The sequence below is a fragment of the Triplophysa dalaica genome, chromosome 17, assembly GCF_015846415.1.
Source record: "Triplophysa dalaica isolate WHDGS20190420 chromosome 17, ASM1584641v1, whole genome shotgun sequence".
NCBI lineage: Eukaryota > Metazoa > Chordata > Actinopteri > Cypriniformes > Nemacheilidae > Triplophysa > Triplophysa dalaica.
Genome location: NC_079558.1, coordinates 21,682,674 through 21,822,243, shown reverse-complemented (window position 1 = coordinate 21,822,243; position 139,570 = coordinate 21,682,674). Strand labels below are relative to the sequence as shown.

The following is a 139,570-nucleotide window of genomic DNA, read 5'->3' as shown; positions in this document are numbered from 1 at the left end:
TGAGAAAGTAAAGCCGTGTTTTGTGTGTCAGTCTGACACCAGATTTAATATAGTTTGTATTTGAGTTTGATCAATATTTTAAATGAGCTCTAATTTTTGTTTTACTTTAAGTTAAAGTTATAGCAGCGTCTGCTAGCCTATATGCCTTATAAATTCTTGTTTTTTATATTTTTGTTGCAATATAAGATTAATATTTTTTTTAGTTCTATTGTAGTTTTTAGTCATTATTATAAGTTCAGTGCTTGAAACTTATTTCACTGTATTTTTGAGGCAACATTTCAAATTTTCCTTTTGTTAAGTTTCTCCAAGAATTTGTTGGTCACGATTTGATTTGATTTCAATGAATGGAAACGTTTTCAAAGTTTTAATTTGAGTAAAGTGATTTTGTGTGACACACATGTAGTGATGTTTTCACACACACTGGTTGTGTTATCTGCTGTTGAACAGAGGAAGCGGTCAGACTTTATTTGATAACATGTTCATAAAACTGCAGCTCTTCTCAGAAAAAGCATCAATTCAACATCACATCTCTCTGCTACTGGACTCTCTTGTGGAAACCTGGTGTTTTATTCACACATTGACAGTATTTAGTTCATTATATCACACAAGTGAGATGATATAAATGGTACATATCTCTTTAATATCATCTGATCTGCACTTTTCGGCTTTTTTACCTGATTTCATTATTTTGCAGAATGTCTTTCTAACACACACAATCAAATATTTGCAATTGTATTCATTCTTGGTTTGGTCTCGATTTTTATTAAGACGACTCAAGACCACAACTGTGGTGATGTATGATTTGTGTGCAGTGTACTTCATTGATGTGACCGAATGTAAAACTTCATCTGCGTTAAATGCAGTTCATAATTTATTCCCAATTTGATTTATTTTGCTACTTTTGTGCCTGATCAGATATAGATACACAGGTGACTAGATTTAAAAATGTTCACTAAATTAATACAAATCACCACAAAGGTCAGTAAATACTTGCCAAACTGTACTTGTATGAAATGTTGTTTACTATTTATTTCAATATCTGATATAATGAAGCAATATCACAAGAGCAAGAGAGCTGTTTTCACTGATATGAGCATGACCAATCTTTATAATGGAAATGTAAAATAATGAAAACGGTAGCACTGAAGAATAAAGTTCTTATCTGATAACATTAGTTAATGCACTATAATCTAACAGGAACCATTGTATTGATATGAACTAAGATAAACAAAGATTAATAAGTACTGAATAACTTGCATTTATAGCTCATGTTAGCTAATGCATTATCAAACACAACACAACCGTATCGTAAAATGTTATAATTAAAATTGATTGTTGATGATGAAATATAAATTTGATCAAAATGATCAACGGGACAAGTTTAGAGAAGTGACTCATATTTTGTATTAAAATCTAACATGAAATTCACTTCTTAAAGGACTTTTTATTATTAGTTTACCAAAATACCATTAAGTCAGAGTTATTATAGTTTTATTTGAGTTTCTTCAATATTTTAAATCAGCTTTTATTTTTTGATTTTTAGTTTCTGTGTAAATTTGAGTTGCAATTATTGGTAAATGCTTTTCTCATTTTATAATTTGTTAGTTTCTTTTTCTATTTTGCTATATAAGATGAATACAGATTAAATTATGTCTTATTTTAGTTTTTGTTTACTATTATAATTTTAGTTCATTTTTGAGGCAACCCTTCAATTTTCCTTTTAGTTAAGATTTTCCAATAAATTTTGATTTCAATGAACAGAAACGTTTTCAGAGTTTTAGTTTTATTAAAATAGCATTGCAGGTCAGTATAAAAACTATATAAGTCTATAGTAAATCTCCTCAATCAAAACGTGTGTGTGTGTGTGTGTGTTGTGCAGACACTGAGGGTTGATGGCCGGCTCGTCGACTCACTGAAGGTCCTGCAGGATGAATCCTCTCCCGTCCATGGACAGACACGTCCAGCAAACCAATGACCGGCTTCACTGCATCAAACAGGTGAAACTCACACTCGGTCATCTCTGCAGACGATCAGAGTGTTTTTCATTCTCTGTACTGTGACGCCCCCTACAGGACACCAGGAGTGTACACCGGAAGATCGTTTTTACTTCTGTATTCTGACGCATTTCCAAGGGAAAAAATTGTGGGGGGGCTTTCATCCTTCTCTGCGATTTGATTGGATGTATAAGAACAGTCATTGCGTTATGAAATGGAACTAGCTGCAGACTGACAGGTGAAGGGGAGGAGTTAACGGATGCCCTGCCCAAGCCGTCTAGCATTCGTCATTTAAGATGGATATTCACTACAGGACGGAAGTGCAGATTTAAACGAAAGATTATGAGAGCACACAACTTTTTTAGATTGTTCAATTATTTTCTATAAACCCAGCAATATTTCATGAAAAAAATAGCAATCGTCATTTTTATCTTCACTGGGACTTTAAATGCATTTATCGTTCGTGTGATTTCATTTCATCAGCATCTGCAAAATCCAGCAAGCTTCCAGACGGCGGTGTCTGAGCTGTTGGACTGGTGCGGAGACCCACGGGCCTTTCAGAGAACCTTTGAGCAAACCCTGATGGGATGCTTAACGGTGAGACAAACAAGCACTCCACACACATTACACATGTAAAGAACCGCTGTTAGAGGCGTGTGCGTCTCATCTGTGATGTCATCTGTCAGGTGGTGAGTCATGTGGCGGCGCAGCAGGGTTACGACATGGATCTGGGATATCGACTGCTGGCCGTTTGTGCAGCAAATAGAGACAAATTCACACCCAAATCAGCAGGTGAGTGAAGTGTTGTGTTGTGGTTTACTGTGAGCACATCCTCTCCTCTGATGCTTCATGCTCTGTGTCTGATGTTAATGTGAAGCTTTCACAGAGCCAGTTGATGTGTTAAAGGAAGTGTTTTAAAAAAATCTAGAGATCGATATAGAGAATCATTGAGTGTTGATAGAGATCTGTCTGTTGAAAAGTGAAGCTGTTGATGCTGATCATAAACATGACCGTTTTAATACAACATTCTCCTGCAGTAAAGCAGACTTTTATTGAGTGTATCAGCGCCCTCTTGTGGTGATTTACTGGAACTGTAGTGTTTATTTAAAACTAATGTTCATAATGTGTGTGTATGTGTGTGTAGCGCTGTTGTCCTCATGGTGTGAGGATTTGGGTCGACTTTTGTTGCTGCGTCATCAGAAAACACGACAACCTGATCCATCAATGAAGAACCCATCACAAACCAACATGAACAACATGAAACCACTGTCACACGGGTCAGTGTCAAACACATACTTTCACAAACTCACACACACCACACACACGCATGCATACAAGCAGACACAAATTCACACACACATTTTTACACATGTAGTCACACTAATACACAAACACAAAAAAACAAAAACTCACTTTTACGCACAACACTTATTCATACTGTAGACACATTCACTCTCTCACACACACATATACACAAACTCTCACGCATACGCACACTCACACACTAATACGTACACATACACGCAATCAAACTCCTACACACATTCAGTCTAACACACACACACAAACTCACTCATGCGAACAACACGTATACATACTGTAGACACACAAATTCACTCTCTCATACACACACACACACACACACACTCAACACTAATACATACACACGCGTATGTACAGCTGTCTTTATGAGGACACACATTGACGCAATACAATCTCTAGCCCCTTACCCTAACCATCAGAAGTGAGTACCTGACCCTCACCCTAAACCTGACCTAAACCTGATTATAACCTAAACCTGATTATAACCTAAACCTGATTATAACCTAAACCTGATTATAACCTAAACCTGATTATAACCTGAACCTGATTATAACCTAAACCTGATTATAACCTAAACCTGATTATAACCTAAACCTGATTATAACCTAAACCTGATTATAACCTAAACCTGGTTATAACCTAAACCTGATTATAACCTAAACCTGATTATAACCTTAACCTGATTATAACCTAAACCTGATTGTAACCTGAACCTGATTATAACCTAAACCTGATTATAACCTTAACCTGATTATAACCTAAACCTGATTATAACCTAAACCTGATTATAACCTTAACCTGATTATAACCTTCACCTGATTATAACCTTAACCTGATTATAACCTAAACCTGATTGTAACCTAAACCTGGTTATAACCTAAACCTGATTATAACCTAAACCTGATTATAACCTTAACCTGATTATAACCTAAACCTGATTATAACCTAAACCTGATTATAACCTTAACCTGATTATAACCTAAACCTGATTGTAACCTAAACCTGATTGTAACCTGAACCTGATTATAACCTAAACCTGATTATAACCTTAACCTGATTATAACCTAAACCTGATTATAACCTGAACCTGATTATAACCTGAACCTGATTATAACCTAAACCTGATTATAACCTAAACCTGATTATAACCTAAACCTGATTATAACCTGAACCTGATTATAACCTAAACCTGATTATAACCTAAACCTGATTATAACCTGAACCTGATTATAACCTAAACCTGATTATAACCTAAACCTGATTATAACCTAAACCCTAAAACCAGGTCTAGACCCTCAAACAGCCCTTTAAAGGGGTCTCAGGGACTCTGCTGGTCTAAAACTCAAACTGGTCCTCATAAAGATAGATGTACAAGTGCATACACACGATAACACTCCGACACACAGTCAGTCACACATACAAACACACACATATTCTCACAAACTCACTCATTTACACAACACTTATACATACTGTAGACACACACACATTCACTCCCTCACACACACATATACAATAACTCTCACGCATACACACACTCCAACACTAATACACACACATTCACTCTCACACACACACAATCACACTCCGACACACACACATACATGTACCCTCACACACTCATACTCTGCACACATTAACTTTGTTGATCTTTATCTCCACAGTGATTCATCATATCAATATGACTCTGTCTCCTGGCAACCAAACCCCAGTCAGCCGTCTCTGGTTCTGTTTCTGTGGTGACAACAGTGTGGGGACTGACCAACACCACACAGACTCAAGTAAAAGCACACGTGTGAACACACACGAACACTGTTTCCATGAGTCCATGTGTTAACTCTGTGTGTGTGTGTGTGTGTGTTCAGGTGTTGGGGAACTCCATGTGCGGTCCAAACAGTCATATGAACCCTGGTGGGGATGGGCTCATGAGTTCAGGGCAGCAGTTTTCCTCTAAGGGTCCCAGTCAGGTGTACATGCAGCAGGAGATGTACGGGCGACCCGACTACCCCTCTGGAGGAGGATTCGTGTCCGGGTGAGTGTCTCCCGCTGACAGACAGACAGACAGACAGACGATGTGTCTGAACTCTTTCTCTCTCACACAGTTATGGTGGCGGTCCCAATCCTTCGGGTGGGATGGGCATGCATCCACAGACACGCCAACCTTCCGACTTCAGCCAACCAGCTGCTGCGGCCGCGGCTGCTGCTGTCGCTGCTGCGGCCGCCACGGCAACCGCCACTGCCACGGCAACCGTCGCCGCCCTACAGGAGTCGCAGCACAAGGACATGAATCAGTACAGCCAGGTAAGACCTCCGTCCCGCAGAAGGTTTATGTTGGTGATAGACTCGTGTCATCAGACGTGTGTGTGTGTGTCAGATGTCTTCCTCCTATCAGATGGGTCCAAACCAGCAGTACAGCACTCAGTTCATGAATCAGCCCGGCCCCCGCGGGACCCCCGGCACCATGGATCGAGGAGGAATGAACGTGGGACAGCTTCGGGGGCAGATGATGTCGCACGGGGGTCAGATGCCCCAGCAGGGCTACGCACCTGCTCCACGACCCACACAGGGGTCAAAGAGGGCGTATCCTGGAGAGGTGAGGAAACAGATTTTGAACAAGGGGTTGTTAAAATAAAATTGAAAATGTTCCATTTTTTTATTTTGCAAATTCGTTTCAGAGTAACTACGGAGGGCAGCAGTACGGAGCAAGCGGTCAGTTTTCACCTCAGCAGGGTCAGTACATGAGCCCGCCCGCAGGCAGACCCCTGACCTCACCTCCGTACCCCCAGCAGAGAATGCCAGGACAGCCCGGGACCCCGGGACAGTACCCAACCACCGGCACGGGACAGTTCTACAAGGTCAGTTCACAAACGCTCAAATACATACAGTAGGTTAGTCACAATGCATTGCAACGAATGTTTAAGCTTCACTTCAGCCAAAATTCTGTCATCTTTATTTTTTCTCACGTGTTTGTAAATCTGTGAGTCGTTCTTTAGTGGAACAACACAGAAGATATTTTGAGAAATGTCTCTGTTGTTTTGTGTTCAGTGTAAGTCAATGAGGTTCAGTGTTGTTTGATTATCAACGTTCTTCAAAATATCTTCTGTTGTGTTCGGAAGAGAAAGAAATTCACACACGTTTAAAATGATGAAAGAATTGATATGATATATTTAGCAGACTGTGAATGTGTTCTCTCTCTCTCTCTCTCTCTCTCTCTCCAATTTAGGACTCCAGTAATAATTATAACGCAGGGAACTTTTCTTACAGCCAACCCATCATGAGCGGGGTATGTGTGTGTCTTTTATTGATACATGATTTGATTCAACGTTTCTCAGTAAAGATCCTCTCTCCTTTAAGTCTTTGGAAAAAAGCATCTGAATAAATAGAAATGTTTTCTGGATGTATCTGTAGCCTCAGCGGCCAATGAGCAACAGTTACCCGCACTCACCGTTGCCCGGCAACCCCTCATCCACCGTGAATCCAGGAAATAATATATCTCCATATCCGTCACCAAACCAGGACATGAAGCCTCACATTCCTCCTGATATCAAACCCAACATCAACACTCTTCTACCTCCTCCAGGTGACACATCTTCTGATCTTTACACATGTTCGTTGTGTAGATAAAGTCTCACGTGTGTTGTTGTGTAGGTGACTGTAGCGATGAGCGCCGGCTGATGTTTCCGGTCAGAGATGGTGTGGTTCTGGAACCCTTTAGACTTGAACACAATCTGGCCGTCAGCAATCACATCTTCCACCTGCGGCCCAACGCACACCAGACACTGATGTGGAGGTGACACGCCATCACACAAACACACACGTACACATATACAGAGCTACACACACACGCACACATACATACAGAGCTACACACAAACACACACACACGTACACATACATACAGAGCTACACAAACACACATACACACATATACAGAGCTACACACACACACACACACACACACACAGTGCTACACAAACACACGTACACTTATACAGAGCTACACACACACACACACACACACACACACACACATACATACAGAGCTACACACACACACACACACACATATACAGAGCTACACACACACACACACACACACACACATACAGTGCTACACAAACACACGTACACATATACAGAGCTACACACACACACACACACACACACACATACATACAGAGCTACACACACACACACACACATATACAGAGCTACACACACATACACACATAAAGAGCGACACTCAGACCTACATAAAGCTACAACCACACACTCCGACCTACACAAAGCTACAACCACACACTCAGACCTACACAAAGCTACACACACACACACAAATACACCTACACAAAGCTACACACAAACACAGCTACACACACACATACATATAAACTCATTTGGACGCACAGCTACACACATACACAGAGCTATGCACACACATAAAGAGCAACACATATGCACACACACAAACAAACAGAGCTAACACACAGCTACACACACACATACAGAGCTAAAGTCACACACAGCTACACACACACATACAAAACTAAACACACACTTAAAGGCTTCATCCTAAGGTCATCTATACGACAATATAACACTTGTGTGTGTCCTTGTGCGGTAGATCTGATCTGGAGCTGCAGTTTAAGTGTTATCATCATGAGGACAGACAGATGTTCACTAACTGGCCAGCGTCGGTGCAGGTCAGCGTCAACGCTACACCTCTCACCATCGAACGCAGTGAAAAAACTTCCCACAAACCCCTGCACCTGAAACACGTGTGTCAGCCGGGCCGCAACACAATCCAGATAACAGTGACCGCCTGCTGCTGTGTGAGTATATCAGACGGACGATCGGCTGGTGAACGTCTGCTGGACGTCTGTGATGTTCTGCTGTTGTTGTTTTGCAGTCGCATCTGTTCGTCCTGCAGTTGATCCACAGGCCGTCGGTGAAGTCCGTCCTGCAGGGCCTGCTGAAGAAGAGACTCCTCACAGCCGAACACTGCATCGCTAAAGGTGCCGCTTCACACGCCTGTTTTCTATTCTGTTCCTATTATCACGTCCATCTTCAGCACTAGTAAAGCCGTTTGAGATGACATCAATATCATGATCTCAAGCATTTCTTTCTCTCCGCAGTGAAGAGGAACTTCAGTAGTGTGGGCGTGTCAGTGGGCGGGGCCGGCGAGGACGGGGTGGAGCAAACAGCCATCAAAGTGTCTTTGAAATGTCCAATCACATTCCAGCGTATTCTCCTGCCGGCGAGAGGTCATGACTGCAAACACGTTCAGGTCAGAGAGCTTTCTGAACTTTGAACTGACTGTGATGTGCAGGGAACTAATGACACTAGTTATAGTATATTTAGTGTGAGACTGTGTATTAATGTGAAGATCATGTCTCACAGTGTTTTGACCTGGAATCTTATTTGGAGCTGAACTCTGAGAGAGGAACCTGGAGATGTCCCGTGTGCAAGTATGACGTCATACACACCACACACACGCTTACTGTGGGCAGAACACCACAACAAACATGACAGAACACAGGAGTTTATTTGGCTTTATATATCAGACACAAACCAAGATATAAGAGTATACATCACATCTCTGAATGAACAGTTTGACAACAGTGAGAAATGAATCAAGAACAGATTCATGTTAAAGGATTACTTCACCCAATGAAACTCTGTTAGTCACGCTCATGTCATTTCACACCTGTTTAAATTAACATTGTTGTGATGAACACAGAGAAAGATATTTGGAATAACTCAAGTCATTTTCAGCTCCGGGACGTCACTGACTATCATAGTAAGAAGAATTAAATGGTAGTCAAAGCCCCGAGAACTCTTTGCTTTTCTAAATCCTTCAAAAAATCTCATTATGTGTTCAACAGAACAAAAAAACACAACTTTTTTTACTACTATGGTAGCAGATGACGTCCCAGAACTGAAAATTACTCGCATTCTTCCAAATCTCTTTCTGTGTCCAATGGAACAAAAAAGTTGTAACAACCTGACGTTTTTGGATGAACTGTCAAGATTATGCATGATTTCAGTCGGATATTAAAATAATGTTTGAGGAGGTTGTTGTTTTTGTTGTTGTGTTATTGTTGATTGTGTTGTAACTTGTTTTCAGTAAAGCAGCTGTGTTGGAGGGACTGGAGGTGGATCAGTACGTGTGGGGAATCCTGAATACTCTTCAGAAGTGAGTCTGACTTTAATAAAAACAAATCTACACAGAAAAACATGACCGTGTCTTCACCGGACGTGACGGGGATAACATGACAACTTGCTTGTTCTTGATGGATGGGCGCTGCATCCGGTGTGGACAAAAAAAACATTGAATGCGTTTCTAATATATTTTGTCGCGCTGGTCACGTCCGGTGTAGACACGGTGTAAGACCCCAAGTATTATTTGTAGGTCACAAGTCAGTTTAACAACTTTTTCAATAAATTTTTTGCACCTCACAGTTTCAAATGAAATGATTAGAGACTTTAATTATTTCGTGCATGTATATGTGCACATATTAACATAAGACAAACTTAGTAATACATCATTTATATTCACAATATAAGATTGTCGCTGTCCTTCTGAAACCTTGTATTCAGGAAATAGAAAAAACACTGTACTTTTTAAATGATGACATACGGTGTTGTCGCAGTTGACAGATACTTTTTATTGGTTAGATATTTCCAAAACATCAACAACGCATCATAAAACACATGTGCAGTTTAGTCGTCAACTACCCACTTATGTATGCCTGTGATGTAAAAAATGATATATGTAAATATAAACAATTCAACTTTTCAAGCATTTTCCACTCAATGTTTTTGTTATATTCATCTGTGTTCTTACAGCTTGGATTTTGAGGAGGTGATGATCGACCCGTCCTGCAGCTGGAAACCGGTGCAGGTGAAATGTGAACCGCACATAAAAGAAGATCCGGACGGGCTGAACAAACGCTTTAAAAGCACCAGTCCCAGTCAGATGATTCTGCCCAACGTCATGGACATGATCGCTCAGCTGGCACCAGGAGCCTCGTCATACCACAACAACTCACAACAACTCAACAACAACAGCCCAGGTACGTAACACACCTTGTGGGTACAAACCACACAGCAGTCTGTCACTATGCGTTTTAGCTGATACAAATCTTGTAACGTATGTAATCCTCAATTAATTGTGGAAATGTTGTGTGACAAATGATATTTGTCAAACACATCTTATTCAACGCCTGTGATCCTTTTTCCAGGTAACGGTTACCAGGGTCACAGGACTTTCGGTGGCTATCCCCATGGCAACCCTGCTTCATCATCAGAGTTCATGCAGGCATCGCACAACCATGAGCACACTATACAGGAGCCGGTGAGACACGCAAACACACATCATGTGTATTTGAAGTGTCTTCGGTCATGTATGTCAATGTCTTCGTTCTCTCTTGACAGACACCTCATGCGGTGCGCACAGTTCAATCCCACAATCCCCTGCAGCACAGTATGCACGGACCTGCCAGCAGTCAACAGTTTCATCACAGTGCCCCGCGCCACCCCTGCAGACCGCCGCCCAACCAGCAGAACTCCGCCCCCAACAGCCACACGCGCCCGGAAATGACCTTTAACCCCAACCCGCAGGGTCAGGGCGGCTCGGACATTCCAGAGGCCTCTTTAAATGTGAGTTAGAATGTGTGTTTGTTATGAATCGAATGTTTTCAGATGAATGAAAATCATGTCTTTCTCATCGACAGCTGCTTCCAGATCTGATGAATCCAGGTGATCTTCTGTCCTATCTGGATCCTCCAGACGTGCGCAGCGGCAGTAATGATGACCTGCTGTCTCTCTTTGAGAGCAACTGAGAGAAACTCGGCCCACGGCTCTTCCATACGTGACGAATACTGATGTACTCGCAGCATTTTACTCTTCTGTGCTGACTGTAGATGTGCAAAGCAGCGTGGAGAGAGCTCTCTCTTACATCACAAGTGTGCAAACCCTTGGCTTTTTTCTACTCGCTTTGCTACGGAACGCAGACGAACATCCATCTGTTTATGTCTTGTCACTCATTTTTTTGTTTCTGTTCTCCATGGAATTAGAGGAAGATTGATTTCAGACTTTAAAAGATATTTTATCGAGTGCATAAAACCAAAGGGTTTGTGTTATAATAACGGTTTCATGTGTAAACGGCAAAAATTCATTCATAGCACTTAAGCGACAAAGCTCAAAATGAAAGGGCTCAGTTTACTTCCCATCTTGACGCCGTTAACTGGCGAGTTCACTAAATGAGCAGCCTACTGTTCAGAATGCAGTCGTGTTATATTTGAGAAGCTCGTGTAAATATTTGTGAATAATTTTGTAAGGTGTATTGCTATGATTGATCATGTACGTGTCTGCTACAGCTGTGTGAGATGTGAGCAGGCAAAGCGAGTCATGCAGATATTCTATGCAAACTTTAAATACTGCGCGTAGTATACATACTGCAAAAGTAACATGAGTTGTGTGATAGTGTGAACACATGCACTTGTCTGTTAACACAATCACATCAACGTGGAAATGTGTCGACGTGATATTCTATTGTTATAATCATGTTTATATGAGAATTATTGTCTATAAGTAAATATAGCAGCCTTATGTGAATAAAACATGTTTATTTGTAGAAAAGCATTTTTGGTTTTAAACGTTATTTTTTGGTCCTGTTTTGTTTTGGTTAATCACTTTTGATCAGTTTTCTTTTGCTTTGTGACTTTAATTGATTTTACACATGCAATTAATGTTGTTAATGAATATGTGTGACCGAAGTCTTCCTTTTTAATAAAGAGAAGTGTCATTTTTATATCCTACTATAAACCATTTTATCATTGAAATGCATCTAAAAATCTTACAGATTTTTACAGTCAGTACATCTTAAATGAACTTAAATCTTTAAAAACAGTGATGAGGGAGGATTTTTGTGAACAATTGCTGTTGATCTGATGTTTGTTCAGATAAATGTTATGAATCTCTAGATAATGGCTATGGTTTTCACAATGTGAACAGAAAATAAATGATATTTCTCAAATAAAGCTGACACTTCACATGCGTCTTCAATATATTCTGTTTGTGAGCGACCCAAAACTCTTCTGTATAAATTTATCTGTATTTATAATATCCATTAGATGAATTGTTGACCTTGTGAGTGAGGTCGTACAAGATAAAATATTTTACTAACATAAAAATAAGCTTGTTTTGTAAGCCTGCATGGAACCGTAATTTTTTAAATATTATATTTGTCCTTTTAATTATTCTTTTAATTTCATTTTAATTTCAAGTAAAACTCTTCCATGTGAAGCATATCAACGAAAATTATAAATAAATTAATGTAAAGATCAGCAATGCAGAAGCAAATAAAATGATCAAACAAGATGTTATTAAATCTTTACACTTAAATGAGATATGGAGAAGACAGGAAGACAATTCTATAAAATTCAAAAGAAAGTAGGATTACGAAATAATCAGACCGGAAGTGACTTTAAAAGAAGAGAAGAAGTAATAATAACAAGATTAAGATTAGGACATTCATCTTTAAATGGAAATGTATATAAATCAGGAAAAATCCTTCTGGATTATGTATATTTTGTGGGGAAACTGAAACAGTTGAGCATGTTTTATTACAGTGTAGAGCCTACTGTAAAGAGAGACAGATTCTGGAAACAAAAGTTACAGACGGAAGGCACAGATAATATGTCTTTAGAGTTAATATTAGGAACACAAAAATCATAAGAATGGTAATAAATTATCTAATAGACATGGTAAATTTCCTGAGAATATAAATTATTTTGTTTATTTTAATTTTTATCTTCCGCATTGTCACTTCATACTCCAGTTCATTTGGTGGCGGTAATGCGCCAAACGTCGGCTTGCCCACCGCCATTAAACGTTACAAGAAGAAGAAGACGCATATCAACGCTTCCGGTGTTTTGTAAAGTTCTCCGCGAGTCCTCGCGCGCTTCACCTGTTGTAGTCGGTCGGGTAACCGGAATCATGTTGATTATCAGTAACAGGTTAAAATTGTGCTCGCTCGCGTTCACCGCGGCGCGTATGTGTTCCACCGGAGCTCAGGCGAACAACAATCCGGTGGTGTTTTTTGATATCGCGGCGGAAAACGAACCGCTTGGCAGAGTCACCTTCGAAGTAAGTGAGCTTATGTACGATTTCTACTATGGCGAAGTTATCATGAATATTTATGACTTTCGTTCGGTTCCTGTATGTGATTGGTTGATCTAAAAGTGGCTTGACCGCTCGATGTGTTCTCGCCACTTAAGTAACGTTAGCGTGTCCTTGTTTGCCTTATTCATAGTAGAACGTGCGGTAAACTAAATAAGAAATAGAAGCCTTTTGCACGTATTTTCGTTGAATTAATACTTTAGTGGACAAAGCGTTATTCATGTAGTCACACTTATACTGTTGTTATTCTTCTCTTATTTTTTATCATTAATTGACCTTTGTTGTGTATGTAAATTTAGCTGAACGCTGATGTTGTGCCCAAAACAGCAGGTAAGGAACACGTGACAACTCTTGTTTACTGTAGGATTAGTTTTGTACAGGTGTAATAACTGATCTGTTTCCTCTGTAGAGAACTTCAGAGCTCTGTGTACTGGTGAACATGGATATGGGTACAAGGGCTCCATCTTTCACAGAGTTATTTCACAGTTCATGTGTCAGGTAACACACGCATGATCTCAACATCTCTGTATGAACAAAACAAACCTGTGCATGTGTCATAATGATGCAGAGATTAAAACACAGACAGTTATGGGTTTGGCTTTGGGTTAAAACATTATTCACAGAATTGCTTATATAAAGTGTATTCAGGTTGATGAGGACATGTTTTGTCACCTCATGAGTGGTTACAGAGATTATTTGTATTTTGGTTATTAATTCGTCACACTGAAAGAGTTTAAGTAAATCTGTGGGGTCACTTGAGTCGTTTCACAAATATGTATATACATATAAAGCTCATTATGACATACAGAAATTTGTGCTCGGCACATAGAAAAGTACACGTATGTGTTGGTCATTGGTGCATTTTATCTTTGCCTATATTTTGGAATAGTCACTTTGAAAGGACATGTGAAATTCATGTTTGTTCATAATCGTGTGGATGTAGTTTAATTTGATCATTTTTTTATGTGTAGGGTGGAGATTTTACAAACCACAATGGAACTGGAGGAAAATCCATATACGGCCCGAGATTTCAAGATGAGAACTTCAGACTAAAACACACCGGACCAGGTACAACATGCATGTCACATTCTTCACATGTTTTCACATGTTTCTCTGGAAACATGAGTTTGTTCATTGCTCTTGTTGTTCATTACTGTTTAGTTCATTCATGTTTCCACTATAACAAAAAATATGAATGTAGTTATTTCTTATTAAAATAAATTTATTAAACTCTTTTAAGGAAGTTTGTATCAGTTTACAGCAAGAAATCTACAAATCTAGTTAAAAGCACAGTTGGCTTGGATGTGATTTCTCAGAAAAATTACGGATTTCCATATTTATGACCGCAGGGATCACCCGCGTAAATTGCAAAAAATAAATTGTGCGTAGTCATCATGCAGCTGGCCAACAGAATCGTTTCAACGCTCTCTACATGCACATGCTTGTTATAAATGCAGCGAACGCTTCATACAGAATATAGTTTTGCATGTTATCTTTATGTATCCAGAGAGTCTGTGAAAAAGGAGCATAAGATATTTGCACAAAGCATCAACATATTTAATTAAATATTGTTTAGTTAAACTAAAACAAATTGAACTTCTATTTACAAAATAACCAGTCAGAATTGGGTCATTATAATGTTTTGTTTTTGTGTTGCTAAGTGAAAAACTTTTTTTGTTTTTAATCATGTTGTTAATCATTTAATTAGTAACATTTAATCATTTAAAGTGGGGTTGGGTGCGCACAGCAGTCTTCCTTCTATTTTGTCCTTGGCTGATCACATGTCTGAGTTGGGTAGTTGACAAATGTGTTCTATTGTTTGAGGGTAAAATTTTGGAAAAAAACTAACAATGTAGATACATCTCTCATTTGATATTTTATATGATAACGATTGATAATGATTTATGTCACACATAAAAAAAAATCCGCACAATTAGCATTCGTTTCCTAAATTCTGAGAAACAATATTTTTTTAATATAATTGATGACGTATTTTTAAATTCCAGAATACTTGGGATAAAAAGTGTGTTATGTCATTGACCCTCATATACACCCTGTCCTGATGATCACAGACAAACATGAGTTCTTAAGAATTGTTCTTGCGTGTTTATTTTCAGGTATTCTGTCGATGGCCAATGCTGGACCCAACACAAACGGATCTCAGTTCTTCATATGTACAGTTAAAACAGACTGGTACAGTAACACACATTCTGTAGTTTGTTTGTGAGCCCAGGGGGAAGTTGAGACATGAAGAGTTGTTGTTGTTGTCTATCAGGTTGGATGGTCGTCACGTCGTCTTCGGCAGTGTGAAAGATGGAATGGATGTCGTGAGGAAGGTCGAGGCGTTGGGTTCGCGCTCAGGAAGAACAGCCAAGAGAATCAGTATCACTGACTGCGGAGAACTCAAGTAGAGAGAACAAGTCAAGGCATTTCATACACGGCTCATCTAACAGATGTGTTTGTTTGTTTTCACCGTTCTCCTCCTTAAAAGGCCCAGAAACCTGATAATGTGAAATTTAGACACTGGATTAAAGAGGAAAGTTTAGCATAACCCTTCAATTCAGCCTCATGTCGGTACTCGTCTTTTTGATGTTTTAAAGACACAAACGTCGCCCAGGTTCAGAAGACTGAGTTAATAATAAAGATTGTTCTCATTTTAGGGTGCACTGTAACTTTAAATAACATCTACTGTGAACATGTGATTTAACATCATCATTCTCAGGCATTTGTGTGTAATCTGGACTGAGAAAACATCATATCAAAGTTAATGACTGATGATATAATATTTTGCTGGATCAGTATTTAATTCATCAGTTAAAAGTAAAAAAGCCATAAAGCAATACGGAATCATTTTCTTTTTCAGTTTGTTGGGAGACATTTATTTGACATGTGTCTGTTTTTCACTGCGCTATTAAAGGGGTCATATGGCGTGAATATGTGTTTTTCTGTGTCTTTGGTGTGTTATAAATTGCACATGCATGTAATAGATGCTTAGAATCGCAGAAATGAAAGTGTGAGAACAAAAGAGTCATTCTATTTAAATGCGAATGCTCACCCAGACCTGAAACGCCTCATGTAACAACACCCCCACAAATCGCCTCCAACCGATTTGTATACACACCGCCCAAATGTATACACAAGTAAGGTGGAGTACCTCTCAGTACAATTGAAGAGGAACCTGATGTTCCAAATATGGTCAGAGGCGTTACATTTCCCCTCACACGCTTGCAATATTCCACCAATCGCTACACACTGGTGAACTGACCAATCAGAGCACACCTCACTTCTCAGAGCCATGAGCTTTGTTAAAAATCTGTGTTTCAGAGAGGCGGAGCAAAGAGGAGATACAAACATGCACAGTGTATGTAAAATACAGCGTTTTGGAACCTTCAATCATCTTTACACATTGAGTAACATCTAAAACAAACCATAATATTCCTTTTAGCCGTGTCATGACCCCTTTAATATAAATCAATGCGGACTTCAGGTACTTTAATGAGCAAAAAACTTCAATCTGTTTCTGACAAAACATGAAAATCATAGTAGTATTTATTCTGCTGTCATTGTTCTATTCATTAAAATATGTATTGTGTAGAGACAGTGTGTTCTTTACTGTAGTACATTGAATAGAATTGTAAAAGTAAACATGTAAGAATGAAAAACTAAATCATAATGGTCTTAAAAATGGGCTTGTTTTCTTTAAGCAAATCACTGTTTATTAAAAAACGACTTAGGAATCCAAATACCACAGTAAAGTATATTAGATCAATAATATCATTTTCACATAATCACAGACTTTATACTTCACACAGTAAGAAAACTATATGTGTTTAATTTGCTGAAGTGATCTTAAGCATTAACATTGTTTTGATGTACCAAGGCTGTCTAGTTTTTTTTGTTACTTGAATACAAAAGCGTATTTCGATAAGCCGTGATGTAGTAGAAAATATTGCAATAATAAAGAGTAAACCAGAAAATACCTATCAAAGTTGCCTGGGTCATATGTTGTTTAAAATGACAGTATAAGTAGGCACTATTGGATGTTCTCAGAAGAGATGTTGTGTTTGGAGGAACAACATCCGTTCATTCATCTGTCAGTATTAGAGATGTGATGGATATGTCTGTGAGGTTTTGTAATACATTGTTTGGTTTGCTAAACCTTTCATTCAGTCTGCCCTCTGGTGATCTTACATGTACTGTGTTAAATTTACCAGGTTTACCACATTCACACAATCTTAAAGATTTAGCTTCCTAAATCCGTACTTCTTGAGCTGGAGAACCTTCCTTTGTATAAAAATTGAGGGCTCAACCCCAAAATTTCAAATTCATTGCTGCGGTCACAAATGTTGATAGAACTTAACTTGCATTGATCCTGAAACATCCTTTATTTTAGAGTTCAGTAAAAAAAAGATCCAGCTGAAGCCGAGCTGATTTTAAGGAGGTGTGAATGTGTGTCTTTCAGGTGCTGGGGGTCAGAGGTCACTGAACTCTACAGCAGTAATATCCCAACATTCTTTACTCTGATCGGACACATCCAGACCGTCCAGTTTCTCCAGAGGACACTGTCGGGGTAAGAGAAATAATGCGAGATAAAGCTGACCAATGTGTCCGTCATGAGCGTTTGAGAAGAGATCTCTATGTGTCAAACTGAGCTCAGATTTGTCTCGTCTGCATTCAAAAGTCTCAATGTGAACTCAAACATTTCTCATGATATTTGCTAAAATCCAGATGATTTCACCTCAACATTTACATCTCCAGGCTCTTCATGTGTTTACACAATTACTCTCAATTGATTCTCTTTTTATTTCTCCAAAGAGAAACATCTCAGACTTATGCTTAAATGAAACTCAAGTTTTAGAATAAACTCCAACCGAAATCTATATTCTCAGTCTCTACAGTTCTCTGTCTCACACAAAAGCTGACGTCACACCTCACGGCCTCCTTTTCCTGGCGTGAGGACTGGCCATCAGCGTTTCTTTCCCATCTGGAAGTCATCAGATGAAACAATGGTGATCAGCCACCGCTCTCGTGAGAGCTCGGTTACAGCTGGTGCTCAAATATTCCTCTCAAACACACACAAATATCTCTCCTGTGTCGTGTTGTGTTGTGTTGTGTGTGTTGTGTTGTGTTGAGTTGAGTTGAGTTTGAGAATGGAGATTCCGTCCTCTAGTGTTCATGCGCGAGTATTGCACGTTTATTTTTACTGTTTACTTCATAAACAAACAAGTCCTACAGTTAAATCTTTAAATATAACAAATCATCTTCTTCCACTGATAGAACATTACCTGCAATTATATAGAAGAACAAAAGTAATTTAAAGTAAAGCTGTTAAAAAAGTGTATTTATGTATAATGTTGTACATGTTTCATGTTCACTTTAATCATTTGTATTCATTACTTATATTATACTTAGGTATAAAATGTATGCATTAAATAACAGAATAAAGTTTTTAAAATCCTCCTAAACAGATTGAGGTGGATATAATATTCATTTATTTTAGTATTTTGATCATTTATTATAATGTATTGTTAACAGTCGTATAGTGTCAATGTGGAAACTTTGGTTCAGCATGTTGTAATGTTCAATAAAGCCTGATAAACATTCTCAGTAAAGGTCAATACATGGTGTTTCCCTGTGTGACGTAATGCTTATGATAACACACCTGCCAGGTACTTTTTTTTAAATCTCTGACAGACTTGTTTTTCCTCTTTTCTTTTATTTTTCTTCTGTTGTCCACACACGCTTCTTGTGCAACTGATGCCAAACCCCCCAAAATCCTCTCCTGTACTTCTGAACATGTTTATTATCTCTCTCTCTCTTTCTCTCTCTCTCGCTCTCTCTCTCTCTCTAAACAGGTGACACACCTGAAAGACAAGCATATTAACGTTTTCATGCAAATCTTGTGTTTTGTTTGTGTTGGACACATGCCATCGTCACAACCTTTCACATGATGTTCCCTTGGACTGTCCTGCTGTGACTATTCACATTTAGGATGGAAAAGTGTACCCTCAAATATCCGCCGGCCTTAAAATATCATAGTTGCTTTGGTGATTCAGTGATTTTAACAGATTCAAATTTCAATGGAAGCCATGGGATATTCCGTACTAGAATAACGTTGTTTGTTTTGGTGTTTATTTTTACTTTTCTACAAGATCAAACTTACAAATCTTACAGAGAATGAAGGAGGAACTCATAATGAGAAGAGGGAGTGGGCTCTTTGGACTTTGGTCACCACCTAGCAACCAAACAGAATACCTTAGCAACCATCAGTGTTCCATTAGATGATTTAATTATGTAGGTTGTTCATAAATGAACGCCTGTGATTGTTTAGTCCCTCGTGCAGTGAAGTAGTTTTGCTCTCGTACTGGATCTGACTGGGTGTGAGGGAAGACAGACAGGTCACACCCACTGCCACACACACAGACGAACACACTGTCCACATCACACACATCACATCTACACACTTCCGGAATCAGTCTACAGACACGCGACGCGAGAATCACTTCATCCATTCCTGTAAGTATCATTTACGATGTTAATGCGCGCGATATTGCAACAATGTATCGAGTTTTCGCTGTCATTTCCGCCCTCTTCATTTATGACACGCACTAAATATAACAAAATATAAAAACCACCTATCATTCTTTCTCTGTTAAACTTCTTCAGATGTTTGTTAAAGCGTCTCTGTCGATGTGTTTGTGTATTAAATGAATGTGGTTTAATGTGGTTTGTTCTCGGGGGGTTCCGGCCGGTTTGTTTGTGTGAGTTGTGTAATCTTCTCAAATATTCGGCTGCCATTTTTGTTTGGTTGGGGTCGATGGGACGGGGACAGAATAGTGTGTTAAGTACACATTGTAGTGTGTAGTATTTGAGTGTGTGACTTTCAGGTGTTCAATTAATATTTGAACACGAGAGGTACACGCGCAGGTTGCATTGGTGCCATGCATCAGTGTGATTGGTTCTGCTTCACTGTGGTTTAACACTGAACACCCACTCTGAGTGAAAGAGGGAAATCTTCTCTTAAAGCTGCAGTGTGTAGAACACACCTAACAAACCTGCTGACCCACCGACACAATACTACACATACTGTACATCATCTCATCACGTGGCTTGATATGTTGTCTTTTATATGTACAAAAGATCTCATGGTGTTATTGGAGAGTTGTCTTTCTGTAATAGTTAAAGATGACTGATGACTTTAAAATGTTTTAAGGTATACGGGGTATTCGGAAAGTAACATACACAACAAGATTACGATAAAACAAGTGTTGGGATTATTTAAACGTATAAAGGAAAGTGTAGTTAAAGTATGTGTTTCACTTTCATGTGTCTATAGCTTATCATCACATACAAATGTAATATTATAATAATAAATGTATATTATCTATTCTAAGTCTATTAATAAATTAAGTCAAGTTTTTTTATTGCGCATTCCAATTAATATCAATCAAACTGCAGTTGGTTTGTTTTGATTTAAGCCATAATAATTTAAATAAATACAGCTAACGAACAAAATAAAGCACAATAAAAATATGATAAAACAATAAAATACATGATTTTTTAATTTTGAAACCAAACTTTTCAAATACTTTTGTTGAAATGTTTTTAGTTCTATAGCTTTTTTGTAATAAGATTTTTATCGTCGCAGAGTGTCAACGTACAAAGAAAAATATGACAAAAAATAAACATCAGTTTAATTAGTATAGCCATGTTCACAGTTATGTTTAATTATTATATTTTTGGGGGTGCATTATACATAGAAACATTCAAAATGTTTATTACAATGGTGTGCAATAGCTGGATAATTTGAATACTTCAAAAAGTGATGTCCTCTATGCTCACTGCTTCAGATCAACGCCCTTAACAGAAAAGTCTCTGCTTGACATGATGAACAGTTTTAGGAATCTAGATTGACACCCAGTGACGTTGGAGGCTACATTTGCAACCTTGTTAGTTCAATTCTGGTTCATTTTTGAGAAATCTGCATACAGTTACTGATATATTTATTATTTATTTCCAGGTGTCAAAGATGAGTTACCCCGGATACCCCCCTGCAGGTGGAAGCTACCCAGGTGGATCTGGACCGTATCAGCAGGCCCCAGGTGCCTTCCCTCCCCAACCTGGCGCTTATCCGGCCCAGGGAGGATACTTTCCACCTCAGCCGGGAGCGTTTCCTCCTGGAGCCGGATACCCACAACAGGGTGGAGGATACCCTCCTCAGGCTGGGGGCTATCCAGCCGCTCAGGGTGGAGGATTCTTCCCACCACAGGCCGGTGGTTACCCCGCAGCCCAGCCCGGGGGCTACCCGGCCGGCCAACCCGGGGGCTTCCCGGCCGGCCAACCCGGGGGCTACCCGACCGCCCAGCCAGGGGGCTACCCGAACATGCCCCAAGCCGGTGAGGGGCCATAAATTAATAAATGGATATGAAGTGAAAACTACGTTTTTGATGTCGGCACAGGTGTCTTTAAAGTCCTCTTGTTCAATAAACATTGATCTTAAAATCAAAAGTGTATAGTTAAACATCGTTGTCTCTTGTTTTATCCTCCTGAATGAGTCTTGTAGATTAAAGACAACCTGTAGAATGATTCAAGCGTGATTTGTTTTGACATGGATTTTTTTATTTGTCATAATGTGAGTGTGACGTGGATCGTTGTCAACGTTTAATCTGAGTTGTGTTGTGTTGGCAGGTGGATGGGGCGGTCAGCCTGGCTTTGGAGCTGTAAGCATCTCTTTATTTGTACATCTCATGTTTTTAAAAGTCACTCAGAATGAAAATTCAGTTATTTATTACTCTGCATTAGTTATGTTTATCACTTAACTTAAACTATTCAAAAGTTTGTGTGAAATGAAATCAAAATATATTGAAACCTACTACCAATAAGAAAAATGAGAAATGTTGCATTAGCAATAACCAGAGATATGTTTAAGTTAAGCGACTAAAATTATTAATTAGAAATGAATACAAACTGAAACTGAAGTAAAAATAAATGAAATCTTTATAGCATTCCAAAAGTAATAGAATGACAAAATCACATAACAAAATGAACATGAAGACTAAGCATAAATAAAAGCTGATTCAAAACAGTATTACAATGCTATATTATTGTAATGTTTCAATAGCGATCAAAAATTAATAAAAAACAAATAAAGTAAATAAAACTTAAAAGTCATGATGATAATCATCTTCGAAAATGTCTTAAAGGTTTCCTGAACTGGGCTTGTTTATTTCATACTGTTGTCTGAGGTCGCAAAAGTGAAAGGGTTGCCAGATCTTCACAGAAAAAATAAGCAAATCAAGACAGGATGAAAATAAACCTTACAATGCAAATTGTTTATGTATATATATTTTTTCATTTCAAAATCCGCAACTGAACATTTATTAAGACCTAAGTGACGAGGCTTTTTAATCTTAGACTAAACAACAAGCATAAAAGCGCTTATTAATAACGAACATGGCAACACAGCAAAAGAGCCGTGTGCAGCCTTCCGACCATAAACAGAACACATTAGTTTAAAGTGACGGACAAAACTGATTTAGCTGAAAAATATATCGCTATGGTAACCAGTTTGTCAATCGTCACATATGTGTGCTATGTGTACATGGCTAGAGAAGTAGTAGTTAATATTCATCTGTGGAGGCGGTGTTCAACCTATCAATGACGTCATAGATAGGTGCCTTCCAGGATCTAGCGTTCGCTGGGCCTGATGTCAATAAAACATGTCATTTCAGTAACAAGGGCGTCTCAGTTCTGACACTTACAGGATGTTTGCTTGAATAGGATGAGGTTTTATATATAAAAGCTCGGGTTAGAATTGATGTCTTAATTCATGACACCTTTAACTCATTGTGTGTGTGTAGCCGGGAGCGGGTGTGCCTCAGGGTTACCCCGGGGTTCCTGCCCCAGGACAACAGCCCATGCCACAATACCCTGGGGCTCCAGTTCCCAACCCCTCCATGCCCGGATACGGAGGAGCTCCAGCTGGACCCGCTGTTCCTGCAGTCAATGTGAGCGGCGGTCAACTTCATGACTCTGCTGTTATTTCACTTGGTTCGGTGTAAACATGTTTGTCTTGAGCTGATTTATTTCTCATAACGTCTGTGTAGAGGGGTTACCGTGGTACAATAAAGGATTTTCCTGGTGCCGATCCACTCCGAGATGTCGAAGTCTTACGGAAAGCCACGAAGGGCTTTGGTGAGAATGAACAATATGTAGAACAGCATTCTCAGACAGAGCGATGGGAGACGTGCATGAGTGAATCTGTGTTTCGTTTACGTCACAGGAACTGATGAGAACGCTATAATCGAGCTTCTGGGCAGTCGATCCATTAAGCAGCGCGTGCCATTGTGCGCAGCTTACAAAACCACCTACGGCAAAGTGAGCATTCAATGAATCAAGCATCCCATTTTAATTACTAAAGTATTTCATGGTGAACGAACGATCGTTGCATTTTCTGATTCGCAGGATCTGATCAATGAGCTGAAGTCTGAGCTGACAGGAAACTTTGAGAGTCTTGTCCTGGCGATGTTAAAGTCTCCTGCTCAGTTTGATGCTTCAGAACTCAAGGAGGCCATAGCGGTGAGACTTAAGGAGGGATGAATAAATGCAAAATCCTGACAGACTTTGGAGAAGAAATGTATTTGACTTGTCCGTACCTCTAAAAACAAATAAATATGATGACGTTTGTGTGTGATCAGGGTGCAGGAACCGATGAACCCTGTCTGATCGAGATTCTGTCCTCTCGTTGTAATGCCGAAATCCAGGAGATCAACAGGATCTATAAGACGGGTGAGTCGATGTTGTTGTACTCTTTAAAGATCCTAGAAGTTTTGAGTTAATGGACATTTATTAAAGGCTCCTGAAAACTCTGTTGTTTAGATTACGGAAAAAAACTGGAAGACGCCATTAGCGGCGACACATCCGGACATTTCCGTCGCTTGCTCATCTCCCTCTCTCAGGTAAACTTTCTGTCTCTGTCTGTCACTGAAACATATACAGTATATATAACATATATGTACATATATACATGTACATAATAAATAAGATATAATTCATCTTTGCTTACAGGGTAATCGAGATGAGAAGGAGACTGTGGATATTTCTCTGGCCAAGCAGGATGCTCAGGTTGAGAAAACAGACTCATATTGTCTTAAATTTATTTTCCTTTTCGCATTCCGGAGAGGCTTTTATCCAAAGCTTCTTGAAATGCATTATACTCTACATTTGTGCATGTGTGATGTCTGTGCTATAGAAACTCTACGCGGCAGGAGAAAAAAAAGTCGGCACGGACGAGTCTCAGTTTAATGCCATTCTGTGTGCTCGCAGCAAACCTCATCTCAAACAAGGTAAAACCACCAGCCCACCGCGGTATAATAACACGCACAGAAGGCACAGGAAGAACACTGACTTCCTTATTCATTCGCGAGCATTCAATGTCAGTCATCTAGAAAATCTAACTTTCGTTTTACTTCCCGAAATATCCACATCAGCTGTTTAGATTGTTTTTATTTCATTGTTCTATTGAAACCATGTGACTTGAGTTTTAAAGATTTTGGCTTTAACGTCTAAAACCATATTTTAAGTTTACCAGCAAAGTATTGCTCTTATCTAAACAAGGACAGTTTCCATCTCCGAACTCAAAAAAGAAAAAGAGGAAATAGAAAGGAACCCTCAAGATTAAAAAAACATTGTTCTTTTTGTTTTTCACAATTGAAGCTGAAGCTGAAAATCATCTGCGTCTGTGACAAGTATTGAAATGTATATTCATTGACTGCGTGCTGATGTTTGTGTTCGCAGTTTTTCACGAGTATCAGCAGATGTGTGGAAAGGACATCGAGAAGAGCATCTGCGGCGAGATGTCTGGAAATGTGGAGTCTGGCATGGTGGCTGTGGGTGGGTACTCCTCTCTGATTGGTCCTGAGCCAAAACCTTCAGCTAATGGCAGATCTAGTTAAAGCAGACGGGACATTACAGCTCTGAAACAGATTAAAACATAAACGAATCTGAGATCACAGCGTGCCAGTGACACATTTGCTTTGAATAAGGTGCAGATTTGAGCATAAAATGCCTAAATGTTTTGCATATGGAAATATGGCTCTTATTTCAGCAGACTTGTAAAATGACTCTCTTAATAATCCCTCTAAACATTAGATGTTTAACTCTATGAATGAAGAAGACTGGGGCTAGTTGTCAAAATCCGGATAGGTTTATTTTATTAAGTACAGACAAAACCCTTAATAGTCCAAATGCTTTTGCACCTTTACACTTTAGCAGATTTACCTAATAGTTACGTAACATTTACACTATGGATGCAACGTTTAATAGATTATTCTATTTATTTTATTTTACGTGCAGTTTTCAGGAAAATGTGAGCGGTTCGTGCCATTTGATGTTGTCCTGTGATTTGCTCTGTCTTTCAGTGAAGTGCATTAAAAACACACCTGCGTACTTTGCCGAGCGTCTGCACAAGGCCATGCAGGTAAATAATGTGACGTTGTGTACATAACACGTGTTCTGTCATATTCATACACGTCTGGACTCACACAGCTGCTGGTTTGAGGGTTTCAATTAATTACATTTCGACCATTTTTTTGCATATCGGTTCTTTATACTGCAAATTGCATTTTTGCTCTTGTTTAATATTTATTTTTAGTATCTTGGTTTGTATTGTATTTTATATCCTTTATATTTCCTTGTCTAACCCATCTTTCTCTTGAAGATAAAAAAGATATATATTTAATTGTACCAAAGTAAAAAATAACTCTGAGAACAAAGTTGATTTAAAACTTTTACATAAAAATACATTTGGTAAAACAAGAGTACCGATACAGTACATTTACAGGTTTCTTAGATTTATCTTCTATCTTTGTGTCTTTGAAATGTTGGGAATGTGTCATGTTTTATTTTATTAAAACTGGTACATGTGTGTTTCAGGGTGCCGGTACCAAAGATCGGACTCTGATCAGGGTCATGGTGTCTCGCTCTGAGGTTGATATGTTGGATATCAGACAGGAGTTTTTGCGTCTGTATGGGAAATCTCTCTACACCACCATCTCTGTAAGTGACACATTATACATAATTGCTGCTGTGATGCAACGCAAAATTATATTTGTGTTTTTATAAAAATGAAAATAAATTGAATTGTATTGCATTAAAAACACATCACACACTTCTAATTCTTCATATATTTATTGTGTGTTTGTGCGCAGGCTGACACGTCTGGTGATTATAAAAAGCTTCTCCTGAAGCTCTGTGGTGGAAGTGACTGAAGAAACAGAAGACCGAAGATCACAAACATGCCATCGTCATATTAATCGAATACATATAAATAGTTACTTAACCTCTCTATAGAGTCTTTGAAATACTGTACTCGCACTTCACAGCCAAATTAACATTTCATTTGTGCCTCAAAAATATAATGTTTTATTACACAATTGTTTTATTCTGTTGTCAATATCTAATCAGACTGTGCATGATATCTATAGGTATATTTTTGCATTATTATCAGTTTACGCAATCTCTAGTACCGGATGCCAAATATGTGATCATGACTGCATTTGTGCCGTTGTTTAACATACTGGATCATCCCTCGGATAGAAATACAATCTGTTCTCCATTGAATATAACCAGACACATTTTGAATGCCTTAGAAAATGTTATATGCCTTGGAAAACTGAGTAACTTGAAGTGCTTTTTTGCCATAGTTTATATAGCGAGCTTTACGATATCTACACAAACACAGTTCTCTAAAGACAAAGAATTATGTCAATCATATTAAAATAAACGATGTCGGTCATCATGAAGGTTTTATTGCATACATCTCAAAGAAATGTCATATTTCACCAAAAAATCGAAAGAAATTACATCTTGCATAAAATGCCCTTTAGAGCCAGATTTATTTAAAAATAATGTATTCAGTACATGAATTCAATATACCCCTTAACTGTTATGTAATTTACATTCGCATATTTTAAACAATGTTTATTTTCGTCAGAAATAATGCTACAATACAATTTTTCTGATATGCAGTTTATTTCTTTTGATGTTGGTGTGAAATATGAGGACGGGACAGGATTGTGTGAATGTTTTATGACTGCTCCAGTAGAGGACAGTAAGTCACCCATCACTCCTCATGGTCATCTCTAGTGTAGAAAAAACTTTATCACCTGTTTATATGTTGTTCTGTTATTGACAACGATGTCTCTTCTAATTCAGGGATTAAAGTGACCTGTGTTAGTAATATGTTCACTTAACAACTAATCTTTTTTTAACCCACATCAGCATGTGTGGAGAAATAAAGTCATCATGAATGATTCTCAGTGAGGTCCCACCGCATCTCTGTTTCATTGCACGTGGCAGTGGCACAAAAATAGATGAGATTTGCATTTCAAAAGCATTTTGAACCTTACCAAGCAATAAACAAAGAACTTTCTTCATTGATGTGACAAAATACAAGACAACAGATAAAATCAATAATGTTTTTTTATCCACAGTGCCTTTTTCTATGTTTAGTTAACTCTTTATGTTACAATTAGATTATTTTACTTAAATTAGTGCATCACAAATGATATAATGTTGAAAATGAATTAACATATATTCAATTGGCAGACGCTTTAATTCAAAAGTGACTCAAAATCAAACAAGATGACTTTTACTATTTTTTGTATTTAATGTGTGTATACTGTATTAACATCATATCACCTTTGACTGCTCTCTCTGTGACATATAAGGTTATTTGAAGAGTTCTTGGAATATGTGTGATTATATAAACTCAAACCCTCACTGAGTATTTAATATGGAAACTCATCTCAGCGGGCTGTAGCACCCAGCTGGACTTTATTCAACAGCTTTGACAGGGAATTTATATTACCTTAAAAACTTTGTGAACCAACAAACCATGACACCTACAGTACAATGAAAGAGACTAGTTGTCACAATCAGGATAACTTTATCAGTATACAGACATATAGTCTGTATATATAGTCCAAATTCTATTGCAATCTACTGCAATTATACTTTTTCACATTATACATTCAATAAGTAGAATGCCTTCTGGTACACTAAAGCAAATATATAAATAAAGAACTTAATATATTAACGAAACATAAAAGTCAACACAAGCACATATTTTAGTTATTGCAGAACATTTATGACCCATCTCATGTGTAAGATCAATGCATATATCATTGCGCTGGAAAAAGTGTATCTTGACATATCTCAGAAAAAAACGGTCATTAAATAGGCGTGTTTAGTATTTATAGAAAGGAAACAAGTTCATGGCGCAAGACGTGACATGACGCTGCAGTTTTTCTACATTTATTAACATTTAGTTTAAAGTGTTTTGTGTGGGGAAAATTAACGTTTTATTAAAAGAGAAATAATTTATTGTATTGGTAAACAGTAGCAACAAGTTTGCAGTGGACGCCAAAGTGCACCGCGTCACATACCCCGCCTCTCTCTCTCTCTCTCTCTCTCTCGACTCCATCTCGTTAACCGGTTTGATTGGCAAGTTAAAGACCCGCCCTCGCCTCATTTCCTCCCGTTTATGCGGCGTGTCAAGTCCCGCCCTCATCTTTAGGCTCCTCCCGCTGCTCTGTTTTGATTGGCAGATGATAGCAGCGGCGGAGTGGTGGAGTCATGGCGGAGCTCCGCGTCCCTCAGAAGATTCACGGACTTTCTGACAGACTTTTAAACTTTATAACAAATAAATCATGATCGAAAGCGAGCTAAAGTGTCGGGCTCCGTCAGGCCACATTCAGACGACCGGAAACAGAAAACAAGCAAAGATGTGAGACTCTCCGAACCGAGGGAAAAGTCATTTGAGTCCGTTGAAACTCCGCAAATATGGCTTCTAGTTTCTTTCAGTTTCACGCGGAAAAACTCTTTAACGGGAGCTACGGTGCGTTCGTTTGTGTAGCGATGGATCCGAAGCACATCGAGTTGTTAGAGCAGGTCCAGCAGAAGTTGTCGGACTGCGTCACAGATGTGGATCGGGTTCTGGAGCTGCTGGTCCGGTCCGGTAGTCTGAGCCCGGCCGAGCGGCTCGAGCTGGAGCAGAACTGCAGCGGCAGCGCGGAGAAGATCCGCCTGCTAGTCAAGATGCTGGTGGAGAAGAAGGACGAGATCACTTCCAGGAGTTCTGCTGGGCTCTGGAGAAAACCCAACCGCTTCTGCTCAGCTCTGTGCTGCCAGTGGACGAGCGCGACACGGGTAAAAACATCCAGAACATTCATATGAACTCATGAAATCAATTTATATTTACAGCTATATACAAATAAACAGGGGACAGAAATGTCATATAAACCAGTGTGCGAATTACACACAAAACAACAAATATATTGTCTGTCTCTTTATCGCTCTTTCTAACTTTGTCTTAATCTATATAATCTATTTATCTTGTTTGTCTTGTTTATATATCTCTCTTCTTTTTTGCATCTCGATGTCTCATTTTATGTATGTGTTTATTCTTTAATAAATTATGGAGAATCTTATTTAATAAAGTTATAAATAGGGATGCAGCGATAAGACTTTCTTTTGGCCGATACCGATTTTAACAAACAACTATCGTCCGATACCGATATTGGTCGATTACATAGTATTTTACAACACTAGCTATTTCTTTCTGTATTGCATTATTTTACTGAACATGAATTGGATCGGTATACGATTTTAAGAGAGCACAATTTAAGATAAAAATACAATAAGACAACATGAAATTGACAATCTTCATTCATTCATAACATTAAAGGCGGGGTGTCTGATTTCTGAATTACGCTTGTTTAGACAAAGTCAGCCGAGTAACAACCTTGTAGCTAATCAGCAGTAAGGTGCACAGGACGGTCATTAGTCGAGCCCAGCACTGACGAAAGCGAAATATGGGTGTAGGGGTGTGTCGGTTTAGGTGATTTGAACATCAACAACGGCTATGAGAAATTGGACATCCCGCCTTTAACTCATTCATAACATTAACTCATATTTGATTTAACATTGAACATTTCTTGAATAAACTTAAATAAAGTCCATGCTGTTGCTATTTAATTGTTTTGCTCAGAGAAAAGCATTGGATTATTCAGACATGCATCTCATTGCCTCCATACAGTTGATTAATAAACCATCGATGGTGTTAAATTAATCTGATTAATATTGGTGGTCGATACATCGTGCGTCCCTAGTTGTAAACGATGAAGTATAACATGTCAAGCTGGAGTCCGGTCTCACTGCTTGATCATATTCTAATATGCATTTTTGAATATGAAAATATTTCATATTAAAACATTAGTAAGTCAGAGAAGTCATAGCAACTATGATTATTGAACGTGTATGTCTGTGCTTACGGCTCTGATGTGGCAAGTGTTTATTTGATATAAATTCCATGTGTGGGAAGTTGAAAGTGTTTTCATGTCGCTCGCATGCAGTATATCATTACACACATGTTCTCTTGATATGTGTCACTATAGTAAACATGAGCAGTCGGTTAGTGACCTCCTGTGCAAATCTGCTGAGAGATACATCACACAGTAAATGTGTTACAGATGTTTGCAAGATTGCTGTGGTCAGAACCGCTCATGAGATGTGCAGAGATTCAACCGTACACCAGGAATATCTGCGGTCGATGAAATAATGTGGCTTGATGCTGGATCAAATGAACTCACACAAGTTATGTTACTGCCTTTATGCGCTTAAAATACATGTTGGTTTGCATCCTCAAACTGTCGCAGCAGTCCAGCTCTTCAGACTGATGTGAAGCATTTAAAGTGTGTAAATGAAGCACTGCTTACCGAACACACAAACACATGAGAGATCTTTGATGATCAATACACATCTCTATAAGAGCATGTTGTGTTGTTTACTGTGAATGATCACTGATGTTTCACTTTGTCACTGGTGTGTCCCATGACTGGGGCGGTTTGTGCTCCTCCTGTCTCAACAAGGGTTGGGTACCGTTCGCTTTTTAGCCAGTAACCATACCGTACCTGGAATTTGGTGCAAACAGTATCTTTTTCTGGTACGTTACTTTCGTTGTAACAAATTTTACCCAAAAGAAATAAAGACTATAGAAATAACTACAGTATTATTATTACTACCAGCGTATTCTATTTCCTCCTCACACACATAATCACTTATTTATGCAGTGTGACAATTGACCTAAACTACGAGGCTTCCACCATAAGCACTCCATTAGATAATATACATACAACAAACCTTGAAAAGTCTACAACAATTTTTAACAGCATAATTACTGAAAATAACAGATTGATTTGTTATATACATTTTAATCAAGAGATATGGAAAGAAGAACAGTTGAAATCAATAATATAAATATGATAACCATATGCAGAGTCCAGTGTTTATTTATATTTTGTAAGGTTGATCAGGGGAGCCTGATTTATTATCGGTTTGATTTCCACTTTGCGTGAAGTAAAAGAGAGAGAGAGAGAGAGAGAGAGAGAGAGAGAGAGAGAGAGAGAGAGAGAGAGGAGAGAGAGAGAGAGAGAGAGAGAGAGAGAGAGAGAGAGAGAGAGAGAGAGAGAGAGAGAGAGAGAGAGAGAGAGAGAGAGAGAGAGAGAGAGAGAGAGAGAGAGGAGAGAGAGAGAGAGAGAGAGAGAGAGAAGAGAGAGAGAGAGAGAGAGAGAGAGAGAGAGAGAGAGAGAGAGAGAGAGGAGAGAGAGAGAGAGAGAGAGAGAGAGAGAGAGAGAGAGAGAGAGAGAGAGAGAGAGAGAGAGAGAGAGAGAGAGAGAGAGAGAGAGAGAGAGAGAGAGAGAGAGAGAGAGAGAGAGAGAGAGAGAGAGAGAGAGAGAGAGAGAGAGAGAGAGAGAGAGAGAGAGAGAGAGAGAGAGAGAGAGAGAGAGAGAGAGAGAGAGAGAGAGAGAGAGAGAGAGAGAGAGAGAATTTTACTTCACGCAAAGTGGAAATCAAACCGATAATAAATCAGGCTCCCCTGATCAACCTTACAAAATATAAATAAACACTGGACTCTGCATATGGTTATCATATTTATATTATTGATTTCAACTGTTCTTCTTTCCATATCTCTTGATTAAAATGTATATAACAAATCAATCTGTTATTTTCAGTAATTATGCTGTTAAAAATTGTTGTAGACTTTTCAAGGTTTGTTGTATGTATATTATCTAATGGAGTGCTTATGGTGGAAGCCTCGTAGTTTAGGTCAATTGTCACACTGCATAAATAAGTGATTATGTGTGTGAGGAGGAAATAGAATACGCTGGTAGTAATAATAATACTGTAGTTATTTCTATAGTCTTTATTTCTTTTGGGTAAAATTTGTTACAACGAAAGTAACGTACCAGAAAAAGATACTGTTTGCACCAAATTCCAGGTACGGTATGGTTACTGGCTAAAAAGCGAACGGTACCCAACCCTTGTTGAGACAGGAGGAGCACAAACCGCCCCAGTCATGGGACACACCAGTGACAAAGTGAAACATCAGTGATCATTCACAGTAAACAACACAACATGCTCTTATAGAGATGTGTATTGATCATCAAAGATCTCTCATGTGTTTGTGTGTTCGGTAAGCAGTGCTTCATTTACACACTTTAAATGCTTCACATCAGTCTGAAGAGCTGGACTGCTGCGACAGTTTGAGGATGCAAACCAACATGTATTTTAAGCGCATAGAGGCAGTAACATAACTTGTGTGAGTTCATTTGATCCAGCATCTCTCTCTCTCTCTCTCTCTCTCTCTCTCTCTCTCTCTCTCTCTCTCTCTCTCTCTCTCTCTCTCTCTAACGTACCTGATCACACGCAGCACCCAATGCGTTCTCGGGTAATGGAATTTGGCACTGATTGATTTAATGCAAATCGATACTGGGTTGTACCGACGTAATTCAGTCTGTGCCCTTAAAAGCACAGAGTCCAGTACCCATAACTAGTCTAAACAAAATTTGTGGTCCTGAACAAGGACTTACTGTCATTTACTTAATGATTTACTTTCCCTTGAAAAAGTAAAGTAAGGGATTACTCTTGTTTATTTTCTGTTGTTTAATTATAGTTACTTATGATGTCATCGAACTAAATACAATACTGTAATATACATTAAAATTCAAAGTCTAAATTTTAAATGCATTCATTAATTTATCTTTTTCACATTTGTAATACTTTGGTTATTTAATAATACGACTTTATTAAGTTTTATTTTATTTATTTGAATGAATTAGAAGAGCCGTTCTGTCCGCCTTGAATCCAGGTTGATATAAGATATAGAAAGTAATTAGTAAAAATTAATTAAATACTTTTTAGAATGAGTCATTTGTACAGTAATCTAATTACTCTGCTGAATATGTCATTAGTAACTAGTTACTCATTACTTTTTCAGAGTAAGTTATCCAACACTGTTTGACACACAGACTGAATTCTTCTCATGCAGATGAAAATGAGCCATAATAAAGGTCAGGTTTAGTTTTGGATGGTAAAGTTCTGTTGAAATGAACTTGATGGTGTGGAGAGGTCAGTTTTTCAGGGCTGCATTGAAGGACACTGATATTTTACCCAGCATGCATCCTGGCACACACAGAAAGGACTCAACAAATGAGTGCCGTTCTCTGTCGGATTCAAGTTTCCGTTGTCTGCCTTAAAGCTGTGTGTGTGTGTGTGTGTCTGTGCATGTGTGTGTGTGTGTGTGTGTCTCTTTGCGTGTGTGTGTGTGTGTGTGTGCGTGTGTGTGTGAATGAATTAAATACAGGTCCAGTTTTATGGTTCTTGCCGTGACAATTTTCATGCACACATACGTCCTGTAAAACTCACCCATAAAGCTCTTTTATTATAACAGGAAGAAGATTTAGCTGTAATCTCTCTTTATTGACTGTTTTTATTTTTTTGTAAAGTTGCTGTTAGATGTATGAATAAGTGGTATTCACTTGTTTGGTAAAATCACACAAAACGCTCAGATGCCAAAGGAAAACAACAAAAAATTGGAAGGTACACTCATGGTGTGCTGTCAAACTGCTGAAAACATACGACCCCAAACTTGAACTCCATAACCAAATCCCAGATGACTAGACAGAGATTTATTTTTATGAATTTAAATGATTCTGTGAGCCTGAAGATTGTAGTGTACTGTAGCGGTTTTCATTCAGTTCATTCAAACATAAGAATAAATCACTGTGAGTCATAATTTACTCGCAGTCATATCATGTGTCTTATGATTTGATTTGGGAGATTACTATAGCACTCTGTCCAAAAAACACTGGTGATGTCATTGAGCCCATCCTTGGACTTTTTTAAATGTTATTGTTCATTTTTTTGTGCATTCTCTTGTGAGAATGGAATGAATATTGTCTACGAGTTGTGTATGAATGACAGTGCAGATTCACATTTGAAGCGCAGGCATGCATGCACACACACTCACACACACACACACACACACACACACTCTCAAATACACTCTCATGCAACAAACACACACACAACTGACACAAACACTTTGTGTATCATGTCCGAGCAGAAGTAAATAGAGGAAAACGGCTGTTTGTGAGTGTTGTGTTGGTTTTGTTCAGCTGTGAGTAAATTGAAAGAAAGAAATGTGAGTAAACATACAAACCCGTCCTGAGAGGAAAACTGAGTCTCCGTTCAAGAGCAATTATCAGCTTGAGTTACTCACATACAGCTGGAGGCCCCGTGTGTGTGTGTTTGTGTGTCCCTCTTTATGCGTTTGTGTTTGTCCATGAGGTTATTCTCAGATACTTTATTAATAAACATCTTTGTCTTGTTTATGTCACACTGATGATGAAGAAAGTGTTGATGTTTATTTGTTTGCCTCAGGTTCCACGCACAGCGTTCTGTCTGCCATGCCGTCTGACTCTGAGAGCAGCAGTTCACTCAGCAGTGTTGGTGAGTATCTCTCTACCTCTCTCGCTCTCTTTTTTATGTTTCGGGTGTCATGTATATGCACATTGTGTACATGAACTTTAAAATGCTTGTTGTGAGGCTCAGACAGGCAAACAGTGAAACCGGTCAACAGTGTCTTTAAAAAGTGCAGGTGCTAAAACTTTGCTGGAAGTCTTGCATGAGGTTTACACCTTCGAATTTAGCTATGCACTGTAAAAAAAATATTCACCAATTATAGCTTTATTAAGTTTTTAAGCTCACTCAAATTAGCTTTATGAGTCAACTGAACTTAAATATATAGAACTAACTTAAAAAATCAAGTTAGATTATAAAGTCAGTTTAATATAATTCAAGTCAAACTGACTTATAAAGGTAATTTGATGTAATTTAAAAATGTAATGAAGCTTCTAAACTTAAGTTTTCAATTTGTTTTTCAAAGTGCCGAGTGTGCAAGACAGACCCAGACACGTTCACGAGGATGTCATGTGATTCAAGTGATTATTGTATATGAATCGATTTTCATGTTTAGATTAAGAAAGGGAAGAACTTTTTCAAAGGTCATCTCTGTTAGTAAGATGTAAACTTTGATCATGCACAGATATATGTGAGAAGTTCTTTTATAATCTGTCTTCTGACTAAAAGCAGACAGCAGCGGGAGCTGGAACTCTTCTATCCATTAGACTTGTGAAAGCAGACAGACTCTTATGTTGTTCTCTGGTTAATAAGACGGCTTTTCGGTGGCCCAGATAAAATTGTGGTTTATTTATAACATCTGTAAAAGAAAATACACCAGATATGACTGGGAAAAAACAAAGTATACACAACTGACAGCTCCTGTCTGCCATCTTTGAAAGTAAGATACAGGACACTCTGAGCATTTCAAAACGAATCCGAAGTTGTCACCTCTGTGTATCTGTGCAGCGTCCTCCCCGCCTCCTGCACACCTGGACAAACACGGGATGAGTGAAAAACTGGAGACTGTGGTGTTCCAGCTCAGACAGGTGACCCGTGAGAGAGATGACTTGCGGAAAAGACTCGCCCTCTCCTCACCCGGTACAACCTTTGATGACTGCAGGTTCGTTACCAAAGCTCAGGGTGTGAGAAGACACTGCAGCTTTACTCCAATGAGAGAGAGAGAGACTGCATAGAGTGCTTTATATATAAATAAAGTATTTTTACTTTCATTATTATTTCATAAATGATGCTTTTGCTCTCTTTTTGGGTGTTTTCAGCTGATTGCTGATAGAGCTCATAAAACTCATCACACATTTCACTGGAAACAACAGACTGAGCATGTGTGTGTGTGTGTATGTGCGCGTGTGTGTGTGTTCGCGTGTGTGTGTAGGCCGAGCGTGAAGTCGGGTCACGATTACGAGCGTCTGAAGCTCCAGTGTATGAAGGCCATGTCAGATCTACAGTCTCTTCAAAACCAGCACACCAAAACCCTGAAGAGATGCGAAGAGGCCGCGAGGGACGCAGAGTACTACCAGTGAGCTCGCCACCCATAATGCACCACAGCAGACTGTTTGAGTTAGTTGGGTTCGAGACATAGGTTGCAGTAACAGGGTTTGTTAAGCTCATTTCTGCCTGAACTGAAGTGTGTGTTTTGAGAGGATCAGCTGACAGAAGGATGTGTGCTCATTTGTTTGGCTGTGAAAGGCTCTGATTGGCTGCTGAAGTCAGGGTCACCTCTGGTTGGATTGCACAGGCACAGCAGAGATGAGAGATGCTGGGGATGTCAAATGAAGATCAACGTCATGTTTTAGCTTCGTTGATTTTTATAGTTTAAAGTGTGAAATGAATGTGATGAAAAAACATAGAACTGAAGAATAATAGAAATCCAGAAATCAAGTAAATTTGATTTATTTTGTTCCACGGTGCGCATTGCATCAAAACCGGTTTACAGCATAAATTAAGCAAGGCAAAGAACAAAAACCAAGCAAAAAAACAAACCTGGTGTCATTTAAGTTCTAGAAGTGAATGTGAAGTGTCTCCTCGACAACATGTCATCCTGTTTGCAGATTCAGATTCGTACATTTATTCATTAAGCAAACGCTCGTATCCAAAGGATCTTCAGTAACTCATGCATCTCTCGCTCTCTCTCGGTCAGTACTCTTCACGGTCGTGCGGTCTGTGAACACGCTCAGCTGCGGGACGAGTCAGAGGCCATGAAGCAGAACTACACGCTGCTCCTGCAACAGCACTCGCAACTGCAGCAGACATGCGACGAGCTGCAGCGTATCCATGATAACGACCAGAGAGAGGTCGCAGACATGCGCCTGCAGCAGCAACAGGTGACACTTTCAGAAACACAGATCCATTCTCAGGGTCCTTCTGTTTGGTCTCTCTAGAGTGTCTTTCTGATGGTGTTGAACCCCCGGTCATGTCTTCATAACCCAAATGTAACGCCAAAATAAAAACATTTTATCGTTTTGACAGTATAATGTGTTCACTATATGTTCAGAATGGCTGTAGATTGTTTGTTTCTACCTCAATCTCTTTAGACGTTCTGGTCCGTCTCTCTCTGTTGGTGTTTGATTCTTTTATGAGACTCGCTCGACTCTGTGTCTGTTAGGAGCTCAAAAAGCTTTTGATCTATTAATAATGCTGGATGATGAAGGGATGGGAAGATAGTGGACGAGGTCTAAGCAAAAACCAGACTGCCTCTCGCTTCACAGGAAGATTGTAGGTCCAGTTTTTTCTTTGAGGTCACAGGTCATTCTGTTTGTCGCAGGTCGTGCGTGAGAATGGTTCCTCTGACCTTATCAACAAACTCTACGACGCGGCCCTCAGCAAGCTGGAGGTCATGAAGCAGGAGAACGACGCCCTGAGGAAACGACACAATGAGAAGACGGCCAATCACAGCGCAGACCTGAGTCGTCTTGAGCAGATGGAGGAGGAGAACAGACGCCTGCAGAAACAACTGGACGTTCTTCTGAAGCAGAGAGATTCAACGCTTCATTTCCAACAACAGTGCAGCACTTCGGTCATGAGGTACCAAACCATCAGTCTCTTTTTTTTTTTTTTTTGATTTCTCCCAAATAATACCCTTTCTGTTTTCATAGGGCACTTTTCCTTTGAAACTTTTTCGCTTGTAATCCTTGTATACAAGTAGAAAATATCTTTGTTTTATCTCAGCATTTTGGAATGCATTATGAAATGGTCTTTTAACATAAATGAATGTGTGATTTTTTTTTTTTTTCTGAGGTTTGACAATGTCCAGCAGGAGCTGAAGAAGCGCTCGGCTCAGAACGAGGAGCTGCTGAGGGAAACGGAGCGTTTGCAGATGGAGAGCACACGTCACAAGACCCTACAGCTGAAGGCTGTGAAGGACGCTGAGAAACTGAAGGAGGAGAGAGACTCCGTGCTGAGCGAGTACCGGCTGATCATGAGCGAGAGAGATCAGGTCATCAAAGAGGTGGATAAACTTCAGAGCGGTTTAGAAGCGGCCGAGTCCAAACTCAAGAATACGTCCAGCGCGAGGAGAGTGGCCAGCGAGGAGATGGAGGCGCTCAGACAGGTCGCGCACGCACACCTTCGTCTGTGGATTCAAATTAAATGATGCTATTACTTTTATTTGGTGAATTTGGTCCTGTGTCGTCTGCAGGAACTAAACTCCGCTCTACTGGATCGAGACCGAGCCATCCGTGAGAAGACGGAACTGCTGGAGAAGTACTGTCACGAGGTGCAGGACAAGGCAGAGACGCAGAAAGAGCTGAGCCAGGCCTGCAGGGACATCGAGACTGTGCGAGAGGAGCGAGACGTGGCCCGTAAAGAGAGAACGGAAGCTATCATCCAGAGAGACCAGCTGCTGAGAGAATACTATCAGGCCAGACAGGTGACGTGAATCAAGAGTCAGAACGTCTTCTGGTGATCCGACGGAGAACGTATAGTGACTGAATTGATCTCGTGTGTTCTCTCTGGTGGTCTATAGAAGCAGGACAGCGCGACGCTGGACATGGAGCGGGTGAGTAAAGAGCTGGAGGTGTTGAGGAAACAGTGTGAAGCCGTGTCTGAGGAGCTGCATGAGGCCGTGCAGGACGCCGAGGTCGCAAAGTGCCGTCGAGACTGGGCCTTCCAGGAGAGAGACAAGATCGTCGCGGAGAGAGAGAGCATACGGTAAACCAGTGAACATCATCACGACCGTCAAAGTTAAACACCAACGGGGGTTTGTAGAGAGTCAATGGAAAGAACTAACAAGATTTTATTTTTTTGTTTGTGTGTCAGGACGTTGTGTGATAAACTGCGGAGAGAGCGCGACCGAGCCGTGAGTGATCTTGCTGATGCGCTGCGTAACCTCGACGACCTGCGGAAACAGAAGAATGATGCGGTGCGAGAGCTGAAGGAGCTCAAGTGAGTCTAAATGAACGGAGAACACTGACATCAACACACAGACACATAAACACTGAGACTGACATCTGGTTGCATCTGATTAAGGATTAAGGGGCTATTCACATTTTGCGCTATTTTCCCCTTTTGTCCAAAGAGTTTGATCTGCACTCACTGTTACACTCAAATGACATTTCTCCATCATTTGAGTTGTTCTTACTTTGTATTTGTTTAGTTTCCAGACTTCCCAGAGGGTCTTGCATAGGGATTCAACGATAAAAAGATTTTGTCGGTACGATTCTAGTCTGAGGACTAATCACGGTTGCACAATTATTATACATACAAAAAATTTGTACATTTTTTGTTAATGTCTACATATTCGTTTTTTTTTTTACCTATGCAATAATAATAAATAAACTCATAACACCATAAAACTATTAGCCTAACACTGATAATAGTAGTCAATAAGTTAGTTTTAAATTATAACACATGATCAAATTATGAGCAGTAGCACAAATAAATGTAATAAAGCAAACACACAAATAATTTTAACTTTTTAGGTGTTTCAGGTTGGTCTATCTGTGGTTATTAGTTACAGAAACTGAATAAAGGACTCAAATAACACTTCATAGCTACTCCTTAAACTTACATGCAGCTTTGTTTGTATGCGTTGCACTGAAAGCCCAACTGTCTCCGCATACCCCCCTTGATTGTGAATGTACATGAAAGATTGGCTGTTTGGTCTCTCTGCCATAGCTAATCTAGTGTGTGTCTTGTCCTCCGTGTCTCTGATAAGATCTTTAAGCTGGTGCATCGCTGGTGTGACTTTGTTTTCATTTTGTGCAATTTGGAACGTTTCTGTTCCGTGCAACAGAAACTTGCAGCCTAACGGAGCCTTGACGATTAATTAACCGTGACGTTTTTAAGTGCAGTTAATAGTGAACCTCGGTAATCACTGCATCCATCTACACAGCAAGAGTTTAGTGCTCAAGACTCTGAAGCCAATTGCACATTAAGTCCGAAATTTGTGTCCGAAATTTGCACACGTTAAAAAATAAATACAACCTCACATTGTGTCAATGACACTTACACACTGCCTCCGATATTTTCGTCCGTCATAAAAACATTCTAACCGGGTTCAATATTCTGTGTTTTGCGCATCCGTCCAGAATTTTGAGTGGCCTTTTTACCAATTCAGTAAAAACCGTAAAAACGAGAGCCAAATACGTAAAAATGCATACGAAAATTTGGGACTGTATGTGCAAATACCTTAAGTGCTCTTCTCTATTAAGGTCACTCTACCCTGAATAATAATAATAATTCATTTTATTTAAGCCGCCTTTTAAACCACTCAAGGTCACCATACATCAGAAGTAATAGAGAAGACAACAACAAATATCAATATCAATAAAACACAAAGAAGAAAAAGTAGGAATATATTATATATTATTGTCATTAATAGTTATATTGTCAAAGCCTTAAAATTAATCGCAATTATTTAATAGACAATAAATCGTCACCCAAGTTTCATAAAAGTGACAGCCTTGGCTGTAATCATCTGTGTTTCCATCTTCACTGGGCTTGTCCTTATTGGTCAACAAAAAGTAAAGCTGATTTGTTAGCTCTTGTCACACTACCTGCGGTGCGCTCGCAGCATCCTGAAAAGTAGAAATATTTTCATCTCCGTCCTCTCAAAAGACGCGAAATGTAAACGCGCCCTTAAGTTGCATAAACACTAAAGTTATTTTTCAAAGTAGTTTAAAAGGTTTTCTTCAGTACATCAGATTTTTTGAAGGTTATAGGAAGGGTGAAAACTCAGCGCAGATGTCACTTTTTCTTCAGGGAGTGTGTGGATGAGCAGATGCAGCAGGAGGCACGTTTTCGTCAGCTGATGGCTCATAGTTCACATGACTCGGCTATAGACACCGACTCTCTGGAGTGGGAGACAGAGACGGTTGAGTTTGAGAGATGTTCGGTGAGTACGGTAAGATTAAAGGTTAACCTCGAAATGTACGGCACATGTTTAATCTCCGGTACTGTTTCACCTACAGGATGACATGGATTTGGATGCTCTGGGGTTTGATATTGCGGAGGGCATGAGCGATCCGTACTTACCCGGGGATTATGGGATCTTTGTGAGCAAGGTGGACAAAGGAAGTATTGCAGAGGGCAGGTTAAGGTAGGAGAATTCTTTCAGTGTGATAAGATATTTATATCCAAGTTACATTAATATTTCAGCTGAACTTTTATAAAATAAATCTATTTGGGGTTTAATGAGACTAACATGCATACGAATACTTTTCATTGGTTAAATATTTGCAAAACCCACAGAAAGATGTGCAGTGATGGTTTATGGAAAATATGGAGATCTGACAGCAGTGATGCATGTTCCGGTCCTAGCGTGCGGTATTCTGTAACCTGTGTGTTCATAAGTGATGTCATTGATACCGCAGGGTGAATGATTGGCTGCTGAAGATGAATGATGTGGATCTGGCCAATAAGGACAGAAAGCAGGTGATTAAGGCGGTCTTCGGTGGGGGCGGAGTTATCAACATGGTGGTCTGCAGACGGAGGTCTCTAGGAGGAAGAATGGTCACCTCTGTGCATCTCACGCTCGCAGGTCACAAAGGTCAGGTCAACTGTGTTGATGTTTCACCATAATGACTTTTCTTTCGGATTATTTTTTGACAAATATTGTAAACACATATTCCCTCTCTCTCTCTCTCTCTCTCTCTCTCTCCCCCTCTCTCCCCCTCTCCCTCTCTCTCTCTCTCTCTCTCTCTCTCTCTTTCCCTCTCCCTCTCCCTCTCCCTCTCCCTCTCCCTCTCCCTCTCCCTCTCCCTCTCCCTCTCCCTCTCTCTCTCTCTCCCTCTCTCTCTTTCCCTCTCCCTCTCTCTCTCCCTCTCCCTCTCTCTCTCTCTCCCTCTCTCTCTCTCTCTCTCTCTCCCTCTCTCTCTCTCTCTCTCTCTCTCTCTCTCTCTCTCCCTCTCACTCTCCCTCTCTCTCCCTCTCTCTCTCTCTCTCTCTCTCCCTATCTATCTCTCTCTCTCCCTCTTTCTCTCTTTTTCATTATCTCTGTCGTACAGACTGTGGTTTTAGGTTGGAGAGTGGCGTGTTCGTCTCATCTGTTTCTCCCGGCAGTCGGCAGCCAGAGACGGTTCTGTGTGTCCCGGTGACCGTCTTCTCAATGTAAGAAAAAAAAAACTGTTTGATTTCGGTGTGTATTGTCTCTTTCAGAAGTTTATATGTGTTTGACTGTGATCGTTTCAGATCAATGGAATTTCACTGGATGACAAATCTCTGATCGAGTGTGAGGATCTCCTGCACAGCTGTCGAGATTCAGTGTCCATCTCTATTCTCAAGGTGAGATGAACTATTCTTATACATTATTGAGGATTTTTTCCTATTGCTGATGCAATGAATTGTTTTTTTTCTTTGTATGTATTGGACCTTGATATAGCATGAGATTAAATCATAAAAAATGACGTCTGATAAACTGACATCAGTGTGAAAAGATTTTTCTATTCATTTGGACTCTTCTCTGATTGGATGAGACGTTCAAGAGCAGATTTGATGTTTATTTGTCCACACATCTTTCGTGTCGTGTTCCAGGTCTTTCCTCATACTTTGTCTGGTCAGAGCATCTCCGAGCGTGACTGCGAGAGGACCTCAGCGGATCATTTGCGGCCCTGCAGGAAACAGCCAATCAGCAGCCACTCCACCCATAAGGACCTGTACAGCCCCACCCGCGATGTGGAAACCGACCGCGGCCCACGCGGGCCTCTGTATCGACCCGACCCCTATCACGAGATCTGCTGTCCTCATCCCAACCCTAAACGCCCCCTGACCTTTCACCCCATCTCCCTGGCGACTGCGTGATGGCTCCGGAAAGGAGATGCGTCCCCCAGAAGCAAAGCGGCGGCACCTGGCCTAAAGTGATGGCTGTTGCCATGTCGACCGCAGACCCACCGCTCTCCATTTTCAAGACTCCGCAAAAGAGGAAGTCGATATTTGACGCCGAGGTGTTTAAACGGCCGGAGACGCCGTCTAAACTGGACTACCTCAGTTTGTCTCAGATGTCCAAACATTCCCCTCAGAGCTCGTGGTCAGAGGGTCCGCCGCAGAGACCTCCCGACCCCCCCAAGCGCAGCGATTCATTCAAATTCAAGCACAAAGCGCAGGGGAGCTCAGCTTCCGATTCCACCATCACCACTGGTTCGCCCCCGGCCACGCCCGTTCAGACCTCGGCTTCTTTCGGAGACAAAACTCCTCCAGATGTGGAAGGGCGGGGACCGCAATGGGAATGTTGTCCAGGGCTCAGCGTTCAAAGAGGAGGTGTCTGAACACGAGGTGAGACGAGCGAGACCCAATTCGGCACCCGCGCAGCGCCGCAGTCTCACACCCCTTAAAATGCCCTTTCCGCAGGTACGGTGCCTCTGACACGCTAACATCATGTACACACGGTTCAGAATGTTCAGCTTTAACCCTTCAGTCTCTCGTTTAGAGCTTCTCTAATGATGAACAGTCTCCTGAGCCCGTGGACCTGGTACGCTTCTCACCTTTCCGTTCAAATCGTCACAGTGCCGCTTTCACATCTTCTCATGCACGTGAGTTTAACACCGCCTGTGTTTACCCAAAACTCCAGTGTGACGTTCCTTCAGAAACACATTCAGTATATACATGAAGAACCAATGTTGTTTAATCTGTACTGCCCACTAACAGAATGATTCTAAATGATTTATAAAACAAATAAACAAAAAATGCATTTGTGTTGAAATCGTGTTGTGTTTAGACACCTCTCCCAAGACTCTCTCGCCATACCCCGCTGTTACGGCAGTGATGAGGAATCCAGTATACACGGCCTGGAGTCACTGTGTCAAAACCACTAACTCTCCTTCTGTTCCAGCACACACACACTCTCCAATCAGGTACACACATGCGCGCGCACACACACACACACACACAGTCGTGTACACAGACACACTTTCCTCTGACATGTGTGAGATTGTGACTGTCTGTCTCTGTGTGTCTAACTTCAGTCCACAGCATCAGGGCTGCTGGAGCGTGGATCTCAACCACAAGCGTTCTGCTGAACTGTTCGATAACCCTCGAGGAACTGTACAACACAGCACCAACTCTCTGCCCTCCAGTGCCAGACAAGGTCACGCTCAGACCCTTGACTGGAAAACTATCATCAGTAATCTGTGATTGATCATGTAACGGCTGAAATCCGTGAGGGATTATTTTCAGTTTGACATCTGTGTGTTCTGTCTGCAGGTTTGTCTCAGGGGCAGCGTATTAAAATCCCGCCCACCCCCCGTTACACGCGCTCTCAGGGATCTGACAGAGGTGCTCAGAGTTTTTCTATTGTATATTTACTCATTAGACATTCTGTTTATTGTGTAACTCGTGTATTTAAGTGCATTATGGTACAAATCCAAAGGAAGTTCACGTGTAAAAGACCATTTGTATGAGTTTTGTTGTCTTTGTGTTTCAGGTTCTCTGTCTCACTCCAACTGCAGCAGCCCCACTCTTGCAACCCCGCCCCTTTCTCCTCTAGACGCCGCCTCCTTCAGCAGCAGCCAATCACAGGGATCCATCTTCACCCAGAGCAAAGCGTTATTCAGTCCTGTTCAGACGGGCCAGCGGAGGGGAGACAGGTAGAGACTCTTCCTCCCCGAGATCACCTTTTCTCCTTCCGGTCTCTTCCACCCTGTTTCTCTTTTCTCCTTCCGGCTCCAGATGTGCGTTCCGTAACAGGTGTCACCTGGAGCTTCCTCATGCTCAGAGGTCCAGGTTCGCTTCTTTACGGACCTTGAGGTTTGTCCACTGCAGGATGAGAAAAAAGAACACACCATATACACTATCGTAGTCAGTTTTAAGAGAACCGTTTTTCTGCCTTTCTTCCTTTTGAACTTTCCTGTTATCCTTAACATCCTGGTACTGATGAAGCCCAAAATAAACCCGGTTTTTGTTTTGGTTCTAGGCCATACATAGAGGAGCCGCGCTGTGTCACCATCCCTAAAGGGGCGGAGCCTCTGGGCATCTCCATCGTGGGCGGGGAGAATGGAGGTATTTTCGTTTCTAAGGTAACGGCAGGCAGCATCGCTCAGCAGCACCACCTGGAGTTTGGAGATCAGCTGTTGGAGGTTTGTAAGACACACACGGAGAGAAATGAAGCCGTTTTTTTCATGGAAATCACACTTGAGTGTGTTTGTTGGTTTAGTTCAATGGCATTAATCTGAGGAACGCCACCGAGCAGCAGGCGAGACTCATCATCGGTCAGCAGTGTGATACCATCACCATACTGGCGCAATACAACCCTCACATGTACCAGCTGGGCAATCCCTCTCGATCCGGGTACACATATCACACAAGAGCATATTACAATCCTCTGTTTACATTATGTTTGGTTTGTTTGAAAAATGAATTCGGATCATTGCAGTTTTGGATCTGATCTGTTTTTGGTGTCAGCTCCAGGATGGAATCCTCAGCGAGTTCTCACTCGACCCCGGGTACGCCTGACACACACTCCAACATTGACACACTCAGTGAACACGATGAGGAAACTCCGCCCTCCAAACAGACCACGCCCACATCCAGCCCACGCGGAGTCATCAGGTATTAAACGCAGTCCTTCTGTGCTCTGGCCACGCCCACTGCTTTGATTTGTCCTGACTGAGTTTGTGATTGGCCAGGGATCGGAGTGAAGGCAGGAAACAGGCGGAGCCGAGGACGCTGACGGTGATGAAGACTCGGGTGGATTTGGGCCTGAAGATCTGCGGAGGGAATCTTACGGGAGTGTTTGTGGAAAGCTTAGAAGACGACAGTCCTGCGAGAGGAGCCGACGGCCTGCAGCCTGGAGACATTCTACTGGAGGTACAAATATCTGACGGTCCATACGTTTGAGCGGGTTGGAAGTCAGTTCCTCTATGACGATGGTATGCTGTGATGTCATTTCCTGTGTGCAGTGCAACTCTGTTAGCTTGAAGAATAAGACTGCTGAGGAGGTGTACCTGGAGATCCTGAAACCGGCCGAGAGCGTCACCCTCACGGCCCAGAGTCGACCCGAACACTTCAGGAAGATCAAAGACGCACCTGGAGATGGTTTTTACATCAGGTGACGAGCACTCCTGTGTGGTTGTGACGCTTCATGTTTTTCATGATTTTGCTCTGCTTTGACTGGTTTTGCAGATTAAGGGCTTGTCCACACGGGGAAGATAATCATGCACATTTATCGTTGACATTTAACCCCTCGTGACTCAACAAAATATGACAATGTGAGTGTAAAAACGGCAGGCGTAAATCGTCATTTTTTTTAAACGCCTTTGGCTCGTTTCTTTTGGTCTAAGGCAACGCGTTAAAAACTGGCCGACCAATCAGATTGCCGCTTTTGTTCACGTGCCTGGAGCTGCTGAAGTTACAGTAAAACACCACTTGGTGGCCCTCGAGCACAAAACGGGTTGCCCCCCAAGATGAATTCTTCTTCTCTGTGATAATCGTGGGTTAGGGTTTTGAGTAAGTACCATCTTTGTCAGGGAGTGAATATACACGTTCTCTCGGCTCATCGCCTGTGAAAATCATTTGGGTATGAATGCCAAAAATGGCTCGAAAAACGATGCCGATAAGCGTGTGCGATTATAGTCCCAGTGTGTACGAGCTTTAAGAGTATAAAGTCATTTTGAGATGCAACTAAAAAAATGAATGTCCCCGGTGTCTGTTCTCTATGTTTGTGATTCAGGGCACTATTTGACCACACCGGCGGGTCAGAGCAAGAGTTAAGCTTCAAGAAAGATGATATTCTCTATGTGGATGACACGCTGCCCAGAGAAAATTTTGGCTACTGGTTGGCTTGGCAACTGGATGAGAATGCACAGAAACTAGTGCGCGGACACGTGCCCAGCAGGTGCATGTATGTCTCCATCTCATATTCACGCCTGGATCGCTGAGTTTGTTTACAATCAAAAAAATGTCTTGCATGCAAGTTTTCAGTGTGAGAAGATAATGAGTGTGTGCAACTTTAATAATAATAATCAACATTTATTTTTTATAGCACCTTTCATCAAATGTAACTCAAAGTGCTTAACAGCTGCAAAAACGCTAAAATATTACAAATGAGGTCATATAATAACAACAAAAGAAAAGTAAGTGATGTCATGTGTTTGTGTAGAATGGATCAGGACTGTCAGCGTGGGTACAGCGTCGGCGACAGTAAAGATGAGAGCAGTTCTGGTAAAACGCTCTCTGCGGCGGCTCGTCGATCCTTCTTCCGCCGCAAACTGAAACACAAGCGCAGCGGCTCTAGAGACGGTCGGGACGCTCCTGCAGCCGACGCCATCAGCACCGACTCTGTGTCCTTCATGGAGGTGAGGAAGCACCACATTACTCATGTTCACCTAGTGAGCTGCCGACTCAAACATCATCATTATATATCAATGAGCTTAAAGCTTGTTGTGATGGCAATCCCAGAATGCATTGCTGTAGTACATGGTGTCTGTTTAGGTAATCACTAACTCATTAGCTTTGCTTCTCATTCACTGTGTTTGCACGTGACGGTGTGTTTAGATTGCGTCAGTCCGGCATATCAGCGTGTGCAGAAAGTGGGATCGACCAATCCACGGCCGGTGTTGTTATTGGGGCCGCTTGTTGAGCCAATCAAAGAGATGCTGCTCAGAGAGAATCCTGGGAAATACTGCCGCTGTTTACCTGGTGAGAGGAAAACAAACGATAAATGAAATGAATCGATCCAAACGCTTGTGACTTTCTTCATGGAAACATAAACGAAGATGTTAAACGGAGTAAACCAGTTCAAAGCAAGAGTACTGTGATGAGTTAGATTCATATCAACCGTTTGATTGAATTGAAGAGAACTGTTGTGTGCAGAGGGGATGAAGGCGACGCAGCAGGCCATTGAGCGAGGAGTTAAAGACTGTCTCTTCATCGATTATAAGCGCAGGAGCGGACACTTTGACGTGACCACGGTGGCGTCAATTAAAGAAATTTCAGAGAAGGTGAGACTGACTTACTCTGCTTCCGTCACTGTAGACATCAGACTCACAAAACCTGCCGAAGGAAATGACGCAGTGTTGAATAATTCTAATCTAAGCCTTCAAGATGTTTGGATTCTTATTATGAGTGATGACCAAACATTTTAGTTTTTTATTTGGGACACAATGAGATGACATCAGTCTGTATTATTCTTTCAGAACTGTCACTGTCTGCTGGACATCGCACCTCACGCCATCGAGCGACTGCACGTCGTCAGCATTTACCCCATCGTCCTTTTTATACGATACAAGAACGCCAAACAGATCAAGTGAGTCTCGTGTTTGTGCTTCACGTAGTTCTGTTGAAGATGAAGGGAAGCAGGTTGGCAGTGTCACATGTTTCAGTGATGATGTCATTAACCGTGAGGTCTGGGGTGCAGGGCATGAGGAGGAATTCAAACGAGTCATCACTGCAGTATGTTTATACCTGACAATGATCAATAGGTTTAGTGACGCACCTGATTTGAGTTTGTTTTCTGTGCTCAGGGAGCAGAAAGATCCGGTGTACCTGCGGGAGAAAGTGACACAGAAACATTCCAGAGAGCATTTTGAGTCTGCACAGAGGATTGAACAAGACTACAGCAAATACTTCACAGGTCTGACACACACAGCACACAACACGCACTCATGCAGAGCTACACTACAGGATTCATTGCTGTTTGGTTTGTGTTGCAGGTGTGGTTCAGGGCGGGAGTTTGTCCTCAATGTGCGCTCACATCAGGACTGTTGTGGACCAGGAACAGAACAAAGTTCTTTGGGTTCCTGATGGGACCACGTGAATAAACCGCAGAATAAAACCTAGACTACGACTCCAGAAGTGTGTAACAGAAACACGTCATCCATCATGAAATCTGGAGCGGTTAAACTGTCATACACTGCTGTAAATCTGACTGCATGTTGGGCTGGTGATGTGCTGACCTCATCATATATTCGCCAAATGAGATCCTCAGAAGTAAAGGTGTAACAGTCATTCGTGCTTAAAGGGACAGTTCACCCAATCACCCATTGTGTTCCAAACCTGTACCAAACAGATCTCATCCCCACTTACTGCCATAGTAGGGAAAATAAATACAATGGGAGTCGCTGGGGGATGAGATGAGTTTTGTTACGGACATTCTTACAAATATCTTCCTGTGTGTTCAGCAGAACAAAGAAATGCATACAGGTTTGGAACAACCTGAGGGTGAGTAAAGAAAGACAGAATTTTCATTTCTGGATGGAACTGTCCCTTTAATTTTGATTTGAAGAATTATTTTGAGTTACATTTTACTCACATTAAACATTTTGAATTAATGGGATTACATTAATTAAAGATGGTTATAGTGACCAAAATTAAATAAAAGTCTGTGTTTTGAATCAATAATATAAATTACAAGATATATGGAGAATAAGCTAAATCACCCAGCCCTAAATAAAACGAAACACTCCTCACACACACACACACTCTCAGGCTCTCATTCACAGGATTGATGGACCATTGAATGAGACTGCATTGCGATTGAAAGCAATATCTTCTGTTCACTGTGTTTGCTCCGTTTTAAGACTTTTCTTTAGTTTCTCATGTTTACAGAGCTGAACTTTATCAACCAGTTTACTTGAATGTTTCTGATCAGATCGCCGGAGAATGATGCACGCTGCGTACAGACTCTACCGTTAGAAATACTGACACTTATCTTTGTTTTGTGATCGCTCGAAAATGAAAGTTCTGTCATTTTTTACTCTGATGTTGTTTTGTGGTTTATTGTGCAGAACACAAAAGAAGATATTTTGAGGAGAGTTTATAACAAAAACAACACTGAACCCCATTGACTTACATTGTATGAACATTAAACCACTGAGACATTTCTCAAACTATCTTCTTTTGTACGGACAGATTTACAACCACCTGAGAGTGAAAGAACGATGACAGGATTTCCACGTTTAGGTCAACTGTACCTTTAAGCTTTAATGTAGCAGATTCTTGATTTCATTGTCTATAAATGTACTTTGTTATTTAAATGAAAAATGTAATAATCTGCTGCATGTTCATTTTACTATCAACTTTTGTTTCATTTTAAACTCTTCATTTAAATGTCTTTTGCAGTTTAGCTTAAGGCGTTTACTGCATCACCACGGTCTCTGTTTTTCAAAACAAATGTGCCAAATGTTTCTCTCAGCCCTGCCTGTATTTTGCACTTCAGATAGACAGAATGACTCGATTAATCTCAGTAATCCTGTTTAATCCTCTCCAGTCAAACTCACGAGAGGTTCGGTACTACACTACATTTACTTTACTGCATTTGGCAGATGCTTTTATTCAAAGCTATGCGTTCAAGATGAACTTTTTATTAGTATGTGTGTTCCCTGGGATCAAACACACAAATGAGTGTTAGCTTTATCTAAAAATCTAACATTTAGAGCCTTATAACTGCCAACAATGATGCTGAAGTTGAAGATCATTGGAGCTGAAAGTTTGATTTCATTTATGAATTTTGTTTATAGTTTTACAACAGCCTGGTACTATCACATTTAAAAACATTTTAATAAAATATGATTTTGTATTTGTTACACTAATAAAGTCTAAATAAAACCTATTTCAGTGCTGAAAATGTTTTGAATGTCTCTATTATGATTACTTTATTTATTAAGATGAATAATTTAAGTGTGATTTTATGCTGTTTGAAACGAAACTATTTTTATTGAAAATGTGGAAATATTTGTGAACGGCCCTGGTGTGTTCAATCATCATAAACAAACAATCTCAACAAACCTTCATTGTCTTTTTAAATGATTAACACAAAGCACAGGACTGACAAACAGAACAGGATTAACAGGGTGGAGTCACAAGTAAACACATTATTAACATATTTTAGACATTAATTGTGCATTTATTTATTGGATGTTTCTGTCGGGTTTCTCCCGCAGTTCTTCAGTTTGGTCAGCAGATGGCGTGAGATCCTTCATCAGTGTGATGGATTATATAAAACTCAAATATAAAGTGACATAATTCTTGAGTGACGTTGTTATTCAGCAGCAGATGGAAGTCTGTTTGTTATCAAGGAGAAGAGAAAGAGAAATTCGTGTTGATCCCCAGTGATACTAAAATAAATGATGTTTTTGAGAGGTTTGTGGTTTCTAATAGTGTGAAACTGAGACACGCTCAGCGTTTTGGTTCATTTTTACATCACTTTGTGAATCCTTTGTTTATGTTAACACAATCATTTGTATGGAATCACGTTTTGTTTCCTTGTGTAAACGATTCATTTTTAATGCTTAAATCAACAGGTTTCCGAGTTCTGCTTCACATTCTTTGACTGAGTCAATGGAGAGACAGAAACTGTTCATTTTAAACTGAAGTAAAATTCCAAGATACTTAGTGGTTCTATGATGAAACTATTATAATATACCAAAGTATACTGCCAGTAAATACTATAGAAGGCCACACGAGCTGGATGCTAAATCGTTCAAACGGATAGAGACGCACTCCGCCCTCCCGTACCTGTGAATATGCGTGAACGCGTGAAACGCGCACCGGATGAGCTGCAAACCGGAGATGAACGCAACACGTTGCTGAATGAGAGAGAGAGAGAGAGAGAGACAGAGAGAGAGACAGAGAGAGAGAGAGAGAGAGAGACAGAGAGAGAGGAGAGAGAGACAGAGAGAGAGAGACAGAGAGAGAGAGAGAAACGCAGGCAACAGTCTGTACGCCAGAGCGACGAAGGTAAACGCGGACGCTTTGGCCATCGATTCACGACCGATAGATGAACACGATCACGTGGACGTTTATTACAAAGTACAGCTTCATTTAAAGACGCGATGACCCGATTCCACTAGTTCAGTGCGTGTCGAGGACGCATCCACCGGTTGCGCGCAGAGACGCAGCGGCCGAGAGCGCGGCAGACAGGCGGGAGGAGAGTGCGCACGCACGGGCACGCACGAGCGCGGTTACCCCCCTTTAAACATGGCTGATGGTCGGCGCAGGGCGCTGCCGCGATCTCCAGAAACGCGCCCGATGCTGCCCACTGAAGAGGATCAAGCGCGTGATGGTGATGAGAAGCGCCTCTCCACGATAATGACCAACTTCATCCACGATTCAAAAGCGGGTCCGTCCTCGGTGCGGAAGATGGACGTGATCATCCCGTACACGTCCGACGTGCCCTGCGACACGAACGGGCAGCGCATGTGGTGGGCATTCCTCGCCTCCTCCATGGTGACTTTCTTCGGGGGGTCTTTTCATCATTCTGCTGTGGAGAACTCTCAAGTACCTGTGGAGGGTGTGCTGTCACTGCAGGGGTAAACGGAAGGTAAACCGCAGTATACCGTCCTTTTCACGATATTCATGTTCTGGAGAAAACTGTAAAAGGGTTCATGTCCGCGACTTTCTTATCTAAGGACGCGTTTTGGTTGTTTTGTGAGATACAACATTACATGAAAACAGTGTTTAATGTGTGTGATGGAGCGGCTAGTGAAGGAAACCAGTCAACAAGTGTCTGACGTTAAAATACCGTGGTAAACCGAAGCATAAATTATAGTCACTTGTACATTTGTATTCATGTAAAATATGGTGTTTTGTAGCATGAACTTTGTTGTTCTTGTTATTTATTATGGTAAATACTAAAGTTGACCAAGACTTGTTTAATAAAAACTGTTTAAAATCACCTCAGGAGAGAGCGCTCATCTAAACCACTGGTTCACAAACTCAAGATGGATCCACAGATCAAAAACTGACATTTTATGTATTCGAACATCAGAAGGTAGTGATGTTCAAGCATTGTACACAACATCATTTGCTTTAGGTTTTATTTAAAGTCCAAAAGTTTTTATTTGGGGGGCGGCAAAGCCAGGCACTCTTCACAAAGGGGGCTTCACAACGAATCTCTGTGAATACTTTAAAGCCCAAATGTTAGAAAGTTGTTTTTGTATATAAGTGAGTTTGTTTTGGTAAGTATGTGAAACAGTGATAATATATAGTGTATAGATTGTGTAGGTGTGACTTTAGAGTGCCGGTATATGATAAGGGTTTAAAGTGAACTCTTGACACTCGTGAAGATGAACTTTGGATAAAATATTGCAGATATCGCTCTTGTTGAGTAAAAGTTGAGCATAGCATCTGTCTGTGTCCACAGAGAGACGTCTGTACAATAAGAAACAGAAGGGTTGTGGATTACTTTGTTTATCTGTAATGCAACATGATGAACTTTAATCTCCAAAGAAGCACGCAGGAACTCAAGAAGCGGCGTTGATAAGAGTTTGTGTGAATGTGTCTCGGTCTACTTTCTAACCGCAGACGATCCTTTTGGCCGGTGTTGTTGTCTTTGTGTGGTGTAATGGAACGAAATTGTGTTTGAAAGTTGTACACGAACATGGTGAGATGGGTCTCGTGCACTAAACATTCAAGAGTTTTTTGAGTGCTGTGGACGTTTGCTCGCAGGACAAAGTCCAAGTCTCTGATATTCATCTTTTATCTAATCATAAATTTGACGGGAATGCAAATGAAGTGCAGAAATGACACTTGGCGGATCATTCAGACTGTATTCGCACAAAAATGTTTGGAACTCATTTCGTGTGATAACCTGTGAGATGTTTTTGGTTTATTGAAACTGCAAGGTGGGCTGAAGACACTTATTTTGATCAGAGGATGAGATGTGACACAACCTGTCTGATCTGTTCTGCCACCTGACAGATGAAACTCACTTCATATAATCGATTGTTTTATACATGCAACAAAAACTTGTTTCTTTCCTCGCCTGAATTCTTTAAAATAAATTGACGGACAAGACGCTTTGAAATGACGTATACATTAGGGGATCAAATGACGATTGATTTGATGTTAAATCTAAGAATGTCAAACGATTAAATCGCATCCAGAATAAAAGTTTGTGTTAACATAATATATGTCTGTGTATTGTGCATATTAATGTTGAATTAATAAACAAATACATATACATGCATATATTTAGAAATACAATTTTCCTTTTTTATAAACATTTATTTATAATTGAATTGATTGGTAAATATGAATAAACACATCAAAAATATTTCCTAAGTTATGTTTTTGTGTTAATAAATACAAAATTAATATGCACACTACACAGACATATATTATGTAAACCAAAACGTTTATTTTGGATGCGATTAATCGTTTGACACCCCTCAGTGTTTGATCTATGTGAGCTGGTGTCTTATTGATTATTGAAACAACTTGTGGTCATTTTTAGCTTAATTTCTCAAAGTGTTATGGATGTCTGCTTCAATGTTTGCTATAGGCACAGATGGAGGTGTTCACTTGCGTTCCTCCTCGTGTTTGACACGGAGCCAGTGGTCAAGAATAGGTTTGGATTTTTCACTGCCATTGTGTCACACAGATCACAGCTGTTGCTTTCATCCCGGTCCTGTCAAACAGAGCTGTGAGAGATTACAGGACGTATTCACACACATCAGATTTGACCTGTTGATCTCTGAGAGCAACACGGAATCGCACATGTTCCTGTGTCATTGTGAAGGATTCATCGGTGTGTTAGATTTATCTTTAGATAGGATTTTTAAAGGCAGTCATCCGTCACACATTGTCATCAATACAATGCGCAGTTCACGTTCATCAGTATTTAATGTGATCTGTGACACACATGTGGATTTTATGGATGAAGGAATGACGGTGAACACTAAACTGAACATTTGTATTTACATTCAACTGATCTGGTAATGACGTAACGTTGATCAAGTATTCTGTGTTTCTTCTCTCACGTTGTGTTGTTTTGTACATGCGTGTTTCTCATTCTAAGTGCCATGCCACTTTCCGGTGGCGTGTGTGAATCAGCTGCTTGTTGCTAAGCAACAGGCGGCATATTCATTATTGAGCGGGGAAATATCCCGTTATGTAATTGTGCTTTTCTGTAGACCGCACACGCGCACACACACCTGTTAGAGTCTATGATCTGCAGCGTTCGTCCATCCTGTGCTCGCTCTTTTCACCGCAAAACTGTATTTTACATCCACAGATGTCACACGGACACACACTAACATTTACACTCACACACTCGCTAACAAAATAAAAAATAAAGATTTTGTCCACCGACGTCAGACTTACAATCAATAACAAGTGAAGCAGAGGGTTGGTGGAATTGTAATGATTTATTATTTCAGTAACATTAAGATCATTGTTAAATCTGACATTTGTCAAGGTGTGAAACATGTCTGTTGACGATCAGAAGATGCTGGATGAATGTGAAACACGTATGGTGCTTATACACTTTTAAGTTTTGAAATACATTTTAATATCATTGAAATAGATTTGACAAACTTGACGTTATCGTATTGCGTTATTTGGCAAGTTATCACGACCAGTGTTGGGTGTAACTAGTCACATAGTAATTAGTTACTGTAATTGAATTAAGTAAATTAAGGGATTACTCTTATTTTGTCTGTAATTTAATTAGTTACTTTTGATGTAATTAAACGAAATACTGTGTAAATAATGGAAATCACATCACAATTATAAGTCTGACTTTAAAATCTTCGCTTCAATTTGTCCTTGTCACATTTGTGTACTTTGGTCAGTTAATAAGAATCATTTCTGTAGGTATTTATTATTTATTTTATTAAATGCAAATAAACTCTCCATATACTTTCACTGTAAAAGAAATTTCAGGCCTGGACCTGAAAACTGGACATGAATTGTGAATTTGAAATATTTTATTAGCTAATTTTTACCAAATGCAGACCTTCCGCAAGAAAAAGCCGTTTACTTTAGGGTTTAAGATTAACTTTATTGTTCATTCTGTTTGTCACAGAGCAGAAAAATGTCTTTGACAACCTTGGTGGCATGGTTCAATACATTGACATAAACATTAAACATTAAAGGTAAGTAACAACGTTCAGATGTCACGAGCAGGCAATTTGATTTAATCATTTGTGAATATAATGTCATACATGTTATCAAAATATGTATTTATATTCAATTTGTCAAAAAACATGTTAAATTATTTTTGAGAGGTTGTTGTGTGGGATAACGAACCTTCAAATGTTGCGACTGGCCTATCAGAATCAAGCATTCCAACAAACCGTCTAATGAAATCCTTTAATGCTTGGCCAGCCGTGGATTATCCCGTTTATAACCATGGTCATTTGCTAAATTAACGCTTTTATTGATGTTTACAGTGTCATTATAGATCAAACAGGTGAAAATGATGGTTATTTGTTAGTTTCATTTTAATTGTAATTAAACTGACTGTAGTGACCCCGTGTGTTAAGTAAGGGATAATGTACTGGCAGCCGGTTGTTATCGCAGAAATAATCCTGACAGAGTGATCAGGACGTGAATCAGAGGGTCTTGTATCACACTGAAGGGCCTTTTCTGTCGATAACAGCCGGCAGCTGTACATTATCACGCTTATTACAGGGCTACTTGCCACATGAGAAAATAACTGACACCAAAATATTTTATTACCTCGTTTTAAAGTACGAAATGACGTTCAAACACCACAAAAAAGCAAATTGGTTTAATCATTTGTGAATGTAATGTCATTTATATTATTAAAAGACATATTTAAAATATTTTTTTTGTGTAATATTACACTGTCCCTCTCAAAATGATTTGCAGCATCCGGGTTACAGGGTGTTATTAGTTTTGAGCAGTTATTATTTGAAAATAACAACCCTTGGAATGTCGCGACTGGCCAATCAGAATCAAGCAATCAAATGAGCCATGTAATAAAGGCATTTAATGCACACCTTCCAGCCAATCAGAATCCAGTATTCAAACAGACCATGATATAAAGTTCCATAATGTGAGTGCTTCCTCTTTAGAATAATGTTGGGAGTATGAAGCACTTACCAAGATGAGACTCGATTTGGTGGATGGCTGTAACTTTTGTTTATTGACAAGTATAAACATCTCTGTATAGGCCTACATTCAATATAATTCTTGTCAGATAGAACTAGATCTGTGAGCATATGAAGAGTAAATGTGTTACACAATACTACACAATGTCTTACAATCAATATCATGCACACAGTCACGTGTGACTTTAAAATTCTGAATGAATATACATGAGTCTCTTAACAGTTCATTGTTCTGATCGGTTAGTAATATTGAGTTCAACTGTAACACAGTGTTTGAATCATGCAAACATTTGTATAATAAATATAACAAATATAGTTCCTCGTACAGATAAACACACAAAAACAAGGAAAAATTCAAAGTCCGTTTACGGATGTCGTGCCACTCGGCGGCCCATGTTTGCAACGCCTCTGGGCAGCCAATTACATCACAGTAAATCCACAGTCCTATCTACTTTCTAAAATCGCACAATTCACAATTAAACAGCATATTTCCGATCAATAATTAAACATTACATGACCTGTATTATAACTTTGGTTTGCAAAGCTTAAAATCACATTTTGCACACAGTCTGGCAAGCGCATCACGAGAGCCCCGCCCCAGAGATCCTCAGTCTTTGCTGATTGACGATTGGCTTGTTTTACTGGAAGGCGGGACTTTCAGCGGCCATATTGAGCGCTGCATTGCTCGTCATTTATTGTAACGCCAGTGGCGGATCTTGTTAATATTAATATCTTTGGAAATATCCAGAAGAACAAAATGAGCCGGTTGTGAAAACACTCGACACAGCCGTTAGTCTATAGTGTCGATTACGATGATGGTTGTGTTGTTCTGGTTGTGTATCGTGCTGAAATGTGTTGTGTGTCTGATCTACAACAGCAGTGAAGAGACGGCATTAAATCAGACACATCACTCCTCATAAACAAATACAGTAAACAGTCAGCCAGAGGATTGAGAAACGCCAGACAGAACACAAAATCTTCCGCTTTTTTATATGATGGAGTGAAGCGAAAGGTATAATCAGTGAAATGATGAAACATGAATAAAACAATGTACGGGAGGAGGAGAAATGTGTAACTCAGCAGCACGAGGAACAAAGTGCCCAAAATCATTCTGCGTTTGTGAGGCGTCAGTGATCTGGTGCGAGAGAGACCCCTCCATGTGCCAACAAAACACAGAGCGGTTATCAGATAGGGAATCAAACACACTATCGATAAGGGGAAAGATTTGAAATGCAGATGCGGTGGTTCTGTGTCTGCGAAGATGACAGGCACGAACCAGATGATGAGAGAAATCAAACAGGAGGATTTCATCGAGTGATGAGTTTTGTACCAGTGAGGATGACAAACCAGAAGATATCGTTCGAAAGCGATACACGCCATGAAATACACGCTCACAATCAAAAAATAATAATAGGCAAGGCCCAACAATGGTGTCCTTATACTGCTTGTTGCGTAGATCATCTGACACATAGTCTGTGCTAGATCTGAAAGAATCAAATGAATCACAAAAATGGAAGCGGCGTGTCGAGACCTGACCAGCAAACACAACGCATACAGAGTTAAGAGCATGATGGGTACCTCGATGAAAGAAAGGATCCGTACATACACTAATTTCAGTTTGACCTCCGAATCAGAACCATTGATGCTGTTGTTGTGTTGTGTCATGATGTCTCTTGACAGCTTTGCTCTGTAGAGAAACACAAATGCACATTCACGTGGGTGTGAGTTTCCGAATGCAGATTTATTTTTACAGCCTTGTTTGGTCATATTTACCAAGGGTATGAATCATTTCCATCAGAACCAGAAACCTGTATGTGTGCAGAAGGACACGCGGTAATCTTCTATATATATATATTTTTTGCTCTTAATCTGTCAAATATACCCAAGATTATGCCAAAAAGACACAAGATTCACACAAACACAGTTGGTTATGACTGTGAATGTAAACAGTCGGATGTGATCAGTATGCAGGTTATTACTTTTTTAAAGCACAGTAACTATGAACATACTGTGATTTGATTCATGGTAAAAAATTCACTCGTTTCTCTTCACTTTTAATATGATTTTTTTTTTAAATCTAAATATTTAGCTTGGATTGGAAATTGATTAATTTAAGACTTCTCCATTTGTTTAAAACTTGTTCATCCAAAAAGTAAAGGATACTTTTAAAAAGGAAAATAACGAAGGAAATCATTAAGATGACATCACGTTATACAGAGACTGAAACAATGAACAACAAAAAGTATAGAAATTCCAAATTGTTAAAATATAAAGTGAATATTTTGGAACAGCAGACATTTTTTAAAAGGGGTCATATGACACGGCTTAAGGAATATGGTCTGTTTTAGTTGTAATGTAATGTGTAAACATGATTGAAGGTTTATAAACACTGTATTTTCCACACATCGTGCATGTTTTATCTCCTCTTTGCTCCGCCTCCCTGAAACTAGCAGATTTTGAACAAAGCTCACGGCTCTGAAAAGTGAGGTGTCCTCTGATTGGCCAGTTAACCAGTGCGTAGTAATTGGTGGAATATTGCAAGCGTGTGAGGGAAATATAACGCCTCTGACCATATTTGGAACATCAGGTTCCTCTTCAACACTACTGACAGGTACACCACCTTACTTGATCTCAGACCACCAACTGATGTAGATTTGTGGGGGGGTGGTTACACAGGTGTTCTATTTCTTCTCTTCTCTTTATAAAAAATAAATAAAAAACTCTAACTTAGCTCTGTATACTGTGTTAGGTTATATGAGACCAGTCTTTTTTTTCATTGCACTTTTGTTGTTCTTATGCTGTCCCCAATTGCTTCCATTGTTTACCCCACCTGTAAGTCGCTTTGGATGAAAGCATCTGCTAAATGACTAAATCTAAATGATGTAAATGTATTTCAGGCAGGTCTGGGTGAGCATTCGCTTTTACATTGAATGACTCTTTTGTTCCCACACTTTCATTTAAGCAATTTAACATGTCTAAAACATACATGTGCAACTTATAACACACCAAAGACACAGAAAAACACATCTTCAAGCCATATGACCCCTTTTAAAACGAACATTTAACTGGAATCAGAACATGGCCTACAGAATCAGATTGTGAGGGGATCAAAGATTCTCAATGGGTAGACAGACAGACAGACAGACAGACGGATGTGAGGATGTGATGATGATGATGTTACCTGGAGTCAGATGATGGGTGCAGATGTTGTTGTTGTTATTTATGGGTTACAGGATTTCATTCATCTGAATCAGAGACAAAATAAACAGTTTAGACTAATTTATGACTAACAATGACAAGACACCTGTGCAATCCTCAATGGGGCTGTACAATTAATTGGCAAAAACATGTGAAACAATTACATAATCGTCAAAAGTCTCAATGACAGCTGTCCATATGCGCTCATGTCGGCAGTGTGTTTAGGCACCGGATACAGAGGCGAATCAGAGAATGAACACATTGACGTGTCCTTTAACTACTCATTTTAATTGACCAAATAAGTTACATAATTATTTGTTATTTACATAGTATATTTTAGTTTAGGATGTTTATAGACAGACTATGACATGCATCATTTACATTTACGCATTTTGGCAGACGATTTTATCCAAAGCGACTTACATTGCTTTATCCTATACATTTATGCATAGGTATATGCAATCCCCTGGTATCGAACCCAAAACCTTGCATTGTTAACGCAATGCTCTTACCACTGAGCTACAGGAGAGCGATCACAGAAAGTTATAAAACATTTCAAATCTTCAAAGTAAAATCAATTCATCATTGACTGTAATAATCGCAGTTACAATATCAAGGCGAATAATCAACACTTATGATGTTTGTCATAATCGTCACAATGTCATGAATGTCATGATGTTACCTTGAATCAGATCGTGCACGATGGTGTTTACAGCCGTCACATGTAAATAAATAAAGAGTTCAGACGGAGAGACGTTCTGTCAGACGAGGAGCTGAAATAAAACACACAAACATGCATTTGACAATTACATTTGGGAAATTACAAGTACACAGAAGAGATGAATCACATTTACAATTTATAAAGTTTAGATGATGTTACCTGGAGTCAGATGATGATGCAGATGTTGTTCAGCAGTAGATGATGTTGTTTATGGGCTGTTCGTGTTTCTTTTATAGTCTGAATGTGCTCAACAAACGTCACATTAAGTGGAGATAGAGTGATTCTGATATAAAACCTCAAAACTGCATTAAACATCATTATCATCATTAAGAATTAACAATCATAAAACAAAAATGAGGAGTAAAAGGTTTTTAATGTGTTTCTGTGTTTTTATAAACCATCTCCTCTATTAACATTTCCAGCGTTTCTTCATTTGGCACATAATCTTGTTATTACTTTCATGATCACTTTCATCCATTAGTTTATAGTCTTTAACCGCAGGATCCATGTTAGAAATCTTCCAGTAAAACGAGTGGATCAATAATCGCTAAAACTGATGAGCGAACAGAATTGATGGTTCAGGTGATGTCAGGTTTAAAGAGTTTGAAGACTGTCAATGTTACATTTAATAACAGGACACTTGTGATGGCGGCCCACCGGCTCCATAACTTTGAATCTCATTGTTTGTCATGTGTCTTGAGACTGTGTTGTGATGAAACATGTATGAAGACAAGTCACTAGACATGAATCAGAGGGATTGATGTGGAGCCGGTGGTGGTACTTTTGAGCGTTACATTCCATCCCCATTCATTGTAATGACAGTGACACATCTTGTTCAATATTTATTATCTTTGATGGAGAAGAAGAAGAAGTGTTTACTGCTCCATACTCCCTGAGCACGAGGTGTCTGCTGAAGAGGACTTAACTGACAAAAATGAATTGGAATACCCTGCAATGTCATCAAATAAAGACAACGGCACGGTTGCACAGATGATAATATAAATAAATATTGTAACTTTACTTTTAAATTCAAAAGAAATATACATAAACATAGCAGGCATTATGTATCTAATCAATCTAATCTAAACTTTTGTTTATACATGTATGTATTATTTGACTGCTGCAGCTTTGATTATTTGATTATTACTGTTATGCAATTTAAAATTACATTTTAATTTGGAAAACTATGTGAAGATGTGTTCCACTCGGTTCACAACGAACTCGAATTATGCGTTTTGCCTGAGTAAATTACATTCAAAGTCAATGCATCATTTGTCAGATCGCATCACTCACGCGACAATAACGAACCTTTCCTGCAAGTAATGCTGGGTTCACAACAAACACGAACAATCGTTTGTATGTAATTTACTGGCCCAAAACACTTAATTCGAGTTTGCTTGAGACTGTGCTTCATTTACATGTAATGCTCTTCATGCACATACCGAGCTCATTGTTATAGCGTAAGAAAAGACTGTCTGTTTACAGTCCGTTTGAAAAGCAAACATACTCATACTTGATTTGTTAAATGTGTGGATACATGTAATTATAACTGCATTGTGTGTGCAAACAAAGCTTTGCCTTTAGATTTTATGGATGCAGAATATTTAATGTCATTCCACAGCTCTAGACTTCATCCATCCGTCTTTTCTGAAGTCTGCACTGTTTTAGACAAGAAATTAATGTGATTTACTTGACCAATGACATTAGCTAAGGGGCAGGGCTTGTGATTATGAAGGCTCTTAAAGAGGAGTCGATTCCTTTAATGGACTCTCGATTCTCAACGCCTTGGAATCAATTGTTTTGGGAATCAATTCCCAGCCCTAGACGTATCGATGTTCCCTGATTCCATATACCCTTCCATGTTCGCTCACTTAAGATGGTGGAAGACACTGTGAAGTCCGCTTCGCAGTAGACTCACTGCCAAATGGTACGCACCTTCACTAAAATGTTTTTAAATAAGTTCATGTCCTCATACAGCGCAGACGCAGACAAATCTACGAGAATCACAGTCCGAGAATGCAGTCCATTGACTCAGACACGCAGAACAGCCTAATGGCATGTTTAAAATACAGGATTATCTGTTTTATGGACTCAAAGCAGCCAGAAAACAAGATTCACTCTCGAAATAGAATGATTAACGTCACACAGAAACAAGCACAATGACAAACGCACTTCACACAAACAAGCGGCTCTGTTAAATGCACCTTCCAAACTGTATGCATGCGTGCTACACTCGCAAATCAACGTAATCTATTGCAATTATATGGCGAGATTTTGCACACACCTCCGGCCGTACGTGTATCCCTTCTATAGTAGCAACAACCGAGTTAAGCGGGCTGTGCATCAGTACTAATGGTCCGTGGGGAAACGCAGTGCTCCGTGTGTACTGTAGTTAAGTGGATAAAATGAAGCTTTGAGGGAAAAAAGGTTGAGGGCGAGCGATGCGTTCGGCAGACGTTCAGAACAAATGAGACATGATTTGATGTGTTACTGTAAAGTTTGTTTATTGACAGGTACAAAGAGCATATACAGTACATACACTCACCTAAAGGATTATTAGCAACACCATACTAATACTGTGTTTGACCCCCTTTCACCTTCAGAACTGCCTTAATTCTAGGTGGCATTGATTCAACAAGGTGCTGAAAGCATTCTTTAGAAATGTTGGCCCATATTGATAGGATAGCATCTTGCAGTTGATGGAGATTTGTGTGCTGCACGAAGCTCCTGTTCCACCACATCCCAAAGATGCTCTATTGGGTTGAGATCTGGTGACTGTGGGGGCCATTTTAGTACAGTGAACTCATTGTCATGTTCAAGAAACCAATTTGAAATGATTGGAGCTTTGTGACACGGTGCATTATCCTGCTGGAAGTATTCATCAGAGGATGGGTACATGGTGGTCATAAAGGGATGGACATGGTCAGAAACAATGCTCAGGTAGGCCGTGGCATTTAAACGATGCCCAGTTGACACTAAGGGGCCTAAAGTGTGCCAAGAAAACATCTCCCACACCATTACACCCACCACCATAATTACATTAATGAGAAATAGAACAGGTGTTCATAATAATCCTTTAGGTGAGTGTATATTATACACTGTGAGCAAATAAAGAGTTGTATGAAAATCACGGTTATTTTGCTCAAAGTTTAATCATGATTAATTAACAAAATTCTGTTCAGAACTTTGGTTTTTAATGTCACTTCAGCATGATTATTAGGCATATACTTGACAGCCAATGAACATGTATTAATCTGCCGCCATTGAACTTCTTCAACACCGTATTTCAAAGCACGCCATCAATCATCTCAACACTCCAAAATGAACATTTACTGACCTTTGGAATGAAACCTTGCAACTCCATTTTTTTAAATTATATAAATAATTTTTATTGATCCCCCTTCATGTTTGTCCGTGGGTTTTCTGGGAAAAAAGTACTAAAATATTCACAAGTGCAGTGAAGAAAGTGATTTTTTCATTTCCTCTAAAGTGGCAGTTTGAAAGATACAAGCTTTGCGATGATTTTCAGAGCTTATCCGGAGTTGTGTGCGTGCTTTTTAAACATTAATTTCTCAACGAGTATGCTCAGTTAATTGTGGGAAGCGTAAATCGTCATCAGGATTAAAATACGATTAATGGCGCAGCCCTATAAAGAGTAAATGCAATTTCTATGCAATGTCTTGTATAAGTATTTTGATTTGAGAAAAAACTGTAAAACAGTTGTGAATCATGCATAAAAAAATCATAATTTTCATGTGAAGATTATACATATAATTACTCGTGCAGATAAACACATAAAATCACAACAGTTAGTCTAGTGCCGATGATGTTTGTGTTGTTCTGGTTGTGTATCGTGCTGAAATGTGTTGTGTGTCTGATCTACAACAGCAGTGAAGAGACGGCATTAAATCAGACACATCACTCCTCATAAACAAATACAGTAAACAGTCAGCCAGAGGATTGAGAAACACCAGACAGAACAGGAAGTCTTCAGCTTTTTTATATGATGGAGTGAAGCGAAAGGTATAATCAGTGAAATGATGAAAAATGAATAAAACAATGTACGGGAGGAGGAGAAATGTGTAATTCAGCAGCACGAGGAACAAAGTGCCCAAAATCATTCTGCGTTTGTGAGGCGTCAGTGATCTGGTGCGAGAGAGACCCCTCCATGTGCCAACAAAACACAGAGCGGTTATCAGATAGGGAATCAAACACACTACAGCGAATCGGAAAGCTAGGAAATGCAGATTAGGTGGATCTATGTCTGCACACATGAGAGGCACAAACCAGATGATGAGAGAAATCAAACAGGAGGATTTCAGCGAGCGGTGAGTTTTGTACCAGTGAGGATGACAAACCAGAAGATATCGTTCGAAAGCGATAGACGCCATGAAATACACGCTCACAATCACAGAATAAAAAAATACACCCTTCCACAATGTCATATCAAAAGTGCTTGTTGTGTAGATCATCTGACACACAGTCTGTACGAGATCTGATAGAATCAAATGAATCAAATACACAGAAGCAGCTCGATTGGACCCGATGAGAAAACACAACGCATAGAGAGTCAAGAGCATGATGGGAACCTCCACGGTGGAAACTATCCAGATAAACACCGACCGTGCAAATCTCAGCTTTTCATCTTCGATCTGTGAAGCGTTGGTGCTGCTGTTGTCTTGTGTCATGATGTCAAACTCTTGACCGTCTGCGCTGAAATAATAAAAAGTCCCTCATCAGTTTAACACAAATACGCACTCATGTCTCACTGATGCTTTCGCTGTGAAAGATGTTGCTTAGCAACAATGTTGTCTACTCATCAGAAAAGAACATGAAATAGAGTGGTTCACATGCATGACTAATATAAGGACACACATGATGACGTCGTCTGATGGATGGATGATATCAAGAGTATAGTGTTAGTACCGGCAGGTCACGTCAGTCACGCTTGCATCAGATGATCCTCCTCTACCTTTAGAAATACGTTTTAAATCAGTATCAGAAGTTTTTCATCATCAACTTTCAAGTGATTGGTCTTGCGAACTTACAAAATTCATACCTCATAAAAGATGGCTGTGAAAGATCTGAATGCAGATTCTTTCTTCATTGTTATTTTTTTTTCTTATAAATATAAATGTTAAAATTGAAAAATAATATATCAAGAGTTTGGTATGGAGTTTATTCAGACCCCAAACTCACATGCATGAAAATCACATGCGCGATTTAAGCGTGCAGAACAGTTCCACAAGCGTAAACACAACCTCGAGCACATTTGTGCTCCGTGTGCAAAAACACAGAACGCGAGCAGAGGCTTTGACAAGCGCGAGCGTAATTCTCTCTATGCTCCGATCCTTTAAATGGTCACTTTTAACATGAGTTTTGGGTCTGAATAATTTTTTATTGTGCATTCCGATTAATATAATAACTTCCAAAAAATACAGCTACTAACACAATAAAACGCATTAAAACATGATAACAATATAAAAAACATGATTTTTGTGTTATCTCATTTTCTGAACAAACCCTTCACATTATTAACAGTTTGTTTTCTCCGTAGGACACACGCACGCTTTATTTCTCAGCTACCCATGTGCACATACAGCATAGAACATGTTCATCCAAAAACATACAGATAATTATTTTGAATAAAAATGATGAAGGAAATCGTGTCGGTGTTTATCATTTTTAAGATGACAGTACCCTCATACAGAGACTGAAACAAAAACAATAAAAAGTATAGAAGATCCAAAATGTTAAAATTGACAACAAGTAAATGTGTTTAAACAAGATAAATTTTATTTAAACTAAAATCTGATTGTGAGGGTTAAAAGATTCTCACGTCTCATTCTCACAGACAGACAGACAGAGAGACGGATGTGATGATGATAATGTTACCTGGAGTCAGATGGTGGTGCAGATGTTGTTCAGCAGTAGATGATATTGTTGTGTATCGACGTCAGGATTTTACTCATCTGAGACTCACAGTGTGAATGAATTGAGTCTCTCAGTGAATGACACAAAACAAACAGTTTAGTCTAATTCATGACAAACAATGACAAGATGTCTCACAACTTAACAATCCTCAAAGTTCACATGATGTAACCAGATCATGATGCAGTGGATGATGTCGTTTATGAATAAAGAGTTCAGATGAACACACAAACATACATTTAACAATTACATTTGATGTCATCCATGCTTTTATCGACACAGAAGAGACGATTAGGTGCCTTCTACAATCTATAAAGTTTAGATGATGTTACCTGGAGTCAGATGATGATGCAGATGTTGTTCAGCAGTAGATGATGTTGTTTATGGGCTGTTCGTGTTTCTTTTATAGTCTGAATGTGCTCAACAAACGTCACATTAAGTGGAGATAGAGTGATTCTGATATAAAACCTCAAAACTGCATTAAACATCATTATCATCATTAAGAATTAACAATCATAAAACAAAAATGAGGAGTAAAAGGTTTTTAATGTGTTTCTGTGTTTTTATAAACCATCTCCTCTATTAACATTTCCAGCGTTTCTTCATTTGGCACATAATCTTGTTATTACTTTCATGATCACTTTCATCCATTAGTTTATAGTCTTTAACCGCAGGATCCATGTTAGAAATCTTCCAGTAAAACGAGTGGATCAATAATCGCTAAAAACTGATGAGCGAACAGAATTGATGGTTCAGGTGATGTCAGGTTTAAAGAGTTTGAAGACTGTCAATGTTACATTTAATAACAGGACACTTGTGATGGCGGCCCACTGGCTCCATAACTTTGAATCTCATTGTTTGTCATGTGTCTTGAGACTGTGTTGTGATGAAACATGTATGAAGACAAGTCACTAGACATGAATCAGAGGGATTGATGTGGAGCCGGTGTAATGAACTGACCTTCACATATAAAACTCAACACAGATGATTTTCTTGTAGTTTTGTTTTTCTTCAGGGGACGTTAAACCCAACAGAGTCACATGGATGACTTTCATGATGGATTGATGAGCTTTTGGTGCTTTACAACAGCCGAAAAAGAGTCTTAATGTGTCACAAAGGGATTTTTGTGAAATATGAAAGTCATGCCACAATGTAAAAAACACAACTCAAAAAAAGCTTAAACAACTTTTTTTCTTGTGTTGGTTGAGCAAAAGTCCATGAACAAGTTCACAGAACTTCTTTTAATTAGTTCATTCATCGTAATCAAACATTTTCCTCAAAATCTTAATGCTTTGCAAGTTTTACAAAAAATTGTTACGTCAATGTACAATGAAAAACAATATAGCAAGAGTTTGAAGGTTCCCAAGATGCACTGCAGCATGTTCAATTCTGTGTTCTTATTTGTTTTTCTTTTAAAGATTAGTGTTAGTTCTTGCTGGCATAATTTATGCTTAAATATTGTTGTTACTGTTAATCGTCTGTGGTGTTTAGAGTTTTTTTTTGATTGTTATGAGGTTTGTGTGTTCAACGTTGAGGTGTATGAATGACACAACGCCAAAAGCGGTATAAAAGTACTCCACTCAAGCTGTTGAAACAGAAATTCATGTTCAGCCGACAAAAAATATTTTGTTATGTTGTTCATTAGGTAAACTTGACTATGTTGTGACAACAAATGACTTAAACATCATTTTCTGTACCGCTCAAGAAAACAAATAATCCTAAATTATCTCAATTAATTACGTTTTGTATCTCCAATTAGTTGTTTTAAGTCAGTACAATTTATTTTTCAAAAAGTTAAGACAACAAGAGAAAGCAAGGGGAATTACGTACTACGATTTTTTTACAGTGCATATTTGCAGCGCCTCATATCAATCATAGCAAAACCACTTCAAGAATCTGTCAAAAATTACAATAAAATAGAACATTTTGGATCAATTATTAGACCTGACATGAACTCTTCCATAACGTTTGTTTGCAAAGCTTAAACTGTGCTAAAAAACATATTTTTCGAGGCGTCACGAGTGAATCCGCCCCAGAGAATCATCAGTCTATATTGATTGACGATTGGCTCTTTTTACCGGTAGGCGGGACTTATCGAGCGTTGCCTTCCATCCCCATTCATTGTAATGACAGTCTTGTTCAAGATTTATTATCTTACATGGAGAAGTACAGTATGTACATTGATTAAACTTCATTCAGCGTGTATGATATTATGTTGAGTTTATACAGTATTGTATTATTACTCACCCACATCAGAGCTCAGAGAGACATTTATTTCAGGTTTTTCAAGTGTCAAGTATCCAATAAAATTGAGTTTGAGTTTTTTTTGCTGTGTGAAGGCAGTCAGAGAGTGAATGTAGAATAGTTTTGGTCTAACTGTGTGTTCCCACCACACGCCGCGTTTCGGGCATTTGATTCGCGTAATGTGTGATTCGTGCGAACTGCGCAAGTTGAAAAATTTGAACTTTGGCGAAAATTTGCGCCGCGTTAACCAATCAGGAGCTTGCTCTTGTAGTGAAGTGATTATGACGTAGTGAGCGGAGGCAGAAATCTGAAACAACAATGAAGGACAAAATCATCGTCGCTGTATGTGGATACCTCGAGCTGTAGATACATCTTATGTATACATCATGTTTATTTTATAGTCTGAATGAGCTCAACAAACATCACTTCAAAATGGCTGTGATTCTGATATAAAACCTCAAAACTGCATTAAACAACATCCTCATCATCTCTCTGTAGTGCAGATAAAACCATACAAACAATCATCACACAAACACACACATTAACATTAAGAACAAGATTTGAGAAAGAATCAATGCAGTCAGTCGTGAATGAGCATTTGTGTGTTAAAGATGCTTATTTCCACTTCACAAGACTTTATTTGTAATCTGTCTACCTTTTTGCTCTTAAAGAATGATGATGTCTTTGGTGATGAGTTATTATTGTTTTGATTTAAGTTTTATTAATATTTTAAATGAGCTTTTATCTTAGACTTTTTGTTTTTTTGTTAATTCCCGTTGTTTTTTGTCATTTGTCATTTTATTATTTATTGGTTTATTTTTGATGTTTCTATATAAGATTAATACATTTTTGTACATAATACAGTCTATTTTGAGATATTTTAGTATTTGTTTATTTTTATAATTTTACAGCTTTAAACTTACTTCAGTTTATTTTTGAGGCAACTTTTACATTTTTCCTTGAGTTAACTTTTTCCCCCCAAAATTAAGGTCAATATTTAATTTGATTTTAATGAGCAGGAACATTTTCATTGTAGTAGACTAAAATAACCTTGGTAAAGAATACTTTGATGTTTACTGTAGCACAAAAAGTAAACAAGAATCCTCTGTACATTAAGAATCATAAAACAGAAATGAGGAGTAAAGGTTTATTGTGCTTCTGAGGGTTTTGACTCCAGACACAATTATATTAACATTGTGTACAATAAATCAACGGTTTGTGTTGTTCTTCATTTCCTTTCACTTATCAGCCGCGTTTGTTCATTTTGCACAAGATCTCGTTTTTATTTTCACTCTCGTGCATGAATAGAGGTTTTGAGCATCTGTTTGTGTGATGACAGAGCAGTCAGATGTGAATCAGATCAGATCTGTGTCCTAGAGTCTGTTTCCATCCGCTCGTGCTCACGTGCACAAACAAAAGAGCTTCTGTCCAACAGAAACATATTAACCGCTGACCCGCCGGATGACTTACAATCATCAGACGGATCCGTGACGCAGGCTTAGATAAATGAATGAGGCCGGAGCTGGTCTGATCTGGGATCAGATTCAGTTTATATGAGATAAAGCACTGGAGTGATTTCACTCTCTGTATATATTTACTTGCAGTTTATTGTGTGTGTGTGTGTGTGTGTGCGCATGTTTGTGTGTTCAATGTGTTATTGTTTTTGGGAGGATGGGGTCTGTCTGCACATTGTCTGGGATGCGGATAAAGGCTCTCTCTCTCTCTCTCTCTCTCTCACACACACACACACAGTCCCATTAGCTGAGCACCATTAAGAAGGAGGTCAACGCCAAATCTACTTTCACAATCCCTCCCTTCCGCTCTCTTTCTCTCTCTCTCTCTCTCTCTCTTTCTCTCTATGAGTGTGTTGTGATTGTCAAAACATTTGATGATTTCATTACTTCTAATTTTAGGTTAAATTATGAGCACAGACCATACAAAGTTGTGGGATTTATTGTTCAATTTAACTATTTGCATTAAACTATTTAAAAATAATTGTTATTTTATTTTAATCACAACCTATAAACACCCTTTTAAAGCCACACGGCCCTTGAGGATGATTTAATATTTCTTTCTTTTTTTATTTAGTGTATTAACTTGATAACAACATTTACAATATGCACACACAATTATTCTTAACCTTTTCCTGAATAAAACACTGAATTGACAGATAACTATTGTGGCAAGGGGGGCGTGGCTTAACACGGTCTGCGGAGAGAGGGCGTGTCGGGAGAATGACGGTGAGTAAGCAGATCAACGCTATAGTGAAATCACCTGCTTCTCGTTCTAGTAATTGGCGAGGAGACGCATTTAAGGCACGAAGGAGGAAGAGAGAATGGAGAGAGAGACGGCTGAGAAACTCACAGACGGAGAAGCCTCGAGGAGTGGACTCCAGGATTACATGAAAAGGATCTTACTCTACGAGAGAGGAATATATGAAGTGAACATTTGAAACCCGGAAGTTGAATACCCGGAAGTGGACTATAAAATAAAAGTATCTCTTGTTTCTCAGCCACGCCGACCCCGCCTCCTTTCTTCCTTCATTATTGAACCTTGTTACAACTATAAATGACATGAATCATGCAAATTACATATATTTAATCTGAGTCAGCATTTTGTCGTTTGCATCACTGAATACTGTCGGATGTTCAATATTTCTAAACAGTTGTCAAATATTGAATGTTTTTAGTCAATTACAGTTTGCCGTGTGTTGCACAGCACTTTTTCAACTTAAAACCGAAGCGTCTTGCTGAACTACAGATAAAGACGTAACAGCAGCTCCGTTTTCTCTGATTTGATTGGTCACTGCTCGGCTCTGTAACCAGTAACTCCCGTCATCTGATTGGCCACCTAACTTATTTTGATATTGCAATGTTGCGTTTAGTCAGTTATTTCACACATTTTGAAAAAATTGTGTGTAGGGCCCTACATGAGAAAATGGATGTGTGTCATGAGTTTATCAAAAAAAAGCAGTAATTTCATGTGCTCTTAGGGGCCCCCTAGTGGCGGGGAGAGCCTAAGCAGTCGCTTAGTTCGCTTATAGGGAGGCCTGGTGTGACTCCCTGTGAGATTATGACTCCCCTGTTTAGGATTAGGTGTGGGCTTTAGAGATAGGGACCAATCACAAAGCAGCATCCTCAGGGAATGAACCAATCAGAAGTAGGGGAGGCAAAATCCAACGGGGAGTGGAAATTCGGTACAACTCCGGCACTGCTTGCGTCCCAATTTTATGTAATTTTACACAAAATAGTCCTGACTTCATATGTGTGTTTGTGAAGCCCACATGAAAAATACTATAGTATACTGTAGATTATACTATAGTAAACTTTGTCATGGTAAACATTAAAGCATATTGAAATATACTAGAGTATTTCTTTCTTGATTTGTGAGATTATGCTATGTCTTCAGAAATCATATGGATCAGTTTGAATAATGAATGTCTGGCACTTTCTGTTCATTTAGTAAATGGCTGAAAGTCCGTCTGTGAGATGTGATTTATGGATTATTATTCACACTCTGATGGATATGAATTCAAGGCAGCCAAGAGTTGAGATTTAGAAATGCGTTCCAGAGAGTCGTAACTTCACATTCGTCTTTAGGAAGTGTGGCCATTAAAGGAACACTTGTCATAATAACCTGCATTCATAAATGAGCTCCCCCGTCAGGCTGATAAATAACACCACTTTAGTTTTAGTGTGAATGAATGTGATTTCACCAAATGAAACCTTCCTCATCTTATTTTAGCTTCTCCAGATGCAGCGTTTTTGAAGTGTTCGGATGATGTGAGTGCATGAATAAGAGTCGGGTACGCGAACGGTCAGACAGAGAAGGAAAAACACGCTTTAGTGTTAACCACAGTACACTTCCTAGATTCTGTAAATATATTGTGTTTATGAACTTTGTCAAAGTAAATAATAAAGTACACTAGAGTATTTACTGGAGTTTATTAATTTCCTAAACAGGATTTTTCCTTGCTCAAGGTGGAGGAGGTGCAACATGCGTGTAGGCGTACTGTCCCTTTAAGTGGCTTAACAAAACACAAGTTCTAAACATTTGATGAAAATGAAAACTAATAAGTTGTATCAAATATTAATTGTATTCAAAGAAAAAGATACGCTTTTAAGCCTTTTCAAATAACTTTTTAGGCCATAATTAACCAGTCTTACTAAACGAACAAAGTTCATTCACATCCTACGTTCTCTTGTGGTTCATTGAGCTTTGAATGATTCACTGATCTCCTACATTCTGTTTAAATTCAGTCATTTGTTTGCGAGTTGATCTGATCGCAAAGTGTGTTCATACTGGCGACCTTTTGTCCGCCATAAAACAATTCCGACCGGGTTTGATTTTCAACATTTTTCGCATCCGTAGCAAGAGAGGCGTTTTGACTATTCAGAGACACCGTACAAACCAGCGCCAAATATGAAAGACGCATAGGAACATTTCAGAGTGTGCAAAGACCTTAAAACTTGCCTTGAGTATAAAACAATTTGGTTATTTAAAACTTTCATGCCATGCATATGTACGATATTCTGTTCATTTCAATTTATTGTGCAGCCAAAGTTCAGATGAAAGTGAAATACTGGACGAGTAGATAAGAGAGAGATTGATGGCTTTCATTTTTGGAGGACGTGTTGTGGCTGTAGTTTCTCATTAAAGACAGATCCGCTCGCTTTGATTCATGAGGAGCGTTTTTACAGAATTAATTGGATGGAGGGATCTCTGCCATCACTGCTGGCCATTTCTCTTTCAACTTTGCCATCTTTTAAATCAAATATTTATAGAGAACGAGCGTTTCTGCACAAGAGCATTAGGTGCCGGACAGAAGCTCAGTGTGTTCAGTCATCTCTTCTTCTTCTTGTGTCAAGTCAAGTTTATTTACGTATATTGCGTAAACTTTTTACAGCTGTACATGAAACATATTAACTACGAGTTCCATCTGGAATAGACATCAGTGTACAGTACAGCATATAAAATACTGTACATCATCAGACACACATATGGACCGAAGTTAACTTCCTTTCTGAGTTTGGTTAAATAATTTATTTTAAATTGAATTCATATTGATTTTCATTTATAAAGTGATATTTATTGGATGTGAATTATATTAAATTCTATTAAAACAGTTATTGACTCTTTGCGGAGGTCTACAGGAAGTTACGTTTGGGCCACAAAACGTATGTTTATTTTGTCATGTTTTGTGTGAACAAACACACAGACTGATGTAGGAAGATATAGATTTTATTGCTCTCCCTACTTACTGTTTCTCTGTCTCATCAGGTTTCTCTCTGTCTTTTATCCTCTATCACTCACTCACTCTTCACTCGCTGATTCACTCAATCATTCTTTCTTCTTTCCTTCTTTCTTTCTTTCATTCTTTCTCTCTCTCGTTCACTCTTTCTTTCTTTCTTTCACTCACTCACTATTTCTCTCTCTCTCTCTCTCTCTCTCTCTCTCTCTCTCTCGCTCGCTCACTCACTCACTCACTCACTGATTCACTCTTTCTTTTTTCTTCTTTCTTTCCTTCTTTCTTTCTTTCTTTCTTTCTTTTTTCTCTCTCTTGCTCTAACAATCTTTCTTTCTCTCCTTCACTCACTGATTCACTCACTGATTCGATCACTGATTCACTCAGTCATTCTTTCCTTCTTTCATTCTTTCTCTCACTCGTTCACTCTTTCTTTCGCTCAGTCATTCTTTCCTTCTTTCCTTCTTTCTCTCACTCGTTCAGTCTTTCTTTCACTCAGTCTTTCTTTCCTTCTTTCCTTCTTTCTCTCACTCGTTCACTCTTTCTTTTGCTCACTCCTTCTTTCTTTCTTTCTTTCTTTCTTTCTTCTTTCTCTCTCTCGAACACTCACTCACTCACTCTTTCTAATGGTGCTGACTACACAAACAGAGAGTTCTTTAATATTCATTTGTATCTTTAATATGAGGCGTCGGCTGAGACCTTGAGTCTGACGTCTGTAGTATTAAAAGTGATTTGTGTGTGTATGTTATTTATATTCTAGGAGACGAACTGTGTTTCTCAGTAATTGCTTCGACAAACATTTACAGTTGAGTAATGTGAAGTGTGTTTACTGTCAGCGTCTCACCCACTTTACTGCTTTCACTTTTCTTCAAACAACTTCAGTGGATTTTTCTTCCTTCTTTGGCTGTGTCTGCTGAACTATTTGTAAATCGCTTTCGTGTGTTTTATCAGCAGTTGTAATTTATCACACGTAAGCACTCTCAGATCGTCTGTGTGAAACATCAAAACTTGAGTTTCTCATTTGCCGCAGTATGTGTGTGATTTATCAGTCAGGTCGACCCGAACCCGAGCAGAGACGACACTTGTGTGATGGAAACTTTCTGCTGTTCCTTAAGACTCGTAAAAAACATCATAAAATATCTGCAGCGATGCAGCGATGGTAAAAATGTGTGTGTGTGTGTGTGTGTGTATTGATTCGACAAACCCGTTGTGTCGAAGCTGTATCCTTTCTTCTTTCTTCTTCAGAACACAGCAGAAGATATTTTAAGGAATGTTGATCATCGAAACCTCTATATTAAAAAACTCCACTGACTTCCAATGTATGAACACAAAACCACTGAGACATTTCTCAAAATATCTTCTTTTGTGTTCCAGTGAAGAAAGACTCACATACAGGTTTACAACCACGACAGGGGCGTAGCAGCCATTTTAAAGTGTGGGGGGGCAGCTGTCAGGTGATGTGACCCTCAATGGCCAAATAAATTATGCACATAATGTACATGTTCATATAATTAATAATATATAGACTACCAGTTGCATTTTAGAGCACCCTATTTGCAATCTTGGGAAAATTCCATGATAGCAAATAGCCTACCATAGTAAACACTATTTTATTATTTAGCATATAACACATTTTATTGAACAATTTTAACATAACATGAATAATATATATATATGATTGAATCACACTGAAGGGGTGTATTTCGTGATATCAGCCGGCCGTTTGTACATTATTCAGCTTATTACACGGCTACTCACCACATGAAAAAATAACTGGATATGAAATGTGAATTTGAAATAATTTATAAGCTTATTTTTAACGAATGGCGACCTTCTGCAAGGAAAAGCCGTTTAGTTTCGGGTGTAAGGTAAGAAACATTGTTCAAACGTCACGAACAGGCAAATTGGTTTGATCATTTGTTAATATAATGTCATATATGTTATTAAAAGAGATATTTATAATTCATTTTTGTGTAACATTAAAATGATTTGCACCATCCGAGTTACAGGGTGTTATTAGTGTTGAGCGGTTATTATTTGAAAATAACAACCCTTGGAATGTTGCCACTGGCCAATCAGAGTCAAGCATTCAAATGAGCCGTGTAATAATGGGACATAACAAATACTTGCAGTGTATGTTTGAGAACAGGACATAATCGTCCTCTGCTTATTCAGGGGTATAAAAAGGCTAAGAAATCACAACCGCAAATCCCATCCAGAGATTTGAAGCTCTTGGCAGACCCGCCCGAGAGATGATTCGGCTTGTGATTGGCTGAATGTTACTTCACTCAAAGATAAGTAAAAAACCAGAGAACACGGACTGAAATGTAGGCGGTGGGTCCAGAATAGTGCGGGGAACAGAATCACCTGTTCCTAAAAGCGACTACGCTGCAAATGCAATATTAAAGAAAGAAGATGTGATTTTGAGATCTTCTTCCGTTTGTATGATTTGTTGCAGATTTTTTTGATGTGAGGTCATTACGCGGTGTCTTTGTTTTGTCAAGCGTCTGCCCTGAGGTCAGTGTCGACAGGTGCTGTTCTGCAGCGGCCATCTGACACCACATCAGACACACAGACACGTGCCGTTCCTCTTGCATGCTTATCATTATTCTGAGGTTCAGTGTTTGGTTTTGTGCTTATTACAGAAAGAAAATGAAAAATTATTTCTGTGATTTCTTAGAATAAATGGAGAATAAATGGAAAGTCTTGCTTAAGTCTCATCTGCATTTCAAATGTTTCTCTTTGTGAGAAAATGAGTCAGAAACTAGACAAATGGGTCTGTCGTGAGAGTTTGAGAAGAAATGTCAATGTGTCAAACTGAGCTCAGATTTGTCTCGTCTGCGATCAATAATTGAGACTTAAACAAAACTAAGAATGCAATCAAATATCTCGAGTTATGAAGGAAAAAAACGCTGGGTTGTCATAATGTCAATGAATTTCAGGTTGACCCTGCGTCAGGGTCACGTGAAGTGCGATTTGACAGACGGGTCATTTCAGGGGTGTGTGGTTGTATTTTCTGGATGCTGTGTTCCGGTAGGTCGACGCTGACGTGTGTGTGTGTGTGTATTTCAGCGTGACATGTACGATGCTTCGCTTGTGTTACGTGTCTCACATATGTGGCATACGCCGACACCTGACGCTGGTACACAGATCCTGATTTAGACACACAGCACAATTTAACAATCCATACGTATACTGTAGTGTGTGTTTAAATGTTGAGAAGCAGGTGAAAGTTGTGTGTTTGCATTGTTTAATAAATTGCTATAATAAATAAAATAAATATAATATATAATTATAATAATATAAATTATAAAATTTAAATAATATAATTATTCAGTTTATTTTTGATTGGACACCAGAGACAGTACACTGCAAAAACTGACTTTCTTTCTTAATATTTTTGTCTTGTTTTCCACTACAAGTGTCTACAAATTCTTGAATCAAGAAGAATTAGTAAAAACACTTTCCTTGACGCATGTATGTATAATGCATTATAAAAGTCGTTTTAAAGGATTGAATGCACCTTTTAATGCATTGTAATGTCTTATAAATAATTGTTATTACAGTTAATGCATTATAACACTTAGCAATTCATTGTTACGCTACACATTTTAAATTGGTTATAATTCTTTACAACTACATATAATGCATTACACCACACATTATGAAGAATTATAATGCATCTTACCATTAAATAACTTTTTATAATGCAATATTCATGCTTCAAGAAAGTGTGACCGAATCATTTTCTTGATGAGCAAAATTAGCTAAGAAAATAAGTCTTGTTGTTAAGTCTTGTAATATTACATTTCAGTGAATTTGTGCTTAAAATATTTAAAAAATCTGCCAATGGGTTAAGAAAAATGATCTTGAATTTCGTGACTAAGAAAAATGTAAACTTTAATTCCAGATTACTTTTCTTACCCCATTGGCAGATTTTGTTGCTTGTCTTTAGCACAAATTCACAGAAATTTCATCTTTCATTCTTAAGTCATATTGCTCATCAAGAAAATGCATCTTGATTGTAGAATTTGCAGACATTTCTACTGGAAAACAAGACAAAAAGACTGAACAAGTAAATCATTTTTTTCAGTGTTGAAAGAGAAAGCTCTCCACAGATTAATGACGTTCATTGTGTGTTTCATTCATACTGATGTTGTGATGTTTCATGTTTGTTTTGGCAGGATGATGATGCTAATGTCTCTCTCTCTCTCTCTCTCTGTCTCTGTGTGTCTGCAGGACGTGCAGCGAGTGTGTAATCCAGCCGTCATCGGTGATGGTGGGATTAAAGGAGGAGGGGATGCGGTGGTGGCGCCCAGCGAGGTGGGCTGGATGACCTCGGTGAAGGACTGGGCGGGGGTCATGATCTCTGCTCAGACGCTCACTGGACGCGTGCTGGTGAGTTTACATGTTTGCGTGTCACATGTCCAGCGTGGGTGGAGAGTGGGGTTGTTATGTATTTTCTATTTTCTAAAGGATTCAGATGAGAAAAAACACAGCGTGTTATCTGTGTGGCGGTCCTGGTGTTGTTAAGTGTCAGGCAACAGGATTGGTCAGCCGGGGCTTAGCAAAGCATCTGGTTTAAGTTTCACCAACCTTACGAATTAGCATTCATGAAGTTCACATAACACAGAAACAGTATTTATGTCGGACAGAGTGAGTCATGTGAATCATTTGATTCAGTGAGTTGAATGCTTGAGACAAATGACTCCTGGGTTTTTCTGTGAAGAACACAGTTTGACTGGTTTATTAAAAAAATGAAACATTTGTTTCACACACAGACACACACACACACACACAATTTTGGTCACCACGGTGACACGAGTCCCCATGTGTTGGTGGGCATTCAGGTTTAGGTCCACACACACACACAGACTCACAGTTCTGTGTATCATAGAGAGTGTATCATATGTCAGTAGCAGTGTAATGTATATCACACACACATACACATGCACCTTGAGCTGCAGTGTTTACACACACATGAATGTTTTCAAACATACATCATGATTTATTCATACTGTATACTGTGAGACATTCAGATATCTATTCTTTTATCAGACGTTTAAAATGTGGTTTGTCTACTTAATGTCTGTTTAATTCCCTACAGAACACCAGAGTGTAGTACTTTAATTACACAATCCTTATTTCTATGTTTACTGTGTCTTTATGGTCACGGTTAAATATATTTACTGTAGGAAAATCATATTTTTTATGTATATGTGTCTGTTTGTATGAGATATGAGTCTGTTTTTGTGTGTGTTTTTTTTGTAAGTCTGTTTGTGCTTGTGTGTGTGTGTGTGTGTTTGTCTGACTGTACAAGCAAATTTATTAGTCACTTCCTCTCTAGATTACAAGGATGGCTCTTTATAATTGTAGTTTAGTAAAACGGTCTGTTACCATGACAGCAGTTAACTTCCTCCTGCAGGTGTGTGAGTGTGTGTGTGTCATGTCAGGTTGTTGAGTTGGGTCGAATACAACCTCTTGTATCTCCACACACACACGCACGCACGTGCACACACACACACCACACCACACACGCACACACTTTTTAACACATTTGGCAGACAGAATTTAAAATATAATAAATGAAATGAATGATGTATGTGAATTCTGTAGCATATGTGACAGATGAGCGCTGATGATGAGAATAATACATCAACTACAGTCATTAAACCAGCTTTAAGCGCATGAATTAATAAAACCTTTTCCAGAAATATCCCTCGACATCTCTCAGAGAAAGAAGATAAAGAGGAAGAGGAAACGCATCATCACTGTGAACCCTCATAGCTTCTGTCACAGCTAATACACCTTTAATGAAAGAGATTCAATTACATCTGAGCTCAGGGCTCACTTTATCACACATAACTCTCTCTCTCTCTTTTTCTCTCTTTCTCTCTTTCTCTCTCTCTCTCTCTCTCTCTCTGTGTGCGTGTGCTATGTGTGTTTTATAAAGCAATAATGAACGTGTGGACGGCTGTAGTCAATGTAAAAGATGTTTGTGGCCAATCAGAAACATTCTCTGGCTGTCAATATTTTTTCTTGTGCGTGTGATTGTTTGTAAGTTACATGGAAGGTTAGTTTTTATATGTGTATGTATGTGTGTGTATTTGTATGCGTGTGTGTGTGTGTGTGTGTGTGTGCATCCGTGTGTGTGTGCAACTTATATTGAGAAATTTGAGATTTTTTCTTTTTCTAAAAGTCATCAGATGCAGAGTTGTAGACTAAATGTAAAGTTTGGTCGCTTGCAGTGAAATCTTGGTCTGAAATGTTCCGATATCACACATGAAACACGGCTGTTATCTTGTGGGTCAGTGTGTTAGTTTCAGTAGGTGTGTGTGTTGGCTGCGGTGAACATTTTGTTTGTTGTGAATTGACAGAGTTGGTTTGTCTACACTAAACATGCTGCTGTAAGATGTTTCACAAAAGCCTTTGATTTCAGTAGAAATGTAAACATGAGCTGTTGAAAGATGTGACGGGAACAAAAAATGTTTAAAGTTCTGTCTAAGAGCTCATTATAGAAGTGTGAATGGAAGTGTGTGTTTGTGTGTGTGTGTGTGTGCTTGTGTGTGCTCATGCGTGTGTGCTCGTGCATGTGTGAGTCCTGGTTGTGCGTCTGTGTTTTTGACCTGTATTGCTAAGAAAGAATTAGGAAATCAAATGTGATATCTGGAAATTACAGTTAAAGTAATCTGATGACCACCTTTACATCATATTTTATAGGGGTGGGAATCTTTTGGCACCTCACAATTCGATTCATATTGATTCTTGAAATCACGGTTCAATTAAAAACCGATTTGCTATTCAAAAAACTTGCTTACAGTTTTGCAAACAAAAATACTTCATCTCTGAGGTTCTCGATTGGTATAAATAATATTTTTGTATTATCTTTTGTCTGGTGTTGTCAGGATACGGTCAGTGGAACAAAGAGTTCGTTGTGATGTTGAATGGACCTGGACTGATACAGAGTTTTTGTTTAGATATAAAATACTGTTTGTGTTACTGTAATATATTGTAGTGAGATGTGATGTAATGTCAGAAATCATGAATGTCCAGGTCCCAGGTCATTTCTCATCCCCACAATCAATTTAAATAAATAAATATCAATTGGGAGGGGAATTTGACGGGAAATCATATTTAAATAATATTCCTTTTTTTTTAATCTCTTGATTTCGCAGTGAAATTTGACCTGGAGATGTTTGTGTGAGATTTAGAAAGAGATGTGGCTTCTCTAGTTACGTCTCTGCAGGGACAGACTCACTGTCCTGTTTCAGGAGCACTCACACAGACCCACACACAAGCACATACATGCATGCACAAACACAAACACAAACACACACACACAGACCCACGCACGCACACACCCACACACATACACACACAAACGCACGCACGCAAGCAAGCACATACATACACGTACGCGCACACGTACACACACACACGTACACATGCGCGCGCACTCACACACACACATGGACTGAGTCTGATCTGATCTAGGTTCAGTGAGTAGTTCTGGAACAGTCTTTTCTTTTTATGTCATTTCATGTTTGTATGTGAGTTTTGTGTTTTTACTGTACACATGTACACATAATTGTTTTCCGATAATAAAAACTGATAATTCTTTAACATTGGAAGTCTATAACCGATACATTGGCCGATATAAAGTATTTATATATTCATATAAAATTCCCAAGAAGAGTCAAAAGGCAAACAGTGGACAACTGCTTTTATTTGAAAACATTGACTGCAGAACACAAGGTCACCATTAGTTCTTTTTTCCTCCCTTTAAAACATGTACCAAGCCTTCTTAACACTTGTTAACAGTTCTTTAACCTTCCGATTGTTCTAGGATACTTTTTATTTAATATACAAATGATAGACGTTCTTCCAGAGCAACCCAGAAAAATGTTCTCACCCAATGTCCACGAGTCTAAGAGGTGTCAAGACAGGTTCCTATGTTTTACACTTATGTTTACACACCACATCAACAATGTTCTGCTAATAGCAGTATGTGAATGATCAGGACAGAAAGTAAGTACTGTACTGGATTTTAACTGAGAAGCGTGCAGCTTAAGAAGTTTAACCAGAGGAGATGTGTAATGAGGAAGGCGGGACGAGAGCTGTGAGGCGGGGCCGGTGGTGTGAGTGATAGTGGGAATCAGCTGTGTGCACAACGGTCCTGCATCTCTCACGGAGGAGATCGGGAGCATGAGAGGTCGACCGTGAGGTGGCTGCTGGCCTTTTACTTCCCTGTTATAGTTTGTTTATTTTGATTCAAATGTGTTTGAATGTTTGCCGGTTCCCACCTCCTTGATGATTATTGGCTATAATAAAGTGATTGGTTTTATGATTTATCTTGCTCTCTTCGTCGTGGATGTTTGCTCGGTGGCTTTTGGTCGGGGTCACTGAGTGCAGCTATGACACGTCAGAGGGGATCTGGTCCTCCCGGTTGAGTCTGGTTTCTCCCGAGTTATTTTTCCTCCATTAATCAATCATTGGAGTTTAGGTTACTCGTCACAGCAGGGCAGTGTTGGCTTGCTCAACGGGAGACTGCATTTATTTATTTATTTATTAATTAGATATTATTTATTAGAATGATCTTACTCGTTCTATAAACACCATGCACTGTGCTGTGTTTAACCTTCTCTGTGTTTTTCTGTTTTTCTTATTTGCTCCTGTAAAGCTGCCTTCGCTATATAAAAAACTTGAATTGAATTGAATAAATTCGCCTAAAGTTTATTATCGGTCGATACGATATCATTAAAAATGACCATTTAAGGGCTGATACCGATATGGACGATAACTCATTGTGCATCCCTAGTTTTAATATGTTAGGACATTATTACACACAATATGAAGGCAATCATTTGATATTTTACGCACTTTACAGGTTATATGATGTCTGGCTACAGCTTTTGTTATTGGGATGTTTGTAAGCCTCAGATAACTCAGAATTAACATCATTATTCTGTGGGATTAGTTTGTCTGCTTCATTTTTTCAAAATACATGTTTAAACAGGGTTGTCCTGGCTCAAACTGAGGCGGAGGTGATGCCATCAGGATCTTGTACACACATGTAGGCTTACCGTACCATTAGGTGGCTTATCCAAAGTAACTTTGACATATTAAAGGTTCTAATAAAATTTGATGTAAGAAAAGCATGCTTAGATAAACTAAACTTTGCTCTGTACACTGTAGCAGGCTTTGTGAGACATGTTTTTATAGCTCTTATGATTTTTGTTGTCAATAAAACATCAAAGCCTGGTCATATTTTTCTTAAATGCAACACTTAATATACTGTATTAACAAGATACGCATCTTCTCTCAGCACAATATGTGCAATATTTCCAATATATATTGTTGTAAATGTCTTGGATTTGATATCCTAAAATTTTATTCTTTAGCTATTGTGTAATTATCCACAGAAGTTTAGTTTATACATATGATCCAAACATAAAAAATGTATTGCGAGAATGACATTGAAATGTATATTAGTGATAAGAAGAAGATGATGATGGCGATGATCTTCTGTGTCATTTATAATTCATAACTATAACTGACACCAGCATTGCTAATGGTCTCCATCACACTTCATCAGACCTGTGACATTTCTCGCTCTTTGCTCCGTCTCTCATGTACTGAATGTGAGGATGATGATGATGAAGAGCTGGTTAAATAATTGACTAACCTGCTGTAAACACCCCTCTCTCTGGGTCTCTCCTCCATCTCTTGTTGACAGATGATGAGAGGTAAGAGGAGGTTGAGGTTTCCTGCTGTGTGTCTTTATCTGCTTTATTCAGCCCATTAAACTCGGTGACATTTACGACAGAGAGGAGTGTTAAACATCTGCTGCCCGTCATCATTGTGGCGTTAATGAGCTCAACCTTTATTAGTTAAAGAACAGCTTACAGTCCGGTCACGCACAGACGCTGATCTTCTCACACTCTCAGTCTGCCCTAACTGACACAAACACACAACATGTTTACATGATGGAGAGATTTGTGCTGAAGTTTTATTTTTGATTTATGATATTCTGTTTGTCTGTGTTTCTGTGTCTATTTGAGTTTGTCTGTGTAAGTCTGTCTTTACGTGTGTGTCTGGCTGTCTTTGCGTCTGTGTTTTTGTGTGCATTTTCCTATGTGTGTCTTTATGTTTGTTTATGTGTGGGTGTGTTTGTTTGTTTCTGTGTGCACATGCACATGTCTTTGTGCGTGTGTTTCAGAGCTTTTATTGTGTGTCTGTTTCTGTTTGTGTATGTGTTTTGTGCGCACGTGTGTGTGTGTGTCTGTTTCTGTGTGCGTTTAGAGTATGTGTGTGTGTCTATGATTGTGTGCGCATGAGTAAGTGTACGTGCACTTGTGTGTTTGTATATGTGTGTGTATCTGTATCTGTGTTCATGTGTGTGTTTGTTTATGTTTGTGTGTGTGTGTGTGACCTTGGACTTGTGTATGTGTGTGTGTCTGTGTTCATGTGTGTGTATGCTTCTTTATGCGTGTGTTTGTTTATATGTGTGTGTGTGTCTGTCTGTATGTGTGTATATGTGAGTGTCTTTCTGTGTGTTTTTTCTATGCGTGTCTATTTCTATATGTGCATTTCTTTGTGTATGTTTGTGTATAGTGTGCATGAAAGTGTTACACAGGTGTGTGTGTTCTCTATACTGCAGGAGTGTAAAGTTGTTAAGCGTTTTATCTCACTTACACACTTTGAGGGTTTCCATAGTGCTGACCTCTGACCTCTGAATGTCTTATCAGCTCATATTATAACTGTGGGTCATTGTGTAATCTCCAGCTGCTGCTACACACTGACAATACACACACATTAGCACCTCTGATTTTTACTGATGTTTGCTCTGTTGCCAAAAACATGATGTCACTTCCTGAGGAAAAGGAAGTGACGTCGACACATACTGTGATAAGAGACACATAATGTGTCCTTGTGTGTAGCAGAAATCAGTCTCTTCAGTAGAGAGTTGATGAAATGACCTCTGACCTGTGATGTTACTCTAGCTTTAGTAAACACTTTGACTCGGCCGTGTGACACCGGCTCACATCCGATCCTCTTCCACGCTTGTCACATACACACGCGTGTCTTAGGTAACCAACAGCGATTAGAAATCAAAGAGGCTTTCTGTTTCACACACACAGATTACATCTCAAACAACACACAAAACTCCTGCATCAAACATCACCGCAATTGTTGGATTAGCAATATTTTACTGTAGATTTTATAGAAACATGTGAGAGTGTGATTGTTGAAACACATCTGGAGTCTGGAGGTGTAAATGAATGTAGACTGTAGAGGTGAAATCATCTGGATTTGAGTCAATGTGATGAGAAATGTTTGAGTTCATATTGAGATCTTCAATAATATTGAGTTTTGATCGCAGACGAGACAAATCTGTGCTCAGTTTGACACATTGTTGACATCTCTTCTGAAACTCTATTGAGAAATTTCTGACTCTTGTTCTCAGGAGTAATATCAGAGACGCAAAGGAGACGTTTCTTAAATTGAAATATAAATCATATCCAGAGGTCTTTCATCGGTTGTTTGTCTGTGATTCTGTCAGTTTGTTGTTGTGTCAGACGGTGAGCTCAAGCGTCTGCTCCCCCTGCTGGTGGAATGAGGCTGAACGCCACTCATTGCCATGGAAACAGATGTGTCAAAGCATGACCACGCATGAATCAGACAGCAGGACAGAAAGAGGAGAATCAGACCTGGGTTGGAAGGTTTTAAAGCGGGACGGACGTGTGTGCGAGTGGCCATGAAAAACAAATGCATGTGATTTCTCACGTCGAGTTTATCGGAGGTTTACAGACAATACCACGGAAAATAATCAAGCTGCTCATTTAAAATGCATGAGAGAGAGGAGGAGAGAGAGAGAGAGAGAGAGAGGAGGAGAGAGAGAGAGAGAGAGAGAGAGGAGGAGAGAGAGAGAGAGAGGAGGAGAGAGAGAGAGAGAGAGAGAGATGGATAGAGAGAGTGACCTTCGTTCAGTGGCGGAAAAATGGGGTATGCACGGGTAAAAGGGACGGGTGCTGTGGCTTTACCTTACTTCAGATATAAATACATTTATGTGGTTTTGAAAAATATAAATCAATTATTATTCAGCATTATATTATTGAAATTGATGATTTAAGCACGATTAACACCAACCTTTCTGATCCAGAATGAATAGAATAATTGTAAAGCTCAGGTGTAGAGTGGACAGGAAGTGAAGTTGGAGAAAGAAGGGCGTGGGTTCGGGAAAGGACCACGAGACTGGAATCGAAATCGGGTCGCCCCGATGAATTTTTTTATTTTTAGAAAACTTATAAATAATAAAAAAATATAATGAAAAAGTAATTCTCTTATAATGAAAAAACTAAATTACTTTTGTCTACCATTTTAAATGAGTTCATTAAATATATATTTTATTTAAGTTATTATGTCAACCCATCACTCTTTGACAGTCAAATGGATCGAGCAAAGAAACTTTCCAAAGCGCAGAAAAGAACATTCAAATTAAAAACAAGTATTGACGAGTAAAAACAAAGTCCAAGTGATAAATATCGATTATCATTTCATCTCTGTAAATATTTAAGTTATTTAATGTCAGGCCTGTGTACTTCATATAACGTAACGTGAGCAGATGCGTCTTCTGCAAACAGCCCAAAACAGTTGAGACAGTGTGCGCCTGGACAGTGAAACAGCGCAATGATTGCACGATGACAGAGACATGAGCGCAAAAGAATGCTTTTTTTTAAGCTAAAGCTTCAATATTCCCGCGATGCCGCTCAGTTTTTTTTGCCATAACTAATGTTGCATATTCGCATTAATGATCATTTGAACACTTTGATCTGTTTTTTTGCTGTGTTTCTCTCATAAGTGAATCCGTCTTTTGAACGAGTCATTCATCCGGACATTTGAATGAATCAGCTGTTTTGAACGAGTTGGTTAAATGATTCAGTGACACAAAAATACTGGCGCCAACTTCTGGCCGTTTTAGTCACATTGAAAGTAAACCGAACCTTTTCCTATAAAAGCGTTAATATAAATGTAATTTGTGGCACATTGATTTAATTATTTCCATTGTTATACATTTTTTATTTAGTAGTTACTACAGTAAATGTTTTTTAAAATTACCAGACACTAATGGTTTTAACTCTCACCACAGTAAATATTAAAGTAATGTATACTTCAGTATTTGCTTAAACTTATCCTATTACTACAGTTAATACTACACATATTGTAGTGTGCAGTATAATACAGTCCACTAATTATTCATTAAAATCTTTGTATTTAGGAATTTGGTCTATTTTGTAGATATTTTTAACATAACAGCATCGCAATACTTCGTGGTATCTTGATATTTCATAAGGTATAGTATTATAAGATATGTTTATGGTGAAAGTGTCAGTAGTTGGGTTGTGAATGATGTTTGTTTTATTTTGGGGCGCGACGTCTCTTTAAAGCTGTGCGTCAGATCTGATGGTTACTCCTGTTTAGACACAATCTCATTCCTGTCCAAATCTCATCAGGGTCTGTCGATTAAAATGGGTCTCTGTCAGCGGGACACGAGACGCACTAATGAGAAAAATGTCCCGGTTCAGTCTCACAAACACACCGCTCACTGTGTTTATAACCACGCTTCATTCTTCTTCAAAACTTTTGAGTTTTTTAAATTGTAGTTAATCTGACGTTCAGTTGTATTTGTTTGTTGTGTTTTTCAGGTGGTGCTTGTGTTTGCTCTGAGCATCGGCGCTCTCGTCATTTACTTCATTGACTCTTCTGAGTGAGTAAATACAGCATTTCTTTATTATTAATATACAGCCGCCGAAAACTTGAAGAGATCTTTTCTACTGTTCATTTAACCATCATTTCTAGATCTACTGTTGCAGTTTTATTACAGTGTTTGTTTAATTTCAACCAAATCAAACCTCAGGACTGATTTAAAGTCATCCAACAGCAATGTCAAAGACTGACAGTATGACAAGACACATGAAAAAAGTTATCTCATAAAAAATGACAGAAATATGACCGTTATTTTCCTTGAAAGTGAATCTGAACTTGTTTTCTTTGCCGTATCTGACGTTTGAAAACAAACACAGCATCTTTTCTGTTATTTTCACCTGTTTCTCCGGTATTCATTTTGCTCCAAAAAAGTCCGATTTTTATGTGAAATTTGGGAGAAATATTGTTAGTAATTCACAGATTAAAAACAAAAACGACCATTTTATCTAAACGCATACCGATGGTAAATTGAGAAAAACTAATAAATCATTTTGAAATCCTCTCTTAATTTCTCGCACAGCAGTTGTGTGGTCTCTGAAACAGGTGGAAATAATGATTCATCATCTCTTGTTAAATGAAATGCCGTCTGTCATCATCATTTCACAAAATGCTACATAAGATGAATATTTTTAACAACACGATCTGGTACGCCTGTATGAATTACGTCTCTTAATAGTTAGAAATAGTAGTAAGAAACAAAGCAAACACAAAATATTCCTTTTGCTGTATTATTGTAGTGAATAAATAATTTTATAGTAAGTAGCAGGTTAATATAAACACACCGATACGGCAAAGTGAGTGTGTTTTATTCATTTGTAAATGGAAACGTGAATGGGTCTTAACACGGAGACAAGGGTAAAATACACGGCTAAATGGAGACCGGGGTGGAAACATTTGACCCGTAGGGTGTGAGATACACAGAGAGAGAGGTGAGAGCGTCTGAACACATTTTGTTTAAAGTGTCATGACATCACACACATGAGTGAGCTCATAAGGGTGGAAAACGTGTTTATGCTTACGGCCTGAGAGAGACACAAACATCTCTATATGACTGAAGAACCTGCGCATGTTTAGATATGAAGAATTTGCTTCCCAAAGAGATTTTATTTTTTCAAAAATCTTGTTTTTTACTTTTTCTTATGTTTTATTGTGTTAATCAGCTGTATTTTATGGCATAAATCGAAACAAACCAACTGCAGTTTGATATTAATTGGAATGCACAATAAAAAAACATGAATTTAGAAAATGTTATTTAAAGTTATCTCGTTTTGAACCAAAATCTTCAAATTATGCTCCAATAAACACTGGTTGTTTATGTGCTCGCTCCATGTTTATTTTGTCCAAAACATGTATGCATGTCAAATTTTATGTAAGATGTACAGAACTATTAAAGTGTCCAGAAGGCCAAAGTCTGAAAGAAATTGTTAAATTCCCTGTGATGCAGTAATGAGGAAAAGGACGGACTTCCCGTCTCAACACGTCTGTATGGAGCCAGACGGCGTTTGTGTGTGTGTCTGTGTGTGTGTGTGTCTAATGCTGTTCAGGAAGTTCTGCTCTGTAGATATGAAACAACTGAAAAATTAGTCATGACGATATTTATTTCTACAAGCAACTGGAACTATTTCTGATCTCAAATAACATGAGATTGGGTTGATGTTATTGAGTTTTATGATAATGAGGTTTTAAAATGTGTTTATTTCTGTTACGATAGAATATAATGCAGAAATCAACTGCCTATATAAAAAAACTATAGTATACTACAATATTTACTATAGTACACAGCAGCAAAACTCTGTACCTTACTGCACTATAGTATTTTTATAGTATGCTTGAGTGTTTAACACCGATTATCTATTTACTTTAATTAATACTTCCGAAAAATTTTGTGTACTAGACTATATGGCTCCAATGTTTACTATAGTACACTGCGGCAAAATTCTGCACTTTACTGCACTGAAGTATTTTTATACTATACTCGAGTATTTAAAGAGTTTATTTCCAAAAAGAGGTGACTTCGTTTTTTGTTTGTTTTATTGTGTTAGATAGCTGTATTTTTTTGTTATAATGGCTTAAATCAAAACAAACCAACTGCAGTTTGATTGAAATTAATGATTGATTGAAAAAACATGATTTAGTTAATTAGTTATCTCTTTTTGGAAATAAACTCTTCATTTACACCGTTTATCTATTTACTTTAGTTAAAACTCCCGAATGCTATAGTGTCCTAGACTACATAGCTCCAATTTACTGCAGTTTACTATAGTAAAGAGTACAGTATACTATAGTATTTTTGTGTGACGTGACACTGGTGATTGAGTGTATCATCAGCGTGACTCACTGTAATGTGATGCTCAATTGTATGTGTAGTCAACTGAAGTGATGCTCGTCGCTTAAATGCAAACGAATATTCTTGATGAAAGCCAACAAATCTTAGTGTAAATGTGAATACCTAGACAGCTTGTATTACCTGGGGAACAATAAAATGTATTATAAAATACATTTAAAAAAAAACATTTAAAAAATAATAAAATAATAAAATATTAATAATTTTAAAACAGCTGACATATAATTTACCCAGACATGTGAAATATCTTACAGAGACTGATGATGCAATTAAATCACTGTACCGTTAAACCAAGTGATGAAATAAAAGTCATATTCACAACAGTTTATTAATCTCTAGTAAGTGTTGTTAAAGGAGGTCTGTAGTGTGGCCTGTGACCCGACACGTCTCTGGTGTATTACTTACGGTAAACGTCTCTTCATTACAGCGGCGCTTCAGTTTCAGCGTGTTTCTCCGAGCCGCTGGTACAGAACCCAACTACAGACCCTGATCGAGTTTCTCAGTTCAGCAGCTGTTCTCTCTCAGGTCCTGTAATGATGGAGAGCGTCTGTCACTTACACAGAGACAAACCTGTTTGTATCTGATCCTCCTGAGATGAGTTTGATCTCCTGTGACCGAACCCGTCACACAAAACAGAACATCTCCTGCTCATATTTTACACCCAAATAAGGATGAAGATGCTTATCCATGTGCGTTACTGCAAAACATTGATTCTACTTAGATTATTCTGCAGACATCCACACGGAGGAAATTTCTGTTGTGGTAAACCATAATGTTTACTATAGTAAACTGTGGTCACATTCCTAGATACTATAGTGTTTTTCGCTGAAGTTAACAGGTTTGTTTTCCTCTGTTATTCAAACAGCCCTATTGAGTCCTGTCATGATTTCGAAAAGAACTACACGTTACAGATCGACATGGCCTTCAACGTCTTCTTCCTGTTGTACTTCGGACTGCGTGTAAGTTTGTTTTACATTAAACACACATTCACCTCCAGGACAGACGGATGTCATATAACGTGTTTTATTAGTTGATGAATGTGTTTTTTTTCATCTCTCCGTCTTCACAGTTCATCGCAGCCAATGATAAGCTGTGGTTTTGGTTGGAGGTGAACTCTGTGGTGGATTTCTTCACCGTTCCTCCCGTGTTTGTGTCCGTGTATCTGAACAGGAGCTGGCTGGGTAAATACGCTTCACATCACCACATCTGACCTCACCATCTCTCTCCTATTACTCACACTGAGGAAGACCTCCGTCGCCACCTGCTGGACGTTACACATACTTACAATTCAGCCTAAATATACCAATTCATTATAAATTATTATTCACCCTGGTGTCATTCCAAACCTGTATGACTCACTTTCATATCAAAGAAGATATTTTGAAGAATGTCGATAATCAAACAACACTGAACTCCATCGATGTATGTTGTATGAACACAGAGAACCACTGAGACATTTCTCAAAATATCGTCTTTTGTGTTCCGAAGATTTACAAACAGGTTTACAAACACACGAAGGGGAGTAAATGTTTTTAAATAAAAACATTGTTTTGAGTGAACTATCTCTTTAAACACACACAATTTGATGATGACACACCATCTGTTACACACAATCAGCTTTATTTTGCTGGGATTTGTGATCTCTCCGACATGCTGAGATTGAGAGAGACAGACATTCTGTATAAATCCTCCTATTGTTTGCACAGCATTAAGTTTTTTAAGGACGTCCCGTCTAAAGCTCATTTATTAGAGAGCAGGAATAACTCAAGCGATGGAGTTAAATATAACGGACGGACACATATCGACAGACACACAGTATCGCATCGACTGTAATGCACTTACTATAATGAAACGCTATGAAGCCGGCTGCTTTTGAATAATAGTTTTAGTGGTCAGACATTAATGATAGATGAAGTCATGGTTTATTTAATCAAGCGTGTTTGAATTAATCCCACAGAAAGAACATCGTGTTGTACTGGATTTACGTTTAGATTAAGGCTGGAAGTCAATTATTTGTAGGAAATTGGATTGTTTAATTGTTTGGAGTAAATGGATTATGTTGATCCTGGAAGGATGAGGAAGAAACTTGTTTTGTAAAGGAACGTGTGCTTTGCTTAAGGCGTATCGAGATTTTTACTGCATTGGATTTGTCAGTCACCTGCTTTTTAATCTCTTCTGATAAATTCAGAATAATAAATCAGTGAACTGTGATCATAAATCAAAGGTCGTTCGTCTTTGTCTTAGTGGTTTATGACGCTTTGAATGTGCTCATATGGACCGAGGTTTGACTCATTTTATCAATGTTTAGTTGAAAGATATGTTTTATAGAATATATTTATTTGAATAATATTTCTGAACTCACTTTTAAGTTCAGTTAATTTAGTGAGCGTTCATAGACAGACTTTAGTTGTTATATATTTATGTTTGTTTTGAAAAGGAATGTTTCGAAATTCCTTTCCAACGTACATCATAAAAGTTAGTTGCCATCTTAAAGCCACAATATGGAATCATTTTATGAAATATCAAAAAGTCACTTGCACGGTGTGATATATTTCAGGCAGTTGTGTACTTACGTTATCCAAAATGTTCCCAAGAATGTGCAAATCCAGAGAAATTACTATTTAAAATAATGGTCTCCCTAATAATAATAAGTAATAAAATGCAATAAATATTGTTTTTTTATAAAGCACACAGGATTAAAATCATACCAGAGCTGCATGATATATTGAAACCTTCGAAACGTTTTGCAATAACAGAACGATTATAATATTCTCAAATGTATAATTCAAGTTGATGTTAAACTTCAAACTTGATCATTGCTTTAAACAACAAGTAATTGAATATCAAATTTTTCAACACAATTGTGCACCTCTAGTAGTTCAGACTTTGCGAAACTTTGTGTTGGTTGTACTTGGCAACACAGTAATAAAAGTGAACTTGATAAACACGTGCAAACAAATGGCAGAAGCCCATGAGTCTGTGTGTCAGGTGTGTGATGAGCGCTGCCCTCTGCTGGTGTCATGTGCACAGAGCAGATGATCTTCAGTTGTGTTGTTGTGAATGTTCTGCTTGTGTTACATGAACACACATGATGTTTTGATGCTGCACCATCTCGGTCACACACGACTTATGAGCGACTGATGTCTCATATAATCCTTATGTGAGGAACAGAAAGCCTTGGGTCACGTGATTCAGCTGTAAATGAGAGTGTGTCTTGTTTTGGTACATTAGTGTGTGTCTGTGTGGACTGTGTTTTGTAATTGTGGATCACACTGATGTTCACGTCAACTGCGTACAGCTGAAATGAGAATTGTGGGAAATTTCGCATTCCGTATGATTTCGTGTCATTTTGATTTCACACTAAACAGATTTGAATGCTTCTTTGGGTTCTTTTTTCTCCAGTTCTGTGTTTGTTACTTAAAGCAGCAAATATTTATGAATTGAATTGAAAACGTGATGAGATACGCTTGAGACTATTTCGATTTTTTGATGGAAGACTTCGACACCGTGTGGAGATTTCAAGGGTCTTTCTTCATGGAAAACATCTTGTATTTTGGAAAAGGTCTTGCTCTCCTGTAAATCTCATGAGAGAAATTGAGACATAAAAGAGATCTCATGGGTGGCCTTCAGTTTTATAGCTCATGATACATATAGCTCATGAACGAGGTCACCATCTGTCTGATGTCCTGACTAATGTCAATCATTAACATAAGACAACCAGACCCAAACCTACAACAAGAATGTGAATAACATCTACTTTTTCTCTCTCTCTCTCTCTCTCTCTCTCTCTCTCTCTCTCTCTCTCTCTCTCTCTTCTCTCGCTATCTCTCTCTCACTTTCTCTCTCTCTCTCTCTCTTCTCTCGCTATCTCTCTCTCTCTCTCTCTCTCTCTCTCTCTTCTCTCGCTATCTCTCTCTCTCTCTCTCTCTCTCTCTCTCTCTCTCTCTTCTCTCGCTATCTCTCTCTCTCTCTCTTCTCTCGCTATCTCTCTCTCTCTTCTCTCTCTCTCTCTCTCTCTCTCTCGCTCTCTCTCTCTCTCTCTCTCTCTCTCTCTCTCGCTATCTCTCTCTCTCTCTCTCTCTCTTCTCTCCTCTCTCTTCTCTCGCTATCTCTCTCTCTCTCTCTCTCTCTCTCTCTCTCTCTCTCTCTCTCTCTCTCTCTTCTCTCGCTATCTCTCTCTCTCTTCTCTCTCTCTCTCTCTCTCTCTCTCTCTCTCTCTCTCATTATCTCTCTCTCTCTCTCTCTCTCTCTCTCTCTCTCTCTTCTCTCGCTATCTCTCTCTCTCTCTCTCTTCTCTCGCTATCTCTCTCTCACTTTCTCTCTCCCTCTTTCTCTCTCGCTCTCTTCTCTCTCTCTTCTCTCTCTCTTTAGTTTTAGGCCATAGTTTTAAGACGCTTTGTGACTGAGTTTATGTATACATCAGTCGCATTTCACTTCAGGGTGTTATTTTATTTTTGCTTAAGGATTATACAATTGTAAAAGCATCAGTAAAAGCATCCCATCCCGAGCTGTTGGACAGGCTCGGTCCGGCCTGCGCATCCCAGGGCAATTCTCAAAGGAGCTTATAGCGTAATATCCTGATGAAAAGAGGTTTGTTCTAAGCTCTCGCTTCACCATCACAACTGGGATGATTTTCCCCAGCACACTCCGTCCTGGTGGGCTTCAGCTGTATTTAAAGCCCCCGTCTGATGCCGATGGAAACAGATGACCGCTGCGCGTCTGACAGACAGACGTGTGTGATTTTGATCCGAGTCTCTCAACATGATCCCGACTAAGTTGTTGGTGTACCGGAGCCCTGACGGGGCGACACACGCAGAAACCCTCCAGCCCACCCGCAGACGCAAGAAATCCTGCGGCGAGCTCTTTCATAAGGGATATCGTGTGAAGATGATTCACGGGGCGGCCGTGTGAGAAAGAGGAACGGGACGGTTGTCGTCGCACGATCTCGTCTTGTTTTCATCTGGTCTGGTACTGGGGTAAGAAATGAGCGCTGGACCTGTTTGAGATGCAGGTCATGTGTGTTTAATCACAGTTTTGGGGCTTAAACAAATTTGACCCATTTAACCTGAAGATCAGCGTTTGTTAAGGTCATTTAAATTCTAAATTGTGTTTCTGGTGCTTTTGATTCAGTTTTGTCTGTCACAGATGATCACTGATCTTTCTGTCTGTCTGGAGAGAAACACACACAGTCCACATGTGTCCAGAGCCGCTGGAGTTTCGCGATTAGATTTGTGTTTCTGTTAGTTGTTGGTTATTTAAAGGTTTAAAGGGCTGGTGAAGTCAATGTCAGTGTTAAACATGGGCGATCGCTTTAAAGGTGCGAACAGAGCGGATGATGTGTGTGTGTTGTTATTTGTGCGACGCTGTTTTTAATCGCTTTGTTTCTTTCATGCAGGCTTGAGGTTTTTACGGGCGCTCAGACTGATCCAGTTCTCAGAAATTTTGCAGTTTTTAAATTTATTAAAAACAAGGTAAGAAGACATTACAGCTGTCTGTGTGTCGTTGTAAAATTCTTTTCAAATGATTGTTTCTGAATGTTTAAATGCATGTTTTTTTACATTAGCCTTTGGATTGTCTTTTAAAAAATGTGAAATGTTTTAATAACTTTGTAAAGTCACTTAGGCAAGTTTGTTACTGTTTAAAAATCTAGAAGACACAAAATAAAATGGGTTATAATACATATATATGATAGAATATCTTATAATAACAATAATTTTTACATCATTCTTATATTGGATTGTATTATTGTTATACAGAAAAGTCACATGTGTACGACATGTGTTTAACGCGTGCAAAAATCACATGTGAATTGTGTGATTTTGGAACATTTGTGTGTGAATTACCTGTGAATTGCCACATGCAACCCAGTAGATCACATGTTTAAACCTACGGGATGACATGTAAAGAACATGTTATCACATGTGGAGACGTATGACCTCATGTTGCACATGTGATCCACTGGGTTTCACATAAGAATTAAAGTGGGATTTAATCAAAAAATGTTTCAAAAAGGCACATTTCGCATGTGATCACATGCGTTTTTTTCACAGATGAATTTCATGTGTCTTTTCTATATTGTTTTACTACATATTATAGAAAATCATAATATTATTTAATTTTAGAAAAATTAATTTACTATTTATTAATAAATCATAAGTGTGCAATAAATGTAGTTTAATTCTATATTATTGACTTTATTTGTAATATACTTCAGCGTATTACTAGTATACAGTATGTTCAGCGTTTTATATATTATTTACCTTTCTGTGAGTATAAAATAGAAACGATTCTATCCGTCTGTAGCACAGATGTGCAGAAAAGCCTGAATGATTTAAAATAATCTCCCGGCAGAGGTCTGATGTGCCAAAACAACATTTACTAAATTGTTTTTTTCATATTCATGATTGAACTTTCTGTTTATTGAGCCTTTCTGATATTGTGGGATATTACCTTTCAAACCTTTAAATAATTTACTATTATTTTCAGGACAGAAGACAGGGAGATGAACTTTAAAGTATGAATGACAGGATGATGTAATCGTTCAATTTATTGCCCTACGAGTATCAACTCGACTATCAAACCTTAGGAAACTCTCACAGATTTATCTCGTGGTTGTTCCTACCAAATATCTCTGCTGCTGATTCATTTGTGATATTTGTTTTTCGTAGCAACTCCATCAAGTTGGTGAATTTGTGCTCAATCTTCATAAGCACATGGCTGACAGCGGCAGGCTTCATACATCTGGTAAGTTTATGTCAGAGAGAGATGAAGACACAAATGATCTCCGTAGGTCACACTGAAATGTCTTTTGTTGTGTGTGTGTTAAATGAAACAGGATCAAGAGTATGTTGATGTGTTTCCAGGTGGAAAACTCAGGAGATCCTTGGGAAAACTTCCAAAATTCCCAGGCACTTTCCTATTGGGAATGTGTGTACTTACTCATGGTAACCATGTCAACAGTGGGTTACGGCGACGTGTGTGCTAAAACCACCCTCGGACGACTTTTCATGGTCTTCTTCATTCTTGGAGGATTGGTAAAAAACGACAGAAGACATTCCATAATAATTCACCTACAGCCCGCATATATATGTGCAATGATCCAGAGCTGTAAAACAAACCCTTCATCTGTGATCAGTCCATCCGCTTGTGTTTTAGTTCTTGACATGTGTAATGTTTCTGTTATTGTTAATTTTGTTGAATTTATGAGTGGAACCATCATTAGAGAGCACAAAGTCATTCTGTTTGTGAAGTTCATGATGAGGCCACAAGTACTTTATCCCCACCCCAGAATCCAACAAACTTCATGACGGGTCCAGATATGACACGCTGTTGCCATGGCAACATTCAAATGATGCTACAAAAAAACAATGAAGTTTTAGATGTGATACATTTACAGTAGCAGGCGAATAGATGTTTCACATCAAAGACCACATGTGAAGAAATACTACAGTATAGTATACAGTGATATTACTGTAGTAAACTGTAATGTATGTTAGAGTACTTGTACTAGTATAGTATAGTATAGTATAGGATAGGATAGGATAGGATAGTATGTGATAGCATATGAAATGAAAAAGACTGTAGTAAATACCGTAGTAATGACTATATTACGATTCATAAATACTAAAGTATACAAGGATATTCACTATAATAAACTGTAATGTACATTATAGTTCTTGTGCTAGTTTAGTATAGTTTAGTACACTGTGTGATACTATATGAAATGAAAAAGACTGTAGTGAATACTGTAGCATACTATTGTGTTGACTATGTTACGACTCATAAATACTATAGTATACAAGAATATTTACTATATTAAAAAGTAATGTACATAAGAGTACTTGTGCTAGTTTAGTATAGTACAGTATACTATATGATACTATATAAAAGGTATAAGACTGTAGTTAATACCGAAGCATAGTATAGTATTTACTGTATTACGGCTCAAATACTAGCCAACAATTCATATTTAGCGTATCATATATATTATTTTATTTTATTGCTTGAATTGGTCCATGTTAAAAAAAATATTTAACTACTCTTTAATTTATTTGTAAAACAAAACAAATATTTTCACACAGCGTGTATAGACATCATGGGTTAAATATATCTCCCAGCTTTTGAGATATTAGATTTAATCCTGGTTAAAAGCATTTATTTGACATGTTATGTTACATGTGACAGTTGTGTCAATATCAACCCAACGTAAGTGTTTGTTTGGTCTAAACATGGCTCGTGAGGTTCCTCCTCCACATCCCTGTTTTCCCCTTTAAAAATGCAGAATGAAGCTCATCTGCGCCTTTAGTCTTTCACCACCTGCAGTATATCCCTTCAAACAGAGATATTTGTCAAACAGAATGCTTTCACTTTTATCTTGAAACCCTCTTCATCTCTACCATGCATGTGTATATCCAGTCTGACTCTCCTGTTGTTATTCAAACTTTCAGTCTTTAACATTGTAAGGGCTCGTATCAGGAGGAAGAATTCATGTTTTAAGAGAACCGTTCATTGAGCTACACTATGAAAACACATCAAAACGCACAAGATTAGAGATATCGCTGATAATAAACCGCAAAAACAGCGTAGAACTTCAGCGTTTTTGTAACGTTACAATTGAGGCACGTGCAGAACATGACTGTTAAGAATCGTCTTGTCATGATGAATAAATACTATAGCACAGTAATCACCAGAGGATGGATTCACTAAATTTCCAGAAAATTCTCACGAAACTTCCATTTTAACTTAAAATTGAAGATGTCGTATTTAAGGTAACACTTAAGTATAAGGACCAACTCTTACTACTAACAAGTGCTTTTCAGCATGCCAATTATTAGCACTTATAAAGCACATATTCTGCATCCCTAAGCTAACATCTTCCTTACTAACTGTTAATAAGCAACAATTTAGCAGTTTATTGAGGCACAAGTCATAGTAAATAGTTTGTTAATAGCGAGAATTGGACCGTAATATAAAATGTGACCAAAATATGTACTGTATATAATTTAATATATAAAAATAATATTTAGTATTTATGAAAAAACCTGATCATGAGTCACAGATGCAAATACTATTCGCAGTTAACAGTGATAAAGACAAATGTCTTCCTTTATTACTATTCTCTATATACAATTATCTTCACAAAAAATACGATTAAAATGCGATTTTCTTCTCTTTATAAAATTGTATTATCATGAAATAAAATTAAAATTTGATTTTCTTCTCTGTATAAAATGTTATTCTCATAAAATAAGATTAAAATTACATTTTCTTCTCTATATACAATTTTCTTGTTTAAAATAAGAAAAAAATCTGATATTCTTCTCTATATAAAATGTTATTCACATAAAATAAGATTAATATTTAAGAAAAAAAAAGATAGAATTGCGCATTTTTAGTGTCTGAACAATACTTACTTCTTATATCTAAAAAAAAGTATATTATTATATTTTCGTCTGAGGACATTTTTGTGAAATTCTGCAATTCCGTCTGAAGACTCTCAACATTAAAAACAAGCGGCTGAGGTTTCCCCAATGATAGTCTGCATGAACGTGTCTCAAAATAATTTAGTTATTGAATAATGATACAGTTATAAGAACAACATGTGAGCCAAGAGCAAACCTGTAACTCTCAAAAAAATGCACCAGAAGTGCCGCAGTAAAATAAAAGTGTTATCCAGCACACTGGTAGAATTAGCGGCTTGTGTAGTTCTAAGAGTCATAGAGAGGCTGTAAAATACTGATAAAATAATTGCCAAGTGTTTTGGGTGCAGGAGAATAGAGCTGAGGGAGAACTGAGATGCGTGATATGAGCCCTTTAATGTTGTATATGAGAAATCTCTTTCTGCATCAGCATCAGCACACACCTCTGTTGTGGTTTGTCTCCTGTCTCTCCTCCTCCAGGCCATGTTTGCCAGCTACGTTCCTGAAATCATAGAGTTAATAGGAAATCGCAAGAAATATGGTGGTTCCTATAGTGCTGTAAATGGAAGAAAGTAAGTACCGCAGGGTACGACTGCGCAGCTCTGCGCAGCCGGCCCGTCTGCATGCACGTCTTTCTCTCTGTTCCATGCATGTAGGCAATGTTTGCTCGCTACGTGCCTGAAATCGCTGCTCTCATCCTTAATCGGAAGAAATACGGAGGGAGTTATAACTCGACCCGAGGACGAAAGTAAGTGGAACGGCGAAACCCGACGAACCTCTAACAGTAAGGGTTCTTATTCCGCAGGTTTAGACCTCTCGTGTTGAGATGGCACGATCAAACTCTTACCTCAGAGGAAGCTAAAAATGCTTCCTGTGATGTCTGAGGCGCCACAGGAAGTAGTATTATGACATAATAGAGGGTTAGGGGTCAGATGGCACGAATCATCTCATTGCTTGTTGCGTTCTGTGAGTCGCTCATCGCTTTGCTAAGTTGTGCCACTTGAGCTTCTGTATGTATCAGTGGTTGTAAGTGTTGAATGTTGATTGCAAAACACTTGCTTATTTGGATTTATATTTAAATAATCTACTATTTATGACTTAATATGTCCATGTTATATCAAAAACAAAGTGAATATCGATGCAAATTGTATACATTTTATAATGCTGTCATAGAGGCGTGACAGGGCCGGACTGGGAAGAAAAAATGCCCTTGAGTTTTCGCCCGACATCGGCCCTCCACCAATTCAGTCGGTGGGGGGCGTATTTGATGGCCAGTCCGCCCCTGGACACGGCCGTTTTGGACTTTGACAGAATGTCCTGCTGGGCAGTCCGCCCCTGGGGGTGAAAAACACCTCACGGGTCTGATTGCCATGGTGCTGCTTTCTGTTATTGCTTTCCAACTATTTTTTTTTCATAAATGGTCAAACAAGGTAAAACAGTGTAAACAAACAAAAACGCAATTATTAGTGAAAAACAAGCTCAGACTAATTTTCATTGACTTTGAAATGACCTTCAGATTTAAACGCGAGTCTCTGATCATAATGTCAGAGTTGCAGTTTACAAGATGAACTCTGATGGTCTGGCGTGTGATAATCTCATGTGTTTCTCAGGCATATAGTGGTGTGTGGTCACATCACACTGGAGAGCGTCTCCAACTTCCTTAAAGACTTCCTCCACAAGGACAGGGACGATGTCAATGTAGAAATTGTTTTTCTTCATAAGTAAGTGAACGTTTCTGTACCGCCGTAGCGACGTTTAAAAATGAACATTCTGTATTCACTCATCCTCAAGTCAGCCTATAAAAAAGGACTTTTTATTGTGTAAAATAAGATTTCTTTTGGACAAATGTGTTGATTTGTGTAGCCCAAGAACAACATAAATGTTGCTAATATAGGCTAATTATATGAATTGTATAAATAGAAAATGCAATGATAGCTTGATGACATCACTTGTTTCATTGTGAATGTTTTTTGGATGATTCTTGTGTTGTTGTTGTGTTTTTCAGTATCTCACCTAATCTTGAATTGGAAGCCTTATTTAAGAGACACTTCACTCAGGTGGAGTTTTACCAGGGATCTGTTCTTAACCCACACGACCTCGCTCGGGTCAAGGTATCACGTCAAAAGAATCATGGCATATAACAGACAGAATTGAAATGACATTTCTAGTTTATGTTGTAAATAAAACGCCACGACAGACACATGCAAGGTTTGTCACAGAGTTTTGTCTTCGGTCTGATTTTGTAGATCGAGTCGGCTGATGCCTGTCTGATCTTAGCTAATAAGTACTGCGCGGACCCTGATGCTGAGGACGCCTCCAATATCATGAGGTAAAAGAAAGAGATTCTGTGGCTCTTTAGAGTGTGGCTCATGCAACACAAAGGTTGTGTGTCTGATTCCAGAAAACACAATATAATGTACGGATTAAATGAATATAATATGATGATTGTAATATATGCATTAGATAAACAGATAAAGTGCTACATATATAAATCTAAACATCTGGGGCTGTTTGCACCGGCGTGCGTAAGTTACAACTTATATATATATATATATACAAACTAAAAATGTATGGAAGCCTCCCGTCAGGAGTAACTGTAGGAATTAAACTGCAGAATCTTTAGTAAACTTAATAACTTAATTCAACTTAATAAACTGTAGTTTAACTCGACATTCTTCAAAACTTTAAACATATATGATAATGCTGACGTTTACAGTCACGCACCTTTAAAACAGAGAACATTATGGGATGACATTACTTTATTAGCCTTCTGAACCAGTCCTAGCGAGCATTCAATTGCTTGTGTTGAGCACGTCAAATAAAATCATCTTTTTTATTTCATTGTGGGTTGGCAGTAAAATGAAATAATTTTATTTTTATATATTTATTTTTAATGTTTTATTAATTTTTGTTTTTATTTCGTTTAACAGAAAATGTTTGATAAAACACCTGTGTTATTCATGATAATGTAGCGTTATGTTGAATAAAAACTTATTTTACCGTTATTATGTGAGGTCAAATAAATTTAAATCAAGAACGTTTTGAAATTCACACGAATTTAAAGGTAAATGTCCTATTATGCGACTCTGCATTAGTTTATGGAGAGCTTCCAAACTACTAGCTGCATTCTGCCTTAAAGTCACTGTCAACCAGAAGTTGCGAAAATGTTTTACTTCTGCCTTTTGACGCATTTCCGTGTGAAAAGGAATTTCTAATGAGAAAATAGTGGGCGTGGCTTTTGTTTTCCGCTGCGATTTGATTCGATGTATAAAATCAGCCTTTGCATTTTGAAATGGCGCTGGCATTGACTGACAGTTGAAGGGGAGGAGTTAACGGATGCTCCGCCCAAGCCGTGTACATTCATCATTTAAGATGGATAGTCACTACAGAACGGAAGTACATTGTAAGATCTTGAAATGAAAAAATACGAATTGTGACTTCTAAGTTTCACTTCGTCTATAAGAGCAAATAGTGGATCTTTATAACGTACCGAGTAAGTTACAAACTACCTAGTAGTTAGTTTGGACTTTACAATCTCATTTAAGAAGGAACTTACGAATGGCTGGTGCAACCCTACCCTGAAGTCAACATAAAGTCAATATTTACTTTCATTTGTGCAATAATTTATACACACTGCTTACTAAAACTGATGTCAATAATTAATCACTTCCAGTGGTTCAAAATTAAAATGTGTTTATTTTTGGCTTGTCACCGAGCTCTTCTCCTCCGTCTGCTGGCTCTGATCTGATTTCAATATATTTCACATTTTATCCTCATTAAAAATCTTGCAATGAGATTTGGAAATGTCCAATTTAAAAGTATAACGACTCAAAAATCAACATGTTGGTGTGCTGGATATTTGAACAGGGTGATATCCATCAAAAACTACCATCCGAAGATCAGAATCATCACACAGATGCTTCAGTATCACAATAAGGTAAATAATTCTGACCATCTCACACAGTTTAACATCCATAAAATATGTGTAGTCTCAGACAGCCTATCGGTCTGTTTCCAGGCCCATCTTCTGAACATCCCGAGCTGGAACTGGAAGGAGGGTGATGATGCCATCTGTCTGGCCGAACTGAAGCTGGGTTTCATCGCTCAGAGCTGTCTGGCTCAGGGTCTGTCCACCATGCTGGCCAACCTCTTCTCCATGAGGTCCTACATCAAGGTCAGTGAATGTTTGAGCATTTGCAGGTCAGCGGGTGATTTCAATACTGAACGTGGATGTTTTTCTGTTTAGATTGAAGAGGACACGTGGCAGAAGTATTATTTAGAGGGAGTGGCCAATGAAATGTACACAGAGTATCTGTCCAGTGCCTTCGTGGGTATGTCTTTCCCCACCGTTTGCGAGTAAGTACGCAGTGTGCTCTTCAAGAACACACTACCAATTCAAACTTTGGATGTACGGCATCATTCTGTCGTGATGGCTTTTCACATTTTCGCTAAATAAATCATTGTTCAATTATTGCGCACACTGTTCTCTCATCCAGCCGTACGAGGTGAACGCTATTGTTGGCTTTTTCTTCAATGTTTGCCCGCCATTTTTAAAAGAACACACATTTCTATGTCTTCAATTTCCAGATGTGTTGTGGTCATTTCAGTCGAGTGAATTTCAACAAAATCAAACCTCAGCAGTGACATATAAACTGTGTTGGGTGTAACTAGTTACTAAGTAATAAGTTACTGTAATTTATTTACTGTCCTTTAAAAAAGTAAAGTAAGGGATTACTCAGATTTTTTCTGTAATTTAGTTACAGTTACTTCGGATGTAATTGAACTAAATACCATGTAATGCATATAATAGTGGAATTGACATAAAATTCAAAGTCTTAACTATAAAATGCATGCTTTAATGCATCTTTCTCACATTTGTAATGCTTTAGTCAGTTAATAAGAGTACTTTATGAAGTTTTATATGATTTTATGAGTCAAGGTTGATGTAGGATATAGAAAGTCATTAAGTATGAATATGTTATTGTAATTAGTAACTAGTAATTCATTACTTTTTCAGAGTAACTTATCCAACTCTGCATGCGTACAGTATAAAGTCATCCAACAACTATGCGAAAGACTGACAGCATGACAAAACACATGAAAACGAAAAGGGAATTTTAACCTGTTTTCTTTCCCGCTTCTGACATCTAAAAAATATTTTCACCTGTTTCTCCGGTTCTCGTTTTCTGCAAATATATGCAAACAGAAAAAAGATTTTTATTAGATACCAATTGGGAGAATTTTCATTAGTAGTTCACAGAATGAAACAAAAATGATCGATTTACTTAAACACTTACCTAGAAATAGTCAATTCATAAAAACAGATTTTTTTTCTGTGGCTGTATTCTTGATCATTGAACTTCAGATCAAAAGTTTTTCAACACATACAGTATAATCTGTGTTTGACTGTAGTAGCTTCACGTCGCTCAATCTTCAGAAGATTTGATTCTTTTAAGGGGTGTTTAAGTGATTCAGAAGATTCAGAGTCATCATTATATCTGAAATGTTGTTTTGTGTTTCTCTGCAGACTCTGTTACGTGAAACTCAAACTCCTGCTGATCGCCATCGAATATAAATCAGACCAGAGAGAGAGCAGGTGATCAATAATCCATCATCTCTATATTTAGGAACAAGAGCTGGTAATCTCTTGGTTTAGTGTCTCACAGGTCTGCTGTTTGTTGTCCACAGGGGTGGAAATGGTATGAAATGATGTCATGCTATATGAGGTTTCATGTGATGTGTTCGCATCATGTCAAATGTTCTTGTCGATTTTCTTTTTTGGTATTTCAAGGAATACACTGAGTTTCTGGTCCAGCTTTGTGTGTTTGCTGATGTTTATCTGACATGTCTCTTAATGTGTTTGATGCTTTTACTGTAAACAAATCATTTATTTTCAGTGTTTACACCTTTAATATTAAGAAAAAGTCCTGTTTGCAGTTGCTCAGCTTATTTTCTTTCGTCCGTGAGACACAAGATTGTTTGGTGTTTGACAGAAGAAAGAAACTTGGATGAGTAAATGATGAACTGTCCTTTTAACAAACTTCAATGTCAGAAATCAGCCGAAATGTAATTAATTTACATTAAAAGCCATTGCACATTGAGTCCGAAATTTGCCTCCGAAATTTTGACAATCCAGAGACACCGTACAAATGAGCGCCAAATACGGAAAAACGCATAGGAAAATGTCGGACTGTATGTGCAAAGACCTATAGTCATTTAGTCATTAAGTCATTCAGCAGACGCTATTATCCAAAGCAACTTAGAAATGAGATAAATATTCACAAAGTTGAACTTGTGTAGACAGATGTTGACGTTTCACTTAACCTTGTTGAAATATTTAATTCTCGTAAATGCACGCTCTCTGCACAACAGGAAACATGAAAGCAAGCCGTGATGCCTCTCTTGACATTATTTTTCTTCTCTATGAATGTTAACTGGTTTGCACAGCTGTTTTTTTTCCGTGGCATGTACCGTCCCACACAAATGTTGAATGTTTGGTTGAATGTTGTTTGTGTTCGGCAGCACGCTGATTAACCCGGGCAATCATGTGAAGATGCAGGAGGGCACGCTGGGATTCTTCATCGCCAGTGATGCCAAAGAAGTCAAGAGGTGAGGAGTTTATAGAGACCAGCGTGTGTTGTGTTCCACACATTTACGGAAAATATAACACATCTGCTCATGTGTCTGTGTCCATCAGGGCACTTTTCTACTGTAAAGCCTGTCACGATGACATCACGGACCCAAAACGGATCAAGAAGTGTGGATGTAAACGCTGTAAGTCCTTCTACGTCTGTCTGTACCGCTCTGGACAAAGAGACCTCACATGTATAATCGGCATTCTTCCATTATTTCTAACCCAACAGCAATGTGAAAGACAGTCAAGACACATGGAAAGTCAGGGTTCTTCCTTAAATATGATTTATTATTTCATGTTAAACGTTAGTATTGTGTCGTTTGAAGAGTACTCCAGTACATCATTTGAGTATATTGCATCTTTTTTGATATCTTGTTCAATTTTCTCCAAATAAATGAAAATTATTATTTAGGATAATTGTTTGAAATGGAATTAAACGAAAAATATTACTTTAGCAAAACACATACCTATAAATAGTACATTTAGAAAAACTGAGAATCATTTTGATGTGGTTCCTTACTTTTCTATCTGTCTGTCAACTTTTTTGCATCTTCTTCCTTTCTTATCATTCTATCCGTCTGTATTTCTGTCTGGATACAAATCTGAAGAAAACATGAGTTGTGTAACGGATGACAGACGACTGAGAATGTGAAAGAAAGACTCATGTGAATTTAAAAAAAGTGCTTCTATTTGACCAATAGCACCACAGCGTCTGAGCCCCGCGACCCTTTCTTTCCCAAATCAAATGTTTTTCCCTCAACCTGAGACTTCATTATCTTTGTATTTGACGCATTTTCCTTCTTCCTCGCTGCCGTGGATCTGCGACCATTCTTTCTTCTCTCTGATAGTGTTGTATTGTGAGTAAATGACTTTCACGTGTTCATGCGATTGCTTCTGTACCAGCCTGCTGCATGTGTGAACGTAAAACTACATTTCCCATCAACCCCCTGTCCTCCTCTCCCTCTCATCATCAACCGAAGACTCCTTTTACTCTTCTAACACACTGGGCTCCTGACATGATTATTAACTTGATTGATTATTTTATGACATTGATTGATTTTTTTATTGTTGAATTATTTACACAATCCATGGATTGCGAAATCCATATTCTGGGTAGTTATTGTCGTGTAAGTGGCAGTACCTAAACATCTTTTAACACACACTTCATGTACCCGGCTTTATGATTCTCGTGCATCTCCACAATCGAATGTACACAATATATCAAACGAGATGAAACGTTTCTGCACAAACAAGGATTTCACACCACAGCAGAATCGTATGTTTCTCTCCTCCATTAACCTGTCCTCTCCTCTCACCCGACCCCTGACCCCAGCCAAGAAGGCCGGCCACAAGAGAATGCGTCTGGCATGTTGTGTAGCTTGCAGCGGGGCAGATCGTGACTGCTCGTGCATGTCAGACAGTGTGACTAACTTGGAGACTCTGCACCGTGGCTACCCCTTCTCATCTGTCTCTCTTTATGATAACACCAACACTTTACACTCCTGTAAGTGAATGAGCGCCCCGCGTGTGTATCTGTGCCCGTCGGTGCCATCTGCTGTGGTAAAGACTTGTGTGCTAGATCTGGTCACCTGCATGCGGGTTCTGCTAAATGTCAAGTAATGGTAGTGAAGTTGTGATGCATTACATCATGCTTTTGCATAACAGTGTTTTGTTTATGTTCAGCCGTGTTAGACAATCCAGTCATGTTTTTAAATCATCTCAACATGTTCTTGTGTAGATGGTGCTCGTATAGAGATGTGTGTAAGAGTAAATCTGTTCAAAGTCAAAATCTATTTCTACTTCACTAGAAGACCTCTAAAGTAACATACATGAACTAAGAAAGTCTTATATTATTGTGTTTAGATGTTATCAGTAGTAATAGTTTGATTCTGGTTAATGGCCGGCTGATGTTCATTCCTGTAAGAACACACACCAGTCAGATGTATCTTCGCTCACTTTATTGCTCCAGGTGTCTCACTTTAACCTTATTTTGTCTCTGTATTTTCCTCAGCTAAAAGTAACTATAACGGATACATCAAATCAAGTAAGTTTACCCCAAATTCTGTTATTTCATCGCCACATGCTTTCGTGTGTCTCGAGCAGTGCACATAAAAAACATGATACACATATCATATGGTCTGGACATGTATTTGTGTACACAATGCTATATACAGAGGACACAGAAAGTATTCAGATTGTTAAGTCACACTAATAGTTGATCAATTTTATCAGGTGTTTTTTTGTGAAACATATTGCTGCTGGAGCTGTAAACTAGATTCAAACTCAAGATTTGTTTGTGTAAACACTTTTAGAAAAGTGTGCATTAACTATATTTATAGTTTGTTATGTAATGCAAGGACATTTCATGTTTTAAATGAGTCTACAGTATCAAAATATGTAATGTAAACAGCGTGCACTTGCTCTCATTCAACACTAGATGGCGCTGCAACGCTGCACTTTTGTTCATGTTCTTTTTTGCAAGCGATGCTCCAGAGATCACTGAAATATCCCGACAAATCACATCCGTGTCTGTGTAAGCCCTAAATTCAGTTAACAGAAAACCAATAAACACAATAATCAAAAGCAGTCAATAAAGAAAATACAAATAATGATACCGTCATATTTGTGACAGTAGGCAACGGCCAATGAAGAACATTTTATTTGAATGTCACTGTATGATTATAAATGTTTGTCTGACAGTAAGAGACGAACTCAAACCAACATTCCAGCCCCCGAATCCTAAACCCACCCTGAACAGAGCTCAGCCCGCAGTGAGGGCGCCCCCTGCTGGCCCGGAGGTCCGAGTGTCTGTGTCCTTAGTCAATAACCGTAAAGGAAGTTTGCTGTCACCCGCCGCCTCGTACCTGCACAGACTCAGTCTGGCCAGCTCTAGAGAACTGCACCCGGGCACCGCGGGCTCCGAGACCACCCGTCTGCATCGGGCCTGCAGTCTACCTGTGAAATACAGATATCATTCCAGCATCAGCCGGCGCATGCGCCGTAAGCCTCTGCCTGGGGTTGTGACACGCATGTGGACTGACTAACAGAGTTCTTCTGAGACTAAACAAAACATCATTTTTCTGTAATGTTTTTCATACATTAGTGGTTTCATATCAGCCAGCACAAATATTCATCGAATTAAATTCAAGATTTGCAAATAATATACATGCTCTCTTGGCCACGCAATACATAAACTCGGACCCACATTTAACGTTACGCTTTGCGTCACACAGTTTATAACCCAAACAACGATTTTTACTAAACCAAAATTCAACCGCAAAATTTTATTTAACCATTCAAAAATTAAACATCTGTGTTGTTGTTGTAGCTTAAAGTGCACGATTGTAAGACAAAACGTGTGTGATCCGCTTATCTTACGCCGTACGTTGTGTGACGTGAGTGTTACCGGTTGTAGTTGACTGTGCATTATCGTATATAAACACTTTTTTTGTTGTGTGTTGCGTGTGTTTGTAAATGTTTATGAGCTTTATAGCGTCTAAAACTCTCGTGATGTTTCAGTAGTGGAGGAAGAACACTCGACTCTGTCACCCAAGAAGAAACAGCGTAACGGAGGCATGAGGAACTCTCCCACCTGCTCGCCCAAAACCATCAGGTGAGATCTTATATCATTTAAAATTATATTGAAGTTAAATATATAAATGAAAGGAAACGACATAACCATGTTTAGCTACAGCATAAGACATTTAGCGCATTGTGAGTTTAGCCCGTCGCTGTGGTATGTGAGGGTGCCGCCATATTGGGCCGGTCAGGGTCTTTACTTCTGTTATACGAAAGAGGCACAAAAACGACTATATTTCTTAATAGATTACATTGATTTGGAGCACAAACACATTTTTTTCTCCAAGTAACTTTTTCATTGTCGTTGTTAATCGTCAAGTATAAGTGCTCGCTAATGGCACAGCTCCAGCCAATCAGAGGCCAGGATCAGTCTCCATTGCCTCAGGCCTCGCGGCTCTTACTGGCGTCTGCTTTTAGCCCTAGAACCTGCCTTTTATCCTGTCTGTGAGCATTAAACATCCATTTATTGATTTTGACTGATGAAAGAGCTGCTATTGAATTAATAAAAGGCATAAATACGGAATGATGGCATGAGAATAATATCTTCTGAATACTTTATCACACAGCAGGCTGGTAATTTATAACGAGAGGACTTTAGAAGGAAATGGATCACAGATAATCGAATCATACATCTATAACTTATGTAAATATAAATACTGCATATGAGCATATAGGGTTTTTTGCTATTGCAATCCTACACTCTTAAAAAAATCTGTAAAAACAGGGCACAATATACTGTATTCATGTTTACAGTTGTTTTACATGTATTTTACATTTTGCACTGCATTAAATTACATTTTAGCATTAACGGAAATGTCCTTAAAATAAAGGAAAATGTTCTGGTAATTTTCGACAAGTACATTTTCCGTTTTTACAGGATTTCTTTTACTGTATATATATTTATTATTACACTTGACATTGGTCATATAAATATATGGGAGGTCTGCAATAATACACCTTTTTACACACATTTTTCTGTTTATATCATTTAGGCTTTTTCTATACTGTTTTATTGTTTATGTTTGTAGAAATAGATACAAATTACCCTAACCCCAAATGATTAATCGCAATTAATCACATCCAGAATAAAAGTTTGTCTTTAGATAATATAGCCTATGTCTGTGTTCTGTGCATTTAATTTTGTATTTATAAACACATACATTTATGCATATTTAGGACAAGTTTGCATGTGTTTATTTACATTTACCAATAATTTAAAATTGAAATGTGTATTAATTTTGATATTTTTGTCTTAAATATATATGTTTTTATGCATACAAAATTAATATCCACAGTACACAGAAATACATTTTGTAAACACAGACTTTTATTCTGGATGTGATGAATTGTTTGACTGCCCTAATAAATGTTATTTATTTGAATTGTGTAAATTCTTAAGAAACGACTCTGAGTTCAGCGCTGAAATCGACTTTTTTATACACCAGCTGCTCACTGCAGGTTTATTCTTGTGTCTATATAAAGATGAAACGCAGCATATGAGGCGTTTTGGGTTAGTTTATGGTGGTTCTCTGTTCAGTTTTACAGTAGCCGGAGGCTTGTACAAGCTTCAGCAAACATTCTGGTGTTGTGTATCAGCTGTGGTTAACGCTGCCGCTGGCCTGCAGACCCGAGTGAATTAGTAATGAAGAGCAGATTGGATCTTGCTCTTTAGAAAGCATGTTAGTGTCAGGTTATGTGAGGGAAGAGAAGGTCTCTCAGGGCAGGAATATAGTTTTCATAGCCTACAGAATGAATGCACTGGGGTTGGGTCACATCACACAGAAACATCCCCAAAATATCTCCAAATACACAACTGGCTGGCTGACCTGGCGTGACCGAAGCTCAACATCACAACCATCATTGAAGCACATAATGAAATAAACCAAATTAATATGAAAACTTAATGCGAAATAAAAGAATTGAATGAAAAGAATTGAAATAACACATCAGAACCTCACATACACACACACAAAATACTGAGGTACAGGACCTGACTGAGACACTCTCCTGACCGCTGCGATAGGATCCGTCAGCCATTGATTTTCTGTTGTTAAAGGAGGAATAAATGTGTTGAGCATTGACGACTGAAACCCCTGAGAGGATCAGATTGAGCGAGAGAGAGTCTGCTGAAACATTAAACGTCGTTTGGCTCGGAGAGTCTTTATGAACGTGCTGTCAGTAAAGATCTGATTCACTGAGATCTGATCATGTCTGATCTCATAATGCTCGCTGCCAACCTTCAGCCTTATTGTGTCAGAGTCATTCCTGCAAACACATGTCCGGCTCACGATTACTCATGAAATATGTATAAAGATATACACGAAAGGACGTTTTGGCAGTATGAAAATTGTTCTAATGCCGCGTTCACACCAAACGCGAAGAATCGCGCTCCAAGTTTGTTATTTTTGCTAGATTGACGCAAGCTGACAGATATTTTCAACCTGTGCGGAAGACGAGATTGACGACCTTTGGAGGCCATCACGCCGCCTGATTTGCGTCATTCGCATCACCTGCCGCGGGTTCGCATCTATTCGCGTCTTTGTGTTGACTTTGTATGTAATTTACTCGCGCAAAACACTTAATTCAATTTTGGTGTGAACCCCCTATAACGCTGAACACTTGAAATAGTTGACATAGGATTGAATAAAAACATTGCAGTGTATTTACTGTAGTAAACGGTTGTAAAATTTAGAGACGCTTGTGTTTTTAAAAATGACTGTAGCAAACATTAAAGTATACTACAGTATTCACTACAGTTGATCAATTTGCTACATAAATAATACAGTATCAGTACTACAGTATAGGATACTACAATTGATTACAGAGTGCTGTAGTTATAGTACTAAAGTAACTGTCAATATTGGCAAATATTGTAATAAAAAAATCATAAATAATGACAACAAAATTGTTGCGGAGGAAACTTGTTTTAGTAACACTAGTGAAACTCAAACATGTCTATTCTGACACACACACACATACAGGTGATATTGTGTGTTTGTGATGTACAACACTAGAGTGTATGTGGGTTGTAGGCGTCAGCGCGGCGTCTCTGTTTGCTCCTCTGACAGCCGGCGTCTCCGGCGTGCTGACCGTGCGGTTCGCCCGTCACCGTGTGCATTAAATGTGATGGACAGAAGGCTGAAGGAGGCGGAGAGAAAGAGAGAGAGAGAGACTCTAATGCCCCACTGATGGACAGAAGACAGATTGAATGTAAAGTCGTAACAGTGAACGCTGGCTGATGGATGGTAAAGCTGTTTGACAGGCCACTGAAACCTTCTCCTTTCTAATGGGCGAATCAGAAGCCCGACACCCCAGAGCTGCGTGACGCTCCTGTGCTCAATCAGGTCCTGTACTACACCCCGTGCTTTCCAGGATGAAGTTCAGAGGTTGTGAATGTGTGATTTTCAAAGACCTTGTGTCAGGAAATTTTTCTCAGTAGCCCAAAGACATTTCAGAAACACAACAAACATAACAACACCACTGCTCATGTTACACTCGTGTGTGTGTGTGTGAGAAAGACAGCCATAGAACAACATGCTTGTCAATGTATTGCTCTTGTGTTTAAATAATGTTAAAGTAATGAATAAGTATTAAGTGTTATTTGGTTTAGTCAGTTTATTTACTTATTTATCATTTTATATTTGTTCTTGTGTTTAGGTGTGTTCATGTTTATATATTTTTATTTTAACAAGTACAATATTATATGGCTGAATAGTTATTAAAGTTTTAGTCTATTTTCTAGTTTTATTAAAATTTTAAATTAGCATCTGTGTCACTTTGGTGTGTTTTGTAGCAATTTATTAATGTGATTTTGTCATTTTTTTAATTTATTTTTTTACAGTAGCTTATTAATCATTTTAGTGCCTCATTTTCGTTAAGATGGCGTGTTTCAATTTGATTTGATACCAGAAATGTTTGAACAGTTTTACTTACCGGTGATAACTTTGGACCACACAAACACACCACCTGTTCTCATTTGTTTGTTTGTTGTTTTTGTTGGTTTGTGTCTTTCAGGCACGACCCTCTGCTCGTCACAGGACACGATCAGATGGAAACGATGGATGAGAATATAAAGAAATACGATTCGACTGGAATGTTCCACTGGGCTCCATCAAAAGACATAGAGAGGGTCGTTCTGGTAAGAATCAGACACTCAGCACATAACAAAACTGAATTCACTGGAACATTCTGCTCGCCTGCGTTTGGGTTTAACGTAGAAATTGAGAAAATCCTAATTTCACAAGACAATCTATGGTCAGTATATTCAGGGTTTAGTAGAGGTTGAATTTTGATGTTCTGTGTTTGCTTTTCAGACCAGAAGCGAGGCGGCCATGACGGTTCTGAGCGGTCATGTGGTTGTGTGTATCTTCGGGGATGTGAAGTCGGCTCTGATTGGTCTTCGTAATCTGGTCATGCCCCTGAGAGCGAGTAACTTCCACTATCATGAGCTAAAGCCCATCGTGTTTGTGGGGTCTCTGGAGTATCTGAAGAGGGAGTGGGAGACGCTACACAACTTTCCCAAAGTCTCCATCTTACCCGTGAGTACAGCGTGTTTATAAACGACTTTGAAATGAAGGAGAAATCATTGAGATATTAGTGAGAATAAAGGAAGAGCAAATGCAAACTTTCGCTTAAATTCATCAGTGTACACTGCAAAGATGACTTTCTAACTTAGTATTTTTGTCTTGTTTTCCAGTACAAATGTCTACAAATTCTTGAATCAAGATGCATTTTCACGATCAGCAAAATGACTTCAGAAAATAAGTATTGTTTACAGACAAAAAAGATTAAAATTCAGTGAATTTCTGCTTAAAATCACCTAAAAAAATCAGCCAATGGAGTATTATCTTGAATTGAGTGACTAAGAAAAATGTAAACCTTAATTCAAGATTATTATTTTGCTTGATTTACGCACAAAGGCACTGAATTTTAATCTTTTTTGTCTGTAAACAATACTTGTTTTCTTAAGTCATTTTGCTGATCAAGAAAATGCATCTTGATTCAAGAATTTGTAGACATTTGTACTGGAAAACAAGAGAAAACAATAAAGTTAGAAAGTGATTTTTTGCACAAATGGAAGAGAAGAGATGTCAACAACGCGTCAAACTGAGCTCCGGTCTGTCTCGTCTGGAATCTAAAGTCAATATTATTGAAGATCTCAAACATTTCTCATTGAATTTACTCAAATCCATATGATTTGACCTTGACAATCTTCATTCATTTACACCTTCATACATTTGACACGTGAGACCAAGCTGATACTTAAATGAGAACTGTTCCTCTGCGACTGCACCAGTTTCAATGACGTCACAACAGTGTGTTGATGTGTGTGTGTGTTGTTTAGGGCACTCCACTGAGTCGAGCTGATCTGAGAGCGGTCAACATCAACCTGTGTGACATGTGCGTCATTCTGTCAGCCAATCAGAACAACATCGACGACGTCTCGCTACAGGACAAAGAGTGCATTCTGGCATCTCTCAACATCAAGTCCATGCTGTTTGATGACAGCATCGGTCTGCTGCAGGCAAACTCGCAAGGTAAAGAAACATGCGGCTGCGCAGGTGTGCGTGCTGTTCCTTCTTATGTATGTAGTTCATATAAAATCCGGTGTTATCATGCGTCTGTTTATGTTCAGGTTTTACACCTCCGGGGATGGATCGCTCGTCTCCAGAGAACAGTCCAGTACACGGACTGGTGCGCCAGGTGTCCACAACCACAGGAGCAAACATTCCCATCATCACAGAGCTCGGTGAGATCATCCGCACGCCCCGCGACACATTCACACACTGATCGTCACCAGAAATATCTGCAAACCGTGACATAAAACGTGCAATTGGGTTGTTTCGGGAACTGGGTTAACTGGATATTTGGTTGACCAGTTGACGATAAAGAGTTTACCAAAATGACTTGGAATTATCAAAGCTAGTTAAACGACTTAATCGACGGAAATAAACTAGTTGCTACAGTAACGGGGTTGTTTTATGCTGATAGCCAAAACAGACAAGTTGCTGCCACTGGTTTCTCTGAGCCAGGACAAGAGCAGCGGAAACAACATCCCAATGATAACAGAACTGGGTAAGACACGCTGAATGACGCAGCCGGAAAAAAATGTCTTCTATGTGTGGCTTTCTTCCTTCGACTTCATCGCTTCGTAGATGTTTCATTCGGTCTGCTTGAGTAAATGTAAAGAGGGTTTATGGGACGGTGACGTGCACGGCTCTGTGTCCTGTGAAATCTCGTGTGCTGTTGTGTCATGGTTCACGCTGATCAAACCGATCAACCAAACGATCTTCTCAAACTCACATGAAACGTCTCTCTGAGCATTCGGGAGAGTTCACTCAACATAATAATTCTGTCTTTATTTCGCCCTCACGCGGTTGTCAGTCGTTCTTCAGTGGAACACAAAAGAAGATAGTTCGAGAACTGCAACTCGAACAATGGAATTAAGTGTTGTGTAACGACATACTTCCAAATATCTTCTTTTGTGTTCTGAGGAAGGAAGAAATGACTAATGGTGACAGAATTTTATTTTTGGGTGAACTGACCCTTTAAGTTTTTCTTCTGTCATAAAACTCTTTTTTTATATTTCATGCATACGTGTGTATGTTTATATTAATGTGTTTTGTTTTATGTATTTTGTCAAACATCAAATGTCATTGTGTGACATCGTGTGTTAATTTTGCACCTTGCTTGTGTTTGTTTCAATAACCCCCAATGAAACACATTTCTCATAAAGTGTCGGTGTTGTGTGTTTGTTTTTAGTGAACGACTCAAACGTTCAGTTTCTGGACCAGGACGATGATGACGATCCAGACACTGAACTGTACCTCACACAACCCTTCGCCTGCGGGACGGCGTTTGCCGTCAGTGTTCTGGACTCGTTAATGAGTGCTGTAAGACATCATCGGTTAAAGCACGATAACCTTTGACCTCAGATGGTGTCCTGCATCTGTATAATCCTCTCTCTCTCTGCGTGTCTCTCTCTCTCAGACGTACTTTAATGATAATATTCTGACTCTGATCCGGACGCTGGTTACCGGAGGTGCGACGCCGGAGCTGGAAGGTTTGCTGGCAGAGGAGAACGCCCTGCAGGGGGGTTACAGCACCCCACAAACTCTGGCTAACAGAGACCGCTGTCGGGTCGCTCAGCTGGCGCTCTACGACGGACCCTTCGCAGATCTCGGGGTAAAAACCAACAGAAATAAATGAGCACTCTTTCCTCTCCAGGCACCAGAGACACACAGATTCACGTTGAATGATTCTGATGTTGTGTGTTCTGTATACACTCATGTTTGTGTTTCAGGATGGTGGATGTTACGGTGATTTGTTCTGTAAAGCGTTAAAGACATACAACATGTTGTGTTTTGGTATCTATCGCTTGAGAGACGCTCACTTGGGAAGCCCCAGTCAGTGTACTAAACGGTGAGCCGTCATACAACTCAAACACATTGAGTCTCTTCTTATAAAACACATCGTCTGATCTCACATCAAGAGCTTTTCTTGTGACATTTCAAATCTGGAGTAAATGTACAAACTCAGGGTCTAAAATAGGGCTTCCATGTTTTGTCCTTATTTATAGATGAACAAAAGTCAGTGTGCGTTAAAAATGACCTTGAAGTAAACATCATTTTGAAGTACACTTAAGAAAGTAGTTTTACATGTTTGAACTATATTTCATTGGTACTAGAATAATACATCTGTCATTTATTCACCCGACGTGGTTGGTAGTCTTTCTTCAGTGGAACACAAAAGAAGATATTTCGAGAAACGTCTCCGTGGTTTTGTGCTCATACAATGAAAGTCAATGGAGTTTAGTGTTGTTTATCAACATTCTTCAAAATATCTACTTTTGTGTTCTGACGAAGAAAGAAACTCACACATGTTTGACATGACGAGAGCGTGAGTATGATGACAGAATTTAGTTTTTTTTTTTTTTTTTATTCTATCGTAAAACTATTTTTGTGTTTGTATTTATATATATATTTCATGCTTCTGCATTTTTCAATCTTTCAATACTTCTGGGCACTAAATTGGCTCATGTTATAGTATATTTATAAAAGTATAATTTTACTTGAAGTGTAACAGTAATAAACGTCTGAAAGATAAAGTCGATAAAGTAAACTGCAGTTTTATGTTTCAAACAGAGATGGCGGTAGAGAGGCAAAAGTCACGGACCTTTTTTGTCAACATTTCAAAACTTATAGCTATTAAATCATCATTTGCATTCGATTATTTACATAGCGGAAAAGTTTACACAACTTTATCAATTTGCCTTTTGTTTTTTACAGATATGTGATCACAAACCCACCGTATGCGTTTGAGCTGGTGTCTACTGATCTCATCTTCTGCCTGATGCAGTTCGACCACAACGCCGGCCATACCCGCAGCAACCTGTCCACTCACTCCACCCACTGCCCGAGTAAAAAGAGCCCGTCCACCCACTCCATCCCTCTCTCTGCCCGGCCGGGTCGCAGCCGCAGTCGAGACAAACAGAAGTACGTTCCTCTGTAACATTCTGTGTGCGCGGTTCTGATTGGGAACCGTGTTCTGGTGCCGCCACGGGCCGTGTGATGTCACGGGTCAGACCGTCATATCATCACATGGTTTGTTATATCAAACGCAAATCCGGACTTTATTTTTTTACGTATTGTTTACTTTATAACACACGGATCATCAGAATCTTTATGTTAGTGAACACAAGCCACCGTTTACACATCAGACGTTGTTGAGGATTAGTATGTCTTACACGGGTGACACTGTGTCCAGTTATTCATTCGTGACCATTTTGCACTTGATCTGCACTTTAATCCCACAGTATGATAACATCCGACCTGAAGAACACTTGTGTGGTTCATAAATGTATTGCCTTTGTGCTTCTACATCCTAAGATTTCTGACACATGGCTGCTGTCTGACCGGGCTGATAAATAAGAATACACTAGAGTCCAACAGAATGAGACCACTTGTCCAAAAACAGAGTATGTGCACCCCAAACTAAAGTCATGATTGTCCTTAAGAATAATGTTGAAAACACGTTTATTTACAGATACATGAAATACAGAAAACAAAAAGCAAATCTTTTTTTCTAAATAATTTAAATTGAAGGTTCTTGTAAGGTTCTTTAGACTATAGGCCCCTTGTGTTAGAAAAAATATCACAATGAGTTTTTGTGGGCGGAGCTTAGGTGGAGGCAGAAAGGTTCCCCTGTTTAAGCATGTGCGGCTAATGATAAAGCAATGATTAAATATTTCACTTGTAATTTTTGACAAAAATTAATGGGTAAATTTTCTGAAAATGTATGTCTTGAAAAAATATAAAACAAGTTATATAAAATTATCTGATAGGTCACGTTTTCAGCAAAATTAAGATTTCCCACATAAAAAATACTGAATTATATACTGTAGGGTTGTCACAGTGCCATTAACATATCTCACGGTACTATACCAGCTGAAGTATCGCAATACCAAGTAGTATCACGATTCTGTCCCATGTTCATCATTGAAATCTACAAAATAAACCAAATGTCCTCAATACATCTAAATATATTTTTTTTACAATAATAAACTGTATACTTTCTGTATTGTACATTTTCACACCTGTACACCGTGCAACCCTAGCAGTATACCTCAGAATTTACCGTAGTAAAATTCCTCTGTACGGTACAGTGAATATCGTAGGAAATATTCAACTGTACTATAGTATTTACTGTAGTTTATCCATACATAAATTGGAGTAATTACTATAACATGCCACAGTATACTTCAATTTACAATAATAAATATTAAAGTATACTTTGGTGTTTATTTTAAATCATTTTTATATTATATTAAAATATCCTTTTTACTGTGGTGTCAGACTTTTGGACTCTTCTGTATCATCTGTAAATGTGCTCATAAAGAACGTTTAGTATTCTCTCAAATGTTCATGTTTTTAATTGGCTGCCTTCTTGAAATGACAGAATGATTTCAGCCCTGACACTGTACGTTTATGCCGGACATCTTTTGAAGTGTTAGACATTTGGCCTTGGGTGAAATACGTTCAAACGTGCACTTTTATTCTGTTTCATATCGTGGAACAAAAGCAAAGTGTCACTCATGATCTCAGAACACGTTTTCCTAGGGATTGTGAGTGACGGGTAAATTGTGATTTAAAACCCAAATTGAAATGAACCTCAAAGCGGAACATTGTTTCCATGGGAACATACTGACTAATGATTCTCTCGTGTGATTGGTTGGGGGTCTTTCTGAGTTTCCAGGATGCTTGTTTTTCTATGAAGTACTGCTGCTATCACACAGATAAATGTCATGCGTTTATTTGGAGCAGATTGTTGAGTAAATATGAAGATGTTTCTGTGCTATTAGCAGGTAATACTGACATTTGTTTAATATCTTCCGATTAAAAATGACTTCACTCTTTCTAAGGCTGTCAATCACATTCTGTTTGGGTGGTACAATGTAATACAAAAGTGTGTTGCGATTCTGCAGAAATAAAGTTGTTTGATAAGAATTTTTAATGAAGCAAACAAAAAAAACGTCATGTTGATAGCCGTAGTAAAATGCTCACACCAAAGTTTTGATTCTCTAAATATCAAGTGTAAGAGATTTTCTTATATCAACTAGTGTATGCCATCTTAAACAAACTTAATAAAGTTATTTTTTTCTGTACTGTTGAAGTGATGTTTGCTTTCAAACACTGTGATTGTCGTTGAAACGATGAAAAACGTTAAGATCCGCTGAGTTTAATAGAAACCAAAAACTGAATCGTGACGTCCTTGAGGTTTTAAATCCTTCCTTAAGTCTTATTTATGGAGAAAAAAAGAGGTATATTTAAAGTCCCCGTGAACCGGATGTTGCCATTGTTTTTACTTCCGTATTTCGACACATTTCCGAGTGAAACAGAATTTGGAATGAGAAAAAGTGGGCGTGGCTTGCATTTTTCAATGCAAACTGATTGGATGCGTTTAAACAGACTGGCAGCAGATTGACAGTCGAAGGGGAGGAGTTAACAGATGCTCCGCCCAAGCCGTCTAATTTACGGCGGACGTGCTTTTTAATTTAAGATTATGAGGACACATGAATTTTAGAAAGAGAATGACCCACACTGATAAGCTATTTACAATAAACGCTGCAATATATCATGAAAAAATTGAAATTGTAATTTTTCATTTGCCTTGGACTTTAAGTCATTGTTTGCTGAAAATGTGTTTTTTCTATCCTAACAAAGGTGTGTTGTGCTTTTTATTGTGGGGTGTACGATAAATATGAAAAGAATGTTTGGACTCACAACATTTACTTCTTTCTTTAAAGTGCGACCAGGACGAATCGAAGCGTGTCAGGTATGAAACTGTGCATGCCAAGCATCTCTGTCATATCTCTGATGGTTATGAGTCCAAACGTGCGCTCAAAACCGTCCTGCCAGTGTTCATTCTTTGCTTTTCAACCGAAAGCAAAGTGGCTTTTGTCAGTACTGGCTGCTTTTCTGGAGATCATGTCTGCATGCGTTTCTCTCGATTCTGAAGCTCTGCGTCTTTAGCTGTCTTCATATTTAATAATTACCAGAGAATGCTTTTATCATGGCAGCATCTGTAGACATGTAGATAGCGTGTCTGTAGTGCACCTCTTATGTAGTTTGCATGGTTTTGATTTTCCAACATATTAGCATGATTTCAATGATAAAATCATCTTTCATAGTACTACAGAATCGAATAAAGTAAATAACATATAATCTCGAATGCTTTCACCATAAAAACACAACTGTAAACACGGTACTGTACAAACATGGATGCAGAACAAGTCAAATATATTGTATTGGTGGAAGTCAATAGACAAATGGAATGTTATCCAACATTGAATCATTCAAAAATGTCCTTTCGTTTATCATCTCTGTTCGCAATTCCTGAATGTGCAGTCGTAGCCAAAAGTGATGTGTAATTTTAGATAATTTTGAAAGGTATTATTAAAGATCTGTAAAAGATCTCATATGTGTGTTTTGTGTAGTTTAAACTGAAGCTCAGCTTAGAAATAATTTACAGAAAAATGGCGCAAAACGTGAGTCAAGAGCCAGAACAATGACTGATGTAGTCAAAAATAACAAAATATGAATTATTATAAATGAGAGAAAATTACATTTTAATAAAACGCTCTAATTTCCCAATTTGACAAATCATTTTGTGCAATAAATGCTGCAGATGTTTTGTGTTTTTCACCATTTGTATCGAACTTCTCATATTTAGATGGTTTATTTAAACCTGAAGAGGCAGTAAAAGCAGACTTTGTGTGTTCTCCAGACATCACCTTTGGACACTACTGTTCTTTAAGTATGCAAAAGCAGATACGAATGCTTTCCATACTTACTATATTTTTTTGTTTTTACGGTGGTAACAAACTCAAGTGTGACTGTATATTTACCTCTTTTAAATCAAGTCTTATTATGTGTTCGCCGAATGGTTAAAGTCCCCGTGAACCGGAAGTTGCTATCGTTTTAACTTCTGTATTTTGACGCGTTTCCGAGTGAATTTTCACGTAAGAAAATAGTGGCCGTGGCTTTCGTATTTCTCCGTGATGTATAAAAACAGCCGTTGCTTTTTGAGACAGCTCTGGCAGCAGCAGACAGTTGAAGGGGAGGAGTTAACAGATGCCCCGCCCAAGCCGTCTGACATACCTCATTTAAAATGGAACGTCAATACAGGAAGGAAGCACATTTTCAGATTTTAGCTAGAGATTATTAGGCCCACATTGATGAGCTATTTACAGTAAACGCTGAATTATTTCATGAAAAAATAGATAATGTAATTTTTAATTTCACTGGGATTTTAAGTTAAAAAATGTTAAATAGAGGACAGTTTACGTCAAAGCAAAATCACTGGTTTTGACACTTCAGAACGCAAGGAAACAACTTGACTCTGCTGTAAACGTTTGTTTTCGTACTTGCGTTTTATATGTATTGTTTCTAAGTTTAAATTAATGTATTCCACAGAGAAAAACTGGTACACAGACGAATGTGAAAACACCTTCAGAACCCCGCAAATCAAACACACCAACACACAGTCAGCCAATCAGGTGAATCAATACAAATCCACCAGCAACATCATCCAGCCAATCAGAGAAGTGGAGGAGGAGCCATGATCATGACGACAGTACAAGTATCTTCACTGCTTTTACTTTAAGACATCTTGACGCTGGTGAAGAACACAATTGGATTTGCAACAGAATCAGATTATTTTAGTTATTTCTTTTTTCATACCAAAGACCGTCAGTAACCGTAACACACATGTTGAATGCCACGAGTCGCGTAGAGTGGGCGCAGGTCCTCCCTCAGGCCTAAAAAAACAGAACCCAACCTGTCCAAAGCCCATCCAAATGATGGACACAAACAGTCCAAATATCAACTAGATTAAACGGCAGCTTTTCTGTGTTCTCATACCAATGATTTATGCATCATAGCAATAAGAAATGCAGTTTTAAAATACATTTGCTTTGATGTTTGTGCATTTGACTTTGCCGTTTATCTGAACGTTGACTGCTGAGATTGAACTAGTTTCGAGAACGAACAAAATTGTAAAAACAATTGTCTGTTGTTTTCCTTGAAATAACGAAGGTGCCATCAAACTGACGGTCCTTAAAAAGTCACGTTGGAAATGAGAGTCGTTTTGATGTCACTACACATTTAAGAGAACGTTGAAAGTAACATATTGCAACAAAATGTAGACTTTGCTTTTGAATGATGTCTGAAAGAAATCTGCTTGTGGATGTCTATTTTATAAGTGCCTCAATCAAACGTTACATACATAGAGAATGATTTCTTTGATTAACTTTAGCCTTAACTTCAGGCAGACCAGTGCACAAACTGGCATGTCCGGTTTTTGTAAAATACTGCCACTAACCAAACCTTTGCATGTGTTTCCCTCGCAAGAAAAGATGTTTAACCAAGTGTGCTACGTTTAATATACTTAGAAATATACTTAAATATTCAGAAATTACACTTGACTTATATTTTTACTCTTATTTTACTCAAATCTTTTTACGGAGATATACTATCTAAAGTACACTTAAATATAAATTGAGGTATAAAAATTAATACCTAAATAGGAACATAGTAGTATATTTAGTGCTACAATTTTCTGAACTAGTATCACAATACCTAAAAGTATAATTTTGAAAACTAAAGGTGAACTAATTTAGTACCCAGTAGTAGGCTAGTAAGAATAGTACACTTCCAAGTATACTGCTAATACATTGGCTAATACAGCTTGTATATTTCAAAGTTTAATTAAAAATAATAAATTTAACTAAACAAAATGAACTTGAAGTACACTTGTTTTTTTATAAGGATTGTGACTGGAAAACAAACACCAGCGCAACGGCACCAGTATAAGATGAATGTTATTATAGTTCATAGATGTTTCCACACAGCTTGTAAAGTGCAATGCAAGACATTCCAGATGTTGTAATGTTCCGTATGATTTGCATTATTTTATAAGCGCATTTATTTCACCCTGATTTCAATTAAATGAAGTTTTAATATCAAAGCGTTTTTAATCCGTTTATATCGGATTGTGATTCTGTCTTCACTTTTTCAGTCATTCCAGTGTTTCATAAAAGATGCTGAAGTCCAATCAGATCATAGACGTGCTTTATTTGCTTCACATAAGCCTTAACAGAGCTGATCTGAGATCAGTCGGGGACTTGAGGGAGGACCTGCAAAGACCCACTCCAGCGAAAAGTGGCCCAAAAAAAATCTACGTTTAACAGCTGAATGACTGAAAAGTGAACATGGAAAATGCAACTTGTGTTATAGTGAGCCATTCACGAGAGGTACAGAAAATATATCATTTAAAAGAAAAAATGTCTTAAGCTTTTAAAAGTAAAACCATTTTTGTGTGGATCACGTGTTTAAGATGATGGGGAAATTATTGGGAAGTTGAACTTGTGTGTTGCTGTATCTACCATGTAACTACAGAAACGGTAACGTAGAAATTAATGCAATATATTAAACTGTACAAAAGGCTGTAAATAAAATGTACATGATTTTATTTTGTATTTTCGCAGAATAAATATGAATGTATCAGTGTTGGTAACTGTGTCCAGTTATTGCACCAATGCTTTTTAAACAAAATATTTGTTTGTACACGTTTATTGTTGACTTTAACCGAAGATAAGTTTACCTCGAGTAATTTAAACGGATGCTTCACCCAAATATGAAAATTCAGTCATCGTTTACTCACCTTCTAGGTATTTCAAATGTGTATAAATGTCTTTGTTCTGATGAACACAAAGAAAGATATTTGGAAGAACGCTTATAACCAAGATCTCAACCACTATTGACTCCCATAGTAGGAAAATTTATTTATTACAAAAATTGTTCTGTTGAACGCAAAAGTAGATATTTTGAAGAATGTAGGACAGTAAACAGTTCTGGGCACTTTTGACAACCATTGTATTTTTCCTACTATAAGAGTCAATGGGGGGCGCTTATAAGCATTCTTACAAATATCTTTCTCTGGGTTCAACAGAACAAAGACATTTCTACACATTTGGAACAACTCGAAGGTGAGTAAATGATGACAGAATTTTCATTTTTGGGTTAAGTATCCCTTTAAGTTTCCCTGAAGTTTTGCCTTGACCAAAGGGCGTAAGGTTAAAAGCAAGACCTAAGATGTCTCAGTGGTTTTGTGTTCATGTATGGCAGACAATGAGGTTTAATATCGTTTGGTTATCGACATTCTTCAAAATATCTTCTTTTGGGTTCTGCAGATGAAAGAAAGTCATACTTCAGTTTCTTTGAGTTGAATTTGTATTCTTGAACGGCTCAGCATCACTGTGATAATGATGGTCTCCATGACGACAAGATGCTCTCAGTCCATCGATAGCTGCTTAGTTCCTTAAGCAAAAACCCAGTGCTCATTATAAAGTCTCCGGCTCGATGGCATCGTCTGTGACTCCCGCTGACGTACAGTCAATACAGCTGAATCTCACTGTCATCAGTTTATCTTTACATCTCCTTCAGTCCTGACATGAATAACCTCCTCTCAGCAGACAGGAGAAATCTCTATTCATACTGATAAGAGAGCAATGAGACGGATCGTGTTTCACCTCTGATGGTGAAGTCGAAAAACAACCTTTAGAATATTACTGAGCTGAAGTCAAACATGTACACAGAGATCTAAACAAACATAAAGACATTTAGCAGGTGTTTGACTTAAAGCTTGCATTATATTTCCCTTTCATAGCTTTTCATTTAAGTGTATAGTAGTTTGTATATATATATATATATATATATAAGACTCAAATCTAACTATCGAGTTTACAATGAATGTGGATAACCGCTCAGAGTATTTGGTGTTGGAAAAGGCGAGCAAGCCTACAAATGAAGTTCAGACGAGTTTGGTACCTTAGCAGATTTCAAGGAGACATTTTTCGAGATAATCTTTGTATTTGAGTTATTCAAGTATAGGACAAGACTCAAAGAGTGTTTTTATGAACTTGTGATGAACAAAGTTGTGATTCGTTGGGTTTCATTTCTAAATGATGAATCCAGTTATTTTCGGATATATTTGGCCTTTATTGAAAGAAATAAAAATGGTAGATGGAAGAAAAGATTCAGTTGTCAATATCACTGATGTCAATATCCAAAACAGACTCATAAAAGCCACATGAAAGCCACTGAGAGCAGTAGTTGTGCCCCGCAGCGCTGAAATTACCCTGAGATGTGTCTCTGAAGACCTCCTTCCATCTTTAAATGAGAGATGTGTGTTTATTCTGCTGTGTAAAGGCCTTCAGCTCATCCAGCCACAGCATCCAGAGGCACTCCATTCATTATACTTTAAAACACAGCACGTCATAACCTCAGCAAACCTAGATGAAGAAACTAAATCAACAGCAGCATAAAACAACATACAAATAATAATAAAACGTTTTCAGGAATGAAAACTATTACAAACAAGAGCCTAATAAAATGTTGTTTGCATGAGGATTGTGACACTGAATAAAGAGCTCAATCTTCAGGCTCAGGATTATTATCATCTAATATAAATTAAAGCATCGTGGTCATTTTGTATATTAAATAATAAATATCAAATAAAAACATTTAAAAATATATATATTTTTTGTGAAATATATACAAACATATAAAATATTTAAATAAATAATGAGAATTGTTGCTTTAGCAATACACTGAAACAAGTGATTTCTTATAACAAGTCTGTAATCAACATTCACAACAGTGGATATATCCATAAAAAAACTGTATAAAAGAATGCATTTTGGATGTGTTGTTTGGAATCGATGTCCCCCTTGAGTTTAAATGAGGAGTTTGACATTTCGTGTTTTTTGTATTTTCTTTTCTTTTATAGTCCTTGTTAAATGATGTGTTAAAGAATTCTGTGACTGTAAATGTAATATTTTAAAATGTACAAATATGAATTTAAGGGGTAGTCTCTGTGATCATGTTCACCTGAAGATAATCATGCATTGACTATATACTGTCATTGAAAGAGTTTTTGGACATACACGAAGTCAAATAGCCGAAACGTTTGTATTTGACTTTTATGACTTGCTTAAATAAATAAATTGTTTTAGAGCGCAGACCTTTTTGCATTTTCTTGAACAAGAAGTCTGTAAATAATTAAAAACTAAACTAAAACTTAAATGAAAATATTAAACCTAACCTACAATTTAATAACTTTCCCCTTGAAAAAGAAAAGTAAGGGATTACTCTTATTTTCTGTTATTTAATTACTTCTGATATAATTAAACTAATGCGTGTGCATTAGTGGAATGGACATCAAAATTCAACTTTAAAATGCGTACTATAATTTATAATTCTCACATTTGTAATACTTTGGTCGGTTAATAATACTATATCTAGTTTCATGTCTATCCTTGAATCACTGAATGAATCATTGTTGATGTATGACATAGAAAGTAATTAGTTTTAAGTAATGAAATACTTTTTTGGAGAGAGTCATTTGTACAGTAATCTAATTACACTATTAAATATGTTTTAGTAACTAGTAATTAGTAACTTTTTCAGAGTAACTTGCCAACACTGATCATGATTCACGACCAACCGTGTGGGGTAAGTAACACAGTAAATATCATATCATAACATATTTCACTCAATCAAATCTCTATGGATCCAGTCACACTATCTGCTTCAATTACAGCGCCACGTTATATTTCCTTCTGAATTTCCTTCATAACATTTCACTCCTCAGTTTCATCTCTTGATGACATGTTTATGTTATATTAAATTTCATTTGTGTTCCTCTCAGTATCTATTAAGATGCTTTACACAGTCACGGATCAAATAAACGTGTCGGGTGAAAAACTAGCTTGTGTTAGCGGCCGATGGAAAGTATTCTGCTATGTAAGACGATGCTTGTCTCCTGAACGCATGCTTTTAGTTTCACGATGATCCGTGACATTAATTCCCACATTATTGATGGCCTGTTGGCATGACCGCTGGAGTCGAGCAGAAATCGCAAGCTCAGCTCAATAAACCGGACAGATCACATCTGATCATCATCGTCATTACATATGACATCAGCTGAAGCCCTCACGGCCGACCAGACTCCGTCCTGATGGAGATGTTTGGTATCTGGAGAACTATCTGTCAGTTAAGACTGATGCTCAGGTCTCACGTCAATGACATTTTCATTTAGAATTAATCTTATTTAAAAAAATGGCTCTAAAATCTGAACGAATCTGAAAAATGGGACACAAGAGGCCATTCAATCCAATATAACAAGAGTTTGAGGAGTTTTGAGGCAATTTTTGAAATGATCAAACAAAATGAAAACAAAGACAGACTGAAGTCAGAAAGATAATGCAATAAAGAATCTGAAACCGTCCATCAGGCCATAAGAAAAGAACAATCACAGATAAGATATGTTTCATTTCTCAATTCTTTCTCCAAATCATTAATGAGAATAAAATGAGAGCAAATTGAAAGTTCTAGCCAGAAATCTGACAAAGGTCTCAGTCATTAGAGTTTGAGAAGAGATGTCAACAGTGTGTCAAACTGAGCTCACATTTGTCAAGTCTGCAACCAAAAGTCAAATTTAATTGAAATTGAATTTGATACTTAAATGAATCACAACTGAGAACACCATAAAATCTCCTGAAAGTGAAACATCAGGGCCCGTATTCTTAAAACGTCTAAGAAAGCTTTTCATTTACCTTAAAAACTTCTATGTAGAAGTCTTCCCTTAAAAACGATACAGGACCAATCTGAGAGACCAAATCTTAAATCTCTTAAAAGTCCTCCTCACTACTCCTACATTTTTGGACCTTAAGACTTCTTTTAAGGGATTAGATACTTAATGAATTACTTTTTTCTTTACTAGGATCTTTTCTGTGATTCTGAGGGGAAACGCCCACATTTTAAAGAATTTTCTTAGAATTTTGTCAAAAGGAGCAATACTCTTTTTCAAGATTTTTCATAAATACGGGCCCTGAGATATCATTTTTTGATCTGGGCTTTAGAAATAGTTTTCTGTATGTGGTATCATCATTCCGTATCAATGCATCACGACAGGAAGCACATGACTGTCATCGCACGTCACGATGATTGAATGATGTCAACAGAAACAGTGTTAAATGTCGAGGGACGGTGTCAAATCTGTTGTTAGAAAGGTTGCAGATGTTATATTAATGGAGAGTGTTACCCGTGAAGCTGAGCAAGTCTGACATCACATCCTATCAGTTCCACAACACTCAGTCCTTCAGTTACTTGTCGAGCCTGCTTCACACTTCCTGTTCCTGCTGTAAGTATACTAGTGTGAGCGTACACATCGACAGATCTGAACAGAACACAGATGTCCTGTGATATTGATTATAATAAAAACATTTATCAGGAATGTGTCAATGTAAAGTTGTTAATATGATGCATATCTGGTTGTACCCAGATCATTCACACACGTACGGGGTCATGGTGAAGTGGATGTGAGAGACTGTCAGAATGTGTTAATGTGAGAACTTACATGACACTGACACGCTGCAGACTTCTCTCATAACCTCACAGTGAGAACTCATATGGCACTAAACAACACAAACAAAACACACACACGTGTTAATGTGTGTGAAGCTCAAGAGAGAACACAGACGAACACAGTCCCAGACTAACTTAAAGGGACACTTCACAAAAAAATGAAAATTCTGGCATCATTTACTAAACCTCAGATTTCTGAACACAAGGGTAGAAATTTGGTAGAATGTCAGATCTCATATACCATTTACTGCTATAGTAGGAAAATAACTACTGTGGGAGTCAATGTGGGATGAGATTTGACATTCTTCCAGATATCTTCCCGTCTGTTCCGCAGAACAAGAAATGTGACAGGTTTGGAGTAAATGATGACAGAATTTTCATTTTTGGGTGAAGGATCCCTTCCAATGATAGACGTGTCTTGATTAAAAACAACTTACACCGACACATCTTAAAATATATCAGTGCGATCGTTTTTGTCTCAAGATTGTCTCATTTTTTGTAAAGTATGCTTTAAAAACGACGTAAATATCCTCATTCATCCTCAAGGCCTAGTCCTGTTTTAACTAATCCCTGTCTGGGAAACCGCCCCTATAAATTCAAAGACACCAGAAAGGGATTAAATGTCCACACAGAGGACTAACATTAATAATTCATAAGCAGAGGTTCATGCAAAAGGTTTTTCACCATTATGATGAAAGTTATACCTGAAACTTTCAGATCAAATAACGAATACACCAAGAAGTGCTGTATGATGCAAGCCATTTAATAATGATGTAATGTAAAAAATAAATTAGTTTATTTTTTAAATGTATATTAAAATATATGTACAAATAGTTATTGAGTGGAAAAACGTTTTTTGATAAGCCTCATCTCCACAAAAAAATACGTGATATAATTATGTTATAAAACTGTAAATACTTAGATCAGTAAAAATAGTGTAAAATTATAAAATGACATAGCACTTTTTTTTCTAATTTGATCTATAGATGGTATCAAATTGACAACATAAACAAACGTTACTGCGCACGCGCGTTCGTGGACTGCTATTAACTTCCGGTACACATTCACAAACTATACGCAACCTCTAGATTTCAGTGTAAAAATACGCTTTCTTTAAATGTGACAAAAGTACAGGACCATTCAACAAATTGTTTATTCAATAAAATGAACACACAACAAAATTCAACAAATCGTTGATATAATACAATTACTTTACAATAAAATAATAATATCAATTAATATGAACATAAATTGAATAAAATATAAGTAATTATATTGTTAGACACTAGCCGAACACAAACCGGAAGCTAGTCCAAGCACGTGCGTCCGATGAAACAGTATATTGCACATTTACAATTTATGCAAAGCAACAGTAGAAACAAACAGCACAGGCATAACACTGAAAAAGTATAAAAATTAATGAAAAAATAAAAACTTTAAACCTCTACAGAAAAAAAGATCAATTAAACAGAATACATGAAAACACAAACAACTATCAATCTGTCCAACCTGACTTCCGCTAAACCATCCAATGATGATTTGACAGACCATAGTACTTCAGTGATGTAAAAGATTATCTCTGAATTTCTCTTTGGCACATTTATTTGTGATAAAGGTTTTAGAGTTAAGGGTTCGTATGAGGAAAAAGGTAATTCTTCTGATAATGATCAAGACGTCCTCATGTGAAGGAATGTGAGTTCATGAGTTCATGACCCCAAATCTTGATCTCCATCTCAGACTTTAAGACTGAAGATCTGTTTTCTGTTCAGTATCATAATCACTTCATCTGGAGATGTGCCCTTAAACCAGAACAAACTGAACCGTACCGTACGGCTTTCTGTTTGATTCACAACATCTTGGCTTTTCATTAAAGTGTAATCCTATCCACATCTGTCCTGATGCTGACCCTTCACAGGTCCCTAAACAGATAAAAGCACACACTACAACACTACATACTACAGAAAGGGGTTTAAATGAAAGAAATAGTTGAAAAAAACTAAATTGACCCTACTGTTGTTTTAACCCAAAATAAATATCTTCTGTGTAGTCACAAACACACCTGGCGACACCATAGTGTGTGTGTGTGTGTGTGTACAGGTGAGTCGTCTGGTCACCCTCAATCACCTGCACGACGTGTCCCGCTCGACTGACAGCTTTCATTAACACAGGCCTGGGAACAGCTACACGCAGATAAAAGCAGATCACCGCGGAGGAAATTGAATTCTGGAGGACATCAGTTCTCACGGAGAGCCCTCGGACGTCAGACGAGAGCCTCAATAAATGTCAAAGATATTTCTTTAATCTACGATGGAGGAAGGAGGGTAGTACATTCAGCTCTGCGGATCTGAGATAAGAGAACGCAGTACACAGAGAGGAACCCGAATATCCAGAACCAAAACTGTCGAGACACAGAAATCACCTTTAGCATCTTCATCCAAGTTAACCGAACAATACTTTCTTATGTTAAAAAGACTCATTCAAAATAATCCTGACCATCCCAAATACAAATGGATGAAATGACACCTGTTGTGAACATAGATATACATACATAGATGCTTCATTAGTGGCTGCTGTTCTGTGCATTAGTTGCCTGCCATATTGGAACAGTCGAATCAAATGTGGCATCTATCATGACCATATCATGAGTATAGTTTCAGTCACACATGATTGCTTCATTTCATTTCAATTCAATTCAATTCAAGTTTATTTATATAGCGCTTTTCACAATGTGTATTGTTTCAAAGCAGCTTTACAGGGGCAAACAGGAAAAACAGATAAGTTAGAACACAGCACAGTGCATGGTGTTTATACAACGAGTAAGAATAATAAATAATATCTAATTTCTAAATAAATGAATGAATGCAGTCTCCAGAATGCATCTGGTTCTTAAAGTGCTGTGTGATATTGTGTTTATTTAATTACTGTGATTGGTTGATGCTGTGGGCAGTGATGCTGGATTCTCTCCATATGGACCGCACACATGCGTGCCGTCCCGTCCCAGCTCATCAAACCTGATGAATAATGAGAGTGATTACAGGTTTTTCCTGGCAGTAAATGAGGATGAATGGCTCATTATCTTAATTACTATTGGCTCAATATTGTGTTAGTGATTGCAGATGTGTGAAACTCAACGGCTCTGTTCAGGACAACACCACAAGAAAGAATCAAAACAAATCAAAACTTCTCCGATCTCGCAGCTTCAACCTCAGGCGACAGGTGACGTACTGCGTGCAAAACACACACACACGCATGCAAGTACGTGCACACATAGAGACACACACACACGGCATCATCTGATGTGACACTGTAACATAGACAAGAGAAGTGACAAGTGATGAAAATAACTCAGTCTGGCAGGAGCTGGATGGGATCAGTGTGTCTTGAGCAGGAACTGCGCATCATTCAGACAGCCTGAACCAATCAGATGTGTGGGATGAGGCCACACCCACTGGACCAACTGCAGCCTACTTGAAAGGAGCAAATGCAGCTTGTCTCATACTGTTCACATTTTAAAGTGACTGATAGGTAAATCATTACCAAAATCGAACTAAAAACGTGTCCAAAATAATGTCCTACAAACATCTCAGAAAACCTCGACAAACCAAAAAAACTCCCAAAAAAACATTAGCAACCCCACAGCAACACTCGGTCACGTATCGCGCAACTGCATAGCAACCCATTAACAAAAGCACAGTAATGCCCTGGAAATAACCCAGTCTTCCTTAGCAACCCCTTGGAAACCACATATCAACAACCCAGAACACCGCAACAACAACTCACAACAGTGTGGCATTGTGGTGCAGCAGGAAGGCAAAAATGTAGAAAGTTCCAGTAATGGTAATATTCCATTAAAACAGAACGGCGTGATAAACAGGTAGAGCTGAAGTCATAAAGCACAGCCCCTGTCTGACCAATCATCATTCACCTTCAGCTCGTGGATCCCGACGCCTTCAAGGACTGAATTACATTATTGACAGGTAATCTCCATTAGCAGAGATCTATTGTTTGTGTAAGGTCAGGTCAGTTATGAAAGCACAGCATTACATCATCTGTAAAGGCCGGCGTGAACTCAGACCTGACAAACTAATCATAAACTGATGATACACAACTGAAACTCATGAAGACAGAACAGATTTCATCGTAAATTCCAAGAAATCATCTTTCCTAAAGAATATGTATTCATGATGTGTACTAAGTAACTACATAAAATGTCATTGCACTCTTTAATGGAATAAAAAAGGCATGTAAATAACATACAAATAAAATAATCTATATTAATATAAAATGTTTAAGAAAGACCGGCGATTTAAAACATATAATCACCTCGATGGACAACTTCTATCCAAAGCATTGACGAGTCCGCTGATTGGTACGTTAACCAGAAATGCTGCTTTCTGATTGGTTGCTTTCTCGAAATGCCTCCCACAACTACTTCTAGTGCCACTCCAGAGCCATTAACAGAGAGAGTTCGGTCAACGGAAGTCCAAAACTATGGCTTGTCACGTGATTCATGGAGCCTTCAGATTGTTCCAGGAAGTTCTGTTTTCTCTTCATTATTTATTTAATTTTTTTAATTGGTTGGAATTTTACATCAGTTATACTGTTTAGTCTCAGCTCCATGCGTAACTTGTAACTTCCGGGAACCTCCATGAACCGCAATTGCTGTGAAAAAACTGTTCAATTTGAGACAACGGAGTTGACGCCAGAAAATAAACCAGAAAATTCGAGGCTTTCTGTCAATCTAATAAATCGCGTTTTTGTAGTTTTTACCCGGGATTAAATTAAGCAATGTGTGTTTTTATTGTACTTTCAAAGCTGAATAAATATTCACTATCACAAAATATAAATAAAAAAAAGGACATACACTAATTAAATTACTAATGAATTAATTCCTCTGAAAAAGTTGCTCATTTGTAAACTATTCTCTTAAGGTCTGGAAACAAACCAGCTCTGTGTTTAATAATATTATTCATTCACACATTGACACAAACTGCTAACAGCCTGCGTAAATCTCTCCTGACAGTCACATCAAAGTGCACATGAGGGCTTTATTGATGTAAACCACACAGGAATGCTGTTGCTAAGTGGACCCGTCCATCTATTTACAGACTGGAGACAATCTCTCCGAATTGGCCGGGGACATTTAAGTGGAACGCTAACAATACAGGGATGTCCGAAAGGAATTGTGCGAATGTAAGAATTCAGAACGAAATATCAGGAAAATAATTCATCAGCCTCCATACAAACTTTTCTTTGGTGGTATGTGTGTCTGTTTCTTACATGAGCTGGTCAATGGTTATTCATCACTTCCTGTTTCTGTTGAATCTGTTGACTGCTGCCATGGAAACACATTGAGGAGTTTTGAGGGTAACTGTGACATCATCACATGCTTATTTAAGACAAATGTGTGATTGAGAGACAGAGAGGAGGGCACTGCGTCATCACCGCTTAAATAACAATATAAGAATTCTGAATATAAAATTTACTTGGTCTTGTCTATCATTGGCTGCTTTTATAAACATATGGATCACTTCAGAAATGGAAAGGATATTAAAACATGTTCAATTAAAGATATATAAAGCATACAGTGTATATATATATGTATACATAAGGAAGACACAAACACTTTATAAACAAGTACGTGAAATGAAATGTGAAATATAAAGAAGCAAGGATTAAAAAAGACTATACAACAGTTCAAACACATTGTAGTGGTTTTTTGCTCATATTGTGAATATTAGGTTCATATGAAGTTGGTATGATGTCATGTGGTGTGTCATGTGATCCATGGAGCTTTGATCTACAGTCTTTCTCTCTCTGATCATATTCTCTCTCATCCACTGCAGTTAAATGTAAAAGATTTATACTCTGTGACTGCTGTGAGATGTTGGTGTTGAAAAGCTTTTAGCATCTCGTATCCCTGTGGAACACAGACACGTCATGTACCTGCGGTCAGAGACAGACAGATTGTTAAATGTGTGAAGTGTGTGCGTGTTCTCCTGTCTCAGGTGCTGAGGTGTGAGACAGGGCATCGACAGACGGACAGACAGACAGATAGTGGTTGTCTCTTGTTTTCTAAAGTATAAAATACATTTGTTTTCAGAGAACTTATTTAACTTTTCTTATTCTGTTGGCAAATACTTTTGTTTCACGAATAAGCACCACTAAGTGTTATTAGATTTATGCGTAAAACAATACAAACATCTAAGTAAAATTGATATTTGTATTATATATCGCTATAATACAACATGCTCAGGCCCTTCTTTAGTGCCGGTCTGTGTGATTTTTTTATCCAAACGAACAAATAATTCTAGCTGAGAAATATCAGGGTTTGGTGTTTGATTAAATCACTAATACTATGAAAAATGTAATACCAATCGTGATGTTTGCCTGAACAAACACTGGATAAAAAACATGTGCTAATAACAATAAATCTCGAGATTCTATGGCTGTGTTAGTGGTTTGGGCTGTGTGAGCATCCAGCATAATAAATGAACATCAGTCCAGTCCCTAAACGACCAGTTCCCTTTCTGTCGGTCTCTCGACGTTGTGTCGAGAACGACAGATGGGGTTCGCCCTTGAGAACCAATCAACTCTGACTACTATAGAAAAGGCCAATGAAATTTGGCGAATGCAATTTGCATGCCGGGCTCCGCCCCCGGAAATCCGGTATAAAAGGAGGCCGGCGTGCAGCATTCACTTACCTTTTGTTCTTCAGAGCCATCGCTCATGAGTACAACTCAGGATTCAATCCTCTACAACTACACGCTGGTGCTACGACGTGTTACAGCGGATCGTCCCTTCCTGCAGCGACCTTCCCCTGGGCGTCTCGGCGGTTCCGGAGGTGTTAGAGATTTTTTCTAAAAGTCCTTTTCAGGACTGACTGAGCATTCTCCAGCGCGGCATGTCCCGCTGTTCTCTTGGGTGCGGCACCCTCATCGAGGAGGGGGATGGACACGATCGCTGCATTAGGTGTCTGGGCGTCCAGCACACTGAAGCAGCGTTCGTTGACACATCTGCCTGCACTGCGGGCAGATTGTCATTCAGAAGTTGCGGTCACGGGTGGCTGTCTTCCTACGGGAACCAGCCACCATTTCGTCTGCTACCCGGGCTGTGACATCTGTGGCTACGGCCCCGATGACCACCCACGTTAGCAGCGTTAGTGATACGGGGAACTCTGCGAACGTAAACCCGCCAGCCAAGTGCTCACGGGCCGATCGCACCCCGATTCGCTCTTCTGAACGTTCCCCAACCGGCGGTGGCATACCGTCCGGATCCTCACGCACACACTCGGAAACGATGTGTGACGTAGATGAGATGTCGCTCGCAGCATCGGAGGGAGACTGGCATCCGACTCTGCCGAATCCAAACTCCACCCCCAGCGGTCGAGTTCAGGAGGAAGCAGAAGTGATGTCATCCGTGCTAACCCGGGGATACGTGGTTCCCGAGGTCGGTGCGCGGTGCAAACCGCGCCCACCCCGGGTGCCATGTTTTTCCCGGAGGTGCATGAGGAGCTGTGTAAAACTTGGAACGCTCCACTCACGGACCGTTCCAGTGAAACCAGCTCCGGCTCCCTTACTTCCCTCGATGGTGAGGCAGCCAAGGACTGCGTCGAGATCCCCCGGGTGGAACGTCCGCCTGCGGTGCACCTGTGCCGCGGACGGCTACCACCTGGGGGGGGATCGACCACTCCTACCGTCCAAAGCACGTAAGACTTCGGCATCACTGGTGTCGAAAGCTTGCGATGTTGCGGGCCAGGCTGCCTCCTCTCTCTATGCCTTGGCCATCCTGCAGGTCCGCCAGGCCAGGGCGTTGAGAGGGCTCCACGAGGGTAAGGCCGACCCGGGTATAATGCAGGATCTCCGTGCCACCGCTGACAGCGCTCTACGGGCGACTAAGGCGGCGGCACGGGCCCTGGGTCGGACGATGTCCACGGTAGTGGTCCAGGAGAGACACCCCCGGCTATACCTTGTGCAGAAGAGTGACAGCAAGGAAGTCCGCTTTCTTGATGCACTCATCTCGCAGGGTGGGTTGTTGGTAACACCGTCGAGGACTGCGCTCAGCAGTTTTTTGACGGCGAAGCAGACCGTGGCAATTAACCACATTTTTTTCACGCCGCGACTCGGCCGCCTACAGGCCTCCGAGATCTCACGTGACGTCTGCTTCCCTGCAACCCAGGACCCTTTCGACATCGGCTCCGGTTCCTGTGCCCCCACAGGCGGCACCCCGGAAGCAGAGGTCGAGGGGGAAACCTCCACCCCGTCAGCAACCTCCTCGCGAGAAGGGACACTGACGGGAAGACCCCAGGGAGAACAACATCGGGCCCGAACCTTCACAGCCACGGCTCTGATCGGTCGGTACGGGACGACTCCTGCCTCGTCACCAAAGCCGGGCCCTTGTTAGGGCTTGGCGCCCACTTACTCACTGAGTTTTCTGTTCTCCCCGGGTTTACTTGCAGCCGATCGCACACTCCACTGGACTGTGCTCGGCGAACCGACCTCACACCCTGGCGAGGCGTGAGGTCGTACACATATGACAGCTGTCACCACTCTCAAACCGACAGTGCGTGCCGTTGTCCCGCCAGGCAGGTAAGCAGGCGGAGCAAAAACCTTCCCTCCGGGGACTCCCCGTGACATGGTTAGCTCCGCCAGCCGACGAACCACCCCCCGTGGGAATGATGAAGCAGACCGTCCCCTTGGTCACCCTGTCACAGTCCCTGGGAGCTCGAGAGCTGCCCACACTGTCTCGCTGGCTAATGAGGGCGGTCCGTCTTGGTTACTCGATCCAGTTCGCCAGAGACTCACCCAAGTTTCGGGGCATCATCTCTCCCTCTGTCAGAGGCAGGGACGCCTCCGTACTTCGGGTAGAGGTCACCACCCTTCTGGCAAAACAGGCATCGAGTTCGTCCCTCAAAACCAAGATGTTCAGTGGGTCACCACCCGCACTTCATCGT

The 139,570-nt window shown here is 38.8% G+C and overlaps 4 protein-coding genes, 1 long non-coding RNA gene and 1 pseudogene across 5 annotated transcripts in view; 5 read left to right on the top strand and 1 right to left on the bottom strand.

The window, feature by feature from the left end:
• LOC130439489 (zinc finger MIZ domain-containing protein 1-like) overlaps positions 1-12,382 on the top strand; it is a 20,729-nt gene extending 8,347 nt beyond the window's left edge. The window contains 22 exon segments of the mRNA XM_056772120.1: positions 1,880-1,997; positions 2,478-2,591; positions 2,681-2,786; positions 3,139-3,271; positions 4,982-5,036; positions 5,039-5,098; positions 5,183-5,349; positions 5,420-5,618; positions 5,692-5,910; positions 5,993-6,172; positions 6,541-6,600; positions 6,726-6,897; positions 6,966-7,107; positions 7,942-8,149; positions 8,227-8,332; positions 8,453-8,604; positions 8,718-8,785; positions 9,445-9,513; positions 10,167-10,393; positions 10,562-10,674; positions 10,755-10,979; positions 11,054-12,382. Of these exon segments, the coding sequence (XP_056628098.1) occupies positions 1,929-1,997; positions 2,478-2,591; positions 2,681-2,786; positions 3,139-3,271; positions 4,982-5,036; positions 5,039-5,098; positions 5,183-5,349; positions 5,420-5,618; positions 5,692-5,910; positions 5,993-6,172; positions 6,541-6,600; positions 6,726-6,897; positions 6,966-7,107; positions 7,942-8,149; positions 8,227-8,332; positions 8,453-8,604; positions 8,718-8,785; positions 9,445-9,513; positions 10,167-10,393; positions 10,562-10,674; positions 10,755-10,979; positions 11,054-11,161 (2,952 nt within the window). The 5' untranslated portion in view covers positions 1,880-1,928 and the 3' untranslated portion in view covers positions 11,162-12,382.
• An 844-nt stretch (positions 12,383-13,226) lies between these two features.
• Positions 13,227-16,436, top strand: LOC130439493 (peptidyl-prolyl cis-trans isomerase A-like). The gene is made up of 6 exons (XM_056772124.1): positions 13,227-13,469; positions 13,802-13,832; positions 13,912-14,000; positions 14,474-14,570; positions 15,620-15,695; positions 15,778-16,436. The coding sequence occupies exons 1-6, from the start codon at positions 13,320-13,322 to the stop codon at positions 15,911-15,913; spliced, it is 579 nt and encodes a 192-aa protein (XP_056628102.1). The 5' UTR covers positions 13,227-13,319; the 3' UTR covers positions 15,914-16,436.
• A 3,427-nt stretch (positions 16,437-19,863) lies between these two features.
• LOC130439491 (annexin A4-like) lies at positions 19,864-27,432 on the top strand. The gene is made up of 15 exons (XM_056772122.1): positions 19,864-20,018; positions 21,523-21,898; positions 22,191-22,222; positions 23,363-23,509; positions 23,609-23,696; positions 23,785-23,879; positions 23,967-24,080; positions 24,200-24,290; positions 24,381-24,460; positions 24,570-24,626; positions 24,754-24,847; positions 25,299-25,394; positions 25,922-25,980; positions 26,436-26,558; positions 26,711-27,432. Exons 2-15 carry the CDS (start codon positions 21,532-21,534, stop codon positions 26,768-26,770), a joined length of 1,503 nt encoding a protein of 500 aa, XP_056628100.1. The 5' UTR covers positions 19,864-20,018; positions 21,523-21,531; the 3' UTR covers positions 26,771-27,432.
• Positions 27,433-29,405: 1,973 nt separating this feature from the next.
• Positions 29,406-51,317, top strand: LOC130439042 (disks large homolog 5-like; annotated as a pseudogene).
• Positions 51,318-52,232: 915 nt separating this feature from the next.
• Positions 52,233-125,694, top strand: LOC130439152 (calcium-activated potassium channel subunit alpha-1-like). The gene is given in 32 exon segments (XM_056771604.1): positions 52,233-52,928; positions 52,930-53,010; positions 79,126-79,284; positions 88,593-88,654; positions 91,863-91,956; positions 92,067-92,178; positions 96,393-96,468; positions 97,666-97,741; positions 97,861-98,031; positions 101,073-101,164; positions 102,027-102,137; positions 102,422-102,527; positions 102,663-102,745; positions 104,284-104,353; positions 104,435-104,590; positions 104,663-104,772; positions 105,944-106,012; positions 106,939-107,025; positions 107,114-107,190; positions 109,062-109,094; positions 110,570-110,663; positions 114,644-114,767; positions 114,943-115,167; positions 115,974-116,166; positions 116,265-116,378; positions 116,621-116,704; positions 117,392-117,522; positions 117,620-117,814; positions 117,933-118,051; positions 118,918-119,124; positions 121,935-121,963; positions 123,604-125,694. Coding segments are annotated over 32 exon segments (3,750 nt in total). The 5' UTR covers positions 52,233-52,667; the 3' UTR covers positions 123,753-125,694.
• A 6,457-nt stretch (positions 125,695-132,151) lies between these two features.
• On the bottom strand, positions 132,152-133,841 carry LOC130439457 (uncharacterized). The gene is made up of 3 exons (XR_008909452.1): positions 133,750-133,841; positions 133,540-133,628; positions 132,152-133,015 (listed from the first exon to the last, which is right to left on the bottom strand). It is a non-coding gene; the product is annotated as an uncharacterized LOC130439457 (long non-coding RNA).
• Between the last annotated feature and the right edge of the window lie 5,729 nt (positions 133,842-139,570).

What these genes read in the sequence shown, in the direction of transcription:
- LOC130439493 (XM_056772124.1), top strand. Translation starts at nt 13,320, where the DNA reads ATGTTGATTATCAGTAACAGGTTAAAATTGTGCTCGCTCGCGTTCACC. An exon ending in TTGGCAGAGTCACCTTCGAA is followed by an intron (nt 13,470 to 13,801) that starts GTAAGTGAGCTT and finishes ATGTAAATTTAG; the next exon opens with CTGAACGCTGATGTTGTGCC. An exon ending in TGTTGTGCCCAAAACAGCAG is followed by an intron (nt 13,833 to 13,911) that starts GTAAGGAACACG and finishes TTTCCTCTGTAG; the next exon opens with AGAACTTCAGAGCTCTGTGT.
- LOC130439491 (XM_056772122.1), top strand. Translation starts at nt 21,532, where the DNA reads ATGAGTTACCCCGGATACCCCCCTGCAGGTGGAAGCTACCCAGGTGGA. An exon ending in TGCTCATCTCCCTCTCTCAG is followed by an intron (nt 24,461 to 24,569) that starts GTAAACTTTCTG and finishes CTTTGCTTACAG; the next exon opens with GGTAATCGAGATGAGAAGGA. An exon ending in TGGCCAAGCAGGATGCTCAG is followed by an intron (nt 24,627 to 24,753) that starts GTTGAGAAAACA and finishes TCTGTGCTATAG; the next exon opens with AAACTCTACGCGGCAGGAGA.